This window comes from Symphodus melops, assembly GCF_947650265.1.
Source record: "Symphodus melops genome assembly, chromosome: 10".
NCBI lineage: Eukaryota > Metazoa > Chordata > Actinopteri > Labriformes > Labridae > Symphodus > Symphodus melops.
Window position 1 is genome coordinate 6523219 of NC_136700.1, and position 144179 is coordinate 6667397.

The following is a 144179-nucleotide window of genomic DNA, read 5'->3' on the forward strand; positions in this document are numbered from 1 at the left end:
CCTGCTGCTTTCCAAAGGCATCACCTGTGTGGTCAATGCTACCATCGAGCTTCCCAACTTCAACTGGCCCCACATGGAGTACGTGAAGGTCCCACTGGCGGACATGCCCCACTCCCCTATTTCCTTGTATTTCGACAGCGTGGCGGATAAGATTCACAGTGTGGGGCGAAAGCGAGGAGCAGTGTTAGTGCACTGCGCGGCGGGCGTGAGTCGCTCTGCTTCTCTGTGTCTGGCATACCTCATGAAGTATCACCGCGTGTCTCTGGCGGAAGCCCATGCCTGGGTGAAAGCTCGCCGCCCTGTCATTAGGCCCAATGGGGGCTTCTGGCGCCAGCTCATCGAGTATGAGAGGAAGCTGTTCGGAAGGAACTCTGTAAAGATGGTGCAGACGCCGTATGGGGTCATACCTGACGTTTACGACAGGGATCGCAGGTGTCTGGCTCCGTACTGGGGCCTGTGAGAGGCAAAACGTCTTCAGCCAGGGACTGTAACTTTAGGAGGAGCCTTTCTTGCCCTTCTGGACTGCAGGTTTATGTATGTTCAGAACAGGCCAAGTGTGATTGTACATGTTTGTGAAGCTTATTTATGGTGCATTTGGACAGAAGGAGTCACTAGGTAACACTGGTTGTTGATGCTGTCTGTCCAACCAGTTGCCTCTTTTAAGTGTTTAAGTGGGAGCAAGGTGACTTCAAGTCCAGAATCCTTAGGAACAAAGGATCTAACGATACCACAATGATGTCAAACACCAAAAAGTAGTACGGAGATTGGCGCAATCTATTTCCTGGTCTGTCTTTCCAGTTCCAGTGGACCGGCACTTTGTGAAGGTGTAAGCTGAGAGACTCTGCAACTTTGCCAGAGATGTGACTGAAGTCCTTTTCCTGATGTGGTTTTGTGCAAGTTTTGCGGTAGTCTTAAGTGTGAAGGGCAGCAGCATGCTCTCAGTTTATGGTAGCATTTAAGTTAATGTACAGGAAAAAATATTAAAGATAAAGTATTTAATTTGGATGTATTGATAGTAAGGAAAAAAATGTTTATGGGACAGTTCAAGATGTTAGGTATAAACCTTTTTTAAAGGTGAAAATCTATACAATGTAAACAAAAGTCAAGGTTTAGGGAAAGTTCCTGCGTAGCACAGAGTTCACTGTTTCATCCTGTGGCCACACTATGTTGTTGTAGTCATATTTGATGCTGTATTAAAAGAAAATATCTGCTACCTCGTGGGAACTGCTAACTCTATTATGTAAGCTTTGAACAGTATTCTCTTTCTGACTGTTTTTCCCTTGAGTCAACATTTGGGATAGCTCTTAAAATCCACTTTACAGTTAGGGTATGGCTCCATGAACGAGCGGCTCAGCCTAACTTGTGCAAAGTCAGGCTCTGAATAGTCATAAGGATTGTTGATACAGAAGGCTGGCATGGAAATAGGACATCTATACCTAACGCAACATTTTTCACAAGGTTCAGTCATGAAGAATAACAACCAAAGCATGTCAGTGGCAAATACAAGAACTTCTACGACATGCATTTCCATCAGGATCATTTTACAGCCCGTTGCCTCTTTCTCGTCAGATTGTTGTAAATGCAAAAGTTTGAGCAGTGATATTTCTATTGGGTTTTACTTCCACCCTTTAATATAGTGCAGCAAACTATCAGTGTGTCAGACGTCTACTGGTTGGTCAATAAGGTGACGAGAAGAGCAGAGTTGAGATTCTTTAATCGAGAAACAACAGTGCAATTGTGCTTTTTCAACAAACTATAAAGCGATATTATTTAGCTAGTCGTTTTGGTGCTGTCACGGCTCCTCATCAGGCAACATGCATTTGTTGAAAAGCAGAGGGGTGGAGTTTAAAAAAAGAAGAAGACCTTACTTTTAATGTCAGATAAGGGTCAGATTACTATCTGCACCAAGAAAAGCTTTAAAACAAGAAACGACACCAATAACGACACAGATTATAGTATACTTAGCCTCTCGTTGTCTATCTTCATCCATCACCAGCCTCTTTTGTCTCTTTGCCTTTGTTTTCACAGAATCCATACATGCTAACTAGCTAGTGGTCCACCACTGCTGCAGCCCTCTGCCAAACCTACATAGTGCCATCCTGTATGTTGGCAATCTGCAGATATGGGATTGACACAATTCCAATTGTTGAAAGTTGTACTCCTAGATCGATTTTGAAATTACTTTTTGTATGTGGAAAGGTTTACCATTTGAAATTTTAATGTAACAATAATAATAATAATAATAATTCTAATTGAATAAAAGTTCAAGTATTGAATAGCTGTTGGCAGGAAAAAACATTTGTCTTAATGGTCTTAATAGTTAAATATGCTCAATGGGTTTAGCTCAATAGTTAAGAGTTTTACTGAAATAGATGATAACCTACATTATTTCAAAAGACGATACACTTTTAACCATTTTTTTTATTCTTCCTACAATAATGCGAAGAGGTTTTCATTTGAACAGGCTGGAGCGTTTCGTCCAAAATGTTTATTGTGCGTGGACAATTTCCCCCAAGAGATGTCTTTGAGACATCAGAGAAGCGCTCTGTCGTTCATTTTCAATTGCTGTCACTATACAGAGCTGCGGGCCGATTCTGTATTGATGAGCGCTTCTCACACCTCTGGGGACCTCCGAGTGGACTTAAAATGAATTCTGTTACAGAAAGACACAAGGCCTGTCTGATGACAGAGATGCAAACTGAGGGGCATAAATTACATCAGGCAAACACAATTTTCTTTAAGCAAACATCGGGAAATTAACATTTTTGACTCTCCTGCCACCTCCTGTGTCTTTGCTTTGTTAATGCACAGCCTTTCATGGGGATAGTCACTAAAAGTAAACACATCCCTCACCAGAAGCAGAATATTATCATCCATCATTACAGCAGTTAGCGGAAACATTTGCATCACCCTGAGCATCAGAGACAGTCCAGACTACAGCTCGGCAGGCCAAGCAGAACGAACAACGCTAATGAAGTATGAGAAGATGAAAATCAGACAGGAGCAACTCAACAGGAAGTGTCGGACACAGGTGAGCTGCGATAAACTGCTGCGTTATGTAATGTTTATTACACAGTTCACTTAATTTTATTGTACAATATATTAGTAAAGATTGAGAAAACATGAGGAACTGTGCTTGGCTTAATACCACTCATTTCAAAAGCTTCACCCTACTCGTATTTAGAGCATGTTAGCATTTCAGCAAAACTGCTCGAAGGATGGCCATTTCAGTTTGTTGTTCCAGTAGTTCTATAACATTTAAATTACTCAAAATGTTTATTAAACTTTACCTGAGACCAGAATGCTACGAGACCAAGACAAGACCAAGACCACAAATATTCTAATTGTGTGCATGGGGAGTAACTCATTAAACCTGAACACCTGGAAGGTTACGGCCGTAACCTGGGGGGGAAATAAAACTTTTATTGATTTGACACATATTCAGAGCTTTGCTTTGACTTTTGTAAAAAGGTGAAATTCCGGATGAGTCAAATTAATTAAGATGAGATATCTTAATTTACCTTTTTTTTTTCTTTTTTACCCTTAACTCTTTTTCTTTTAATGCTTGCGTGAGGAGGCATATATACATTTTTCTTACAAATCAAACAATTACAACAATAAACTGTAGAATTACAGTTTCAAGCTGGCAACTGTCAGTTACCAGAAATTTACTGTAATTTAATAGGAAAAATGTTTACAGTGCACTGTCTACAACCAGTTTTGTTACCACCACACAGCAAATATGAACATCTGCTATAGCTGCGATGATTTTCTGAATCATGGCCACTCTGCGTTTTGTATTATGCAGCTTTTAATAATTCACTATAATCAGCATGAGCTATGCTCCGTATCAATAGATGTAAGTCTTGAATTTCCATTTTAACAAAGCCATACGCACACAACACTGTCATTAATAAAAACATGCTGCTTTCAGTGCTGCTTCGATTTCTCCACCTCACCACCCTTGTTATAGTTCTAATAAGACAGCGTGATTTAGCAGCACAGCAACACATGCGTTAACTTCTGGATGTGAATCAGAGTATGCATCCATCACGAGGTTGAATGCTTTTGGTGTTTTTTGTTAAGCTGATCAAACTGAGATTTAAGTATTAAAAAGTGAACCTTTACTCAAAATAAACATGTGAGTTGGCTCATCTTAAGCTTAACAGGAGACCTTGGCTGTAGTAAAACAAGTCTTTCTTCCTCAGTGAGCAGCTGTGTGAGTGTGACGTCTCTGGGGTGTAACAGTAACTCATCCGTACGTCGCTTTTAAAGCCTATCTGAACTGACTGATGGAGTGGACTATGAAGCAAAGACTGTAAGCCACAGAGCTGCATTAATTTTCACATTGTGCAAAATGTCTGAACAGTAGGAATGACTCACGTTTATGTCCAGGTTATTGATGATGAAACTCTGGCATCATAAATCTACACAAGTGTTTAATGTCTTTGGTTACTTTGAACAAAGGTGAAAGGTGACATCTTATCAAGACAAAATTAAAAGTGGAAGCAACTCCATTCACATGAGTAAAGGCAATCTGTTGAATTTAACAGCAGCTTTTTCAATCAATAATAAGGTTTATATGGACCTGAAATACTAAAGGGCAGCAGTCAATACAAAATCACTTCAATCTCGCTCCCCTCCCAGAGTGATCATTTCAGCACAGCACCGCAGACAATCGGCGTGGAGACGACAGGCACAGGAAAGAGGGAGACGCTCTGCATTTCAAATTACACAGCCTTAGTCAGTAATTGATTTCCATGCTTGTAATTTTCTGTAATCCCGGTGTTCACTGTGAGAGGAGAGGAATTCATTTTCTGGAGGAAATAAATTAGAGAACAGTGGGAGATAAAATGGATGTTTGAGAACACACCTGAACAAAAGTGGGACAGATAATGAGACTCGTTTCACAGAGCCCCCGGACATCGCATATGATTGGCTGAAGCTAGATCACCAGCAATGGCCCGCAGGCTTGTCAAAAGAGAATTTATTCCATTTTGTCACAAAGTGATGGAGATGAGGCCTCTGGCCGCAGAGAAAGTAGCCTACAATATTGAGTGAAATGATAGAGGGAAAATGTCCTGCAACATTAATGCATTCAGGAGAGAAAGCTTCACGGAGAGGCAGGACAAATAACATCACAGTCCACATGAATTACATGATTATATCATTTCAAAGCTGTAATACCCTCAGACTTTGAAACCAGACACCAACACTTCTCTCAACACAAAAAAGGAACGCTGCTGATTTAAAAAAAAAAAAAAAAGTGTGATAAAGAAAGATTTAAATATTTTTTTGGAGGAAATACAATTTTGCTCTTCCATATGCAGCCAAAAGGCAGCATAGCTTTGCATTAAGACTACAAATAAGAAAACATCAAACCTGACTTTTGTCTAAGCAAGGAAAATCAGACTGCTCTTGTTAATTTGAATAACTACACATTGTGGTTTAGCTTTAATCTATTAAAATTGGTTAAAAATGACATCATATTTGTGGTTTAACAAAGTGTAAACTGCACATTTTTATTTTTTTACAAAGCAATTGTGGATTGTGTGTTAAATTTAGCAGATTGTATCAGCAAAGTTTAGCCCAGACTAATGTAAGCTCTGTTTATATATTATACAGTATAGGACTATGAGATACAGAAAAACATCTCCAGCTGACTTTATCCAGGTTTCAGTTGAACAGTTTTCAAAGTACGTATCTGAAAGGATCACGCATGACAGCAACATAGTAGGCTAGGCCAGAATTGATTAGTAGTCCAGTCCAGGGCTTGGAGTCTTGGAGACTTGGAGCATGTAGGACCCTACAGCTTAGTTGTTGATAGTTTGGAGTAAAAGGACAACGGGAGGCGAAATATTTAGACAGTTGACCTACAGGGCGACTGTAGTTTCTCTGTTTTACACAATATTCCTTTTGAATACAAAGTTCCCCACAAAGGTTTGTTTTGTCTCTGCAACGTCACAAGGAAAGTCTTCAAAACTTTGGATGTTTAAAAAAAAAAAAATCTGTTTTCAACCACTAAAAAGTTTGAAGACAGAACTGAATTTTGGTTTTGTGAACAACCAGAAATAACTTGTCCAGTCTTTTTTTTTAAATATTTGAGGATGAGTAATTATTAGATTCCCACTATTTCCTTTTTCGCAGTTTTAGTTGGCAGCAGTTCTCTAAACCACAGGAAGAGGACAGAGCCATCTTTGTTACTCTACATTCTGAGATAATGGCACATCCCAAAGAGTTCATTCTCTTAACATTGATTCCTATAATTAGAGGCAACATCATGTTGTCTATGGTAACTCCAAGTCCCTTTCCTTTTCGAAGGAACGACAGAAACCATGTTGTGACTGAAGGTAACTACTGACACTGACACTTCTGTTCTTTTTGCAGAGAGATGTTTTAAATAAAAAAAGAATCAGCGTTGTTATATTACCATGCAAACTAATCAATTGCATAGATACACATGAGATTGATCTTTACTAATTATTTCAATATTACTGCATGCAAGTTTTTTTTTTTAAATAAGTGACTTTAAATTGAGACTGATACAACAACCTATGACACTTTAAATAAGATGTATGTATATTTATTTACACCACATTCACATTACAGTAAGTCTTTATGACACTTCTACAGCAGGACACTGACACATAGAAAAAGTGCTGCTGCAGTCATAGTTCAGAATCAGTCATCTTCTTCTGGACTTTAAGCTCAAGTTGCACAAAACACCAAGAAAGACAGAACTAAACCGTTTACATGGTTCCCTTCAAATCCCCCAAAAATCTCAACTTTTTGTTCCCAGTTAAACACAATTTTTAAAACCCCAAGAGGCAAGGGAACCTCTTCCACAGTGCAAAAAAACCATTCACAGCAGAGTGTGAACACAGTTCATTAAAAAGTCGACACCTGCCTCAGTGAGAATGATTGGAGAAGTTCAAGATTTTTAAAAGAATAGACCCGACCCACAAATATAAATCGAATACAGAAAGAGGCTTCTGATCAACAGACCTGGTTTACTAGAAACAAAAAGAATGAAGAATCAAAGTCCTCTTAAACACATGCTCTACTTAGAGGATGATAGACTTCAGCCAGTATAGTCTCAGATATTGCACACCTAATGTAATAAATATGAGCCACTTACAGATATTTAGATATATTAACATTTTTCTTGTGAAATGCATGTTAAAAGCATAACTATTGATCGATTTGAATGTAAGCTATATACAGATGATGTAAATGTCATGTATGTGATAATCTTTAACAAACATCCAAATGTGAACTTAAACTCAGTGTGAGTCGCTGTTGAGTTCATTAAAACTGTGACAAAGAGAGGGGAATGCAGATAAAAAGCGAATGAATACAAAGGGGATCCAGTGTCTTTAACAGCCTTCTCTCGCTCACAGTCCAAGGTGAGAGCTCGTGCAGTGCGAGGGAGTCGTCAGTCCACCTGTCTGACCATTTTCTGTCACCTGTTGCCACGGCAGTGTGGCCAAAGCTCATAGCAGGTCAGGTAGTATGAGGCCCGGGGGTTTGGGCTCCACGCAGTTTATCCAGAAATTGGCACAGCTGGCGTGGTACTGGTGGCCTCCATACAGCAGCTTGAAGTTGTCCGTCTCAGAGTTGAACGCCTGAATGAGTGAAAGGTTGAAACATTACAAACCCGCAACACACAGGAGGAAGAGCGACAGATATGCAGGAACAAAAGGACAACACACGACAGTGATTGATCATTGGAAGAATTAAAGCATGTTGGAAGTGCACCCCGTCCCAAGATTTCATAATCTGATACTAAAAATATCCTAAGTCATCATTCAGAATACGATCGACATCGGCTCTGTGCTAAACAGCTCAGCTGTTGTGTACATGACCCTGTTGTATGCTGCAGCCAAGTTGTGGGAGAGTAAATCCGCCTCTGGCAAGAAAAACAGATTCTGTAATGCATGCATAAAATACCTGCATGGGAAGATTTGAACTGTCACATTTGTTTTAAATCGCCTGCATAAAAGATAGTTTGAATTCTTATGCAGACGGTCGGAAAAAAACTTCAACAGCACATAAATAATGTACAACCTCGAATAGGTACAACTGGAAAGTGCAAATCAGTATTTACATAGTGATGCATGAGCCCACAAACACACCACGTGAACGGCTCGCGGATCACTTCTTCTGAAAATACATGAAATAAACATGAACGCGGTTTTGTGAAGAATGTTGCTGTGATTGATTTCAGAGCATACGGCGGCACGTTTAAACTCTCACTTAGACTTGTGAGGAACGAACAGGCTCGTCGGTTTTTCTGAGACTGTGCTCTAAGAAATAAACATTCACGACATCGAGGGAGACGAAAAAGAGACACATGAAACGGTCTGGCATCTCTTTAAACATTCTACATGCAATCCAGATCCAGTTATAGTGTGTGTGTGTGTGTGTGTGTGTGTGTGTGTGTGTGTGTGTGTGTGTGTGTGTGTGTGTTAAACGCCCCATTGAGGAACTTTGTGTGGATGTTGGCGCAGCTTATAGCATCAGTATTGACACCAGTCTGCTTCATGACAAGCAACAAACTCCTCACAGGAGCTTTAAGACATGTTCATCTCTCATGTCTTCCTCTTACAAAGCAAGCACAAGGACTCTCTTGTAGGCACCGTCTAAAGCCTCTGACCAGGCACTGCTACATCTGCAGCTTTATTGTAAATGAGGGAGAGAATGGGCGAATATCATACAAAAAATTCATTGAATGATATCTCACAAAAAGTGTCCAAACCATCCAGAGAGAGATACGACAAGCTGTAAGACTATTTTGTTTCACATCAGTCAAATATGTAACTTACCATCGCTGTCTTTACATATAAATGTAGTCTGATTTATGTGAAGAATGTGCGAGGGATCTGCTCAGAGTTAAGAGACTCAAATATTTAATATTTGGTCAGCTTTCATCCTCACTGTCTTGCTGCCAGATTTAAAGACCCTCGTGCTCTGAAGCAGAAAACGAGACCTGTTGCTTCAAACCTCAAATGTTAAACTTTAGGGACTGTTTAGGGATCTGACCCTCGCTGGACTGCTGCTGATGCGAATTTTCAGTAGTTCCGACTGTAGCACTGTGTGTGCAACAGGGAGCTGCTAATGTGTGCGGTGTGCCGTTGAAGAGTTTGCATCTCTGGTGAGATACTGGGAGCTGAAGCCGTAGAGAGGAATGAGTCATGTGCAGTGAATCACAGCCTCCCACGCAGACGAGAGACGCATGCGGAAAGCAACGACTGCATACAAATAAATAAAACACACACGTAGCAACTTTGCACACAAAACACTGAAGTCAGATACATGTCCACCTGCTCGGATGCAGTCTGCAGCACAGACGCTTCACAGGACGACGGGCTTTCTTACACAAACTGAATGACACGTTTTGCACTCACTGCTTTTACGAACGCGCTCGCGTTTCACAGGCAGATCGATTTCCTCTCCGGGGACTCTTTTTGTGCCCTGGCCTACTTGTCTCCACAAACCTGCACTTACAGCTGCCAAAGCTGGGAAAACGTTGGGAGGGAGAGGATGCTATACGAAAAGGGCGATCGCACAAAGAAGCACTGTAATAGCGGCTGCTTTCACTGCAGTGCCTTTCCCTCTCAAAGCTGAACCTTTTCCCTTCGACCTCACCTGTAAGGACGTGAACAGATGACCATTTAGTTGGTTCTGACAGGACAGAAACTGTGTGTCTTCAAGACAGGTTGAAACAAGAAGAAGAGAAGTCATGCTTTCAAGCTGTGGCTGTTCAGATAAAACATCGACTCTAATCATTCACCTGACCTTTGAATGTAAAGGTTAGAGATTCAGAAGTGGGCTCCATGTGGTTGAATAACATTTAAACCCACCGTGAGTATCTAGAATCCTATTTTGCACTATTCCTTAGATCTTGGAAATAAAGGATGCGTAATTACCCTTACCATTCTGTCATTGTCTTGAGTCAGAGCCTGTAAGCACAAGAGGAGTCAGCAAGTTCATGCAATGCCCAGCAGCGAGAAAAAACAAAGGAAGAGCAGCAAGAAAACATTCAGATCAGCTGTGTGTCACCACGACAGAGCGCCCCCTTTCCCCTCCAGTTTGTGGGTTAAAACAGGAACGAAGTCGAGTTATTACTCTCGGGGCTCCTACACACTTCCATTCACAGTGTTCATGAGCTTCTGCTTCAAAATCTTCCAAAGGTATGATTGAAGATTTCAGTCACTTGAGTTCCCTGTCCAGTCATCAAATCGGAAATGGATTTCAAAAGTTTGATTTCACTTTGAACAGCTGTCTTTTTTTCTGGGCATAGCTGCCTTCATCAGCAGCTCCAACAGCAGAAACTTTGGTTGGAAAACAAACTTAGCTTTGCTCATTTGCAAAAACTCAATCATCATAAACTTTGGTTCTTTGGCAGGTTTTCTCAGACGTAATGTCAGTAAAAAGCATGTGAACTGATTCTTAGAAGAACTGCGGGGATCAGCCCTGAGCTCACTTTGAAGGACTCGTCCGCTTTCATTTATTTCCATTTGATTCTGAAGTTTCAAACAAGCAAACTGTGAATAACTCGCCAGTACAAGGAACAAGGCAGTTTCACAGTAAATGGTGTAACCACTTCTCTTCAAACGGTGCTTTTCCACTGATTGTAATGGTGTTCAAAGCGGATTGAAATTATAAGGGAGAGAGGATCCCTGATAGGTTTAGTAAAGTGATCTCATCACACAAAGCACTGTCCCATTCAGACTGTGTCACAACCAGTCTGAGATTCTGACGCCGACTAACTCACATTCACACAGAATAACTTCATCTGTGATCAACCAAAACATCTGTGCTCTCACTGCCGGTGCACTTTGTTCTGATCCACTGCAGTAATGGAGAGAGCAGAGTTTGAGAACATCATGTCATCTGAAGCTAAAAATATTCTTTACAACATTTCTGTTCTTGGTTCTTTGGTTTGAACCGTTTCAGACAGGAAGGTTGGCAGTTCTCAAACTACTTCCCAGTTTATCGGTGTAATGTGAGGAGTGTCTGACTTTATCAACCTGTATGATGAGATACCCTGCTAACCCGGGACTAAATGAAGTGAGACAGATATGGCCAACCACAGCGCATCTTTTCGAGCAAAGATGTCGAGGCGATGGAACGTTTGAGAGAACAAACTGGATATAAAGATCTCAAAGCCCTGATGCAGTGCTTTCTTTTAGTAAACGCTGCACACTTCCATCAATCTAAATCCTCCTGCACTCCAGAAAGCAGCATTTATAAAAAAAAAAAAGCCATAAATGCTAAATTACTTTAAAATCATTTTTGGTGCTTTCCTCTGAGGTTGCTCAAACAGTTATTCGGGTTGAGAAGTGCTCGGGAATCATTCGATGAAAAGTGTCCGTTTTGATCAAACTGCTTCGGCTTTTGACTGAAGAAGTTGCTGCTGGTCACCCGCCACCTCCTGAAGCGGGGTAAAAAGAGATGACAGGATTGTGGCATCCCACAATGTTTCATCCAAAAAGCAGCAAGATGAGAGAGAACTTCTGTGGACTTATTTTTTTTCTCCCCCATTTTGTGTTGACTAATTTGAAAGATTTTTTTTTTTTTTACAAACATTAAAATTCAGAGCATGGAGCGATTGAGTTCATCTGCTGTCAAGCATGACTCTCATTTATTCGATGCCACATTAACACCGACACCCTTCTGTACCTTAGCTTGAAAACAAATCATTAGCCCTTCACTAAAGGACAATGAAACAATCAGCGCCGTCTGTGGTGGCCAAAGTCGTGCTTTCACTTCATTATGCTCTGAACGGATGGCTTTTGTGCATTCTTACCAGTGTGCCTCTGCCAAAAATGTAATTAAAAGATGGGTTACTAATCTCATGCTAGTGGCACAGAGACAAAATAAAGCTGCATTCATTTTCAGCCTGCTTCTGCAAACACACGAGTGTGAGGTGAGGGAGAGATGTGCAGGTCTATTATCAGCTGTACTGCCTGCTTATGACAAATGTGGAAGCTGCATCTGCTGGCGTCCTGGATGTCTCTCAGTCAGCTATATCTCGCTCAGTCCATCCATCTGGCTCTGGCTGAGCAGCAGAGGGCTTAGGAGGAACAATCAAGGCCACCGTCCTGACCTCCAAACAGCGGGCCTCAAGAACACCATTAATGGGCCTGCGTTGATGAAAATCACGGCCCTTGTAGGCGAGGAGCTGGACAAAGAGCAATTGTACTCATAGGGCCCCAGTCAGAGTTAATAACTGAACGGTTATCAGAAGAAGAAAAACTAAGTGCTGTTAGTTGAAAGTGGTGAGCTGAGAGAGGCGACAGGACTGAAAATGAAACCCTTCCAAGACCAAGTGGCGACGTTTGTGACCTCAAAGAACCAATCCCAGAGTGCAAAAGAAACCAAAAAAAAAAAAAAACACCCGAGGGGCCACAGTGACAGCTCTCCTCTCTCACTTATTATTTATATTCCTATACTTATGATTAAGTGGAAAAAGGGACGGATAGTGACAAACTAAAAGGGGGAATATAAGCGCCTACCTTAGCTGAGTTAGACATACTGCTATCGTTAAATCACTCACCCACCATGATTATATACTGGGACAAGAACAAGCAGTCCAGTTCTGTGCATGTAAACGTCCTGACTTTATTAAAAATTCAAGGGATGTCTGAGAGAATAAAAAAAAAGCTCAACAGATAGGAGCTAAGATCGTCAAGTCTAACAGCAAACAGGAAATTGATCCACCCGCGTTGGAAGGGTGGTTCTGTTCAGATTCTTTTTGTGAGTTTGTCTTTTCGGACATGATGAGAGACACGCAGTGGAACCTGTCACTTTGGCCCCCCCCCGCCAGGCGCGGCTGAGAAAGAAGAATAGGCCCCCTCAAGGCCCCCAGTGGGAAGAGTGGAGTGAGATTTGGATGACAGTTTACTGTCTCATACTCGTTTAAACAGACGTCCGATAGTGCTCCCTTGTTTGTTCTGCAAAACGTTTCAAAGTCAAAGAAATGTCAAATTGTTATCCACTGTGGATGAGCACAACAACATTTATGTAAAAAATGCTTTCACAAACAGGATGCATGTACATGTACGTGTACGTGTGTGTGTGTGTGTGTGTGTGTGTGTGTGTGTGTGTGAACACAAACCTTGCTGCGAGCGCCAACATTAAGCAGACACACCCCGCAAGCCAACTCCTTGGCGTTCTTGATGCCGTGTCTCAGAATACAGGAGGAGAAATCCAGGGAGCTTTCATCAGGCTGCACACACAAACACACACACCGAAAATAATTGTATTTCTTGCTGCAGGGAAAACGTAGCATTTCTATTCTTTTAATAACAACTAGTCTGCTTATAGTAAACATCATCAACTTTTTATAAATGCTCGACTTGACTTTTACTACGTGGAATAAGAACAGACAATATGAGCATGTTCTTCTTTCTTTAAAAACAGAAGCGTACTCTCTCACATTAAAAAAAAAAAAAAACTCTCTTAGGAGACAGTGTAACTTCTTCCACAGTGTAGAAAGCAGTTTTGCTGTCGACGACGTCCTCACTCCTCTGTCTCGACTTCACAGGCTCCAGAAACCAGCTGGATGAAGAAATCTATAGAGTCCTTTTCATCCCTGTTGACATGAACACACGGCCTACCAAAGAGGCTCCAGATACCAAATCGATAGATCATTGATTTTAAGCTAATGGACCAACAATACTGGATTCACTAACATTTCATGATGCTATTGCAGCTTGTATTATTGCAAATAAACCCTATGCTCTATTCTGGTGCATATTTAAGTTCCTTAAACGTGTCTGGATGAAATGAAAACGTAGCCCAAGCAGCTGCATACATGTATTTGTGAGACAGTGTATCAGGAGTAGACGTTGTCAGATGTGGAGACGCTTTGAGTTTGGCATTCAGACCAAGGCCATCTTAATTTACTTTTCGTCAGCCTGGCCCTTTTAGTAATTACTTGTCAAAGACCATATGTCCTTGCCCTAACGAGTTTCCTGCTTCATCATCTACGTCTCTCTAAATGAGAGCATAATAAGCAAAGTCAACATCATGACGGCTTCATAAAAGACTTGAAGCACCAGAAAGGTGAGTAAGAAGAAGTCCCCTCATTGACTTGAAAGCCAGAAAGTGTGTGTCAGGACAAGATTTCATAGCAGAAGGAAAACAAAGAAGCTTGTCAAAAAAAACAAGAAAACAATTAGATTAAAACCAGAAAGCGTCGATGACAGTCCCTGCAAAGGTACTAAAACTAGAAAATGTGTGTTAGGAAAAGTCAACACCTAAACATTAAAACCAGAGGAAGTGTGATAGTAAAGTCCCCACAGTGATAGAAAAAAAACAGAAAGTGTGTCAGATGACGACGTAAAGAATGCAGGTTTGAGGATCTCTCACAGTGGCTTAACTTTTTCCTACCTGGGCACTACTTCATTTGATACTCTCCATTACTTTTACTGTAATTCCATCATGTGCTCTGTGACTTACAGCGAGCTTGGCGAGCGACATGAAGCCCATGAGGTTGTTCCACACGCGGCTGATGTCCTTCAGCAGCTGTTGGAGCTTCTCAGAGCACACGGCCGTCGCCTTGATGCCCAGTTCCACGCGCCTCGTGACGCGATACACTTCTACCACACCTGGAGGAGAAATAAAGACCAGCGATTACAAAAACACGTTTGATTGCTTCTCTTAAGACGTGTCACAGCTCATTCAAAGCAGAGGAACACAATAAGTCAGACCAGGTGGAGATAAGCCATCAAACCACCAAAGCTCGTTCTGATCCTATCCTGCCTGTCCTTCAGTGGGGTGCAAACGCCACACGCAGGGTTCTTCAACAATCCATGTTTGTGTACAGTGTTGTGTGTTAGCGTGCTTGAGTGTGTTTGTGATCTCTCACCCAGCAGGTACTCCATGCCCTGAGCAGACTGGATGACCTCGGTGCAGACAGAGGAGCTGCTGATGCCGTTCAGGATGTTGTTTGCTTTGGTGATAACCTGAAAGTGGGATTACGTACACACACACACACATTATGCCGTGCAAGTACATTCATCACAATTACAACTCCTGCTTTTTTTTTTTGGTCCAAAATATTTGTTGTGTTTTCTCACTTTTCGGTGTGTTAGCCTGTTGTAACCCCTGAAGGTCCAAAATAAGGAAAATGTCCTTGAAGTGCTACAACTGGACTAAAGAACTCCCACCTATTCTGTTGATCCAAATTAATGTACATTTGTATTGTCACACTCATAAGTCACCCTCACCTAGGGTTGAAGCCAGAACAAAAACAATTACAAACCTCCAGAGCGCTTTCCAGACACCTCTGCCACTCGTATGCGTAGCGCTCACTCTCCTTCAAAAACAAGCACAACGTTATTTACAACAGGCGCAAAAGCAGCAAACATTGGATCATTTCTCTGCTCTGTAGCCTCCGATCAGATCATGTGGAGATTAACGGAGCGGAGATGTGTTGCAGTTCAAGTCAGCATCCTCCCTCACCTCCACTTCCCCAGTCAAGTCCTTGTACTTGTCCCTGATGACGGGCAGGACAGGCTTCTCACTTAAAGTGTTGGACCGGTCTCTAAAGGGCTGCTCGGGGGCAGGGGAGGGGGGCGAGCGCCCAATCTCTTTGTCGCCCAAACTGTGACTGCGCTTGTGGGAGCCTGAGGATGAGAGAGCAGAGGAAGGGCGATGAATGATGTCAGCAAGAAGCAAAGAGACAAACTTATTCTTCTAACAATGAGGATGTCAATCGATGCATCCGTTTGTCTAAGATCATTACAAGTCTGTTCTGTTGCAGATTACTCCTCCTGGACATGGACTGCATGAGTAATTACTTCATTTGTGACAAACACTAATAACGTATAAAACAGATGCACAAATATGCAGGTATGAATAATTCAGAGGGACTCGCAGACGGACAGATCCTGGCAGGGTATCACAACAAACACATGCTAAGCCTCAGACTATTCCAATGGGGCTTCTAGTCAGTGCGTGTGTGTGTGTGTGTGTGTGTGTGTGCGTGCGTGTGCGTGTGCGTGTGTGTGTGTGCGTTTGTGTGTGTGTGTGAGAGGATTGTTCTGACGCAGGTAGTCACACCCCCCCTCCCCCCCATATATACTCCACCCCCCACAGAGACATGCGTCATCCTCCCAACAACACCAGAATCCCCACCATGATCGGATTACTGTTCCACTGGGGGACGATGAGCCAAGTTAGCCCTCTTCTTCTCTACACAAATTAAATCCAGCGTAAGAAGATGAATCTGGGAGTCAAATGGGCTTTTATCGCGGCGCACTGAAACGATCACTGATGATATGCAGAGCACGACGGCAGGCAAAAAGCAATTTGAGAAGCAGCTACTTTTCGGTGGATACGGTTCATTTCTGCTCATGGATTTGTTGGTCTCCTCTAATCCGTCTCTCAGGAGTCACTGCCAATAGAGCGTGGCTGTCATCTCAACACTGCCATCTAATGTCTGACAGCTTTATTACAGATCTGATGGGCCTCACGTGAGGGCAGGATCAGGGAAGATGATTGAGGACACTGTTGAGGGGCCATTTTAGTGCCAAGGGCTCCGAGAGCAAGTAACGAAGTGGCAGACTTGAAATTGAAATCTTCATTTCAGGTTCTAAAAATCAAAAGCTGTCTTCTAAATGTATATTCAGTCAAACAGATTGGAGTAATGATTATTGTGATCACCTGAAGGTCTGTCAGTCCAATTCTTGGGTGAATGATTTGACATTGATTAATAAAAATATGTTGGATTTAACAGGTGAATGGTATAGGAACTCACCTTGGACAGACAAGTCAAATGTTGCCAGTTCGTTCTTGATCATCTCCTCACTGGACTTGACTTTGGGCTGAGCGCTTGCTTTCAGGAAGTCAGACTTGCCAAACTTGGGCTTGTCCCCTTGGAAGGCTCCGAACTCGTCAGAGGCCTCAGCTTGATTTCCCTCAGAGCCCGCCTCTGTGCTGGCAGGGGGCGAGTCGGACTTTTCCGAGATTGTGCTGGCAAAGTCCCCAAAGTCGTCTCCATCATCGGCACCTCCGTGGTCACTGGGGGCAAAGTCAGCAAAGGCTTCGAACTTGTCGTCTGTCGAGGAGCCGTCGTCTGCGGGGAAGGCGGTGGAGATCTTTGCTGCAGAGCTGCCTGTGATGTTTTCAGAGCTGCCAAAGGTCAACTCCGTTCTCTGTGCTGGAGCTAAAGATGGAAGAGAAGCTCCTTCCATGTCCTGCGACTTTCTGACCTCCCCGGGCAGACATTCCTCACGGTCTGACCAGTCATAGCTGGACAAGGTGCTGAGGGCCGACGTCCCAAAGGGGTCAAATTTCATGTCGTCTCCCTCTGTAATGACAACACAGACATACCAGTGGTTCCTAGAAACAGTACAAAAGGAGCCTGGATGATGAACTGATGGATTAACACTGCCACTTATCTACAGATCACATGCTTCGGACAGAATAAGGGCTGTTATGAATATTGAAGGATCACTTCAGATAAATTACTGGAACTGTTGTCTAATTTATCTCTTGTGGTGTCTGGCCAGGCAGCTGGGTTTGATGGACTCTAAAGTTCTGCCTCCACACTGACACAAGGGAGAAGTATTACACGGTGTTTACCAACAGGATTATTAATTAGATAGAAATACAGTACAGCCACCGGTTTGACTATTTCTCCTCACATTGTCCGTCCCTCTTCACTCTGCTGCACCTCTCTCACTCTCTGAACAATGTGTGTGTTTTCTTATATAGAAAAGGAAATACCTTTTTTTTCCCATTTAAGGATATTTTTTTGTAATTTCACAGACAGGTAGTTTATTTCTGGGTTTTTTTCCATGTTGAAAAGATGAAACAACAGGTATGTTAAAAAGCAGGATGTTTTGGTATTTTGGGTAAGTGACCTGACTTTACTGACATTACCCGTGCTTTGTGGCCAATAGTGTTTAGATGTGATTCATACATACTGATTATTGATCCCCACCAACAGAGTTTCTACACACCGTAAACCTTAGGGGCAGGAAAAACTAATGTTTTAAGATTTAAAAAAATATTTATGACTTTCAAAGTAGATTTTTTTGAGCTAATTAATGAATCCCCGCATGAAGTCCAGAGGCTAGCTCCTTAGCAAGACATTCAGCCAGTCTCACAGAAACTACCTGTATATTTTTCTTGTTTTTTAATGTGGGAGCTGAATCATGTAGAAGAGAAAATAAATATTCATTGCTACAATCGAACTGAAACTCGGTGAATTGAAGAGGAAAACAGTTTTCTAGTGGATGGTAATTCTTCTTCTCTGTCCCTTTAATAAAACTCTGTTTTCATTCACGACAGCTTCTCTGACAGTAATTGGATTTGATCTCTGTATACTAAAAGCAACCTGAAAGGCTTTGCTTAGACAATATAAATGAAGATGTTTCCTCTCACTACAGTCTGTGCCTGTTTTGTTGACAGAACAACGCTTTTATCAGTTTCTTTTGGACTAATAGGACAGGAGCTGACAGCGCTGCGCAGCTCACACAAACTCCCCAGCATTCATAAAATTGCCGTCCCCCTCACTCACACACCCCAAAAACACACAACGCCACCTTATTGAACCCTTTCTATTTTACCAGACAAAACCCTCACATACAAAAAGCAATTTGTGAAATTGACAAGGACCCAGTTCTATGTGCTTCGTGTCATTAGATCTATTTACAGCTTCTCAGGAGAAAGGAAGGAGAAAATAAGACGGTACGCATTTCAGCAATACCAACAGTAATATTTATTACGACAACATGAGTAGAGAGAAAGAGAGAGGTCACAAAGTACTGTGAAAGAGGTCTATCATTACAAGAGATTTGTCAAACTAACACTTGTAAAATTGGATTCAGTCATTTGGAGTACAAGGGCATGCAGAGTCAGGAGAAAAGAAGAAAAACAGCGAGAAGGTAAAACAAAGATTATCCTACGAAATAGAAGCAGAAACCAGAATGAGAAGGCACATTCACAGACTAGAATCAGTAACTCTGGGGAGATGACAAACTTTGTTTTACTATCAGGTTGGAAAGCAACAGGTATATTGGAAAAGAATACAGAACACTTTGAAAAGCCAGGTTGAAAAAGAAAGAATTCAAAGAAAAAAAAGCCCAAGGCAGGAAGCATTAACCCTTTGAGGACCTGAACGAGGGAGGGGATGGGTACAGCATCCCCACGCTTTGCGCTCGTTTGGGAAGGGCTGCGTACAAACTGCACTTCAGCGAGTGTGACGAGCCACAAGTGAAGAGGCTGCCACGTTTACCCATGAGCAATCACTCCCACAAATAATCGAGCGTGTCAACGATTCAAGCACTCAAAGGGTTTCAGAAAAACAAAGAGGGCCAGCCCTAACACCTGACATCCCAGACGGGGCCTTCAGTTACATCCAATCACAGATGCAGAAACAGATTTAAAGAGACAGTATCCTTTTTTGTTTGTTTGTTGCTACAGTGATTGTTTGTCAAAGCAGGCTAATGTGCACACACCTGAATGATCCCCTTAGAAATCAGAGATACATCCATACTACTCAAGGAAACAACGTGTAGTCTGGAATGGGAACCTAAAAGAACTGAATTAACATCGTAATCTTACTTCATACTGCAGGCTACACTTAAAGTACATCGGAGGAGAATCACATCAAGATCAAGTAGTCTTTAAGTAGCTAATATTCCTGTAATAAAAATACACTATTAAATCTGCATGTATACATTTGTTCCTTCAATAAAAACAACTTGCAACACTGGTCTGCATAAAACTGTGTTTTGTATAACGTTCTTGTCAATTTCACAAATTGAAAAGGCAGGCACACTGCAGCGAAAAGCAAGGCAGGAAGGGTAATACTAACGTCGTTATGTTCTCAGAGAGCCAGTCTGTCGAGCCACACATGATAGTTCATGCTGCGATATCACAGATAACGGTTGAATAAATACAAAGAATACATCAAATCAGATTCCTTTTTGTGCTCAAACACTCAAAAGGAACTTTAGGAAAGAAATACTGTCTCTTTAAGTTTACAGAAACACAGTGCAAAGCCTGATGGGATTGCTCGGCCTGCTACACGTTACCGACAGGTGAGTCCCAGAGCTCTCCAAGAACATGAGAAAGATACAATTTGAGGAGAAATGTGAAGCGGCTGTTTTAGCAGCAGAAGGAACCTTTGGAGGAATGTATTCTATGTGAATGTGGGCGCTGTTACGCTGCAGCTCCACGGACTGAGGGTTTGAACACATCACTCAGTCAGTCCAGAGGAGCCACACGTCTGTCCCCACTGTACACAAACTGAAATAAGGCAATGGATGTTTACGTTGATGCTTTTGGAATCAACTATTCCTTGGATGAAATGATGTTGCGTTCATGTTGTCGGGTGATTAATTAACGGATTCGTTGAAATGTTTCTCTCCATGCCGAGTTTGATGCATGAGTGACAGCATGTCAGTGTTGTCAGGTGAAGACTTTGAATGTTTCTCTGCTTTCCACAGGTACCTACACTACTTTGTTTTCTGGTGCACAGAGCACTAGGCTGCTACTCAAACACAGGCAGGTACTTAAAGTTGTCTCTTTCACCTGTGACATAAAGCATGTCTGATGATTTTCAGAAATGTGTGCGCTCCTTTACATTTTTAAGGAGCTGCTTAAGTCTCAAAAAGGAAAAAGAAAAATCTTGTATGCACAAGTTATTATCATGTGTGCAATAAAAAAAAAAAAAGCTTTATTGATATTAAGATAATAACTTGTGCGCACAAGACATTTCTTTTGATTGAATCACTGAGTAACCATCCATGAACGGATGGAAGAAGGACGAAGAATCATATCGTGATAGTCATTGTTTTCTGATTCTAAAAGAGAAACTCACTTTTAAAAATGTGCATGCTATCAGATTACCCTCTGACCAACCTGGGCTCTGCAGTGTTTCACTCCGCCGTAAAGCTTACTTGCTAGTTCAATTGGAAACTGGACTGATCAGAACAAAAACAGTCCAAAGTGAGCGGAGCAGGAAAACCATCAAACAGCTTCAACCAGCTGGAAAATCATCAGACGTGAAAAGATCAGATATTTCAGGTGCAAAGCTTTCACCTGGCAACATGTAGATGTCTGTCTCAGGTTATACTCAGAATCAGTCTTGAATGTTTCATGTGTAACATGAGCCATGACATGAGGGTGAGACGCTCGATGAATAAAGGATGAGCACACGAGAGGGGAGGAGAGGGAGCGCTGACGGGGGGGGGGCGTTCCTGTATTAATACAGAGGGGCCATTTACTTTCAATAAATAAATCAATGACGAGCGCAACAATCATTAGTTTGTATCTGTCAAATATAGTCTTTAAAAAGTCTTTGTTCAAAATCTGATTCATAACAGTTACAACAATTTTCCCAGTTTGGAATCAATAAAGTACATCTGTGTAACTGTCTATCTAAAAATATCTCCCAGGGCTAAAGCTGACATCTCTATATGTGTTTCAGTGTTTGAGACATATTCTAACTTCATACTGGAGAGTAGAACAAGTCTGCCCTTTGTCCTTTGATTATGGTGTAAACAGTTCATTGTTCATCAACACAGTTGTTAATGATGTAATTACAAATTAACGCATCAGTTACACAACTTCACTGTTTTATCATCTGACAAAAAGGTAAAATCCAGATTCCGTCAGCAGTACGGGAGCGAGGTAGGGGAGGCAAAGCGAGATGCTTTGAGAGAAAAATCTCATAATCTGATGGACGTTCTTGAAAATAATACTGCATGGCGAGACTTGAGTTAGTGCAGGTTAACACAACACATTCACACACCTGACGATACATCCATCTCTGACGTGTTCAAACACCTCAACTGCTTTGTGATTTCATATTCAAACAGCTGTCCTACATGTGGATTCCTTTTCAGCTGAACAAAAAGATAGAATTACATACTGACAAACCAAAAGGCCGGACTTTAAAAGCTTAAAACACCGCTAAGAGATTGTGCCTTTGTTTAACGTGCTATTGTGCAATAACCTGTGATAAACAAGACGACCAAACTGGAACACTCCTCCGGAGGCACCAAGCAGGATTTTTCCTGAGCGAGGAAACTTCGGCGTTAACTCTGGATTTGGAGTTCGACAAAGTCGTTCGGCTCATGCAGGGGCAGATTGCCATGCTGAACCCCTAACATGCTCCAGAGCAGATAAGAGCTCAATGTGTTTGAAACTCCGCCTATAGACCAATCAGATCTCTTTGTCTTTGCCGTATGATTTCTCACATAGCAAATATGATTGTAAGAGATACGATTAATACTCTACATCTGTGCTGCAGACAGTAACCCTTAGTTTACCCACCAGGTTGATTATAAGCACAGAGTGATCTCCTCTGTTTGTGAAGCCAGAGAACAGAAAGATATGCTTAAGCTCGTGCGCTGAACTCACTTTGCACTGCAGGCCTCTGTACTCGTCTTTCAATTCAGTCCGTTTGGTTTTGTGTTCAACGACGCGCCATGTCAACAACAAAAACACAAACACATTCATGCCCGTGGAGACAAAAGCTACACTGACGGAAGTCAACCTCACAAAGCTGATTCGAGTCCCTCTAAGCACGACATCATTTGTAGGTGAACAGAGATAAGGGATAGACCTCTCTGTCTTTAGAATCATTTTGTATGACGGTGGGGAGTTGGAGAAATATGGCCATGAAAAAGGAAGGGAAGGAATAAATGATATGAATAAATACATAAATAAATAAGATGATATGAATAATGAAATGTAGAATGGAAGTTGAGATGGGTCTAATCTGATATGTTATTCATACAGTGTCTGTCTGCAGTGTTTGAGATTATTCAATTCAATAAGGACCTTGACCTTTGAACCCTCGTTTGGTGGTCAGCTTGGACACTGAGGATGTGAGGCCCCTTCTGGCCCTGAAATCAATACTGTGTTGGAATGGACAGGGTGGGGGGGTTGGGGGCCCCCTCACCAGAGCAATCGCACTAGTTCCTCACCTGTAGCGGGGGGCTGGTGGGCTGAGAGACCCGGCAAATCCAGAGAGCTGTCTGACATCACGTGCTTCAGGTCTCCGCCCATGTCCGACAGCTTCATGTCCAGCTGCACCGAGAGAGCGTCCTCGGAGTCGTCCTTTCCTACACTGCTCCCCCCGATAGACGGGAGGTCCAGGGACTTTACGGAGGCAGAGTCCTCTTTGCCCTGTTTGAAAGCAGACACCTTGTCCACGAGAGTCTTTTCTGAAGCCCCGAGCGCCGTGCAGAACTTCGAGGACTGAAAGTCGGCAAAGTCATCAGTATCGCTCCTAAGAGAAGAAAAGGATCCTCCTCCGCTCTCTTTAGTGTCGTCGTAGGCCAGACCCCCCTCCAGAGACAGCTGCTTGAATACATCGTACTTGTCTGAGCTCTGTTGAGGCCGCGGCTGAGTTGAGCTCTCCCCTTGGACCCCTGCACTGCTTTCCCCTTTAGGCTCCCCACCAGAACTGCCAAACGCCATGAAGTCCGCAAAGTCATCCTGAGGGACAGCCACAGCTCCTCCTGCTGCTGCTGGAGCCTGAGCAGCGTCAGAGGAGGAGCCGAAGAGGGTAAAGTCACCGAAATCGTCTGCTCCTCCCCCTTGAGGCTTTGCTCCACCCGGCAGAAGAACCAGGGAGGGGGGCACAGACACCGAGGGGAATGTGGTGGGTTTTGCCTCAGAGGAGGCGGGAACAGACGGAGCTATGGAAGAGAAAAGGTCCAGGTCGGCCATATTTAGAGGATTTTTGGGCTGAGATAGAGAAACTGCTGGCTGCTGCTGTGGAAGCTGTTGTAGAGACTGAGAGGTTGGGAAAGCAGGAGGAAAGGCAGGTTGAAAGATCTTGGACTGTTCTGAGGGGTCTAGTGGAGAGACGCTGTCGGCGGTTTTAAAGTCTGTGAAGCCGTCATCAGCGCTGACAGACTTGAAATCTGCAAAGCCTTCCCCTGCAAACCAAAGAGAGCAATATGAGATCATTAAGAAATATCAAACATGGCAGAGACATGATGAGAAACATGACATGAGACAATAAAGCGTCGGCCTATTTCAGTCCTACAAGGAAAGACACTGATAGATTAGGTTCCCAATGAAACAACAAACTTTTGGGTAGTGTCCAAAGAAGAGCACACATCACTGCACAAAAAAAGCTTCATCATCACAAAACACATAAATCTCCACTTCCATGCATGGACTTCTTCAAAGTTAAATAGAACATGATTGAACATGATTGAAAAAAAAAAAAGTCCATCAAGTCATTTTGTGTCTTCATGCCTGAAAGCGCCTCGACTTTCAGAATGAAAGAGTCTCCCAGTGAGGTCGTAGCCAACATGTTTCTCATGCCATATCAGCTAAAAAAAAATTCAGATTTCTGAATTATGTTTAAATTACCGGTAAGCTGTTTTGTAAAAGAATACATGTGCATGTGGCACTAACAGTGGTGTAGTTGAGAATACTCTACAGACTCAAAAATGTTGGACTACTCCACTTGGGGAAAAAAAGAAAAAAGAAACAAGACAGAAAAGTAAAAAGGCCTTCTTTAGTTTCATCTGGTTGTTAATCCACTGATATATGGTATAATATATGCAGGGACTGAAACACAGAATGTGTTCACACTGTCGGTGTACGCGGAGGAAAAGAGATAACTAATGGGCTCATTAAGGAGACGGAGCCTGACAATGCCAAGGAAAGGTCACCGCAAAAGCACGACTTACTGGAGTTGTGAGAGCGGTCCCCGTCGGAAACTGTTCTAATGAAACAGGGACGGCAAACACACGGATATACACAATGTGAGGGCTTACCAAACAAGATACAGCGCAAAGACGGAAATATTGTATTGCAATGACCTGAGAGTTTCAAATACAAGACAATGTTTAATAAGAGGGAATCTCGTCCTGACAAGAGATGTGCTCTCTAAGGAGGACGTGAGGTTGTTCTATAAGGTCCTTTAGCAACCTGCCTGCAGGGACCAACTTAGAGCATAAGCTGTTGTGTTTTTTGCTTAACAAAGAAATCTAAGGTTTGAACAGAAACAATAGATCTGCTGCTTCACATGTGCAATGTGTGTGCATGACTTATATGTGTAAAAAAAAAAAAAAAAAAAGGGCTTGCAGAGTTTCTTACCGACTGGTTTCTTGTCAGCAGGTTGCTCAAGTTGTCTGAACACACTGTATTTGTCTCCGGCCTCTGGATTAAAGAAAGAAAAAAGAAAAAAGAATGACTTTAGTATGAGCAGAAAATACAGAAAAAACATGTGTTCTCTCTGCAGCTTTGTTCAGACTGCAGGCAAATCAGATTTTAAAAGACAGACACTCAGCATTCATTCTGATTTGCAGGTGATTTTTTTAGATTTGTGTATCCAGACATCACCGTCATATCTACATGAGTTGCAGCAGTAAAACAAAGGCACCAGCGACTATGAAAGAAGTTTTTAATAACTTTGAAACATTCTCGGAAACCTGGAAGTGCCCTCGTTGAAGCTGCATGAAAACCTGACTTGAGAATGACTCCAGGGTTTAAAATAAGGTTAGAAACTAAGTTAAATTACATCGATCAAAAGAAGGATAAAACTTTGTTGCACAGTTCCTCTGCTGTGTCATGGCTGAAATGTGTGAAAGCCAAAGGAGCTGGAGTGGTGAAGATTACATTTTTTCCCCTCCATAACCTACTTTTGCTATCGTTTCTTCAGAGGATTTTACTTGCTTGGAGCAATTCATGGAGAGCAGAACATGCTCCTAACAAATTGTGCACGTGGTGTGAGGTGGAGAGGGTACCTGACGCAGGAGGAGCGGGCTCTGCAGGCTGATCCACAGACAGCTGCTTAAACACAGCGTACTTATCAGAGGACGTGACAGAGGCGGATGAAGAACCAGAGACGGGAGTCAGCATGGCAGGAGCGCTACAGGGACACAAAGACGCATGTTGAAATGTTTTTCTGTTACGAATTGACTTGAAGGAACAAACAGGGTGACACTGGACAGCAATCCAACGTCTGCTTATAAAATACAACATAAACATAAAGATCCAACTTTATTTGTGAGGGACAATGTGCAACAATAAACATAAATGTGACCATTTGATGCATTGCACCAGAGTTAGGCTTACATCCAGATCCAGATCCAGATTAATGACTTAGCTTAGCGTAGCAAAAGAATGTAAAGAGAGTAAACAACAATATGAAACAAGCTTTACAAAAGGCCCACATTACGGGATATGTTGCCAGGTAATCACCATCAACACTTTTAGAAGTAACCGGTCCAAGCCAATAAAAAAGTGAGCACATTAATCAAATTAATCCACCACGACGCATCAATACATTAGAATAAGTAAAAATGTAGCTTTTTGTTAGCTTTAGCTGGTGGCAGTAGGTATGTCAACCCTATAACAACCCTAAGTATGTAATGCATCATGAGAAATCAAATGATGTGCTCAAATTGCTCCACTTAGGCTGAACATGATTGAAAGTCTTTATAAGGCAGAAGTAGCTGATCTGATGACTTACTAGAGTCAAGCACTGCCGGAAATCATCAAGCTGACTTTGGAGTGAGCTTTCCTCAAAGCTCTTTTCTTTCTCTGTCATCTGACTTCGTTTTTCCTGCCAATTCAAGCTGGCAGCCCAACATGAGCTTCACAGCCTCTTATTTAATTAGACAAAGATCTCTGACTGTGTTTGTGTGACACGCTGAAACAGTCAGGAGTGGATGTTCTCATGGGAGGAATTGATGGAAGTAATTATTTAAAGTTGCCTCTGAGATGTGAGATATGTCGGTTCGTCTTTCTCTTTGTCTTTCACCGGGATAATTGCCTTTCAGCTTCCTCTCGCTGAAAAGATGTTCTCTCCATACGGGAATTAAAAGTAATATAAAGAAATACGCTTATCAACTGACCATTGAACAGAATTCATTAAGAGGTGCCCCCCGCTCATTATTATTCAGGGGAGGTTATTCTGAGATATTAAGACAAAGAGTCTGACTCTTTGGTGTCCAAGACAGAAAATGACAGACACCAGTACGATGCAGACTAACTCGGCTATAAATAACCAACACAGGCTGAATGTAAGACGTCACTGCCAACATTTCCTTAGAAAGGGGGAACTAGTGAGAGGGCAAAAGCAGACAAAATAATGAGGCATAAAGACGGTTGAAAGCCAGAGAGAAAATCAAGTACAACTTCCTGCATTCTAAGACCACACTAATTATCCAAGCTAGGATTTCAAATTTTGCTCTGTTCAAGTTAAAAGAAAAGAACATGTTTCTGCCTGTTCAGCATTTCTGCTGCTCTGTACCTGTTTTGGTGCTGAGGCGCGATGCTTGTGGGGAAGTTTCCACCTGAATCCCCTTTGAATTCAGTGAAGACCGGCTCTCCTGCTCCTGCCTTCGGGGCCTCCTGAAAGTCCTGGAAGTCGTCCTCCTCTGTTTTGTTGACCTAAGCCAATGACATGTTAGTGAGTGAGATCTGAATCCCCGACAGGAAGACAAAGAACTCAAGGTGTGGGCTTGTTACCTGTGCTGGGGGGAAACTGGCAATGAAGTTGGTGTTTGTTGGGGCTTGAACCGGGGCTGCGGGTGTCATGGCCATGACTGGTGGTGGTGGTGCTTGTGTGGGAATTGCCATGGAGACCGGAGGCTGGGTCATCATGGGCTGCTGGTGCTGAGGGGGCATGTGAGAGGCCATGGCCATAGCCAGGGCCGGCAGGTTGGGCACGGGGGCAGAAGGGAACTGACTGAGGATTTCAACATTCATTGCAGGGAGGCCACTCTGAAACAATGGGAAACAGATTGATTTTATTCACCGTTCGTCACTCAAAGCGACGAACGGATCTCAACGACAACAACAGTATAACAACTGCATCCAACGTCTCACTGTTTTCTCTGGACTACATCTCTGTGTCACTTATTCTCTTATATCCTGCTGCTGGAATAATCACCAGCAAACACTTTTGATCTGCCGCTTAAAAAGTGCGACACAACAATGACCTTCTACTGTTAAATGATGTAGATGTTTTAAGGAATGCATGTGTGGGAAAAATAACAGCTGGAGCTTCTAAAAATGCAGTCAATGGTGACTCAGCGGAGCTGGAAGCTACAGACAAGGGGATGTAAAAGAGACAAAAACACATAGTTGGTTCTTGTATAAAAGGTTATAGCTATACTCTATACTTTTTCATTTGATGCCATCATGTATTCAGTGTACTAAGAAAAGAAAGACTGATGTTTACTTATAAATTATTCAACAGACAAGTTCCCTTTGAACGGACGTCACAGGCAGACTGAGACCTTTTTCCCTCTCACTTGAGAATGTAACTCGTTGTTTTTGCATTTTAAGGCTCCTGCAGATTTACATCACCGGAGTTATCTTCTTATTCTTTGTGGGGAGGCAGAGGCATGCTGTACTTCGTGAGCTGCCTGCAGATTTGCATCCTCCCAGACATGGGGGAGGTGGTGACAGGCTTGGGCTAAGGATGATAAGCAGCCTCCTGCCTAACTCGGTTGATGGGGACTCAGACATATATGCGACTTACAATGCTTCACGAGCCTCGGGCTGATTCACAGCACGGCCTCTTTCTCTCTATTTCTAGCTCAGGCTGTCTGATTTCAGCGAAGGGTTTGTAGCCAGGAGGGATGATTAGTGAAGTCGCTCTAAGTGGATAATTTATCTTGACTCTGGTGTTTACCTGGGCCACACCAATTAGCGCCAGAACAGTGTACAGCTCCTCCTTGGTCAGCATGCCAGGTGTTGTGCGGTTGGCGGTTGCCCAGATTTGCCCCAGAGCTTCCCTGGGTAGACCTGATGACATCAGGATGGGGTAGAGCTTGGCTGTGTCTATTCCTGCCGGGGTCATGGTGAATTCAAGAACCTTCTTGAACATTTCTAAAGACAGGGAAACAGCAAGACACACAATTATGTTTGCTACAAAATGAGATGTAAACAACTAACATCCTAATTAAACAGGGGACTGTTCGTGTAGTTTGTAAGAGTTTAACAGAGTTTAATGGTCATTAGGAATATCTGAAACACGGCGCTGGATGTGTCGGTGTCTAAATGTTTACCTGGGACGAGGCTGTCGTTGTAAAGCCAGGCAGGCAGCAATGGCTGGATGTGCTCTTGTTGTGGATACACGCCAACACCTGCTGCCAGAGGCAGACAAACACACACAGTTAGTGCTTCTAGCGAAAAGCCTGGTTCAGGCTTATGATTTGCCAAGCCTCTTGGCAGCTGAGCCCTGCTGGTATCCAACTCCACAAAAAACATACACCTGATGTCCAAGAGGCTTGCTGCAGATACAACCTCACTCCTGCAGAGAATCACAAGCGTGTTGCCACGTCAGACACCCATAAATTAGTCTGTGAGACATTTTCAAGCTTTTATAGACGAGACAGTCGAGACTGCCTTTATATATATATATATATATATATATATATATATATATATATATATATATACAAATAAAAGTCATAAAGGCTTCCACTTGTTTCAGGAAGAAGAAGCTATAGATTATTCTACCTTATTAACACTCTGTCTGCAAGGCGTCTGTTTGTACAAGCAGCCACTTTGCAGATAATATTCCCTCCCATCTGTCTAGGGCAACTTCATTAATTATATTAAAAATCCTCCCTCTGACTCCATGATGAGTTTTATATTCCCCTTGATGACACGCATGACATGGACAAAGACAAACACATGACAGCACATGGGAGAAGCCCGGTGGCATGCACAATGAGCCTCGGATTATTTGGGCCCAGGTGGCCACTGTCCATCCATGCACATCCCTGTTAAACCAGAGCAGTCAGCATGCGCCAGAGCTTGTTATGAGAGGGTGTTACATAGCGAGGGAACAGATGGAAGCTTATTGAGTCAGCAGGTATAACAGTCCATTTCTACCATGTGTGCACAGAGCGCCAACACGAGAGGGCTCCTCTCGTGAGATTTAGCCTGAAGTGACAAAGAGACGAAGCAGGCAGAAAGAAGAGCAGAGACTAGTCTGAGGAGACGATGTAAAGACACCAGGGAGGGAAACCTTGGAGACAGCACGCTCTGTAATAATGTCAAAGGCGGAGAAAATGTCAGCAGGATTTGATCAACAACAACAAGAGCTTCAAAAAGTTTAAAGCCTGGTCTGGAATCAGGTACAAACCAGCTGAGACCCAAAAGTAGAGACGAAATGAAGCCACAGGAAAAAGTAACTGATTCATTTGATAGAGTAAGAAAGAGAGAGTTCAAAAATGTAGACAGAAAGAGGAGACTGCCTTGATTGCGTGGTAATCCTTCAGCAAAGCCAGGGAGAGAAGAAAAGCTATGAAGTCGAGTAAACATTCACTTCTCTCACCACTGTCACTATTGCTGTGAGGCGATGAGTCAGCAGCCGGTGGGGGGACGCTGGGTGCTGACACCGGAGCCTCAGGTACTTTTTCTGAGACGAAGACAGAACTCAAGTCCTTGGGGGCTTCAGCCCAGTTCCTGGATTTAGTGCTGGACTGAAACTGGGTCGAGACTTTGGCTCTCGGACCCATGTCAGCCAAACTCTGCTTGGACTTAAAGCTAACGTGGGCCGTCTTACCAGCAGTGAGATCGCATGAGGAGAAAAGCTTCTCTTCCAGAGACGGGCCTAGAGGAAATGAATGAGGGATCATTTCTGGGTGACAAACTCGACACAGCAGTTTCAGCAGCAATGTTTCTGCTGTTGTCATATTTAAGGGGATATCAACTCGAAGTCATTCACAGTCAAATTCTCTTTCAAGTTTTCTTTCTTTAACTGCAGAAAACACCACGCTAAACTGCCGTTTAATTCAAGTGTTACTGATGCTTTGGTGCTCATGAGACGCTCAAACCTCAAAGGGAGTCACCACCCAGGGCTTCCAGTGCTCCGTGAACACATTGAATGACGCATGCTCCAGAGTCAGCAGGGTCAGGTGTTCTGTGGTCAGACAGAGCCAGCTGTCCGCACAGACTCAGGTCACATGTGATATTTAAGTTTTAACTTCTGGACTCAATCTATTCTTATTGTAAACATTTATTGATGAGATTTTTTAAGTTTTATTTCAAGCTGTATCTTCTTACTGAGTCAACAAAAGTCAAATCAAACGATGTTTCCTGCCACGTATGAATGAAGTAGAAATACTAGGACGGCCCGATGACTCGCAACACCATTGTTATCTTGACCAGAGTATTCTAAGAACCGAACATATTGCAAAAGTCTGAATTTGATTCCAATACATGAGAACTCAGCCTGTGTTCATTTCTACTGTCGGATCGACGACTTGATTTAACAGCCGTGCTTTCAGATGCAGTCAGAGGAAACTCACGTGAGCTCTCAGCTCTAAATGGTGCACATTCAGTGATGGAGGCTTTTTGGACTGACAGCAGCTCGAGATAAACGCTGTGACGCAATGTGCAATGTGCACTCTTTCATTTTTGCCGATTCTCATGTTGTCGTGATAGTAAACGCTGTTATCTATCGTCCCATATTTCTTTCAAATCTTGCAGGTCTAGTAAATACCAAACTTAATGGATACAATTACTGTGGCAAAAAGTTGTGCAATGGTCTCGACAAATATTTTGCTTTTCTTTTTGGTTGCCTGTCACACAGACTGTGTTTCCTGAGCTATAATTGAGATCCTATTATACTTCTGCCTGCACACAGTGTGTATTAAGGTGTACCACCTTTATAGTACTCTAAATCATACTGAGTTCTTTGGCAATTATTATCTGCACAAAAAACCCTGTAAATCCCCCGACAGGCTGGAGATATACTCCTGAGGTCTTCTCTTGTATCAGAGGCAGTGATCGAAAGGCCTTCTAATCTGCTTATTCCAGATGCTTAACAACTAGGTCAGAAATGTCTCCGAGGATTGGGGAGATGACACCCGATGGAGGGCCGGCTGTTGCGTTTCACTGGACATAAGTTGATCTCTGTCCTGTCACTCATAGACCAGAAAACTGTCACAGAGCGGCAGCTCATCGCAGAGATTAGACACCGGATGATACATGAAAGTGACAGTCTTCACTCAGTGTGCGAACCATTCAACATGGATTCAGCAGTTATGGTGCAAACACCTGCTGTAAGGTAGTAACTACTGGGACACAGTTTTTGATTCATTCTTCGTCCTTGTTAGTTTGTAACGTGTGACCGCTTTAAAGGTTTTCGGTAATGAGGACGGGCCATCTGCTGTGCTGGCTGCATGCTCTCACTTTGCATTACAGTCCAAAGCCAACACACAAAAACATGTTTAGCATCAGCAACCAAGGCAGCATCACACAAAAAAAAAATCCTCCATTTAGAGTGTGAATGGTTGAGTAAAAATTATGAGGATGGGAGGGGAGGTGTCAACAAAGCAAAAGAAGAGTTACCTTGAAATGTAGATTGGGAGCTGGTGTTGACAGCAGAGTGTTGAGTGACAGTGGGAATGGACACAGAGGCAGGGAGGGACTGAGGAAGGGGGGAAGAGGAGGAGGACAGACCTGCCCTCAGTGAAGGGGACGAAGGTAAGACTTGGGCCTGCGAGGAAGGGAGGGCGTTTACGGGACCCTGAACAAAGTCACTGAATTCATCATCGTCCTGAGAGAAAGCTGTCTTAGGGGCAGAGGACGAAGGCTGGACGTAGGCCTGAGAGGAGAGGCCAAAGGCAGAGGAAGTGGAGGAGGGCGGAGGGAAGGAGGCGGGGCTCTCTACAGGCCCCTGAAAGTCACTAAACTCGTTATTGTCCTCGGACACAGCGGGAGGGAGGGAGTGAGTGGTGACAGACGGGTGTGATGGCGATGAGTCTGAAAAGATGAAGAAATAATGATGATGGCACAAAACGTGACAGAAACACACCAATGAAGAATGATAGCTGCACATTGGAAGAATGAGACTATTTCGTGTAAAACCCAAAAAGTATAGACCTGCAGACCTGCAAACAGTGTCACGATTAATGACATTGAAGCAGACACAGCCTGGAGGGTGGGACCCATCAATGACACTTGAGATAAACATGATTATTGTGAGGGCAAAAAAAAGAAAAAAGCCTCTCTATTAAAACACTTTCTCTAGGCTTTCTCTAACACACGTCTAGTTGCTATTTATTATCCAGATTAAAGGGCCAGTGCATAGGAACTCTAGGGTTACATATTCAAGTTTGGAGAAGAACCTGGGTTGGCTTTATCACATTAAATAAAAAATAAAAAAATAAAATGAAAATGAGATGGGATGAAAATATCCCAACATGTTTCAGACTGAGCTGCATGTGTGAACACAAGAGGCTGCCCCCCCCCCCCCAACCCTTCAAAGAAAAAAAACAAAAAACAAACCTGCTCCTACTTCTGCTTCTCTAAAAGGCTTGACTACAGTTTTTTTAAATGAACTGGTTCAGTGAGGAACATAATAAATGGATCCAAACATGAACAATGAGGTTTGTACATGGATGCTGTATTGTATGCAAATATATATAAAAAAAAAAAACCCACTACACTAGTGAGAATGATGAAGAACACCAGCAGGTTTAGAGAAGTGTGAGAGGGGATATCATAAATTAAATGCACAAAAAAAATAAAATCAATGTTACATATGATTTGCTCAGACAGAAAATCTGTATTTGGCCGGTTTGGCTGCCAGCTGGGCCTTCATCATGCCGACCTGCATCGTATCCAGCTACTATTGTCAGAGCTGCAGAAATAACAACAGCTGACCGAGTGACACAACAGGGATTACACGTTGAAGCTCCGAGGTGCATGTACCTGGCTTTTTGGTCTGAGATGATTGAGTCGGGTGCATCTTAGCGTCTCTGCTGAAGCCGTCCAGGTTGCCTTTGATTGCCTCCAAAGCGTCATCACGGCTCTTTTCCCCCGTCTGTGTCGAGAACAATAGAGGATCAGGAGTTCAGAGGGGGTCACAAAGATGAGCTCTGGACAGGCGAGAATAAGAGTAGGAGAATAATGTGGATGTGGAGAGAGACTCACCTTGGGTTTGACACTGCTGAGAAGCCTCAACTTCTGTTTCTGCTCCTCAAATTGTCTCCTTTTCCTGTCCTCCTCCAGCATCTTCTGCTGCTGCTCCAGACGCTTTCTGCAGGGCAAGAAGAGAGCGGACACCTTCATTTTCTTGATTAGGTTTCAGATTCTCAGAAAACAAGAGAAAGTATAAATAAAAATGAGCATTTTGTCATGTGAGAACAAAGTGAGTCAGAGTTTTGACTAATTATTTTGCTGGTTTATTATTTTTTTTTTTTTTACATATTCATTTTGCTCAGTATGAAAGAACTTAGTCTAACAAAAAAACACACTAGATAAGATGATTTAAAAAATGTTCACTGTCCTACAAAAAAAGTGGAATAAAAAAAAAAAGATTAGAGAATCAAATCAAGCTCTGATATATCAATCTTTAATCTATATTTGTATATATATATAAAGAAGTTAGAAATGTGAATAAGTCTTACTGGTGCTCCTCAGCCATTTGTTTCTGCATGTCAGCTGTGTACTGGGGTCCAGCTGGTCTCATTCCCATAAACTGTGGCTGACCCAAAAACTGCATCCCAGGGGACTGCATACCCATCGCCATCCCACCCTGACAGACACACACAAACAAACAGCAGCTCAGACGAGGGCAAAAAGGACAAAAGATCGTATCTAAATAACACTCTTCGTCAAATCTGTATGGGGCAAATCCCTGACGCCACACAGGCACTTTTATCAACATCATGAACTGGAAATCAGAAACAATAATAAATAAACAAATGCACCTTGAATAAAAAAAAAAAAAGGTTCCATTCCTAAATAACAGAACAGACACGGCTGTGTAGTGGAGTTTTATACAGGTGGTTTTTGAGTTTAAAGGGAGAACGAGGAAGAGAGACAGTGAGAGGAAGAACGGGCAAACCGGCAACTCTAAAAAAATATCGCTGTATCTTAAAAAGCCATTTTATTTCCCAGCCTTAGTTCAGACATCTCATCAGCAGTTCTACTTAAACTTGATATGAAACGCTCCAACCAAAGGAACGCTGTCTTTCAGCATGACGTTAATGGACTGAAGTCTACTTAAAAATCCGCAGGCTGCATTAATATCCTGTTAACGTTTAAAACATTAAAACAGTTTGTAATTAAATATCACATTCGTAAAAGTGATTCATGTTTGCAAAGAAATAATGCACACAGGGAAAACAAATGGACAAACACAAATCTAAACACGAATCTAACACGAAGCAGAACACAAGCTCACCTGCATGGGCATGGCCCCGGGGGGCATCTGTCCCCCGAAGTTCATTCCCATCATGCCTTGCATGTTGGCCTGCATGACAGGAACCATGGGGTAACCCTGCTGCTGCTGTTGCTGCTGTTGCTGCTGCTGCATGGGAACCATGCCTGAGGAAAAAAACAAACATCAAACACTGTTAGGATGAAATATAGACACAAAGAAGAATAGAGTATTCTATCACTATTTGAAGCATGAAAGTCAGCACAATTTCAAATACACGGAAGAGAACTTAATAGAATTGTGCAGTTTGAGAAGAGGCCTTTAGAGTCTGGACATGATTCAGAATTGAAAATCCATTTCCTGGACAGCTGGGGGAGGCGTGGGCTCAGCAACAACCAAATCTGTTTTTCTTTGTGACGACTGCGACAGCTCGGAACAAAACAAGAGGAGTGAGGAAAAGCAGTGAAAGTGTCGGTTTGTTTTCACGGATGCTATGTGAGCTGAGCAGCCAGCTCCTCCTGGAGCCGCCAGATGATTCACGGTGTTAGCAATCAGCTGCTCTGAATGAGTGGCTTGTTTAGGAAGCTGTACACTATCTACATTGTCTGAAATAATGCAGCCAATGGGAGACAACAGCCTCAATACGGCATGCAATCACAAGTGAGTGATACATCAAGAGGCCAGTGATGCATTACTCTGTGTGACTTTGAACAAAGGTTGGAGTTCCATGACACTTCTCAGGATGTACACCCTCACCCGTGTCACTATTCCCGTGAAAGAAATGATTGCACCTGCCACGAGCTGAGGCTGTGGTACTGGACAGACAGTAGCTCTGGGTAATGGGCCCGTTCTCCCAGCTCTACTACTCCAACGTAAACAAGCACAGAGTACGATAGCGTCTGGTAAAAGCTGCGCGTTACGGCAGTGTGTTGATCTGGGAAAGTGGTAAATGCATTTTTAGGCTGTTTCAGCGAACCTTGCATAAATGCAAGTTCACCTGCAGCAAGGACCGAAAGCTAGTGAACGCAATCTTGTAAATTCAAGTCAACACGTGATGTCACAGGTGTGGGCTGAATACTAAGGATTTATCCGTATTTGAATGGATAGCTTAGGTTGCTTGTTTTATAGCAAAAGATATCAGTATCATCCAGAAATGTAAGTGAAATTATCTACAAGATTCAGAGAGAGAGAGAGAGAGAGAGAGAGAGAGAGAGAGAGAGAGAGAGAGAGAGAGAGAGAGAGAGAGAGAGAGAGAGAGAGAGAGAAAGAGAGAGAGAGAGAGAGAGAGAGAGAGAGAGAGACGAGAGAGAGAGAGAGAGAGAGCTTTGTTTACAAGATATTAAAAATACTGAAACAGAATGACTCACCTTGTGGCGGTCCCAGACCTCCGCCAACAGGATACATAAAACTGAAAGAAGAAAACAACATGCATGTCATGAGACTGAGTGAACGTACACGTGATGGACACCTGTGAGATTTTTAAATGAGATATCTACTGCAGCCCTGAACACCTTGATAAACCATTCCTACTGAAACCTTCTGCATCATTGATAAACGACGACTTTTAAGAAGCCACAGGGAAACACTTCTTGTTCAATCACTGAGGCTTTACAAACACCAAGCAGCACTACATATTTACAAAGAACAGATCCTTTATGGGGTCATTCCATGCCAAGTGGTCCAATGCTGCCCACCCTGGCCATTTCATTCCTGAAATCCTTGCAGAACTGTAGATAGGTATTGTCTTTTTTAGCGCTATAAAGCACAGAGCCTCCTAAAAACACCAGTCTACTGTTTGGGAGTACTCGGGAACTATACCACCTACAGAGCAAACATGTTGCACATGTTCACTTCTGCCAAGTACTAACTTGTATACCCAATATCATCAAAATCTGAGATGGTGAGGTGGGGCAGATTTCATTGGACCACGTTGCATGGAATGACCCAATGAAGAACAAGAAGCCGCAGTGACAGATGAGTCACTTTTCAATAAGACAAAACGTCCGCACATTCAGTCAACAACAAACAAGTTCAGTGTCTTTTCTCATTTGAGCATCGATGCCAAAGCAAAGCTTAAATGATGCAGTTGAGTTTCCGCGGGCATATTGGCGTCGAGCTGAGAAACAAGCCTTTAAGAAATAATCCGACGGAGCCTCTACAAGCCGCCAAGTCTCTCGCCAGCCGAGCCAACACACACAGAGGCCTTCAGCTATTTGTCTAGAACTCATTACAGCATGTTTCTTCAGGCTGCCGCCGATGACGCAGAGACGGAGAGAAGAGCCAGCCGAATCTCTGACTCTGAGCATCAAACTAAACCAACGGGTGAGCGACATTATCATACTGATAACTTTAGTTCAAACAAGAGGAGCCAGTGAGCTCATCGTCACACAGTTCAGCCATCTGCAAACGCAATTACCAACTGCCCATGGCAAAGAAGGAATTGTTTTGACTTGGGTTCGATTTCTGCATGCTAAATTCACCTCCGGAAGCTTTTTAAAAGCATCATTACAAAGAATATGTTTATTTGTGTTCTAATCATGGGTTAAAAACGGTACACTCGGGCTGCAAATAATCGTTCTTTGAATCCACTAACTAATCCCTTCACACTGATTTTCACAAATAAACGTTTTCCGTTCATTTTCTGTGACCTTTATTTGGCTGCAACCTTTTTCTATCACATGTTCCAAGATAGTTCTTCTGATTCATCATTGAAAAGAAACAACAGATGGAAAGACATTTAGCAGCGTGAAATGTGCCTCTCATCGTTACAACAACTCAAAGAGTTAACAAAAACCCGGCACTTCCTCTCGAGTTGTATTGTTTGTATTGTGTTTTTAACCTGTGACGTGATGCTGTGGATCAACTCGACAGACACTTTAACATTTAGCAGCTAAAGCGTATTCCCAGAAGGTGGAGACCAAAAACAGAGCTAAAAGAGGAGTGAATGTCGCACTTACAATCTTCAGGTGAACACGAATGTTGAACGAAAGACTGCTGGATGGGTAAACAGGTAACTGTTAGCTGTATTAAGTCAACTTTATTAAGTCATAATGTGGCCATGTTGTGTTTAAAGTGTGTTTTTTTGCTGCCCCAAATTGGCCAAAATAAACTTTAAATGGAGATTTGTACAGATGTTGTTCACGCCCTGGGTCGACTTTTGATGACAATTTGTATTCCCCGTTTGTGGACAATGACAGCTAATGAGATGTGAGGTCAATATCACAGTCAGGTAGTGTAATGATCCTTTTTGTGATATAGAAAACAATCGTTTTACAGAGGATATATGAATTGTTTGTTTATCGATCATTTCGAATTGTTTAACCTTTCAGCAGAGAGAAGACGAGGCTGCTGATAAAACACGACTCAGCTGTATCTTCAGCGATAGTTCTGCCCGACTTCACGATGCTTCAGACTGTCACATCTGCTCCCTGGAAGATTTGCAGCTTAAAAGGCTTGGATAGGAGCGCTGCAGACAGCCCTGCTGCCCACCATCCTGCAGTGAATAACAGGTCATGGCTGGGCAGATTAACACAGGAGGAGATAAGCAGTGAGAGCAGCTGTGGCCCAGCAGGCTGCTGCCTTGTAAAAGGACTGTAATCATCCGACAGCTATCATCAAACTGTTGTTCAAGCTGGGAGAGTGACAGCAGGGTCAAAGTCATCATCAATGAGGAGGCACAATGTGAAATGATTTGATCATATTCTCAAGCTTCTATTAAAATGCAATATGTATTACACACAAATCTCTCATTTAAATGATGAATTACAGTCTTGGACGATACAGTTGCATAATATTATTGAATCCATTATGTCGCTCCACAAAAATACAGACAGATTTGAATCACTGACTTTCAGCTTGTTAACTAGGGGTCATTTTTGAAAAAAAAAAAAAAAAAAAAAAAAAAAAAAAAGTTACAGAGGAATCATGACCAGGTCTTTCATTAGCAAATAGTTTGAAAATTGATAAATGTTTTTTTTATTACTATTATTTATATTTATTTTATTATTTTTTTTTGGGGGGGGGGACTTTTTTTTTTTTATAATTGAGCAAGCAACACTAACCCATTGCATTATTGTAGATGTCTCCATGCAGGAATTACAGAAAACGTTCACATAATCATTATACAGTTTTTATACATTTAACTCAGACACCTGCAAAGGTTGCTTCACCTGTCAAATACGTTTTGTAAGTTGCACTCCTGCTCCACCTCCTGGTACACTCACTACTGTTGTGAAAATCAAGTGAACAGCTTCTTACATAACCATAATATTTAACATCATGCTACTAATGACAGGTGCAACCGGTTAAAGATGGCTCAAGTAAACAAATCAATCCATTATAACACTCATCAATAACTCTCAGATAGTGATGGCTATGATCACCTGCAGCTCCTGACATTAGATCTACTTTCCACCAACCTCCTGTCATTCACGCAGACTAAAGGGGTTTGGTTTCACATGTCTGATCAGTATCACCTGGTAAACTGAGATTCTTGCTCCCAGAGGATATTCATTATTCAAACAGCTCGAGCTCGCTGTATGAATTTTTTTTTTCTATCTCAGCTGCAGAGAATCATCGAAACTGTCATGATACAACATACCTGTACGTCTACTTAACATGTGTTTCTATCCACTGTCTTTCAAAGCGCTTAAATGGACGTGAGACTGGATTTACTGGATTTCAGAGGAACGCATGAAGCAGGACTGTCACAATCTCCATGAAAAGATAAATATAAAGTATATTTAACTGGTGTTTGAAGATAAAACAATACTAATCTAACAGCACCTTAAAAGATAATCCCTTCCCATCGACTTCCATTTCTTACTCTTACCAACATTGTTTTATTATTACGTGCAAACATTATATTTAAAAATAACTCATTGCAGTTGATAAAATACATAACAGAATCTGAATATATAACAATAAACAACCAGATTGTGCTTTTATAACAGGCCTGTCAGCACAGGTACAAGCTAGGAACTGTAGGTTCTTTAAAATATACAGTATGTTTCAGTAACATGAGCTGGAGGCATAGATCACATGCCCGAAGACATTGCAAAGACATAGTTTATTATAAAAAACATTTTGGTGTCAGTTTAGGTAAACTGTGAGCATTGACAGACAGCACACATCTAGCTAGCTAACGTTAGCTGAGACACCTGACAGCCAGCCATCTCATCAGCCAGCATCGACATCTAAACCAGCTCTTACTGCTGTCTTTAAGGCCCTACGCTGGAACAAATGTGTTTCAAAGCGGAACTAAACGGCGGATATTTTACAATATGTTATCGTCTTTCCCGACACAGTAGATTTAAAAGGCTAAAATACCTGCTGCCTCCCCCAGATCCTGGCCGCAGCGCCATCTTGATAACAGCAGTCACTGGTACGATGATGACGTCATTGCTGACGGAAGTGACACGGAATCTGTTGGCCCTCTGCTCTGTCTCTCAGGCACATAATAATAATATTGATGATAATAATAACAATAATAATAATGTAAACCTTCTTTTAATGTACCTATCTGTTTCTTACTCGTCTCATATATATCAACCCTGTTTTTTTTATTTTTATCGATATCATTAAAAAGAAACATCATTTCAATATCATATCATTCATCGAGTCATTTTCTCTCAGGAAAGTAGGTGTACTGAAAAAGTGCTACATCCATGGCTAGGCTTGACTTGTCTTTACTTAGTAGTACTTCTATTGTTGGCTGATTCATACTTCGACATTAAGATGTCAATACTTAGTACTTTTCACAAAAAAGTGCCATACATTTTAGTATTGTTTTATTGCGCTTGTCAATTATTTTATTCTGCTGTACTGTTCACCTTTCTAAAAAAAAAAAAAAAAAAATACCCGTGAGTGAATAATTTAGAGAGACGGATCCTGGAAAGCACAACACAGGGCTTTACTTTCTTATTTTAAGCCCACCCAAGAGCTGCGATTAATGTTGCATTCCAGCAGATGTCAGTGTTGAGCTATGGTACAAAACAGATGAGTGTGGCTCCACTGTATGTCATGCAGTCCTATTAATTACAGTTTTTGATCACACTATGCAATAATTCTGATTTACAGCCCACAACACTGTAAAGTTATTACAATATTTATTCTGTAAAATTACAGTAAAGAGCTGGCAGCTGTTATTTTACAGGAAAGTTATTTACAGTGTACATGCTGACATGACACATTTCATGTAATTTGGATGATGATTGTCATGCATTACTTACTGCATCTTACCAATAGGTGGTGCTATGGTTTTGTTTAAACATGCATGTAGCTCTGACTGGAGATCATCTTTGATGAAAACCCCCAATTTGTCCAGTAAAACATCATTAAGGTCTTTAATCGTTTCAACATTTGATGTGGATATTTAACGCTGGCCTGCAGGAGTAGTTTAAGTGTAAAATGTGACATTATCTGTTACCACTGGCTCTAGAGCGTCTGTAACTGAATATTATCACATATAATCTGTCTTTGTAGACATACAGTGTGCTGAGTCATTTTCATGTGTGTATTTGTGTATAATATTTCATGGTATCGGTTTATATTTTAGACACTAGCAGGTGATAATTGATAATGTAGGTCACAGGTGAACAGGCTGGTGTGGGAATATACAGATCTGTATGTAACGTAAACATAAACAAACATTTATAATCTCAGCAACAATCATTCATTATGTCATCATCACAGTTGGTCTGATTCATATTTAACAATACATCAGAGTAACATTGTTACCATGGTACACCCTGGGCACACACTTCAACAATGACCCGCAGCATTAACCTGAAGACTTGATCAAGGTCTTACCTTTTTTTCTGAACTAATTTGGGGTGGATTTGTTTAAAATCCCTGCAGTGGTAGCATGAAATTTCCTGTCCAAACAAGGCAGAACTCTACAATAATTAAAGATGATAGATTTCTTCCAACTGGAAATCTCATTATCCATGCAACGTTTTGAGCAAGAGGAGTATTTACGTTTGCAATTTCCATGTGTGAACCAAGTCAAATGGAAATGTTCACCACTTTTGACGTACGTGTTAAGCTCTAATGCTTTTAAGGACAGAATCCCTATCACCGCTCAGGTTTAAATTTAAAACACAAACACTGTGTTTGGAATTTGAATAGAGCTGTATTTTTTTTTTTAAGAAGAATGTGCAAGAAAAAAAAGCATACAAAGGTTAACAAATGCTGTAAAGACAAAATGTGAGCAGTAAAAGTGATATTGTTAAGAAAAAATAAAAATTCACTTGGGTTTGAGAATTGGGAAGTGTGTCTGTGAATTTGGGTGGGATATATAAACATTATACTAATGGCTTTGAGTCTGTCTATTTGTGTTTTTAGAAATATTTCATAGGTGGCCTCATATCATCATTAAGCAGTCTAAAGTTATTATTACAGATTTTCCATTTTAGCCCAAGCATTGCCAGTATGTGAGCCAAGGCTTGTTATCCTCCAACTGGACAAAATCAAGGCCATCATTTTTCTAAAATACTCAGCAATTTGCCTGTAAAATAACCGGCTTCCCTCGGCTTTCCAAATAAATCACGTTAAGCTCCTTTGACACCACACCGGCTAGACAGTTGCTAATAAATGATTGAAGTTAACACACACTCAGGGAGGGATCATACGCTGCCACACACATCAGACACATTTATACGCAGAGACAAGTACACACACAATCATTTTGTATGGCGTCTAGCTTGATCCCCTCAGCCTCAGCCAGTCTGCTCTGCCTCCCTCGCGACCCAAACAAACTCACGTTTGAGGAAGAAATTGGTCCAATAAATCAAAACTGTAACGAACACCAGCAACACCTAACTATGTTTTTACTGTCCTGCTGACCTTAAGAGCCCTATTAACCAGCCACAGGGAGAAAATATGGCTGCCACAACTCCTTCCTCTCCTCCCAGCACAGCACACGGCACAGCACGTTTCCCACACACTGTCAGGGATCACCTCTGACTCCTGACCCTACAGAGGGGGGGTTGGGTTGGTTTTAGAAGGGGGAGGGGACCACCCAGTGAGGCTTTTAGGAGGCCCCCTGGGGATGGGACTGCTGAGGGGTGTGGGACTAAGACTTCAGGGGACACAAGAGGAGAGGACGAAGATCAGAGAAGTGTGTTTGTGAGGATGGGGGAAAACAGTGAAGGAGGGGTGAAAGGGGCTTTAACTTTGTGAATGAATGTCGGGGGCCACTAAGTGCTTCAGTCAATGAGCAGACAGAGAAACACTAAACAATCACATCTGGGAAAGAACTTGTCCTGAAGCATGTATCTCTCTTACCTGAGGCCACTTAAGATTTGTGTGATTTTTGTGGCTGGTATCTGACAGAAGAAGATCTGCATTGATTGAAGTCATTATGTTGGTGCGAAAGGGGTAAGTGATATTTACTTCAGGCCTGATGGACTGAAGATAGACTTCTGTCCCTGGGTTGTAAATCTCTCTTTATCACCAACCAAATAATATTCCCAGTGCGTTCACTCAGGCAGGAAGGCGCCCCCAATAAAGCTGCTACGTTGTCCTGACACATCATCAGGTTGTAGAGCGTCTCTGGTGTTACTGGATGAATACTGCTCTAACAGGCAGTTCAATCTCATCCCTGTTTTCTCTTGACATCATTGTTTCTGGTAGAAATGTATGGCATGGGTGTTAAAAGTACACTTTTGTTAAATAGAATAAATCCATAAAAATCCCCACCAATGACTGAACGCAAAAGTTCAGACGCCATTATCATTTCACATTCTCCTTGTTTTCAGCAAATCACACTATAAGAGATGTGTGGGATACATGTGTTAGTCCGTCTCTCAACATGGGGAGCTGCTCTCAGGACATCAGTTGTTGTTTCAGACTAAAGATACCAGACTTCCAATGAGTCACAAAAGAATGAAGTTTAACGTAAAGGAAGTTAAACACCTAAAGCTGCAGAGTTATTAGAGCAGCAGCTTCCATAAGCTGTCATGTAGTACCCTGTGTAACAGGACACTGCTGAACCTATTTTGAATGTGTCAGCAACATATGACATAGCTGGTAGAGATGGAGCAAACCCCCTTGATTTATAGCAATGAAAGATTTTTACAAGATGATGACAAGGTGGGTTTAGCTCCTCATAAAAAATGTGGAAATTTGCGGCAGAATTGAAGTTTAAATTAACATTAAATAGATATGCTTAGAAGTTCCTCAGAACTTTCCTTTAGTGTGATCTTTGGGACTTTCCCTCCGTTGTGTCTTTTTTGAGTCGGAGAGACAAATAACTTTTGTTCTGGGGGATTTCTACTCAGATAGTTCGGCCTACATCACTACTGGTGGAAAGTCTAAAAGTCTAAAGTTGACTTTCCCTTACATTTGAAAAACAAAAAAACTCAGTAACTTTCTGCTGTCAGATAGTTCACCAAACCCCCTTCATATATACATCTATCATGTCAGTTATTCATCCATGCACACGATTCTTTAAAGCTGTTTTTCCAAATGTTTGTGTTAAAAAAAAAACTAAAAAAAAACTTCACAAAACATTCTTAAACGAACCTCGCTCTCTCCCAGTGCCAGAAAAAGTTTAAATCTTCCCTGTGATTTGTTGCAAGCAGCTCATTTGGGGATATTGCACAGCGGAAATCACAGTTTTTGAAACCTTCACACAGAAACCACACAGGCAATTCAAACGTTGGTGTTTATTTAAGACTGACAAAAGTCTGAAACATTTCCTCCCCGCCTTATCTCACCATTAATTAATCAACAGCTCAGGCATGCACACACATGTACACACACACCACACACACGTATAGCAGCTATTGATGTGTCTCCCTTTGAGGCCCGCTCACATCATGAGTGCTGCTGAGCAGGTAAGTGGTGCTGGGTAAACTGATCTACCCCAAGGCTGCTGCACCCCAACCACAAACACACGCACACACGCACATACACACACACCTATTATTGTCCCTTCCATGTTTTCCCATGTGTCCCTGCTTCCTGGGCCCCTTCTACCTGCCGGCACATTCCTGCTGCGGCCTGTCAAATCTCTTTGTGTTCACACTCTTTGTTGCTCTGTTTCCGCTGTCACTCTGCCTTTATCACCTTTTTTCACTGTGTGTCTGTGCATGTGTGTGTGTGTGTGTGTGTGTGTGTGTGTGTGTGTGTGTGTCTGTGTATGTATGTGTGTGTGTGTGTGTGTGTGTGTGTGTGTGTGTGTGTGTGTGTATGTTATCTGTTATGCTCTCTCCAGCAGTCATGCACCAAAAAGAAAACACAACAGCTGCTTTAATGTATGACACACACGTTTATTATTAAATCATTTGAAGAATGCAGACAAGGATGGAGATTTAAGTATTGACCATAACCTGCTGGAGTCATCTCTGTTAGCTTTATAGTTCAGTAGGTTCATATTTTTTTCTAGACATGAGAGCAGCTCCGGACAATAAAGCAAAAAAAGGTTTCCCTGTACTGATACCATAAAATGTTTGGCCGATGCATTTTGAGCACTCACTTCCACCTGTAATTATTCTCTCAGAATAATGTGTGTTCACAATTTTGTGGCAAACCTTCGATGAAGTCCTTTTCCTGTTCAGCAAGACAAAGCTTCCGTCCACAAAGCCCAGTCCATAATTAAAGTTTGTTTAATCCCACTTTTGTGAGGAGGAAGTTCACTGATCTACACACAAACCTGACCTTAAACTCAGCCAACACCTTTGGCACTAAACTGTGGGCCGGGTCTTCAAGTCAAACAGACCACATGTGTGCTTTTGTTACTGTGAAGGAGCAAAACCCTTTAACCGAGCAAAACAGTCCAGTAGAGAGTCTTTTTTAATAATATTTTTTTAAAAAGTACCAGTATATCAGTAAGCATATCAAATAGCTAAGGAGTAGATTTTCAACAATCATAGGTACAAAGTCATGATTTTTATAAACCTTCCGCTAATTATTATTATGATTGACGGTGATATTGACATTACATAACTGTATTCCGACCTTAAAGAAAAATGTGCTGCATCTCTAATCAAGCCCTCTCTCAAACCTACCTGGGGCTGTTTAGAAAAAAGCCTGGTATAATAGTTGTACGTATTGATTTGGCCAAAATTTCATATGAAATATGGATGCAAACAAATGCAAGTGTTTGCATACAAATGCTTGTTTGTGAGAGAGGTGATGAGAAACAACATGCCAGATGTTGTAGAGCAACCTGAGACCAGCTCTGGTTTCTCCCTAGCGACCGAAGACGTTGGTCACAGTGACAAAAACAAAGTGACCCACAGCAGCTGGGGGGCAGGGAATGTGTGTGTTGCTTCATATATGTGCATATGTTAAGTATGTTGCATACATGCGTGACATCTGATAGTAGCACAGGGCAAATGCCTGGAGCAGAAATAACCCGTAGTCAGTTGATTCCCACGCTTAATATGTGAGCGCTGGACTTCAGTTTAAAACCACTTGAATCAGATGCAGTGGGCAAAATCCATGCGTGGGTCTCGTTACCGGCAATCAAAAGTCAGAGATTTCTAACCAATGAGGAATGACATGACAATGTATCTGAAAGAGCGTCAAAGAAGATGATGAAGTGAGGATAGAGAGTGAATAATTTATGCTTCATATAACACGCCGAAGGGCTATAAGTGGTTTTCTTGCACAACAACAACACTGCTGATTCATGCAGTGTGGAGTAGACCGCTTGACAACAAACATTCAATTAGACTCCTTCATCTGTCTCTCCCTGTTTGTCATCACATGCCTGTGTTTGTGTCTCCACAAACGGTGTGTGTGTGTGTGTGTGTGTGTGTGTGTGTGTGTGTGTGTGTGTGTGTGTGTGTGTCCTGAGGGAGGAAGTCGTGTTGCAAACAGGAAGGTGCCGACTCAATCTTTATTTTCCAAACAGTGCTCCTCCGACACAGCGAATTATTCGCCTGATGATATCATTTGTTTGGAAAGGATTCTGACATGCGGGGCAGAGAATCAGAGCATTAAAAAAAAAAACAGGAAAAGACCCCAAATGTTTTCAAAACTTATATCCCGAATCCTCCATATGTCTGTTGAGGGATTCAGAGCATGTTTGATGTGTCTTCTGTTGATATTCAGCGAACTGAAGTAATATTTGGACAGAGACACTGTTTTGACTCATATCAGGCACGTGTTTGTGCTTATGCCAAACATCAGACCGAAAGCTGTGTGTGGCACGGATGGGTATTATAATGATATTATTTAGTAAAAATAACAGCAACATGATAGCACTTAAAGCTCTTATCACTCTGGATAGAAGTGGAACATGTGTTGACTTCACTTAATTTCCATTTTGGCATGAAGACTACAGTACAAAGTGAACTGATTTTTTTTTAGCTCAGTAATATGTTCGCTCTATCACCTTAATACTGATATTTGGCATTAGGGCAGATGTGTGGTTTAAAGGCCTGAGCTGGGGGATAAACCTTGAGATTGGGCTTACAGGGGCTCTGCTCTCAGCACTGTGGCATGCCCCTTATTTGCCCTCACTGGCCGGGCAGGGGTGTGTAATCTCTCTCTTATCTGCAGCCCTCTTTACTCCGAGAAGGGGGATCTGGGAGTAGGGGGACAAAATATTGAAGTGTTGTCTTTAAATGTTAGTGTGTAAATCCATCCTCAGCTAAGTTTCCTGTTCGGTGATACAGTAGTTTCATTTATTAATGACAAAAAAGGAAACATGCTTTAATAGTTCAAACAATGCAAAATTGGGAAAACAAAAACGCAAATAATGAAATACAGAGATAAAAGCAAATAATCAAAACCCAACAATCTAAAAGACTTACATCAAAAAATGTGTTTTTAAAAAGTAAAGAAAAGTCAACAGTTATGAAAACACGAGTTATCAGCTACAATTGGTTATCATTGAATGTACAGTGACAGGAACAGAAAGGAAGTTTAGTTATTGCTGATTATAGGTAATAATGGGAGAAAGTAGGATTTGGCTTATACTTCCTGTTTTGGAGTGTCAGTGGAAACTTAATGAAAACACCTGCTGTTCATCACTATTAGACTTCACTTTGAGACTTAGGGGGCTCAAGGGCTCAACAAACTTCAAAAGAGCCAGGTCACCTTCCCTTAATCTACATCTTCTTCAAGCAGTCATTTTCTGCTTCTAAATGAAAACAGGAACTTTTTCGTTTTCAATCTTCTTCATCAGAATTTCAGCGTGCACTTTTTTTTCCTTTTTTTTTTTTTTACTAACACTCAGCTTTGTTATGAAACAGACTGAAATGAACACTGATGTCTCTTAATGACCTTTTTAGAAGTAAACAAGACCACCAGGGAAGAAACTGATAACTTCATTCAATCTAATTCTCGTAACCAGTGCCAAGGTGTCAGAAGGAGTGACCCTGCAGAAACCGCCTCTTACTGCATCGATTCACATTGCTGTTGAAAGATCTCATGTCACTATCATAGCATGTGCATCTTAAATGACAGTGGCTAACATGATTGAATTACGGAGCAGTTTGTCACAGTCAAAGATTAAATGAGTAAAACAGAATCACTGTTACTTCTTTCCAAGTCCATCGACCACCATGTTCTCTCCAGTTCTTTTTCCTGTCCGTTATCGATCAACGACGAAAGTAAATTATGAAAACTACATTTAATGACGAGTTGTTCAAAAAATAATCAGTGTAAGCTGGCTGTAAAATGGTTCAACAACCTTTCAACCATTTTTTCAACCAAATATAAACAATGAAATCCCCGCAGGTGCTCACTGGGATTATGATCATTATTTCTACGCTCGAGGTTAACTGAGTGCACTGGTCAGGTTGGATTGCATCACCCCCTCTGAACATCCTCTGTGGCAGCTCAGGTGTGTTGTGATAAGTGTGTCACTGCACTAAACACATGGACATCTGACAGCATAACAAAGCAGGGGTTTTTTTATGACACACTCCCATGATCACACTGACAAACAGGCCTCTCTGCTCTTATCTATACTGCTGCAAAGGGCTCCCTCTGTTCTACAGAAGAACAAAGTCCACCAGTTTCTCTACATTAACCCAACAAAGAGAGAGAGAGAGCCTGAGTGTGTGTGTGTGTGTGTGTGTGTGTGTGTGTGTGCTTCACTTCCAGCAAATGCCCTTACAGCGTTTCGGGCAAGCAGGTGTCCTTTGTTAGGTCTAATCCCTGCAAACCTCTTTCAAAAGCAGGCTGATATTTACTTTTCTCCACCTCCCTAAGACACTCTGACGTCAGTGCTGCTGAGTTACTGACAAGGCTGAAATGTGTCTTTCACAGCAGTGCATGCTGAGGACAGTTTTTATGCCCTATATCTGTTCCACACGCACATGATTTAAAGCAAACTCCCGTCCTCCTTCTTTTTTCTTCTTTGTTACATTCTGCAACAAAGTTTCCAAGAGAGAAAAAAAACAAAAAAAACCTCTCACCCTCCCACTTTGTTATCTGTTCACTCTGCCGCCTCATGTCTCCTTCTCCTCCCCTGTCTTCTTCCTGTAAACCCCCTCTTTCCTTCCCCCACAAAATCTGGGTTGTCTTGCACAATTGTGCCAATAACTCACTATTTCTACATCCCCCTTGTTATGTCATATACCCTCTGTCTACAGCTCAGGGCCGTTTGTCAATCAGCAGCCATAAAGTAGCACCCATTTGGACCCGCCCATTTTCCATAAGGCTGTAGATACATAAAGTGTGGCTCGCTTGTTTTTCTCACCTCATTTCTATTTTCTCCCCTAGTTGTAAGTGTCTGCAGTTGCACGTCTATTTTGAAATGTAGAATTGGGGCAGCGTTTGCATTAGCCCGAAAGTCATAAATAGGCAGTCAGCTTTATATAACGCAGCAACTTCATGCAGCAGCCTGCCCACTCTGTTTATATTGCTATACTTATGTTGCTGGCTCTTTCTGGTCTCTCACCTGCTACCCTATCCGAGCGGTCAGAAGCGGCTGCAAGTACTGTTGGATGAATGTCTGAACAGCATGTGTACAATAAATTTACACAGTAAAACAGGGAGTACACATTGAGTCATTTGAATGCACAAATAAGGCATGCCTGCTTTGTCTGCAAAATGTGTGGTTGTGTGTGTGTGTGTGTGTGTGTGTGTGTGTGTGTGTGTGTGTGTGTGTGTGTGTGTGTCTGTCTGTCTGTAGGGCTATTGTTCATGCAGTGTGAGTGTTCATGAACAGTACATTACAGTGAGGTTTGGGTGGGTTATGTAAGAGGAGGGTGGGTTGATGGAAGAACAGAGTAACTCATAAGGGCGGACATACAGTATGATCTCTATCCATGCTGCGACATGTCAGGATGAGAGAATGGCACCTCTTGTGTATCTGCGTCTGCACTCATCAATAAGCCCCTTTGACAGAGACACAGATGCAATGTATGTCTGTCGTCGACCTGCTGCTCACTCTCACCATCAGACACCTACACCCCTCCCACCTACATCCCACCTCCACTGGAAAAAAACAAAACATCCATTGAGAAAACTACAATTCTTTGTATAATAAGCCTCCCTCCCATGTTTCATTAAAAAAACACGCTTTGTTTTTCTCTGGTTTCTTTTCCACTAACTTATAGCTTGTTTTTGCGAGCAGCTGCTTGCTCTGGGCTTGCAGGTTTTGAGACAGGAGATAGTGAATCACAGTAGTACAATAAAGACACACTGTTAATCACACAGATCCTGGTGGAACAGCAGACTGACATCCTGATGATAACACTGTTTCAACAGATGTCAGGGGTCACATGAGCTCAGGTTTTTCCATGGCTAACAGAGCTCCAGCTCAGCCTGATGTCACTCCAGGGGCAATGTGATACTACCAACAAGTAAACTACAAAGTTAACACTGGAGTGATGCATTGTTTTTTTGAGAAGAGAAAGAACATTTCAAATGTAAGTGTGCGTGTGTGTCTGCGTATTTAGATATTTAGCCGGATTAAGAAGGGAGACTGATCTGACCCAGTCTGAAAGGATTCTATCTTTAGGCAAGCTAAGACATCTGCAGCAGCTGGCAGGCACAGTCATCAGGCTAATTTTAGGCAGCAGACGGCTGCATGTGATGGCATCAGGTCTGAATAAGAGAGAGAAGGAATTTATTTATTTATTGTTTTATTTTGAACGTGTGAAGACAACAAAATATAATAAACAGAATAATAAAGTCATTCTCAGTGAATGAAAGGGAGAATTTGGGGGAGCTAACCCGCTGTTATACTAAACAGAGACAAGGAAGAGAACAATCTGAAAACTATATAATTCATATTTTAACAAACAGAAAGGCTGCTTACAGTTACAGGTCTGTTAACATGTTTGCTAAAGTTCTGATTTACTTCAGTCAAAAAGAGTTGATGCAGGGCACTGATCAGACACACCGATGATAAATGTAAGCATTTTAAGAGAAGGAGAATGCTGACATAATTTTTTTTTTAACAACATTATGCGTAAAACATTTCAGGTTATCATGGCTGGGATTTCTATCTTGGCTCATTTTGTTGGTTTGTTGTAACAGCTGAAAAAAAGAACATGTGGATTACAGAAAAAAATGTGTAGATGATGTATTTATTTTTACTATTTTTACTAATATGACTTGTTTTACTGCGCTCAGCACCAGTTTTTGTCATCAGTTTTCCAGGTACAGAACACAATACAACAGAGGAAAGAGGTTTTAGAAACAGCTTGTGGTTGTTGTTGGAGCAGATCCAAGTCCAGTATTAGTGGACCCTGTCATTGGAAATTAGCACTACATTATAGAGATCTAAGTTTAATGTATGTATACTAACATTAAATCACTGTTGCTAATCAATCTGTCGTCATGAAACCAGCTCGTTGAAAAAGGATGAATTAGAAGATGAGTTGAGCCACTGATGAACTTTCAGTTTGGACTTAGCCTTGTGTACAACGTGGTACTCTTCCCTTTATCTCTTTACTTTTTTTTAAGGCAATGTATTTTATTAAAGAATAGTCTCATCCTGCTGTCCTGTCATACAGTCAAATTTTTCAGTCATTGTGTGAACATTTGCTGTGAAAAATGTCAAAAAGGCAGCATGCTGTTTATCCCTTCATCTGACCCCTACCCAGCAGCGTTGGCAAAAACCATAAAATATTGTTATATAAATATAATCGCTCTTGTAACTGATGCATCTCGTTTGCTTTTTTTAATGGGCTTGAGCTTGTATAGTGATTTTCTAGTCCTCTGACTACTCAAAGCGCTTTTCCACCTCAGGTCACACCTCCACATTCACACACTGATGGCTGAGGCGGTTATGTAAAGTGTCCATTGAGAAGTAACTAATCCCATTCATACACCCAAGCACCCTAAGTAAATTGGGGTTAAATGTCTTGCACAGGGAGACATAGACCATGTGGCTGCAGGAGCTGGGGATCAAACCCCCAATCTTCGAGTTGAGAGACAACCGTCTCCACCAACTCTCGCGCCCCTCATACTGTAGGTCGCATGGAATCTGTATTAATTTCACTTGGTTACATAACCAGCCTATAACTCCTCACAGGAGCTGTGTGTACTTTAATTTCTATGCCATGAGTTTGTACTTTAATGTTGTTTTAAAAAAAAAGAAAAAAAATCAATGCATGCTAAAGAACCAAAGCACTGTGTCAAGGCAAGGTCAAGATCGTGGTCACAACAAAGACTTGAAGCATGTGACGCGACTTGTTTACTTATCACCAAATGCAACACATACATAGTGTTGCCTCTACCAGCTCCGTATGATTTGTGTTGCAGCTCTTGAAATAGACAAAAGGACCAAACAACATCACGAATTATTAAATTGGAGAACCCAGCTTTGTCCTTTGTCCAGGAAATGAGCCGAATGTTTATGAAAAGATTATAAACCAAACAAATACAAAAAGTCAGAACAATGAGAAGGAAAGCCAGAGATAAAGAAAGATACAATGAGAAATATACAAGGATTCTTTTAATTTGGGAAAATGTAGTGAATGGTGGATTATTGTAGAGCAGGGCTCGTTAGGTTCAGTATGAGCCGGGACATTCAGTGGCCTGAGGGACTTTCTCTGCTATTCAGTCAAGCATGCAACAAGCTGTTCACTGTGTGTGACAGCAGAGAAAAACACTGTGAATCTGTACCACGCACACAGTGATCCAGCTTGAATCCCTACACTTAAAATACAAGGAAGTATGTGTAATATGTTTGTTATTTTGTTTACAGGAAAACGTGCACATGACAGGTTGAAGCATCAGTCATCAAGGTAAGTCAATCGGGGAAATTAAGTTACGATTGCATTATGTTTGCTGCTGGCTCTCCAATCCAGCAAAACAGGAAACAACATTTGTTTTCATAGTCGCAGATTTGGGTTGCACAGATTCCCAAAAGCTCCAGTCCATGAGCACACACATTATGTTCATTCACACACACATATATAAACACACACACACACATAGAGGCATGCATGTGTGACAGAGAGACTGGTTGTTCCTCCCTCGGCTGGCAGCTCTGAGACGCCACGGGTCTATTTTTCAAAGGCCAAGGTCAGAACGGCCCGCATTCACCGGGAAGTTACCAAGTAATGAGACCAATTATGAGGCTGCCGCAAGGAGGTATTCAATCTCTCTCTTTCTGTCTGTATCCATCCTTCTCTCTCAAATCCCACCAGGAATAAGGCCTTACTTTGTCCTTGGAAATGATCCTCATTTTTACGAAAAGATTAAAAAACAATAAATACCGCTTCTACTTGACTTTGGCTGTCGGCTGAAGATATCACGTGACTTTGTTCCCACAGCCGGGCAAAATGGCACCGCTCTCGATCAGCCCTTTCATTTTGGCTCACATCGCACTCCCTGTCTGTCTGCTCTGCTCCCTCTGTCTCTCCCTGAACCTCCTCTATCTCATTCGGTCCCTTGCTCCCTCCCTTCTTGTCTCTTTGTGGTTAACTCCCATCAGTCAAGTGTCCCATTATGAGAAATCCCTCACAAACACACCATTGCAGCGTGGTATGTGTCCATAAAAGACGATGTGTTGTTCAACCTTGACTGAGGTAATAAACCTCTGCAAAATGCCTCAATCACCCAGCTGGGAGAGAAATGTAAAGTAGATTTATTAGGACTGTATTTAACTTGACTTTTGAAAGAGAACTGTTGCATAAAATCAAAAATCCAACAAGTAATTTGTCATTTACCAGAACAACACGTTATGTTATCAAACTCTTGGTACTTAGACTTAGTGAAATCCTGCAGCAAGTCTTTGTTCTCATTCTTCTGGTGGTGAAAGCTGCTTTGCTGCTGACACACACCAGACGTCATGACCTCGTTTCCCAACACGTCCAAACCCTCAAATGGTTCTTAACAACTCAGCTCCTCCTGATGTTTTGTTGGCTGACGCTCTGCAGACTAACAAAGAAAACAATCAACTGTCCAAACCGAAAAGGGAATCGGACAAAAACACCCCAACCAAAAGCATCAAAGACATTTTCTGAATTGAATAGAGAGGCTTAAAAGTGCTTTGACTACCTTCCAGTGGTGCACTCTGAGAGAAGCCTTAGCTAAATACAGAAACAAAAGCAAATGGATGATGTGGATTCACAATAGCCAGCAGCATCACAAAAAGCGTTTGCTCTTGTAAACTTTACCGGCAGTGACTGGATAGATTTATAAAGTTGGGGAGGGGGCTGTGACAACAAACAGAACAAAACTGTGAGGATGTGAGATATGTTCGAATACAAAAAGTGGATAAAAGTCTTTCAGAATGAGAATGAAGAACATGGAGAAATGCTATATCCCTACATTTCTACAAACATTTTGTTAAGCTAAATACAGTAGACTCTTGTGTTCAATGAAATATTCTGAAATCTCCGTTACTCTTTTTATAACAACTTCCTACATCCCAAATCTTTGACAAGTCTGAATACACATTTCTTGAATGCCATGCAGTCATGACCTTCCCTTCATTTTATTATGATAAAAAAAAAAAACTTGCCGTCACTTGAAAAAGGATTGAGATCAGTAATCCATCACAGTTAAAAACATGAGTTTCTGTTTGTATTTAGTAATTAATGCCTATATGTCAAAGCTTTGAACTCAGAAAGAGTTACTCTCTACTTGAAAGCCATTTCTGTTTGTATCACGCTTTGTCACTGTTTTATGTTTTGTATGTGTTTTGAAAAAGAACAGAAAAAGCTTGTAAAAGGATAAGTGATTTCCAAGGACATGCAAAAGAAAGTAATTGAACTACAACCGCTGAATAACCTTTATAAACCCTCACAAACACAGATAGTTCTTTTAACACTTATCTTAACCTCTGTCATCTCGTTGCCTGCACCCTGCCAGTCTCTGATCAGACTGGTCCAGACACGCAGTCTGGACAATGTCTGGGGTCAAGGCCCTCCTACAGAGCTCCTCTCATGGGTCATATCCTGTCCAAAGGGGGAGAAAAAGGAGGCTCCTTTTACTGTGGGAGGTGATAGCCTGGAGGTCAGAGGTCAGGGCTGCTTTCTCAGGTTTCAAAGCTTGCTCAGGGCCGCGGTCGCAGGGTCACTGCGGCTAGTTTGACTCTATTTAGGACTGCTATGTCTTTGTGGATGATGCTAATAGTTTCCGCAATTAAACACTAAAAATGGAAGCATTCATATCCTGTGGTGAAAGAGGGGAAGCAGTGATGATCGTCAGGGTAACTGCTTTGTTGTCTAAACACGTGATTCGTTACTGAGTCCTCGTTACCTGTGCAGTCAGGTTGGGAAGAAGTACAAGAGTATTGAAAGCACAAGGCGGTGTTGCAAACAGGCTGCAACAGTGGTTTCAGTGTGTTGTTTCTGTGGAATTTACACTCATTCATTGTTGCCAGCTTTGCTTCGACTCCAGTGGACACGGCCTGGACTGTTGGGACTAAAATACTACATTTATCAGCGTGTGCACAAGTGTGACGATGGAAGCGTCAAATAATTGAAGAAAATGAATAAGTGTAAGAGCTTGAGAAATTTCAAGGTAGCGTGACGTCATCACCCAATGGTTTCTAAAGAAATTTTTTGAAGCTGATCAGTGGTAGTCGCCATATTGGAAATGCTGCCTCAAACTAACTTTATTGTAACCTACACGGTAACAAATGGATCAACTCAGCTGGCCTGGATCTAAAGAATGGGTTATTGTGGTTATGGAAGACAAAATAGAAGACAAGAGCAAGACAGATGACGATAAGAAGGGTGATAGAGAGTGTGCAGAAGACCACAATCCAAAACACACACAAAAAAGAAAAAGTAGTGGAGGACCTAAAAGCACATCAGAAGCACAAGTTGATCCCTGTTGTTTTCCGTCCAGCTGTAAAGACATGGGAGAAGTGGAGCGCTTCTGCAGGTGTTATCTTAGTGACTGATAAAGAGCTTTAAACCCAGCGTGGCGTGCTGCGAGGAGGCGGGCTTCATAGTGAGAGAGGGACATGCTTACATAACTGGCCCTGTAACTGCCAACAGCCGACCTGGTTAGAACGTCAAGGCTAAAGCCTTGGTGGGTCCAAATCCAGATTTCATGTGTCTCTCAATAAGTACCTTAGGACAGTCCTTGACCGTCACAGGTTCTGTGTCCTGTCAGGATGAGACTCCTCAGTCGAAGCATGAGAACAGACGTGCTGATTAGACAAATTCCAGTGTCACTATGATACACTAATCACTCATTCATTTTAACTGCAGTAAACAGATGATGAAGCAGAGACACTCTTCGAACACACAGCTGTTAAAACATATCAACATGAGGTAAACTGTTGACTAAAAAGATAAACGTACAGTTAACCATTTGAAGTACTCTGAGAAATGAAGAGTAACCACTAAAGTTATTATCAATCACCATATGTGGGACATGAATTTCCATATATGCCATATACCATATGTAGATAGATACTTTATTGATCCCGAGGGAAATTCAAGCCAAACAACGTTGCCTGACATCGCAGCCGTTGCGTTGCCACCAGCAGGCTTAAAATACCTCCTCGCTTAAGGTAGGGGAACAATAGCGGTCACTGTTAAAATACAGACAAACAATGTTCATTGTCCTCTCATGTCAAATAAAGACATTAGGTCGACACATCCATCACCCTGACCGCCTCCCTCTGCGGATTTTGTGGCTTTGTAATAATATCACACTATTTCCTCCTCAGTCTGATTGCAACAGCCACTGTATGTCTTTGTCACCTAAACCCTTGTGATTAAATGACTGGTGGTATCTTTAAGTTGAGGAAGGACAGTCTCAGCATTTATCTTTGGAATTGATGACCACATGTGCACTCAATCTTGCATGTGTGCAGCAAAATTATCTGTTTACTTTCGCAACCAGGAACACTTTGTTCCCTCTGTGCTGTAGAGCTGGTCAGACCTCTAATGAGTCACAGAGGGGAGTCACTAATCAGCTTCCACCTCTAACATTATCAATGACCACTAAACATGTGTGTGTTTATTTCATTGGCTTTTGTTTACTCCAGGAACTAAATCCCACTTTAGTTGATAACGTCAAATGTGCACTGATGTTTGTGAGCACTCAGTCAGGGTGAACAATCAATATTTAAACCAGTGAGTCACCCATGGGGTAACTGTTTCTTTGTTCTTTAGTCAAACTGAAGGTTATTGGATTTTCAGTCCAAACAGAGCTAAATATTAGATGACATCAAGGCCAGTGAAAAAAAGGGTGAATGTATATGGATACACAAAAACACCCACACCCTGTACTCGTATATGTCCCATATGGGAGATCAAAGCACAACAGGCTGTCAGCAGTCAAACAGAGAATGAGGGAACACCAACAAAATAAACTGAGAAAGAGTGAGAGAGGGAAGAAAAAAGTGGAGAGGCAGAACGAGGAAGAAAATGTGCACATATGTCCCAGAGAAAATGAGGTCACAACATCCATAAGCCATTTCTACTCAGAAAACAATGTAAGTCTCAGGAGGCCAATCAGATAACATGAGCCAAGTAGGCCGAAGTGTCAGCCAATCACCATCTCTGTTGGTGACATCAGACGAACAGTTGGATTCAAACCAGGTAATATGATCTCCCAGAGAAAGGGGGAAAAAATGAAAAAGGTGGTTCCCCTTTGAAATCTAAACCTCATAGAATCAGACCCCAACGTCTTCACTTGTGTGCTCCATTTCCATCGGCTATTTCACTTTTAAGAGTGATTTTCATGACCCAGATACAATTTGACTCTTAACGCTGAAACTTCAGCGGAGGCAACTTGAGATGTTCTGCAAACAGCAGATGTTCTCCTTGTCAAGAAAGTCACAACATCTGCTTTGTGTCAGCACAGCAGAGATTATAAATCCAAAATGTTCGCAGCTGAACCTCGGAGATAAACGTGAAATTGTGACATAACTCTAGTCAGTTATAAACTACAATCCTGAATGGTGAGGAGTTTCTATTGTGTGGCAGAGCTGCAGATAAGAAGCTGACTGTTGTCTATCATTGTCTAGCTGTGTGCTCAGCTATAAACTAAGAATAAGATTTACAATAAATCATTTAAGTATACAGACAAGCATGTCTCCAGGAAACTCAGCACTCAGACTCTGGAGTGAATCAATGACAAACAACTGTTACAGTACAGGTTGACAGATGGTGAAATGACTTCGCAAAGAATCTACTTGAGCGGTAAGGTCGTTTATAGGTACTTTCATGTGAATAAACCTGGAGGGTACAGCTGAAGCACCTGCACATCAATACAGTGGACATGTGCCAATGCAAATATAAACAATCATGTGCACATCTGAACCGTCTGCCTGAAGAAAAGACACGTGTTTCACAAACCACAGGACAGATGTGGAGGCAGGGATAGGCCTCTTTATAGTAAACGACAGAGCTGTTCAAAGAGGCCCCTCTGACCCCGGGACAGACCGACTCAATTACCTCCCCATAATGAGACCACACTGTGGGGAGGGGGGGGTTTATATAAGCTTATTAAAACATAATCCTGCTAGCAACGCTGAACTGTAGCATGTCAGAGAGGCTATAGACCTGCTAAATATTACTACCTATAAATAAATAGACTTTATTCCATCAGATTCTGCCCTTTTAGTACAAAATCAGATGTAATCTCTCAGTAATCTCTGTTGATGTTACAAATTATTTTTAGGTACTCTATTCACATTATGCTTGTGATCTTTTTCTGTGCCACTGACTGCACATAGTTATGTTTCTCCAAAGCAGGTTCAGTAAAATGCAAATGTTTGAGGCGAAGAAGAAAATTGGACAAAATTTGTCCTCTGACTTGGAGCCTTAGTTATGCACCGCTCTCGCACTGCAAGGGGAAATGAATCATACCCGAGAAATCGTCCCTGTGGTCAGGCCCTCACTTCACCCCTCTTACCATGCGCAGACAGAGAAAATGACAGAGTTGAAGAGTGAGTTATGGAATAATGATTGACTACTGACACTAGCTATGATAATTCTACTCCAGAACAGAGAATGCCAAAAGTAACAGGAGTGCACGAGAAAGGAGATGGGTGTGAACATGTGACTACTGACCCTTTAAAGTGTGTCAAACATTTAAAACATCAACTTGGATATAGTCTCAGTGATGTCACCCATTACTTACTGGAGGGAAGTTTTGCAGCTCAATGATTGCAGAGGCCATATTAAAAATGCAGTCTCAACCTTTCTAAAACCGTTTCTGTTTATTTTTTGATATAAAACATTTGGTGACTTATAGGCAACATTTTAAGAACACTAAACAATGTACACTGTCCTCTGAGTAAACCTGATGTCAATTTCAGACCCAGCACTAAATGCTAATAACCCTTTGAACATACAGTATGAGAACATGAGAAAAAAAGACACTTGAATAAACAGTTACAGAGGAGTTAAGTGAGGGAGATTGAAGTCTTAAATGTACTATTAAACCGATTTATGTCAAGAATAATGAACTGTACTCAATGGCTGGTAGACAACGTGTGGCTGTCTTTTAATCAGGGCCCCAGACATATCGCATTACACTACAAGAGCTTGAGCAATGGTTAATCCTTAAGACAATGTACAAAGTGGACCACATACTACTGGTTTGATCCCTTCCCACCCTGCAGACCTGATAGACATGTTGCTCACTAATCCCAGCCAATAGGCTGAGCTCCAGTTATTATGCAGGCAATTATCTGAGAGGTGCCAGAGAAATCTTTCACCAACTTTAAGAAATCAAAACTGATTACAGAGCTGCTCTTTCATGTAGAGTCAGAGTTCAGTTGTTACCTAAATGTTTCTCTGAAGTTATGTAAGAAAGTGGGATTACAGGTCTCAAGAGTTCAGTGACCATCAAAGTTTTTACAGCTGGACCAAGCTACAGCTGACTGGGCTTCTCCATTATCTCACCACCATTAATTTAAAAGGGATATCTGAAGCAGTTTCCATTACACCCATAACTTCCACTAACACTTCAGGAATAGCACTTGTATCTCAAAAGAACAGACTGTAAAAGCAGATGTCATGCATGGTCTCATTTAATAAAGCCTTGTTTAAAAATGTTTAGACTTAGCTAAAATACTGCTAAAGGTAGATGGCAAGATGGATACAACTGTCATTACATATAAAGCTGAGCCAGCAGTTACAAACAACGAGCTACTGTCTGTAACAGTTACATGTTCCCCCTCTTCAGATAAGAAAATTCCCCATCAATGGTCCTCAAGCTAACAGAGAGTATCTTGTTCTTTAGACCAACAATTTGCTGATAAAAATAAGTAGGCTACAAATTAAAATTGAAAAGATATTATGCACTTCTAATTCATCCGGTGTCACTGTAGATATTAATGCTAAACTAAATGATACTAGGCTACTAAACTAAAAGGCAAAACCCCCTTTTCAGCTTTATTTAAATGGAGCTTTATAAACTGTATCAATTTACTTTTTTGTGTTTGTTTAGGTTTGGCTTTTTAATTCATTTTTTAGGGGAAAAAATACATTTAATGTAATTCCAAACACTTACAGGCACAATAGGTAATGTATTTACTTTTTTAAGACAATAATCTGATACAATTTACAGAAAATATTTTTTAATAGTTCAATGAATAATAAATGATTTTTCTATTTTGATTGGTAGACAGCTAAAAAAACATCTCCTTGGAAGATAGGAGCTGTCCCTCAGGAGTCATGACCTTGGTATTTCTTCAAACCTGACATTGGACCCCTTCAACAGGTGTTGACCAAATCAAGGACAGACACTGAAACTCACGTTCTCTGAGTGGCTCCGTTGGAATGAACTCTATATCTGGAATAGTGGAGACCATCATGTTGAGCAACAAAGGTCATTTAAATGTTGGTTTTTCCTTCAAGACCTAATGCATGGATAACTAGGCTTTAGAATAATGTAAGAATAATGTAAAGGGATATAGAATATCCCTAATGAGAATAATGTAAATGTTACGACTGATGTGTTTCCTGTCTTTTAGCTTTGTGATTTACAGCTAAAAAAATCAAAACAAAAACCTAGACTTCTAATGGACAGGCACAGGCAAACCACAATGCTAAATGTTTCACAAGATGGCTGCCTACCAAGAAAAAAAACCAATGTCTGCTATAATGTGTCTGGAAATTGCAGCCATCCTGACAATCATAATTAAAGCATAACTGCACTACCTTAATTTCACCCAGTCTGAGGCTGGACAAAATACTCACCCGCAGCCTGCCAGACGACACAAACTCTCTTTTAGCAGCCTAGCCTGTCATTAGCGCCTCCAAACAAGTACACGATACCTAGCTAGCTGTTGTTGTCTGCCCATTGTTGCTTACTGTGGTGCAGACACTAGACTATGAATAGGAGAAAAAGCCAATTTCAGGCAATTATAACTATCTGATTCTGCATAGTTAGAAGAAGACTTGCTAACTTAACCTTTGAGGCAAAATCTTGGATGTTGTATTTTAATCTCCACAGACTTTGTAAATATGTAGCTCTTACTTGATTTTATAGACAGGCTGTCTAAAAACATCAAAACAACCTGCTACTCAGTTGTCGAGTGTATGTATTGAGTTTGTTTTCGCTCTGTGTTACTGGCAAGACTGATTTTTTCACTGTATTATTTGAACATTTGGGAGTCAACTTATCAAGTTTAATCATTCTTGATGGACATTCAATCAACAAAACTCACAAGAGTGCTGGAAATTAGATTGAGCTTTTCTTTACTATTTTCTAGAAATGTCTGACGAACAAAATACAATATTACTTGTTTTACTTTCAACAAGCTTTTTATTCAGTAAGTTAGGTGTACTTTTCCCCCTCTAAGGTTGAAAGTGTTTTTTCTATTTAAGGTATCCTCTTACTTTGTCAAGGTTTGGGTAAACTTTAGCTTTTAACCCACATTTTTTATGTAATTTGTATTTAATGTACTGGAGACAAAGTCCAGTTTTCTGTGTGACACATTTCTTATTCAAGCACATGCCAACCTTTAGAATATCTACTGAGACTCTGGTGACCTTTGACTTTGCACTCTATCATCTAATACATGTCTGTACAGTGTGACACTCAAGATGTCCATGAAAGAGTAGGCAGGAGAGAGACCAGGTTAAATATTTCACATTTTATTTGGTTCCGCTTGTACAGCTCAACAACCTGCTCTCAGACACCAACAAAGACACTCGTACTGTTTAGTACCATTTAGACAATGACTGAGTCACTTTTACACTTACACACAGATTTATCCTGATGACATTACAAACATCAAAATTGATTATTATGTAACATACATAATGACATACATATTTCATATATCTGCTCTGTATTGCTGTTGATCAGTTATTGGCCCAGACAGACAGAGCTGACTGACAGGCTTCTGAAAAATAAGAAGCAAACATAAAATAAGTCTCTTTGGTGATTTCACCTCATTTGCCAGATCATTCAAAAGAGGAGAGCGTGCCAACTGACCGAAAAAGACGTAACATTATCTGTTTAGGCCCGGACTGTGATGACAAAGAAAGACCCTGTGATCATCCCAAACAGTGGGCAGTGCGTTGAACTGCTTTGGTTTCAATGCCTCTTATTCATCCTCCATTTCAAGCACTACGGTTGCATTTTCCTGTGCTATAACTTAATCACGTCACTTGTCCAAAGGCCATTGTATGGCAGGATTGAGTGATTTATTTAGACTGTGTTTGATAAGTGCAGTGTACAGTGGCACAACCCAGGTTATTGCTGTAATCTTGTAACAGTTCGATCATAAAATGGCTGTCTTTCAGGCGAAGCTTTCCTAAAAAAATAATTGCCTGAATTTCCCAAACTTCCCTGTTTTGTTGCATTAATCTCTTGCAGGACGCGTGTATTGGCAGAAAGCTTACAGAACTCCAATTGTGTGGTAGGCTCACAATGTGACGGCTGTGTCAACTAGTCAAAATGTAGCACAAACAACAAACACAGGCGTGTGAGTTGAGAAATTCTTAAAGGAGCGTAAAGAAAATACAAACCTGAATGGATGTCCTAGTAACGTGTTCAAACCACATCTCCAAACAACAAACTGTAAAGAATGTGTATTTTTTTTACATTTAATTGTAATCCAAAAGAGAATGAGTTCAAAGACGTGATCACCAACACATCAACCTGAAGTTGTAGATGATTCTGATTTAAAAACAAAAAACAAGGTGCACAACTGATTACAACTTTTGACTAGAAGATTATGATTAATTATCTTATTTGGGATTACAGCTTACAAGTTTATATAAACATCATGTTCTGAATTCACCGATTGAAGACGATCGATCAAAAATGTTGGGGCGGATTTACAGTGTAGAACACATCCAATAATATCCTTTGTTAATGAATTATATAGATTCAGACACACAGAAGGAATTCACTTTTTCTTCAATGACATGCCCTCCCCTTCATGTCAGCTAATATTTCCTTTGGACAAGTCCAGTTTCATCTGCAGCCCATGCATCTTCAAACTTCACTTGCTCAATCCCTTGAACTTGGTTGAACGCTGGTCACAGTCATTTAAGAGTTCTGTATCTCTTTGAGGATTAGACAAAGGTTACAGCCATAAAATCTCCATCTTTTACGCATCAACAAAGGAATCAAACTGAAAAAGATCCAAACTTAGCTCAGGCAGGTACACACCAGTTTGCTTCCCTGAATTAAAGTCATTCTGACCACCACATCTTGGGTAATCCTAGAGAAAGTAAAGATAGTTCTTACATCCAACTTAGTCCCTGAAATAAATCAGCAGTTTCACTGTTATTATTAGGCACAGGATATTTCTTTCTCCCTACTGGACGCACACGTATTTCTTCCACCAGGACTTGGAGAGCATCTTCATCTTATCGGCCGTGCTGCGTACCTTCCTCTCCCTCCTAGCTCTCCTGTCAGAGTGCCTCAGCCCCACAGCAATGGCGGCATCAAACACCTCCTTCAGGTTTTTCTGCGTCAGCGCCGAGCACTCGATGTACGTCACCGCTCCGATTTTTTCCGACAGCGCTCGCGCGTCCTCCTCCAGCACGGGCGTCTCCCTCCGCCTGGCCAGCTCAATCAGCACCTTCACGTCCTGCCGCAGGTCGCACTGCGTTCCCACAAGGAGGATGGGCGTGAGAGGGCAGCGGCGGTGGATCTCGGGGACCCACTTCTCCCAGACGTTCTGAAAGGAGGCGGGGCTGACCACACTGAAGCAAAGGAGCAGGGCGTCGGTCCGACTGTAGCAGAAATGGCGGAGTTTGTCAAATTCATCCTGATGGAGATGGAAACAGATTGTTAGCACTGTGCTAATGTGTACGTTTCAGAAATATCCAGCAACATTTTTTAAGTTCTTCCACTTCTTTACATTACGATGAGAAACTTTCCCTCACTCGCTCTAGTGTGCGCTCAGTGATTTGTTAAACCACCACAGAAAAGGGAATAATGCGTATAGCCATTCATTACAAAAACTGACTTAAGGCATTTGATATTGCGCTAAACAGCATAGACAAACCCTACTTAGCAATTTATGTAATCTACAGTCATTTCTTAAATTAACACTTTGGAGCCAGAGAGCTCTGACTAACAAGTGGCCTCCTACACTTCTGAGCACACAGATTAAGGTTTGTAGATACTTTTCACAAAGCTTTCCTTCCTTTCCTTAACCCCTGGAAAGAGCTGGAAAAAGCCGGTTTTTCCAGCTCTTTCTGGTTTTCGAATATAAAAAAAAGCACACAAAAAATCTAAAACTTGGATTTAAGGCTAAGCAAACACAGTGGGCACTTATGAACTTGTATCGCAGACAAGCTTTGGCTGTACTTTGCAATCTGATGACGTGAGTCCATCTGCAGATTACACACATTACACATCAACATCTCAGGAGAAGGAGCCGGTTCGTTTATCAGCTCCGACGGCAGCTGTTATCTCTTTTCTCTGGACTGTTTCTTTCTCTCATTCACTCACTTTCTACCTCTCTCTATACTGTATCTCTATTTTTTTGGCACACCCCAACCTGTTTTCTGGCCCCAGCTCTGCTCTTATGAAATTGCTCAACGAAAGAAGGTGATTGCCAACTTTTATCTGCCTGTGTCTGCCCAGGCTTGTCTGCGTGTGTGTGTGTGTGTGTGTGTGTGTGTGTGTGTGTGCAGTTTTGATTCTGTGTGCAGCTTGCAACATGCTGTGGGTTTTATATGTATTTGGGCTTGTTTGTATGCTTCATTCCACTTTACAGCCGAGTTGTCTTTGATTTTGCGTAGAACCGGCAGTGCCCTCGCAGCATTTGTGAATGTCAAATATTCTGCTCCCTCCCAGGCGGGGCTCCGGGGAATTGGATTATATAAAAAAACCACACATGCTCCAGAGAAAATCAAAACACTTTCACAACAGAACTGACCAACATTGCCCCATAGTAGAAACATAATAGTGAGTCAATCACTATTACACTCCCTGAACCACAGAGTTGTTCACAGCAGAGAGGAATTATCTTCATGTGTCTGTGCTGTGTTAACCCCAGTCCAACCTTTTCCCTCTACCCTGTTGATGCAACACCTCAGACTAGCCTTTACCTGTATCTGAGACTGACGGCAGAGCCAAATAATTTTCTATATGGATGAGTCTACTGAAATAGCAAGCAAAGACTCATATGAAGAATGAAGGGACCATATTGTTTTTCGTGTAATAAATCATTTGTTCAATCTGTTCATATGTGCAAGTTGCTTCCTACACATTCTCAACGCATAACAGCGCTTTGACCTAAATGCTAACCTCAGCAGGCTAACATGCTCAGAAAGTTAATGCTAACTTGCAGATGTAACAGCATTTGCCCTGTTGACATTCATAATGTCATTTGGTAGTACTTAGCAGGGTTGCTCGTTTGCATTGAAGACAAAGTGCTGAGGCCAACAGAAAAGTAAGTGCTTTGTCCTAAATGCAACATTTAGCATATAAAATAATAATAAAAAAAACTAAAATGCAGATGTTAAGATCGTTTCATCTTTCCTATATTAAAATCCTATTTGAATGTGTAATTAAACTTGATAAACTTGATAACAAGCTCTTATAGCTGAGTGCTGAGGCTGTTATTGTAGGTATTTTGTCTTTAAAGCTCCTGTGATGGACTTTTGGTTGTTGATTTCTGATTGATCCCCCCCCCCCCATAGACACAATCATACCTCTTCTCTCTTTGCTGATGTGTCAGTAGGAATTTCTGACAAAATAATCCCATCTAGCTGTCTTTTAACAAAAAATGTACATAGCAGATAAAGCGTAATTCAGATGTGGTCATCCTGCCTTAAACTGAATGTATGAGGGACTAATGTGACGTTGATAGCAGGCCACATCACAATACAGTAAAGCAGCGATGTGCTTGTGTGTGTGTGTGTGTGTAAACAGAACTCACCTGTCCTGCTGTGTCACAAAGCTGGAGTCTCACTGGGTTTCCATCCACCTGAACCACAGCTGTAGAGACAGAAAAGGACAGACAGAGAAAATAAGACACAGCTGTTGAAACCACTATAAAGCCGTCTATGCAATGAAGTTCCCACCTGACACTTGCAGAGTTAACACACACACACACACACACACACACACACACACACACACTTAACCACCCAGCAGAATACTTTCTGGAATAAACAAAAGTCTGCCAGTTGAAAACACAAAGACGCGTTGCTCCGCTCTTCCAGCTCACAGACCGCCTTCTCTGTCCCGCCTGCCCACCCAGCCTGCATGTCACTGCGGAGACCATAACACTTTACAGTCTGTGGGACCTCTCTGTGAGCTTTGTACTCTCCTGTGTTTTGACAGAGGCCATTCAAAGGTTGTCTTATAGGGGGGGTAAACCCGAGTAGATTGTCGTTCGTGCAGTGACTCTCCTCCAATAGGCCCCATTTCAGGATTGGAAAAGTGGATGAGTCATTTTACAGAGAGTTTCATTATGGGGCCATTTATTCTTTTCAGAAGAGCGAGCACAATGCCGCGCAGCAGGCACATGGAAACATTTACAATACGCCTGGAGTGTGTGGTAGGTTGTGCCACCTGATCAAAGAGTTAGCTGGAACTACTCAAGTAGTCGGACAGGCATCATAGAACCCTGTTTCAACTAAAGCAAGGAGAAAGCCGGATGAAAGGAGGAGAGAAAGAGAGTGAGCTGCCCTTGTGTAATCATTTCTTAATCCCTGACATATGATACTTCTTTGATTTTCCGGACCAAAACTCGGCCTTATCGTCCCCTCTCCTCTGCCTTTCTGCCACCACCTGTGGCGTTGCGTAACAGCCCCGACGTCAGCTTTCAAGAGGACGCTCTGATTCCAGGCACCGAAAAAATGACATCACCACCCAAGTGCCCCCGAACTGCACAATCAGTCTCTGTCAGGTCCCGGCTGAAAGACAATCTCTGCCTCTGAGTCGACGCAACAGATGTGCCCATTCCAGTATAGAGGAGAGGGCTCCATGGGTCAAGGCTGACAACAATAGGCAGAGTTGTGCAATCCAAAACCCCTGAACCAGAGCCGCTCTCTGCTGTGTACAAGGAGGGTTGAGTCAGTGCTTGTCTGAGGGCGGTGTGTGTTCTCAGAGAGTGTTTTATTGGATTTTCTTTGGGCCAAGTTGTTAGTTTTACAGCTCATCAGCGTAATGATAGAAAATTGCAGAGGTTAATGACGAAAATGTATAATCTGACACGTCAGATTACAGGAAACAACGCCAAGGGTTCAATCTTCTTCTTAAAAACATTTGATTTCATGATCTTCCTTTAAAATGTTTACACAAACGTGAATCAGACTGGATGTCCTCTTGCATTGTCAGTGTTATGCTGTAATCAGGAAGCAATGAAGGTGATCGGAGGGTCACAGGTTGTATTTGCATGTCAACACTGATCAGTTCAAAACAAGTTTTCCCTCTGAAGTGTTATGTTCTCTGCTTTCCCCCCCAGTAAACACAACTTGAAGGGACAAGAGAGACAGCTTGGACCATGCAAATGAGCCAAATGAAAACCTGTCTGCTCCATTGGGGGGGGGGGGGGGGGGGGGGGGGGGGGGGGGGATAACTCACAGGCCTATAAAGGTTAACACAGACACAGAGAACAAATAATAGGAAAGACAAACACATCTATCACACCAGTAGAATAACAAGCAGGCTGACAAATTACTTAAAATTGTAAATTGATGAAGATTTTAGAGTACATAGGCTACAAAGCAGATGGTACAGGCAGTTAAAAAGAAACAGACTAACTTCTAAAGTGGAACATATTTCAATAGAATTTCATTCACAAAGCGGTCGTGAGAACCTCTGACGCTGAAAAATCATGGCCAAATAAGCCTTGAATAGACCCATGCTATTAAAGAATAAGGACACATGCCACAAATGTAGAGCTCGTTTATTTTGTATTGTGTTTACCTGAGAAGTCATCAAATGCAGTCGGGACGTATCTTGTCGGGTATCCATTAGTTGTGTAGCTGACCACCAGGCTGGTTTTGCCCACTGCTCCGTCACCGAGCAGGATGCACTTTAATAGCCGCTCCTGCGCCTGCCCCGGTCGGGCTGTTTTGGGGTTGTGGGGGGGCACCGGAGGGGCCGTGGTCCGGCTGTAATCCATGGTGTCAAGAGGTAACATTCAATCAGTCAGCTTTTCGCCGCGCTCTCCTTGGTGGGGAAGATAAAGGACCCACCATGAGAAGACGATTTCTTCTTGAAAAAAAATGTTCTTAATCCTGAGCTATATGATAGCGAGTAGGCTCGTGCGTAAAAGCGCTCCTCTCGTTCTGCGCGCGGTCCTGCCAAATCCACTGTGGTGGTTCACCGTGAGAGATGCACACTGAAACTGAGTTACAATGTGAGGGCGGGTCTTACGTGTCCTCAGATTAATTTCACTAACCCCGCCCACCTCACCTCCCTGCACAGTGTAGAGGAGGGCTGAGCAGACTGGTGAAAGTTAAGCCTAAACCTAAACATGTAGCCCTTTTTTCATGAAAAATATAATTCTACAAGTCCTACATCAATGTTTGTGATTCACTTTTCAATGCGATGAGTTGTTTTTTTTCTTATTCCAATCCAAACCTGTGTCATTTCCCAGTCCTCCTTGACTTTGACTTTGCAGGCTTTCTCACCGGTGAAGGGGGGGGGGGGGGGGGGTCTCAGCTCAGACCCCCTGACCCACTTTAATTTGTAGCCAGCTGACAGCAGGCCGGCAAAGTACTGAAGTTACAACAAAACTGCACATGATGACTTTATGTTGACTCATTCGTGAGACGTGAAGTAAGAAAGTGTTTCAGTCTTACAACCGAGGTCATCGCTTTCTCCCTAATAAAGTCAGAAACCCTTTAAAAAAAAAGTTTCTGAGCATGCTTTGCATTCTGGCGCCTCCTTGTGCTTGGATGCTGGAAAAACGGACCAGCAAGATGCAGGTGTTCCAGTGTCAAATGAACTGAAATCTGTATTCTACTCTTGACCAAAAAAAAAACCCCAAAAAAACCCAGAAACAAAAAAGTTCAAAACAACAAACCTGCAACAGCCCATGCCTACATATAATCTGAATGTTGGAATCATACCACATCCTTACAATGGATGTGGGCCGACAGTTTATGATGATGACTAAAACCTGAAACTTAACCGACATTTCTGAAATCCATAGAAGTAGTTTGAAGTTGGTGGGCCAGATATACCTTCTACCTTGTGCCTTGGCTGGTATTATTTCTTTTTGATCTTTTGAAACTTATAATACTTTAGGTCTATTTTGTATACTGAATCTATTGGTCTAAAAAAAGGTCAAACAGTACATATTGTGTTCTCTTTTGAGTGTGTTAAACTACTTTAACCTGATTAAAACTTGCGTGGTTTCTAAGAAGGCTATACTAAATAATCAGTGTACTATATTTTGAATAAAACTAAGAGTTACTTTACTCTTTGGATTTGATTTCTCCTTCTTCTGCCATCCAGAGAAAAAGATAAAAATCTACTTACTGAGAAAAAAAAAGTGACTATGACTAGACCAACAGCAGTTTGGTTTTAATAAATATGTAACAAAGCCTGAAATTCATTGTGTAGCTACAGTAGTTTTTGCTGAAATTCCTCTAGGTGAAAATCAGAGACACAGTTTGCAGGTGTAGGTCCATAGCAAAGAAGTTAATGAAGACTATCAAAGCCAACATATTTTGGCTTTTTAATGTGTCAGCAAACGAAACTGTGTTAACCAGACCAAAATAAGGCTTTCATATGAATAAACAATTTGTTTTTAGCGGGGGCTACAAAAGCAAGCATGATAAATGTGGACTTGAACGGCAGAATGTCCTGAATTATTTTTATTATTCCTAAAACTGAACTACTTACAACTTTGTATAAGATACCTTGTCATGACACACATGTTCTATCACACAATTATCATACACATACATAACAACCTTTTCAGGAAGGTGATGGGAAGAGAAGTAAGCTGTTGCCAGCAGCCGTGAGCACTGTGAATCTGATCATGCACTTTAACCTGCAGTTAGAAAGGCACCTGCTGCATTTCACCCCCACGTTCCTTCACAAGACTGGAAATATTCACAAAGAGCTCGGAGAGGATCAGAGGAGAACCTACTGAAAAGTGATTTCACTCAATTATGATACATCTAGATTATTGAGGCTATAGCAAGGGAATACATCTCATTTTCTCTCTTCATAAATGCTAGGTTTACACTTCCCATTTATTCAAACAGGTGTAGGAAAGCTGCCCCTTGTGGTGAAAGTGATGAAGTGACAAAATACAACATGACGAGGAAAAATGTAAATAATGAACCATCGAGTGGCCTCAGGTGAATGACTGTGAGGATGAGAAGAATCAGAAAGGGTTGGATAATAAAAGAGAAATGTGGCTTTAATTTCTTGATGTTTTTCATAATGCAAGCAGTATGTGAGGCATAACACAGACACACTCACATACACATAAAATGTCATGAGATTGAATATGCATTCAAGTGTAACACATGCATCCTTAGTCGACATGAATAATGATTACCCCTGTTTTTGTCACCTTAGCAACTCACTTCTTTTTTTCCTCAGGTGAGTAGCTGTCAGTGTGGAAACTTTCCACTCTTGGTCTTAGTACCTCATTTGGACTACAGCTTTCCTCTGTCTAAGACACTTCTTGAGTCATATTAACATATTAAAAACAACAATTATTTCAAAGAATACGACGAGCTGCGTCTTCGCATCTCTGATGTCAGCAGCAGGAGTCTCATCCAGCATTCATACGCCTTCATCATTGTTTTAACTGACACTCCAACCTTCAATCCATTAACTAAGATACAGTTAGAGTATAAAGTACCATGCGTCATCTTCATCCTTGTTCATTTAAGTAAGCTCCCGTCCCTTCCTCGGTCTCTGGAGCTCCATTCTGTGGAGCTCTGAGCGCACACTGCTGGGTAAGACATGTGAGTGACAGCCTGTAACTCTGGGAGATTGTTCTGCAAGTCCTTGTCCATCAGTGTTTACTGGGCTTTGGGTTTAGCGCCACCAGGAGTCGGGTCATGAGGAGGGCCACCACCTTGGACAAGTCTTTGCAAGCTGATGGAAGACAAATAGAAGAACAGTCAACGCTGACACAGGTCAAGAAATGTCATCACTGAAGCGACACGGTGGTTTTCAGCATTTCTGTACACGTTGAGATAATGGGTCAAAAAGACTGGCAGTAACAACTCTATGACAAACAATGAACAGCAAAAAACAAGAACAAATCTGGGAGAACTAAAATACAGAAAAATAACCTTTAACTGAGAATAATGGTATCATAAACAATAGACTTACAGACAAGAATATTTTGAAGGTTTGTTTAGCTTTTTTATGCTTTTATGTAGAGAAAGGACAGTGAGTCAGAAAATGACAAACCAAGTGTTGTCATTTAAGTAGTACCTCAACTCACAATTCATCTATCCCTTTTTATTTCACTTATCTCGTTCAGCGTTTACATGGAGCTCGATGAACCAACTGGAAAAGTCAGCATATTTGCGTTGATGGCAACATTGTGCCAGAAGATGGCGACATACTCACGTGTCCTTAAAGTTGTCAATGTGGGCTTGGATTTTTGCAACGTAGCTGTCCACCTGCTCCTGCAAGAGAAGTACAATAAATGTTGATTTTATTCTGAAATAAAGGAGGATGAATAAGAATGATGAAGAGAGTTATTACCTGGCGCTGTCTGTAGAAAAGTGGCAGAGAAAAGACGGCAATCAAACCTGAAGGAGAAAAGAAGAATAGGTAATGTGGCTGCCATTCAGTGTGTTAGCAGACCCTGTATTTACGCAGCTTCTTACTGATGATGAGCAGAGTAAGGCCATTGCACAGCTCTCCCAGGTACGTCACAAGGTACATCAGAACCAGGAGCTAAGACCAAGAGATACAGAAGCAGGTTAACAACAGATGTGACATGACTCATGACGATTTGATTTCTTTGGAGCAAACTCGAACAGTCTGAGACTCCAAATGTGGTTTTCAGTGTTCCCCCTTATACCCCACAGTGTCACAACTCCTGCTCTGGGATCCAGTGCTGCTCTGATATGGGACACCCCTGTCTCAGATGAAAAGAGACTCCAGCTGATCCCGGGCGTCTCCGTGTACCTCCCTCTGTGTACCATGTCACATACCGGCCAGGTCAGGGCTGAGAGGGGGGGGCTGGGGTTTAGGGGGCACAGTCAGTTCACACTTACCCACCGTTTACTGTAAATGTGTGTGTGTGTGGGGGGAGATATAATGAATATAATGGTAGGGGAAACACTGCCCTTTAACATAACATCACTTTGCAACAATGAAATACAGTGTAAGAAATTCATTTCTATAAACTGTATGGTTTTGAGTAAGTCAATTCTCTAAGATAGATGACATGAAAAAGTATCAGGCTCTGAAAATATTACAGGTTTAACTTGAGATTTAACAAGTCACTCAACATATATATATATATATGTAAATAATGGCATATGATTATGATACGATTCGTTCACGATTTATTTCACAAAGTGAGACTGTAGACAAATTATGACGGACAAAGATCCCTTTAATTTTTTCATGAAAACATCAATGCGCCTCTTAATCTCTTAGGCTCTTACACGAGCGGGGCTACAAACCTGCTTATCGGGATGGTTTGGCTTCACAGTGGCCAGGATGACGCCTGCTTGTTACAACCAACCGCCTCTGCTCTACAGCTGCTGCCACTCACCATGTTACTGCGATTCATTTTTCAGCGTACCGATGTGAATCTTGACACCTTTGAATTGATTTTTAACTGCCCCACCATCAATGTTTACATGCATAGTTTAACCCAAAGCAACGGTGGTACATTTATATCACAGGTTGGGAATTAATGACGTTTCCCAAGTCCTTGGCAAACCTGGCCTATTTTTAACAACAGTATCCTTTGAATTAGCATCCAGACAAATAAAAGCATATATTATATACATATGCTATATATGGAAACCTTGGTGTTTATGTTTGTGAGATGATAAACTGATACAGACTGATAGATTTTGCTGTGTTAGGATGCATACAAAGAGGTCTGATAAAAAAAACCAAATGGCTACAACTCAAAGAATATATAGTATGTGTTTATGTTGTGTTCTTATTTGTGAAACATTACATATATTTTTTTGGGGAAAAGGAAAACCATATAAAAGGGGTGGACAGTGTTCTATCTCACTGCAGAGTATTTGTCATTGCTTTCCACATTGTCACAAAAAGACACGTCGTTGAGGCTGACAGTTGCCTTCAGTCATTTTGCCACAATTTAGGAACAGTCTTGAGGCTTAAGCATAATTCGACGGATGGTTGGCATGGCGATGTCATCTTCAGTGATCACGGGAGGAAGATGGTGGGTATAAGAGCAACATGAAAGAAAGTGCAGACGGCCTGATGCCTGGGTTAATTAGGAGGAGAGCTTCTGGACAGGGTGAGGCAAATCTTTGAGAGCTGGTTGTTAAAACTGTGAACCCGGTCAGCGCACGCACACACACACGGTCAAATTTAATTATAGCTCACCTTGAGGGACTCAAAGAGGTTTCCAACGAAAAAAAGTCCCTTAAGCGTATTCACTGCAGACAGAGCCATGACGATGGCTTTCCGCATGTAGCCGTCAGCTTCCTCTCCGCTGAAACTGATGTCCAGTTCCAAGTATGAACTGAGCAGAGATTAGGCAAAAGAGAAAAGAGGACATGATGTTCATCTGTCCTTAAGTTTCCATCAAATAGGTATTTTAAAGACACAGTAATTCATGTTGCTGAAAACTTTCATGCCTATATATAACCCCCTCTGAGAACTGTTGATCAAAGATTCTGACAGAACTTTCTAATTATCAACATTAGAAATTCCCCTCAACTCAATAACTAAGAAGAAAAATCCTCACTACAAGCCTTGTGTTTACAAGGCTTTAACCCCTTGAATCTAAACTTAACCCCAGCTTTGCTTATAGAAACATCTCACCAGCACACAGCCATGAATAGATTCTACTACTGATAATATTACTAAACATTGTTACTGCAATTATTTACGCTTTGGCTGTGCTGACATCTGTATTTAGTAAACTCAACTATGAATGTAAAAGCATCTTACTTGAAAGGGTGTTTTCCGTCCCCACAGTTGAGGATGTACAGGATCTGGTAGTAGATTCTCACTGAGATGGTGAAGCACATGACAGCCAGGGAAACTGTGGAGACCACAGTGATGATGCTGAGCTGGAACAGGGACAGCAGGCCCACCACCAACCCTGTGAGCACCATGCCTGTTCGCTCAGTGTCCTTCCAGTAGATCAGGTCCATCACTGGGGGACAAGGAAAGACAAGGGTGAGACAGGAAGGTGAAAGAGGACGAGAGAGGAAGAGGGTGATATTATGAAGGACAAGCAGTGTACAGTATTGAGAAAAAAATAAAGAGGAGAAAAATGTGGATGTTGGGGGGTATATACAGCAAATCTGTTCTTGCTTCAAACAGCATTACTGCATCCTTCTTAGTTTTCACAGAGCAGCTGCTGACACATCACTCAGAGTTCAGAGATCTTTGGCAACTAGAGATTCTTTCATATTTGGGCGACAGATTCCAGCTATGAAAAGAGACAGGGAACTACAGCCGTTCAGACTTAGGGATAGGGGCATGACACATGAGGCAGATGAGGGATATCCAGCCTCCAGCATGAGAGGACACACAGCAGCAGCTAAGAGGACACGTCAGGCTCCAGCTTGGGCTAAATTTAGCTCAGATGAGGGAGGAGAGTTCACAGCACCTGCTGGTACACGTCAGGCCGTCAGCAGGCCCCTTTCCACACCCTGTTGGTGTCCTTTACGGTGTCCCAGCAACAACTACCATGGTGACTGAGGCGTCACATGATTAAAGGGATTATTTGAGTAATGTAAAACATTTATGAATGAAAACTTGAGGCACTCTTAAACGTCCAAAATACTCAACAGAACTGCACACAGCCCAGAGTCAAAGCAGGGGTTCTGTGTCATTAGAGGACAACGTCTTCAGTGCGGAAGTGTCAGACAGTGTATACTGAATGACAATTCGTGTTTGTCATTCAGTATAATGCTAAGCCCGAGCAATAAAGGGAAGCCTCTTTGAAAATCTTGCACTGACAGCAGATGGATTATTTATAAGCATCACAGCACACAATTAATACCCATGATGCCTCTGGCCTGCAACACACCTGTCCGATCTATTTGTATGTGCAGCTCTTATTTTGAGACAGAATGAATCGAAATGGAAATATAGATCAGCTACTTTATTCCATAACAGTCTATACAAGTTCAAGTCCATTTACTATTACAAAGACACTGTACTTCAATGTAAAATTTCCACATGATGCGTTCATCTGGAACTCATATTCAGCCATGTAGTCGCCGTGCTGCAGGAGGCATTTAAAGTAAGTAGTGAGACATCTGCAGTTTGTACGATTAAAACCTTGGTAGAAGTGTATAATCAATGTTCTAAGTCTATTTACTGTCCATCCCAGAGTTAAACAGAACGTTGGACATCATCCTTTAATGTACTGCATGCATGTATGTTTAAATATAAATCTACAGAGAGCAGCTATTAGCTTAGCATTAACTCATGAAACATCAAGAAAAAAGCTAGCTTGGTTTTGTCCGAAGGGAACAAACTCCTGCGACGAGCACACCAAACTTTGGGCAGCTCAGCGATGCTTTCTGCTGTCGCCTCACAGCATGAAGGTTCCTGATTTGAAGCTCTGTCAGAAAGGCCTTTCTGTCTGGAGTTATGTATGCATGAGTTCACTTCAGACACTCTGGCTCCCTCCCACAGTCTAAGGACATGCTTGTCATCATGCGGTTTGGTTGGTTATTTGGGGACACCAAGTTGTCTTTAGTTGTGGATGTGTGTGTGACCGGTTGTTAGTCTCTGTATGTCAGCCCTCTAATTGACTGGTGACCAGTCCAGTCCAGTGTGTACCCCACGTCTCACCCATTGACAGCTGGGATTGTCTAAAGACTCCCCAAGACCCTGAACAGGGTAAGCAGAATACACAATGAATGGATGGATCGATTCTGTTCTAAACGTTTATTAGTGTGCTCTCTCAATTCTTGGGTTGAATTTGTTTTTCTTTCTCAGAGCCAGGTTAGATTTCTAATCTTTATGCTAAGCTAGGCTAACTACCAGGTTCAGCTCTTACGTAAGAGTGGTATCAATCTTCTCATTGAACTTCATGAGCCTGACAAAAAGTAGAGTCTTAAAGCCCAATTTCAAATGTGTCATAAACTGGAATTATCTGTCAAACTTAAGGGAGAAAAATAAACTGAACTTCTTATGTCTTTTTTACAAACATTGGAGACATTAATTTTTTTTTTTCTATAACCATCTATAATCAGTTTTCACTCATTAATATAAATATTTATGAGCATAAAGTCCACATGGTAACTGAAAGAAGCTATCAATTAACCAAGAAGTACATTAACCACATGCCTCATTTACACTCTTCATTTCAACCCAGCCTGATATCCTCTTAATTTAATATCAACATCACGTTCGTCAGTCTTTTCTTAGTCCAGTGTGAAATGTGTCTGCTCGTGCCAGCTCTTCAGCCTGAAGAGGAAGCACTAAAACGTAAGAGAGGCCAGCCGCCAAAGTTATTACACACTACAACAGCTATCTGCAATGGGCACTTCACAACAGGACAGTTCAGACACTCATTTGAATGGACGATGGAAATGTACACGAAAGCCTCTGATACAATACAGTGCTACATTTGAACAGATCTTAAGTTAAGAGCCAGGCTCTCCTTACGCTGCTGTATCCAGAGGCTAAACACAAAGAGCAGAGACAAGAGAAATCCGGTCAATTACCACCTGAAGTCTCCTGAAAGTCCTGCTTACTCAAGAAAACAGAGAAGTTAAGAGGCTAAACAGTCAACTCCTAAAGACTACACGTGTCTTCCTCCCCTTCACACTTGAATAAGAAGCCCTCCTTCTTCTCTTTGAACTCAAAACACGCTCTTTAAAGTAGCTGGCAGCCAGCTGAAGACTGTAAGGCAACAACAAGATATAGTCTGTGTAGGTACTTCAAACTGTCTTCTTTTCGCTTTAAGTCCAAAGTCTCACCTTTACTGGCCATTTTGGTATCAGCTCCCAGTGTTTCCCCTCACAGCCTCTGTCCCTCTACCTCTTTCTGTCCCACTGAGTTCCCCCTCGCCCCTCTAAGCTGTTTTTGGCCCTGCTCGCTCAGCAGTCCAAAGGCCCAAAATAATCTCGCTCGCAGCACCGCCCACCACTCTCTGCAAGACTCCAAGAGCTTCACACATAGTGAGATGATGACAGAAAAGAAGAGTCATAACATTTACTAGATGACTTCATCTTTATACAAGCAAAAGTTCACGTTGTAGCTGTAGACTAAATATTTGGTATTAACTTTGAACTCTGATAGAGTTATTTCAGGCGGTGTTCCTCATCGTGTTCTGTCCAACACTTGAAACAGGAGAACCAGGGGTCTATTTTCTGTTATGTCACCACAAGTGACAGTGCAACCAGAACTTACAATTCAATACAGAGATGAGCTTGACTCAGGGGGTAACACACCTTTTCCTCGTTAAGTTGCTAAAATGAAGATTATTTTATCATACAAACCTGGAGGAGAAAACCTGAATGTTAAGAGGTAATACACAGAATGACTGTTTTTCTGATTTCCTTATACATTATATTACACTGTATACTTTACAGGTAGTATTTAGTTTGATGTTGTGGATTTTCCTGAACTCTGCCAGAATCCCACATCAGCCACCAATAAAGAATTGAGGTTTAGCCTGCAGCCCCGAATGGTTTGTTATAAAACCAGATGAAACATGATGCTCCAATGGATGCATGTGTGCCATTTATTCAGGACACCCTAAACTCTGTCATCAACCTGACCACACATTCATCAGTGTGAAGGTTTACTGCCCCCCACATCCACTAAAATAAGACAGGGCTCTCTAAAGACTGAATGTCCACTTAAAATACCACAAAGCCTGAGGCCAGGATGTAATCTCTGTCACTCCATTTCTAAAATCACTTTGAAGTCACATACACAATCACAGAAGCCTGCACACACACAGGAGATAAACCAAACACACATGTGCCTGTCTTTCTGCTTGCAGTCACTAACAGGGATTTATTCCCACATCAGAAGTGATGTCATACAAATCCAAAAAAGTCAGACAGTGCCAGAAATGCTTTCGCCACAATTAGCCCAACTATCTCTGACATTTTGAGACAGTGCACAGCAAGGAAGAATGCGAGGGTCCATCTTTGTCCGCCTGCCTTTGAAGGCCCTGAAAGGGAAATCTGATATTTTCTTTATTTAAAGCATCGATTAACCAGCAGAGTAGAAGCTTCTCACTCAGCAACAAAGACACAGAGGGGAGGAGGGGGAGGTGAGAGGACAGAAGAGTGACAACACTGAAAGATGCTGATGTGACTGTTGTACCTGCTATCTGCATGCATCCTGTCGGTCCCTCTGATAGGTCAAGTGCTGAAAACCAGTGATCGCTGAGCAGCTGTTCCTGAGAGTTTCGACCGATGGCAGCTTGCGATGAAGACACCGGGCCTCTTGGTTGCACAGATGTGAGCAGCTTGACTGAAATGGTTTCCCTGGAGACAGGAGACTCTGGCTCGGAGGATGCCGCTGCTGGGAAACAAAACATGATGTCATGTTCATGATGACATCATCATAATGTGCCAGAGTATTTAGACTGGAACATGTCGGATATGACTGAGAGATGGAGGTCCAGAAATAACTTTGAAGTTTCAATACTTCAAATTTTCTTACACAAAATCCTCAGGACTATGCAGTCTTGAATGGGCTTATGAATAATATTCATATATAAATATGAATGCACTGATGAAGATAATGGGTTTTTTTCATGAATCTGATAAGATCAACATATTTAATTACATTAATTTAAAATGTTTTTCAATTAAAGTTTTCCTCAACACATTTTGGAGCTCTAAAATTTACTTTATATATATATATATATATGTATATATGTATAAAAATGTAAAAACAAGTAGGAAAGGACTGTGGTGAAAGCTGGTGAATTGCCTAAAAGCTCATCTAACATGTTTGATTTGTCACAGCTAGACTAAGTTATTAAATAAGTTATGAACACATATTAAAACATATACATATATTAAAAATATGATCGACGTCTGCCACCCACCCTGTTAAAAAACAAACCAAAAACACAACACACACATTTTGGCACCTTTTACATTTCGCTTCTATGACAAATCTCATCAGGTCAGCGCTTAAGTAAGACGTTTAAGGTCATGAATCATGGTTTTAAATCAAACCATCAGACAGGGTGGTAGAAAAAGTAGAAGATATCTGGGCAGGGTGAAGCAAAAGCTGTTAAATGTGCCATAACTCATATTATCAGGCAAATACTCTAAGATATTTGATACTAATATTTGACTATGTGGGCAGACAGAGCTAATGAAAGCCTGGTATGATATGCAGCTAATGAAAGGAAGACTTTATGTTGAAGTCTACTCGATTTACACTTCAGTCTTTAGCTTTCTGTGCTTTACAACCTGCTTGAACTGAAGTGTTACTTGAGTAAATAGCCTCCTCTATGTTTGTTTCTCACCATGTAGTGTCTGTGAGGGACTCTGATCCTGGGAAGACAGAGACTGAGAGGGAGTCTGGACAGTCAGGGTCTGACAGCGCAGTGGCGCCTCTCTTTGGGTTTCTGTGTTTCTCTCCTGATTTTCCTGGTCTAGATTTTGGGGCGAGGGCTGAATTGTTATTGTCTCAATTTGTCTCTGTTGCTCCCTCCGCAATGCTGCCCTCTCCTGTTCCCTCCTTAGGGACGCTTCCTCTTCTTCCTCTCGACTGAGGAAGGCTTGAGGGTCCCATTCCACGTCAGGGGAGTCCAGCAATGTTTCCAGTGTGTCTGTGCGGATCAGAGGAGTGCGACTTCCCCGAGAGTAGGTCCTGCGACGGTCCCGGAGGTGTCGCGAGGACCCCGCCGCTTCTGCCTCGGCGATGGCAATGTAAGAGAAAGTCAGCTCGAAGGAGTGCTGGCGTGGCGTGCCCCAGATGGAGGGAGATGAGGCCAATCCATCGTCATCGTCTTGATCTCCGCTTACTCCGTCGTCATCGTCGGACCATTCCCTCGCTGTCTGCAGCTCGAACAGCTCCGACTCTTCATTTCCACCTGAATGGAGACAAAAGACAAAGAAGCGTTGTCATCCTTAAACTCCCAACTATAGAGACACACTCTAACCTCTAACTGTGTGTGTACTAGAAAAACGTCAAACAGAGAGTTTTTTAGCTTGTCATAAATAGGTTTGTCAGATGAAAGCAGCCAGGTGTGTCTCTTGATGTCTGCTTAAAAGAAGCGTGACATCTAAAGTGAATGAAACCTTCTTTGATAATTGGAAATACACCAACTTCCAAAAATACACCCTTGAGTTTAAACGTTGATCACTGTTTGTGTTAGTGTTTGAAAGGTTAAAGAAGCTCCCAAATGTATTCTTCTGTTGTTCAGAAGATAGCTTTCAGGGAGCAGGAATCTCTCGTTTTCATGAGTATTTCCCAACAGAATTTCTCAGTAGATGAACATGCTTCTTTACCGTCTGTGCATGGCGGAGTGGAGTCAGGAGTGGATGCCACTGAGCCATATTCCTCTGAAAGAAAACAACATACAACATCGATCTCTGAGTAAACGTTTGATGGCAGATTCCTTCAATCAATCTAACAATGATTCAAAAAATACTCCGCCTAGGACAACGAACGTGACATGATTCATTACATTAAACATTTTTAAAAGTAATTACACTGAACTATGCCATATCTGTATTCTACATCTGTTTGATTCCACTTTGAAACTGTGATAGTAGCTGCCAGTTTCACTTCTTATCATGCTCCATATCTTCCTACTCTTCTTCTTTTGTTTTCATACCGTTGACTTTTTCTTCAGGCAAACGTTCATGTTACTCTCCTTCACGCTGTAAGAGTCACCGTGTGGAGTCATGAGGTGGTGACTTGGTGAGTCAAAGTGTCAGGAAGAGCTGTTCAGCACACTGTATATTTTGTTCTCAGGCAGGCTGTCCATATGTTTCTGAACTGATACATCATATTTTTTTGTATATCAGTAAAAAGACACTTTAGTTGCATGCCGTCGCTCACTGACTACAGACATATTTCCTTTCAGAGCTGAACTGGCAGCAGTAAAGGCCTTCACTATGTTAGATAGCATGCATGGCATTAGCTAGTATATCAGCCAAGGAGCAAATAGTTCAGATTATTCTCTATTCTGCATATGAGTTAATACATAACAAATAGACTGCAAACTGGTTTACAGTTATTGAACACGAGGATGAATACTGAAAAATGAATAAGTAGGGCTGCTATGAAAGCCTACAAAAGCTTTAAGGGAGAAATGACTTCAATTCCTTACAATGCAGAGAGTCTATGCATACAACGACACAAACATCTGCAAATCAATAAGAGCAAAACCAACAGAATGGGTCTCCTTCCTGCACTGCATTCATGCACTCAGCCATGTGTTTATCAAAGGTCGGAGCAGGAGAGAGGAATGGAGAGTAGGCAGGAAGGGGAGGAGAGGCTGAGCTAACACATACGATGCTCACAGCAGTTATGTAGCAAAGATGCTGAGCTTGAATATCTTATGAACATAAACTAATATGAGAGGAAACTGCAAAAGAACACAGACTCACGGCAGTGGGAGAATCCTAAAACCTGGCCCATGCTCCATTAAGGCATCGCTGGGCCCATCCACTCTGGAAGCCCCCCCCCTCCCAGCTTCCTCCTCTGCTGCCGGCTCTTACGTCCAGTCGATACGCTCTCTCCTCCTCCTCCTTCTGTTTCTTGGTCTTCTGTTGAGCAGCTTCCTCTCTCTCCCGGCTCCGTCACTCAGCAACCCCGCCCTGCCTGCCTGCCTCACTCCACCATCCTCCCTCCTCCCTTCATCTCCTCTGGCACAGTCATAGCTGCAGGGGTTGTAATACAGCCAAGCGACAGAAGCATGAGAGTGTGTCCCTGCGCCTGTCTGAGCCTGTTGTCGTTTCCCATTCACAGCGTCGGTGTCGCTCTTCCTTCCTCGTCATGTGATTTTCTCTCAGCATCCTATAGGGGCAGGCAGGAGGAGAGGGAGTAACAAACCATTAATAATGAATAACTTGGATGTATATGAACATAAAGCGGGCAGTGGATGCTAAAGCTTGGCTAAAGTCTAAAACATAGCAGCATGCATGTTCTGCAGACTGTACAATGTTTAAATATACAATTTATTTATCACTTACAATTGTAATCACTTACAATGAATTTGCTTTTTTTTTTTAGAAACTTCAAATGCATGACAAAAAGACATGAGATGCACATGTTAGACTTACAGCTGTTTCTAAAATGGGAATAACAGCACAGTGGTACAGCATAAGAGCAGGCAGCAGCAGTAGGTGATAAAGCACCGTGTGTGTTGCAGAAAATGGTTGGAAAAAGAAAAGAAAAGGCAAGAAAATGTGTCAGGCCTTTTGTTTAGATTCATTCTTTACATTTCATTGTAAATAAAACATCAATTTAGTTGAACATGCAGCAAAGCAGAAGTTAAGCAAGACAGTAAACCTGTTCTATGAAAAACATAAGAGTCAAAGGTGAATTTGTAGATTACAATGTGTAGCCAGTATTAAGGTATTCTTGCAGGGACCTCATAAGTTTATTAGATTCGCTGGCAAATTGTTCAAGATGGAAGGAGATTTAAATTTAAATGTCTGCCAATTTCATTTATGGTATCTGCTATATGATATAAAACTTATAAATCAATTTTGTTCATTATCCAAAAAAAAGTATAAAACTACATATTTAAAGTTGTTGCTGAAATAAAAAATTATTACGAATTACATTTGATGCCATAAAAAATACATTTTTAATTCCATTGAGATAGGAGCTAATGACTCTGAACTCAGTTTGGCCTTTAAATGTTTGTTTCTGAAATAGCTGACACCCGATGACCTCAGCTGAGAGTTTAGAAATTTATTATTGTCACAAACAGCATGTTGACATATTTTTGTCCCGAGAATGACTATCTGTATTTAAATATATCTGACAAAAAAAAAAACACTTTGATACTTATGTTGAGCTGTAAGTTATATAACAAATGAAAAAGGTAACAAAGAATCTGTCTTTCAGTCTTATCCTGTCAACTTTGTATGTGCTCCTTCTTGTGAGGATAAAGAAAGGTAAACAAACACACACACACAAACACTGTCAACACAGAACAAAATGAGCTGCTAAAGGGTTTAGCTCTGCTTATAACCAGATAATTATCACAACCTCAAGAGTTCCTACATCTTAACCAGGCCAAGAGCCCCAAAATACCCAGAAGTTAATGAGATTAAGACAGCAGCTCTTATGGGTAGACAACAAGGAATCAGCAAGCTGGTCAGGTGGTGAACATCAAACTTTAGAAAGTTTGGTGTTAAACTTACATTTGTATTTAAAGGTAGGGAAGGTAATTTTCTTCAGATACACTTTTCAAGATTTTTGTTGAAATTGTCTTTAGGTCCTGACAGCAATTAATAATTCATGTGCTCTGAAAAAGTACTGAAAAAAATCTGTCATCTGTAGCAGTTGTATGCATGTTAAAATTGACCACATTTTAAAAATCAATCAAGCCTCTCTACCCCACGCATGTATGAGCCCACACTCAAAGCATGAACTGAAATCCGCATCTGGACCAATGGCGCGAGCGCATGTGCGTGAGGGGCGTGGCTTCTGAGGGAGCACAGAGGGGAGGGGAGTATGTGAATACGGAGAACGGAAAGGACGCTCCTTTCAAAATCACCCTACCTTACCCTGCCTTTAAATGTTAAATGTCTCTCAAATACTAAGAAACAAGGTTTTGTCATTTTGTCATGGTAAATGTGATTTATTTTATAAGAAAAACTCATACAGCTGGAAGGATGACACAGGTGAAAAGTGCTGGATAAAAAGACAAAAACTGATGATCATGAAATATGAGCAAATATGTTTGCTCGAGCAGCTATTAATTACCGACCTTGTTCCTGTACAATTTATAGTTGTGTTTTACTCAGCCAAACAAGCCCTTGCCAATCCAGTAGCAGTGACCAGCACTGTTTTCTTAATTATTGTGGATGCCCAAATTTTCAAAATTCTGAATGACAATCACACAAGAAGTTGTTTTTAAGTTTCTCCTTGTAGATACAATCCATAGATTGACATGCAGGACTATTTACAGCATCCCTCTTATTTGAGTAACACAGGTGCTCATAATCCATGCATGCGTACAGACCCAGGTCATGTGACTGCCTTGTAGGCCAGGTGATTATCAAGCAGGGTTACACAGTCAGAGGGAGGGAGGGAGGGAGGGATAAATCAACAAAAATAGACAAGCCAATAGCAGGGCTAATACTGGATGGGTAAAGAAGAGAAGGAGGGAGAAACAGACACAGAAACAGACAGACGCAAAGAGGAAGACACTCTATGGTCCTATGGTAAAATAAAAAAGGACAGAAGAAGGATTCTGGGACTCTACCTGTTGTATAAGGGACATAACGATGGCCCTGATTAGTTTAAACAAAAAAACTACTCAGTTTTTCATTTAAGAGGATAATCCTTATTTTCAGTTACCTTTTTGATTACCTGTTTGGGGGAGTTACAGCCTAACTGTTGCCCTGGACCTGCTGCGGAAAACACAAGGCCGGAGGAGGGGCACCAGGAGGAGACGTGCTGCTGCCAGGCCAAAGAGGAAGCTCGAGAACAGGCTCCGTGGTGTGATGAGGACAGCCAGGCGTGCCAGCAATGTGGAGGTGCCTTCCTTCCTCCGTCAGCTGGTCAAAGAGACAGAGAAGGTGGTCACCTTCTTTTTCAAAGGGGGACCTAGGGAAAGGGACAATGAAGAGGAGGACAATTTTGATGAGGACAACTCCATGCCGAGCCCGTACCTGGACCGCCCCATCCTGGAGAAACATGTGTCTGAGGGGGGGTCTCAGTCAGGCTTAAACTACGCCGTGGCAAGCATGCAGGGCTGGAGGGCTCAGATGGAGGATGCCCATTCATGCATGCCCCAGCTAAGAGGAGAGCTGAAAGAGTGGGCATATTTTGCTGTTTTTGATGGACATGCAGGCACCACAGTGGCACAGTACTGCTCCAGAAACCTGCTGGATCACATCCTGGCAACTGGTATGGCAACAATTAATGAACTAATAAGATTCATTTCATTAAATAAGGATCATTTAATTTCTTCTGATAATTCAATTAAATTGAAAATTTCAATTGTTTGTTTTGAGCGTCCTGTTGCTTAAGGACGTTAAGCTCTTGTTCAGCTTAACTGCACTTATAGTAAGTAGTTTTAGACTGGGGGAAGTTAATTACCAACAAAAAACATGAACATGAAAAAAAAATGTTGTGCATTAAAGATAGTTTCATTGTATTTTACTCAAAGTGAAGCGCAAAGTGAAGCTGACAATAAGACATGTTAATAGGTAAACATAAAGGCTAAAAGTGCTAACATTCATTCAGATGTCAAATTTTCTACCTGGTATGAAGAGCTTTGAACAGATTTGTTTACATTAAGGAACATTTTTAATCAAAATTTTTGTAGGCTTTATTTCTTCCAATATAAAAGTTTACAAACAACCAGCTCTTGAATTGTTCTCTAATCTTAAAATCAGTGCCGTTGTTTGAGCCAAATTTATATATTATTACAAAAATGCAGGTGATGTTTTGGAGCCAGGTTTGTCACAAGTAAAACATGGATACTAATTTATATGGATTCCCCCTCATTTCCAACAGGCGGGATCAAAGCCAGTGAGGAACCCGAGCAGGTGAAGGAGGGGATCCGTGAAGCCTTCCTGGACATTGACTGCCACATGCACAAATTGGCTCGCCAGGACAACTGGGACCGCAGTGGCACCACCGCAGCATCTGTCATGATCTCACCACGTCACATTTACTTTATCAACTGTGGGGACTCTCGCACCCTGCTCTGCCGTAACGGCCAGGTCGTCTTCTACACCGAGGACCACAAACCGTTCAACCCCAGAGAAAAGGAGCGCATCCAGAATGCTGGAGGCTCCGTGACCCTGCAGAGAGTCAACGGCTCACTGGCTGTTTCCAGGGCGCTGGGGGACTTTGACTTCAAGGAGGTGGACTGGAGGCCTCCAACAGAGCAGCTGGTGTCGCCAGAGCCAGAGGTGTACGAGCTGGAGAGGACGCCTGAAGACGAGTTCCTCATTCTAGCGTGTGATGGCGTGTGGGACGCCATTGGTAACGAGGAACTGTGTGCCTTTGTGCACAGTCGTTTGCAGGTGTGCGATGACCTGAGAGAGATCTGCACTCAGGTCATTGACCTTTGTCTCTATAAGGTGAGCTGTTCACAACAGAACACAAACAAGGCACATGTCTCCAGAAGCACTTTTTATATAAGTTATCAGCTGGTCCAAATACTTAGTCAGTTTTAATTTACTGACAGCTCCAACAGAAGAAAGTAACTCAAGAATATCATGGAAAAATTAAGATTGATTTTCCCAAGAACTCAAAACCTGTGTTTGTGCACCCGTAGTGCACAGGGTTATTCCAGGGAACACAGTGTTTGAGCAAGTGGATTTATGAATGGGAAGCTTTAGACTAAGTCGAGTGTTGTGGGCAGGTGTAAACTGTGGGCAGGGTCTTTGATTGGAGGAATTACGCTGCTGTTGTTATGTAAATAGATTTGTCCTGCGAGTTGTCTTAATGCTCGTTAGTAACAGCGTGTTAGAACAGTGACGAGCACGCCCTATAAATAGCTGTATTAAGGCATGCAGGGAGATGGGATGGCAGGGGAGAAATGCTACACATGGCTCGGATTAACTCTGAGTGTGAGTCCAGTCCATACATACCAGCTCAGAGGCTTTATCCTGGCCAAGGTGTTTGGCTATTTACAGTATTTCACCTAAAAAAGGCTCGCAGCTGAAAGACTGTATGTACCAGTACACACTGAGCCTTACTGCTGCGTCTCTGATGTCAGGCTGATGGTAGACAGCGGCTGAGAATTCCCACTTTATTTATGTGGACAATACTGATATCCAACTACAGATTAAACATTCACAGACAAAATATAATATAAGAATAATATAATACAAGAATGGTAGTTGTTTCAAGAAGTAAAGATTATAAGAAATTCTTAAACATTATAAGAAATGTGTTTCCATAAGGAGGGGAGAGAAGTATTAAGAGCCTTTGCTGAAGAAAAACTACAATTTCTAGGGTTAAATAACTTTGTCCAGGGAAAGAGTTAGAAAAGTAGAAAAAGTAATTATCATACACAGAAGTGTCCATGACAAGTTTCCTGAAAATGACTGATTGAACTCAGACATAGCAGTGTTATATAATAACTGCTTAAGGGGGATTGTATTTTTGTTTCATATAATGTGACGTAAAGAGCCACATAATGTGTTATTTCATGTAACATTTGTGTATCCTGCAGGATAACTAGCAATGAACTTCAAGAATTACCATCAAACAAATTGAGAAAAATAAATATGCCTTCTTGAAGAGTACTTGAGTAAAAGTGTAAAACATAAGAAGTTCCCTCAAAATGTTAAAGCACCTAGTTACCTCCAAATACTGCCTTTTTTTATTGCCACTATGATTTAAAGCTGCAGTCTTATTGCCAATCATATCATTGTGCACTCTGTCTCCCCTTGCAGGGCAGCTTGGATAACATCAGCATCATCATAATCTGCTTCCCTGGCTCCCCCCAGGTGTCACAAGAGGCACTGCAGCAGGAGGCTAAAATGGAGCAAATGATCGATCTCAAAGTGGAAGGTCTGCTGTTCCCTGGAAACCGAACAACAACAACACCACTCGCTACATTTTGAACTACGCCTACTCTTAACCTTCTTAATTTCATCTCAAGGTTTTGATTATTTTCCCCGGTCCTCCACAGAAATAATCCACACGATGAGGTCTAGAGAAGAGGACCCTGACCTTTTGTATGTGATTAAATCCTTGGCTGCAGAAGAGATGCCTGGGCTGCCACCAGGAGGCGGCATCACTAGCAAGTGAGTCTAAGCAAGTGAAACTCCAGTCTCATGAGGAAGTTTAAAATCAATCCTTTTGACATAAAACCACCTTTTCTCTTCCCAGGCGAGACTGCATTATCGCTGCGTATCAGAAACACGTCATGGCTCTCAGATCTCAGGAGCCCATGGTAAGACACAAAACACAATAAACGATCTGTTTCAATACCCCAGTTATCCTTTTTTCACTTAAACTGTTTTTCATCAGGGAATTAAACATTGGAAAACGGAAAAAAAGCCTCCAATAAAATGTGAGCATCTAGCTTTATCCAAAACAAGGCAAACCTATATAACAGAAATGACTTTAAACAGCCAAGCCATAAGTTCTCTGATGAAAATATCTATACAAGAGTCCTGACAAAGAAGATATTAGAAACAAAACTTCACTCGTGTATGTTGCTGCTTTTTAATTATCCAAAATTGTGAATGTAATGTAGTTGTTAGCGTCGTTGTGTTATATGGCATTTCAGGACACTGAAGGATCGTCGGAGGAGTCAAACTAAACCTATTACCATGAGAACCGAATCCTCACCTGCACCATCATCATCATGGTCTCCATGGGAACCACCTCCAACAAGAAGCTTGACTTTTTACATGAGCTGTGAAATGAGAATGACTCTGCGTGTAACATGCTCTCTTGAAGATTTGCTTTGTGGTCAAATAAAGTGATGTTTAATTCAACATCTCGAATGTATTTCTGTAATAATGCCACTTTGTTAGGAATCATGATGTACACATTGCCTTGGGACACTTTTTTTCTGCATATACCGGCCTTATATGAAGCAGCTCAGTTTGCATGAGTGTTTATATGGAGTGCAAGCTGTACATGCAGCTAACTAATGACTCCGCAGCTTGTTTTTGAGAAGCTGGTCACACATTCAAAATCTAATTCCACACTTTCAAACAACACATTTTTCATGCACGTTAGAGCCTCTCGTGAGCGACCGCAGTATGCAGTGCCCCTCAGTAAGTGATTAGTTTACACAATGCTGTCAGGTACTAAAGACACATATGCCATAGGAGAGGGAAGCTAGCGGGAGGGAGATGACAGGACAAAGAAAAGCGGCGCGGGGGGGGGGGTCTGTACTTGGAATGAGAATGAGATGTTCCCAGGAATTAGCACATACCACATTAAACTTGAACCTTTGTGGCACTTTAGAGTGGATGTGCCACGTGTGATGTCACCAGGTTATTTAAACGCCATCTTTTTTTAGGAAGCAGGTCAGTGTGGATGGATTTAGATCAATGATCGTAAAGACAGTTCAATAATACATTTAAATGGAGGAATAGTTGATTTGTAAACATTTTCCATTTCACTTCGTACCAATACTTATACTTAAGGCCCCCACTTCATGGAAGTCTTATATATCTATATATATATATATCCTTATTTATATATATCCTTATTTATATATATTTCATTTATATATATAACATTTTACACAAGAGGACAACATTTTGTAACTTTTTTTTTTATAAAATAAATGTGCTTTTAGAGATATTGATGCATTTCCCAAAATAGATTGTTGGTTTTCTCAAAACTTTGACATGTTTTGATCTACAGGACTACTTTAATTTATTTTACAACATTTCAGACTAAAAAGAAAAAAAGAAAATCCCAATGTGACATCCCCTTTTTGAAGACATAACCAAAAGTACTTTGCATTTTTGCTCAAAATAATATTGTGGACAGATCAATTAAATAGGTCATTTTCGATCACGGATTTCACCTATCTCTAATTGAAACATTTTGTTCTTGACCTTTTAATGTCAGATTTTGAATTTACAATCCTGGATTGATTTTATATTCAGGTCACAGACTAAAGACTAAACATTAGTTAAAGACAAATTCTGTTCTCAGCCTGAGTAGCCTATTCCAGGTATTTCAATTCAGAGTCAAAGTGACTCCATCATGAGGGTCTTTAGATGGCTCTCCTCAGCGGTCATGGGTTCTTCAGAATGTGCTACGAGGGTGTGGCGAAGCTCAGCACCTCAGTATTAATTGACTGTGTACAGCTTCTTCTTTCTGGCAGAGCGCCTTTCTCAGCTCACTCCTGACAAGTCAGACTCAGAAATCCAAGCCAGCTTAGGACAACACGGTCAGCTTGGATCACTTTCGGGCAAAGAAAAAGAGGAACGACAAGTTGGAAAAAGAAGAAAAGGATCTGAGAGAAAGCCCAGAAAAATCAGACACAGCCTGTGAGTAATGATTTGTTGAATCCTAACGGTGGCATTTTGAGTTTCTGTAAGGTGCTCTCATTCCTCACACTGACCCACGACATACTAGTGAACTTTGCTGCCGTTCACAGTGTGTGTTTACCTTTAAAGTGTGTACAGTATACAAAATGCAAACTTTAAAAAGGAGATTATAAGAAATCCAGATCATTCCAGCAGTCACTATTCAGATAGTTAAAGTATTCAATGCTCTAAATATTTTGTAAGAAAGGAAATGTTGATGTTTTAAGTTTTTACCATTACATTTATCTAAAACGTAAAAAAATTAAAAAAGCCTTTTTTTGTCTAAAGTCACAAGAAGTTATCGTATGGAGTCTTGCAGTCTTTAAACATGATCTTTTAGCCTATGATTCAGTGGCTGCTCAGGCTGAACAGGCAACTTGTCCAAGAGTCGAATTGTCTTCCATTTGATGGGCAAATTGACAAGTGACATGATAATAAAAAACGCAATAAAAAAATCCCCTAAAAAAAAAAGAAAAAAGAAAGAAAAAAGTAAGGTCAAGTCAATTCCTTTAGAAATAAGTTAAATATGTGAATATGTTTTGTTGTAACAAAACCGATGGGAGAGCTGTCAATCACATACCAGTGATGACTTCTGTGCAACGTGATCTGCAGGAGGCCTATGTAAACACTGATTGGTTAATTGAAGCACCTGAGTGAAACAGATGAGCCAGGCGCGAGGGGAAGTCGCGTGCACGTCATGGTGGTGCTGAGCGCTGAATGTCTTTGCATTTTTGTGTAGAAACGTGAAGTCCTTATTATTTTAAGTTCTTTTTGTTTGACATGGAACAAACACACACGGCAGAGCAGACAGTAAGCAACGTATAGACTACTAACAGACCAAACAAACATGTCCAGATAAAACTTTAACCCGATGGTGGTCATCTAACTTTTTGAAAGTTACAGCTTGAGTGTTTACTTTTCTATCCCACTTTAAACTAAGCCTCATAACTAATATCACCCAGCTGCAGCCGGGCAGGATGCCGCTGAACGCAGGGGTCACCGGGTACGGCAGCGTGGCAGGCCCCGGGCTGCTAGGCGGTGTGGGGAACTCGGAGTCAGCCGCGCTGCTCATCCCTGAACAAGAACCGGAGCCGGTCCACAAATGGCAGCCCATGTCCAAGGAGGAGCTGGAGGTGGCCGCGGGGGGCCCCGGGTGGAGGAAAGTGCGCTGTTACCTGGTGGTGTTGTTCTGGCTGGCCTGGTTGGCCATGCTCGCCACCTCCATCGCCATCATAGTAATGAGCCCCCGGCCGGTCCCCACCGAGCTACGCTGGTGGCAGAAGTCGCTGTTTTATCAGCTGCAGCCTGACCTGTTGACGAACAAGCAGGCCGAGGGCTCAGAGGGCGTTCATGGTGAGGAGAACATATCCATATTAAAAAAAAAAAATACACATTTTTAATGGATGTTTGTCTTTAGCGCAAAAACTGAAACGTACTTATAATATGCAAATATCAAAATATGCAACATTTCTGTAATAATAATTTTTAAAAAGTATTATCTGCCCCCTGGTGGTCAGATTGACCGACATTATCTTTGATAAAAATGTCAAGGCCACGTTTTTTTTTTTCCAGACTTAGAAAAACATGCTAACAAAAGCCTACTATTAACATGTAAAAATATAATGCTGACATTGAGCCTTGATGCGTAGATGGTAACCTTAAAAGACATTCTTCACTGGTCACTTTAACATGCTATTCACTGCACAGTATTATCCACCATACATATATGGTCATATATAGTCCTCTGTATATTCACTTACTACCTGGAATTGTATTTATGTTTACGTTATTATTTTTATTTTTAACTCTGTTTTTTGACTTCTTTTTGACTTTTGACTTCTTGTTTTGATTCTGGACTACTGCTGCTATAATGCCTGAATTTCCCCATTGGGGATCAATAAAGTAATATCCTATCCTATCATATCCCATAAAAGGGCATTTCAACATAATGGCATGGCTGAGAAATGATATATACTCTGTTTCTCTCCAGCACTTTGTGAGCAGATTCCCTACCTCAAGTCTCTGGGTATAGGGGGTCTTATTCTGGAAGGACTGTTTGAGAAGAGGGCAGCATCTCTAAATGTCACAGTGACTGGTGTAAGACTGGGGACTTTGCCTCAAATCGAGCATTTGATTACAGAGAGCAACAAAGCAGGTGACAAAAGGAATTATTTGAGTCAAACAGCCTGCATTGGCAGACTTGTTTTTGACAAGGTTATCTTGTTCTGCAGGTCTCAAAGTGTTGTTAGACTTTTGTGAAGTGGATCTTGTGGGTCCTGAGGATGTAGCAGGAAATGCAGACAAGCCTTCAAATATGTCAGCTCCAGTACATGTAAGAACGTAGATTCTTTTCAAGAGGTTTAACTTTTTCTCAACATTGTTGGATTTCCTAATAACTTAACTTTTTCTACAGCAGGGACTCCGGTTCTGGTTGCAGCAGGGTGTAGCAGGCTTCGCTGTCTGTGACACAGATGCAGCATATTCAGAGAAGGTAAATGGATACTGAAGAATCAAGCAAGAAGAGAGTTTTCACAACCTCATGAAATATTTCTTTTTTAGACCCTGATGGAGTGGAAGGCTGTCTTCACAGAATTCAACAAACAGGAGGAGGAGAGGTATCTTTATACATGAGGATGTTTTTTCTTGAATATATAAAACAAGTTTCAAAGCATGTTAAACTTTGCCTGTTCTTGCTCTTGTGTCTCCTCAGGATTGTTGTGGTAAAACAGACCAGAGACGTTCTTCCTCCTCTAAACAACGCTACACTTGTGGATGTGGTCATGAGGTCAATTCTGCCTCGATCAAATCTCCTCATGTCTACTGATGACGTTGCTAATGCTATAGAGAAAGACCTGCAAACAAAAGAAGACGACACATGGCCCAGCTGGACAGTAAGATGCATGCATATAGGGAATACAGCAAACAAAATTACATTTAAAATGAGGTTCTGTTCATGTGGTTTTTGTTTAGTGTGGTAAATCAATCTTTTTTCTTTTTCTTTTTTTAAGACACATTTTCAATTAAAACAGCTCGTACTATTCTTATTTATATCGTATTCATTAGCATACACTCAGTGTTCAAATGTTAGTTTTATTAGGCTGTGTAAAGGTGTTAAAATAAAACATGTCATTCTCCAGGTTGGCGGTAAAGCATCATCTAACGTAAAGAAATTACTCTTGGTGCTGATGATGACACTGCCTGGATCACCTGCGGTCCAGTATGATGAAGACCTTGACCAAAGACAAGTGAGTTTCCGCTTTAGACTTTGAATCCAATCATTATTCATTTTAAAATCGGACTTTGCCAAATAACAGTTTGTTGTCAACAGAATGTGTCTGTGAGAGTCGTCTCTCCACCTGGAATAAACCTGCCATCAGACAGTCATACAGTGAGTTACAGTGAATCTCTTTCTCCATTAAATCAATTCGCATGTCAAATTGAAATATCTTTCTTTCTTTCTTTCAATCTGCCCTCAGGATAACGAGAAGAAGAAGCGTTTAACTGTAGCTCTCTTCAGCTCCCTCAGTCACTCCAGAGCCAGAGAAGAAGCCCTCCTGTACGGCAGCTTCACTTTCCTCCCCTTCAATTCCACCAGTGTTGCCTCCTCCAACTCCTCTTCTCCTTCTCCTTCATCTCCTCCTCTCCTGGCCTTCCTGCGCTCATGGGGTTGTGTCCACTTCCTTGTCCTGCTTAACGTCGGGTCTGAGCCTCATGCCCTGGATCCAGCCTGGGCGCAGACGCTGCCCAAAGCCGGAGTGTTCATTAGCAGCACAGGGATGGACCGTTTGGGGACGACCACTCTGGATTCGCTACAACTGCAACCCCATGAAGCCATCGTCATCAAACTGTTTGAGTCGGGAAGTTACTCGTAAAACCTCTCTGAGCTGTGTGGAGGCTTCATACGTCAGTAAAAGAAGTGAACTCTGAAACTGTAATGAGTCGATTTTGGAGAAGAAAGAAAACACTTTGCACTTGTGTTTATTTTTCTTGTCACACTAAATAGTTTAGATATATCAGAGTTAAGTATTTTGTTGCAACATGTGGTTGTGTTTTATGGACAAAGAGAAACAGCTGCAGTGGCTTAGTCATGTGATCTGCTGATGAAACAATTCCTGTCTGGTTCTTAGTCATCAACACCTGTGGGCAATCTTTAGTTGAGCAACACTCATGTGAATAGTAAACAAAAATGTTCAGCTGTATTGATTTGCAGCATATTAATTAAATCTGTTGCGCTGTCACTGAAGAGATGTTACTATTTGGGAACTTGTGACTTTGAGATTCACTTTCAGGTGTTGAAGTGCACACTTTTGACCACATAGTGGCGCTACAGTACCATCACTACTTTTCTGAGCGTTCAAAATAAAATTGTGCCTTTTGGGTGAATATTAAAATCAATTGTTTCTAATGACAAACTGATCAGACATAAAAGACAGTTTCCTCAAGCTGATTCTAGAGCTGCTGCGACATTAACTGCCAAAAATTTGAAACACAAAGGGTTAATTTGCATCCACCCAAAATAACAAATTGGAGCCCTTATGCTGTTATTATGAGATAAGGACATCGTAACAAGATATCTTTTTTTTTTCCATTTCCTGATATTGTAATTAGATGAAAGAATTGCATCAACTCATAATTACATGATAAGAGATAACATTTTGTATTTTTCTGTAGTGGATGCACTGTGCCTTTGCTGTACTTGAATTTTTTTAGAATAAAAATTATTTCCCTAAAAGAAAACACAAGCTCTGCGTGCAACAAATGTCCACATTTCTTTCTGAATTTCATCTATGTTGCTGAATGTAAAAGGCAGAAAACAATCTAGCAAAGTATGAATGAATGTAACGGTTTAAACTACCTGGTAAATACATTTGTGTATGATGTTCATATAAAATTTCCCCTGTATTCAAAGCATATGTCGGAGTTGTAACAAGTCCAAATGACAACCTAAACACAATTCTCTTCAGTTTATCTTATTGCTCCTTTTTCATGGACTATAAACATTGAGCAGTCAGAAACAACACAGTGGACAGTGTTTTGATAGGTCAGACTTTTAAACATCACAAAGTCACTGTGAACATTTTTTAAATCTCAGTTTCTCTTTGGGGACATATACAGCCACAAGATGAAAGACAGTTATTCTTCGCATATCAGTATTTTATTCTACATGCACAAACACTGTGTACACTGTACACTGTGACTGTACAGTGTACACAGTGTACACTGTGACTGTACAGTGAATACATGTTTTCCCTTGAATTATTTCAATTCAAATATTTATACCCTCAAAGACCATATGTGCGATTCGTAAGATATCCGACTTACCTCAAGTCATGCATGAGTAAGACTTCAAAGACTTCAAAGCAAAAAGTGAATGTGCAACACAGAAAAAAATAAAACACTTGAAACACCACATCTGTTATCCATATACATCTCTGCACTCCACTGCTTGAACCAAACCAATAGAATATTAGGATAAACTGTACAACATCATAGCACAGTGTGAAGGGCATAAGTACATTACATTTCAATGCAGCTACAACATTAACCTCATGACAAAAGACAATTTCTCACAGTGCATTTAGCAGCATTAAAAATAAACTGATTCTTAAAAAGATTCACAGGTTTTCATCTGGTAGCTTAAAGTCAAGAGAGGGAGTCTCCATGCTCCTTATGTAAACCGCACAAAACAACTGAATATGTAGGATTTTTATCTATTAGATGAACATTCTCAAGATTCTTAATACTTGCAGTCTGAGCTTTAGGGGGGGTTTCTGTCAGACCTCAGATCCAGTCACACCAAAAGCTCATCCAAAGTCAAGGTGAATTTTCAGATTTTTTACAAGCCATTCTTGAGCGTCTCCACAGCTTTCTGTTTTTTCTTTCGTCTCTAGAGAGGTCATGATGCAGAATGATATAACTCAACAGCTATGGATGACCATAAAATCTGGTACAGGGATTCATTTTTCATGGAGCTTACTAGCTTACGGTGAACCGCTACCTTTCTCTTCAAATGAGGTGAAAATATCATTGTTGTTAGCTCTGCTTGTCTGCATAAAGGCCGGACAACATGGACGGTATGTAAGATGTGGACATAGCCACCATGACATCACATATTACTTAATTGACCACACCTTTGAGGCCTTGAGATCTTGCTGTGCTTGGTCGAGCTGGAGGATAAGCAGCGCTACATCTGTATCAAGGTTGAGAGGTTGCCATGGCAGCAACTTGTCGATCGCAAAGTTTTATCTTGTGTCTTACATTATACAGATGTTTTTAATAGTGCCTTATTGTATTGAATCATTGAAATTAATGATCAATACAAAAACAACAAATCTGATAAAATAGAAACAGGTAAGTAAATGGGTAAATATTTCATAGACTTGTACATAATTGACTTGGAGCTACTTTCTGCTGGCCATTGCAGCATCAAGGCATTCTGTATGATGTCACATTTCAGACTTGGCTGCTACGGCTGCTACTTCCATTCAACCATGTCAACTAATGGATATATTTTTATTTTAGATTCTATTATATATGGCACCAAGAGGATGAATAAAAATTAATTTCATGAGCGCTCAGCTTTCCATTTAGAGGTATCATATTAATTCTGTTCAATGTAATGGTGTACGACCAAAAGTAAGAGACATTTCCAAAAACCTAATCTACATGGAACTGTCACTGTGAGTATGTTTGTATTCTGACATTAGCATTGCTGAGCCATCTATTGTGCATAAAAATATGGGGCATCTTGGAAAGGAAAGTCGCTTCTTTTTAGTTTTAATTTTGTTAATTTGCTTGTCTTAACTTGGATTAACTACGTCCCTCTTAAAGACCACACTCACCTGCCATAACTACACTGATAATTCTTCAGTACTACTGATCATCTACATGTTTTACTGTTATTCAGAATTGGACCATCTAATTACCAAAACCTACCCTTTCTGTGAGAAGTTTAAGCTGGTTATGAAACAGTCTGAAAAATGAATGGATAGATCGCCATGACCTGCAAGAGCAATTGAGACCATCTGCAACATATTTATGATCTCTATATTGTCATTTTTAATGCCTGAATTCCCTGTAGGTGTCAAACAAGTGAAATAGCAGGATGCTGCAGAAATTGCCTTTTTTCTCCCCAGACAATAAGTGATACATTTGACAGGTGAAAAAAAGCAGGATAATATTTTCAGTAGAAAACAGGACTTACACATTCAGTACAGAGAAAAGACGTACAGTACCACTTTGAGAGGCACCAAAATCAACACAAATCAAAAGTTATTCGCAGGTGCTCTAAAGACAGGGCAGAAAGAAAAGAAGTCAGCATACATTCATGCATATTGTTAAACAATATAACTATATTCAAGTGCATATATTCTGAGTTTATAGTATATTATTCAAAGCAATAATACAGTGTGATTCTCCCACAGTGCAGAGCTACAGAGCTGTTTGTTTGACAGCAAAAGTATATAACAGCGCCCATCAGTCATTGGAAGTTTAAGACAGAGAGAGATCACTTTTTTTTTTTAAAAAGTTCAAGTGAACTCTAACTGTCCCAAATAAATGATTTCCATATTTTCTTTGTCTTTTGTCTAGGAGAGTCGAGTGGAGGAGTCAAATGTTTCATTTCACATCTTTGTTCCTTTGTTTTATCAGACATGAAAGACCTCCAGGCCTCCACTTAACCTGCAGAGCAGAGCCTGCTGGGTCACAAGGCTATACTGGGATATATGTTGGCCTGTGGAAGTTTAATATCAGGGGGATTATGCTGTATGTGATGGTCCAGGGGTAAAGACAGAGCGCAGTGTGCTGTCCTCTTCACAGCTCGTCCGCTGAAGCGCCAGCTGAGCAGAGAACAAAGGTGGCGAAACACTGACTTGCGGCAGATGATGAAGACCCAGGGATCCACGATGGGGTTGAGGGCGTAAAAACGGAAGGCAGTCAGGTTCTGTGTGTCATCACAAAATGGTTGAATGGCGTTGATGAAGCCTGCAATCTAAAAAAAAGAAATCAGAGATCAGACAGAGTGAATTATTAAAACTGTAGAGCAAGAAAATGGTGCTTTCTACACACACGTCAGTCAGGTATGTTACATTTGGGTGCTGTAGGGTTTTCACCAATCCAGAGCAGGTTTGGTGAATGGCCTAGTATAGACACACACCCTGAAATATAACTGTAATTTTGTTTTGTTTGTAACCACTCTTACCCCCTCTTTATCATCCGTCTTTATCATTTTCAAGTCATTTACATGTCTCTCTTACTTCGTTAAATCAGATCTTTTACAACATTACTAAATTCTCTTCGTTCTTGTTTTTATGTCGTTGCTAATATTTTGTTCGAGTATTTCTTTAGTACATTACTATGTGTTAAAAAAAAAGTTTGGGCAGTTTTGCAATCTCACACTGGTCAGGTGAATGATTTCTGTCTCTGATCAGGACTTCGTTGAACTGTATTTGGTTATAAAATACACAATAGCTTTAGGAGGGTAACATTAAATGTAGGAGTTGTCCCTTTAAGGGCAGGATATTTTTGTCTTTTGGGTGTGTTCGTACAAACTAATTATAAGCAAATCAGGACTGTAGTTGACTAAAGTTATGTGGATTTACAAGTTCAGCTCAACTACAAACTCGACTGAAATATAATTAATCCGTGATTATGTCATTATGAGTTACTGTTTTAAAAATGCTTACCGTACTCTTTGAACTGTTGTTTGTGAGAAAACTGAAGACTCTGCATTGAGCTATTGTAAATAGGGAATATGATTTTTCATTTGAAAGAACTCACTATTTAAACAAAAAGGAAACGTGTGTGCTAGACTGTTTTTACTCAAGATTGAACATTTTGTCTCCTGGTTGGAGCCAAATTAAAGCTGACCTGACTCATGCTTCAAAGATGAGAAGACAATGAACTTGTCGGCCCTTTGGTGTTTTAACAAGCAGAGAACATGTGACAGTGTGTTTAGCTTCAGAGTCAGTTGAGACTGTGGTCTGTCTTGTTATGTTATTCTTTACAAAATGTCATCATCAGGCTTCGTAAACAAACAGGCTCTGTGAGCATGACATTTATTTTTCAGAAGAATCAAGTGTCTTGTAAACAGATGTAGGAATACTTCATGATGAAACCACAGCTTTTTTGTGCATAAAGGTATGACTGGCTGCAGACATCATCACTCAGCTGGAGCGGAGGAGCTTTTTTGTCACCTTGCTCTACCTCCCTGTCAACAGTTCTCCATTTCCTCCATGAAATATCCAACAAACTGTGGCCGCATTAACGGCTTGTGCTAATTGAGTACCACAGTATGTGAACTGCTATAAATGTTTTCCTGTTGCTAGGGCCTGGACTGAAAACTAATAAGCTGGAGACGAAGTGACTGCTGATAGACAGAACAGGTCCATAGCCAGGCAAAACCAGACTACGGAGGAACCGGAGACAGAGCTGACTAAGTCTACTCTGTGCTCATTTACTGGCTAAGCTAAAAAGGATGTGTTCCCTCTGACAGGCTAATGATGCACAGATACACCCAACAGAAAGACAGAGAAAGGGAAAGTAGGTGGAGTATATGCAAACACAAAACCACAGCAATGATCATGTTCTCGAAAGACGTAGAGCTCTGTGAAATGAAATCTTCAGAACCCTGGAACAGCATTGTCATCTTGGATGTGTTACAGTCCAGAGTGCAACAAAACACAACCAGATGTTCAGAAGTAGTCACTTTACTCGAGGTTCTATGAAAATTCTTGAGTTGCACAACAACGATTTTGTCAAACCTTGATGGCTTCTCACTGATTTCACAGGCTTTAATACATTTAGTGTTAATGGATTATAATCTCGCACACACACCTACACACACACTCCTGCTGATCCCGACACAATCACAAAACACCAAGGAAATGTTTTATCAATTGATCTGAAGCCACTTCTTTTTTTAGACAGTCAGTCTGTTTTCACTGTTAGTCACTCCACCTATATGTATAATGATAGAAATGTAACCAAAAGGTCAAAAGGTAATTGACTTGTGTTTTTACTTTGAGGATGAGTTTTCACCATTATTATTATTATTATTATTATTATTATTATTTTTATTATTATTTATTTATTTATTTGTAGATGTATTTTTGGGCCTTTATTGGAGAACAGTCAGAAATCAGGAAGGGTGAGTACACTGAATGGCGTGCAAGAAAGGAGCCAATGGTCATATATTGGAGCTGGGGAACACAGGCTTCTTATTGTACAAGCCAGTTAAAGACTCTTGAAACAATACAAAAGAGGACTTTTTATCTGGACCATTCCTGATACTTTGAACTTTCTTGGCTTAGGCCTAGGACTCAGAAATGCTTGTGCTGGAAATACAACTTTAAGTGAGACTAATGCTTCGGTTGCTGGCCTAAAACAACAAACACAATGATACATTTCTCGTGTGCTGCACATACACTTTATCCATCATGCAGTGTTGCCAGAAACATTTCAAACAAACGTGAATCACATTGTACCACCGTCCTCGCCAACGCACTACCACCCTTAGCGTAGCCTCTGTTTCTGCATGCCACCCTGCCTCTTATGGTCCTCTCAGTGGACCCGAAGCTCTACACAGATGACACTTAAGACAAACTGTCTTCTCCAAGGACTCCAGGCTGCCTGGCCAATCAAAAACTGATGAGGTGTCTGGGTCTCCTTAAACGGAGCAAGTAGAAGTCTAGTGTTCAAAGAGACAGTGCACAGCAGCGAATGATAATGGTGATAATTTAGAAGAACAAAGAATCATGTCAGTGCAGACAGATAAAAAGAAGATGCTGTCAGTCTGCTTATAAAGACATAAATCCAGTAAAGGTGAGTTGGCTCATGTTCTCTTCAAACAGCTGTAAACCGTTCGCACATGCTGTACAGGAGGCTGTACGTCTGTAAACAGCAGCATGTTCATCGCCAGTTACTGCTCGGCAAGCTTCATTTTGTTTAAGCTGTGTTTTTTTTTTAAATTTAAGACTCATTGCTTATTATGCTAAATGTCATACAAATACAATCACAAATATAATTTCATGAAATAGCACTTGTTGAAAACACTATTCTATGTTTGTTTTTTTAACTAGAAAACATTTGTTCAGACTCACAGGAAAATAACGCTGTCAAAATACACAGATTTGTTTTCAGTCTGTAAAATAGTGGCTTTATAAATTATAATCTTATAACAGTAGGTCTTTATCTCTTTATGTAAGCCTTCGAGATATTTTGATGACTCTTCATGTACGTGGATGCAGCCCTTGTAAATGGGTACATCCTGGCAGAGACACATCAGATCCTATTTAGGGCCGATGACTGCTGTGTCTTTCAGAAAGCAACCCACGTAATGGATGTCTACGCTCTCCGGCTCATTATTTTCCATCATGTTGGTCCTGGAGGACTCTTTCCAAACCTTTTTTTTCCTGCTCCTGTTTCACTGCAGGATCATTACACAAGGTTAAGAGCAAGCAGGGAGGGGATTACAGCACGCCTTTCAGAAACGACTGTTTATGTGCAGCAGTGTGCACACAGGGAGAGGTACACTTGCTGTAGCGCTACAGAAATAATCATAGTAGAAAGTTTAAAGTAGTACTAGAGAGTAAAATAAGAATACATGTCAGTCTTTGGTTTGTTAAATCGGTAATAAGAGATTTTACTTAAGTTACAAAACTTGACACTGAAATATTATCTGTTGATAACATTTTTTTTTTCTTGGTGAGTATATAACTTCTCACTATTCATGAAGCTAATGGGGATCCAAAATAAACATACATTTCAGCTGTTTCTTATTTAAACACACACTAGAAGCATCTATTTAGAGTTGTGGTTGTATAGACCCGAGAAACGTGCACTCATACTGACTGATGATCTTTAGTCTGAACCAGCTTCTGAGGGAAACGTCTGATTATTGCCTCGCTAAATGTTCAGCTGTTTAAAACGAGTGGCTAACTTTGTAAAACTCTGCCTTCTTGTGATGGAAAAGTGGTGCTTAAAAGCATTTTTAGGGTGTTTTTAGGGAGAGAGGAAATTCACAGTCAGGGTTTTATAAGTAAAATAAAACAATCAGCATCTATTACACTTATAAAATGTGTGACCATAGCCAACTGACATTGAGTCCCACCCATGAAATGTCAACAGTTAGTTTGTGAATCCCCAATTTGAAGCCTCCATGTCAAAATATCTGTCGTGTTGTTTGAGTTTTTGGACTGACAGTGATCATGTTTGAATAAAAGGGTGGATATCTGTTATTACACCTCTATCCTGTTTGAAGCTATATCAACACAATGTTCTATTGTTTCTGATTTTATTTGCTCTGTGTTTCACCTCACAGCACTGCAATTCTACTACTAATTCTTGCCGGCAGGTGTAAGATCTGAGTTTCTGAGAAACACCTGCAGACATTGACACCGATGAAAACGGTCAAGTCCATTTGGATTGTCCAATAGCACAACTGATTCAATTTGGCGATAGCTTGTGTAATATATTTAGCTACACAGTATGTTTTTTCGCTCTCAGGAAAAAAAATAATGACAATATTTTAAATAACTTTGAAATGTTAGTTTCAAATGATCAGCAGTTTAACGTTGAAGGCTAGACAACCATTTGTCACATTAAGGGAAAAAAACTGCTGTTTCACATAAAACTGCTGTTGCAATGTTTCCTTTCCTTCCCCTGAGTTCAGGCCTAAGTTATCTTCACACCTAACAATGTTTTGCCTACTCAGTGTTTCCAGTGTACTGCTGCAAATCTTCTAAATCTAAGACACCTAACTGCCTCTTATTTCTTACAAAAGTACAAGAGATGTTCATGACAAATTCAGAGGTATTTTCAAGTAGCATTTCTGCTCTAGAATTTACATTCCGTATACAAAAAGATCCAGCATCCTCACAAACAAGTCAAATGTTTCCATTGTCTTTGCTTCTAAGCAACGACTTTCCAATAAGAAGTGAATTCTTGACAAAGCCTTTGCGCCCTGGTGTCCATTCAGAGCCAGAGAATCAAATATACATTAGAACCCCAAGGCTGTCTGTCCATGCTGATCTTTGAACCACATTTAGTTCCTACAGGACCTGAGAATGCCTCATCTTTGACTCATACAACGCAGACTTTCAACGAAAGGTCAGGGTGGGAGGGTTTCTACATTGAAGGGAAATTTATTTGCTCCACAGGCAGCAGGAAGTGAGTGAAAAAGTTTACTTGTGCAATCTGAGGAACAGAAAAACATGCAGAGACTAAGAATGAGTGGGTAGGTGCTTGCATGCATCTGGTGCATTAAATCAATGTGTCCATTAGTAAAGTTTCTCCTTAGGCCATGTGCAGTCAGAACATCCATGTCTGGCTTCCAAGCTAGTGATATTAAACTGTTGATAAAGATAGAATAAAGTAAATGTGTTGTGTGTCAGGAGAAAGAAAACATTAAATATTCATAAGAGGCAACAGAGCGAGGCAATGAAGACAAGACAGTGTGTTCCATCAGGGGAATACTTCTGTCTGTCCATTAGTGAGTTTCCTCTTAAAGAAGTGCCAGAGGCTGCAGGGAGTTACCTATAGCCATTAGACCTTCAACCAGCACTGTGCAGAAAAGGACTGCTGTGAGGACTGTGAGAAACAAACGTCAGTCTGAGCTTGAATCCAGTCAATTATCTGGGAAGACGAATGACCAAAGAGCAAGATGACAGATTTCTTAATATGCAATCGACTCCACCGCTACAAATCATGCTTGTCTTTAATTTTTGCAAAAATAGATTTATTTATTTTTTTAAATATCCTTCATGTGCACAGAATCAGTATCATATTTTTTTGCCATTAGTACTGTAAAATGAAGAATTCAGGTCTATCTGATTGTTACCATATAAAAAATCTCACACATCACAATTACACAAGAGTTTCTGTTTTCTTGACAACTGAAAACAGAAAAAACACTTTAAGAGGAAGTGGAAACAGCTGTGTAAGGTTAAAAACCCCACTGATAAATATGTTGACAATACTCATTTCTTAAGAACTTGTTTATTTTGCAACTGAGACACTAAACAGGCGTTGACCACATCTGCCCTTCAAAAGAGATAAAACGACAGGAACCCAATGGCAACACTAGCTGTGTGATGTTGTGACTGGTGTTTGACACTACAGTATAATGGCGCTTTGAGAAATATGAAAAACAAGGAGACTTTGATGTTATCGGTTATCTTTAAAAAAGGAAGAAATTCATCATTTGAACTGGGGCAACTACTGTTCAGCTTATCTTATGTTTACTTCCACTATTGATGCCAGCTCAGATTGGTTTCTGTCGTTAGTTACACATCCTGTCGCAGTCACATCCTATATTCTGATTCCAGTGGTACAGTCTGTACACCTTCATTATTCATCTTATTTGTATAGCCCAACTGATTAATCGGCCAGCAGAATAAATTGGCTGATATTAGCATATCCAGTAACTATCAGCATTGCCTAATCTTATCTCTGATATGGGACACTATTCTATCTATATCTTCAGAGCAAAGATTGATCTGACAAAGATATTGGCCAATTGTACCTGATTTTTCCTTCCCAGATATTGTTGTCAGAATCGGCCCCCCAAAAATGTTATATTGGCCGACTAGTTTGCCAATATTTCAGCTCAACTGACCAACATGAACTGTATCTCTTTTTTGATCAGCCCGGGTCCTGTCATTGTAGTTGAATCCAACGTCCCTATTGGTCATGCAAACATCTTCATTATTGTGTTTCATGGACAATAAAAGCGCAAAGACTACCAGACAGGCACTTATGGAATTCCTTTTTTAAAGTTTCAAACCACATGATTTTAAGTGGCAAATTTTGCACTGCATAAAAAAAAGATCTCTTGGTAGAGTACTGTATATATAAAAGCAGCTTTTTAAAATGAAATTCACAATCACCAGAGTAACTCAAAAAAAGAAATGGTGCACGAAGCTGAACAGTGATTCTCTTTTTATGTTCGACTGGTTTTACCCCTCACCCCATCTGAATGATATCCTGGATATGTAAAAGCTACAAAACAAATACATCTTTCTGAGTAAAAACATATATATATCATCCCATGATGTATTATTGTTACATGTTAAAACTGGCACGTGTTCTGTTACTTTAGTTGCTCTGTCTAGTTTGTGGATGGCTGTGTTCACAACAATGCAAATACAGTCAGTTTGAATAATATGTGTCACTTTAAAATTTGAATGGCTAATAAAAAAAGAAGGCGTGTATGTCTAAATGCACACTGTAAAAGCACATACAACAAGTCTGTACATGTGTTGCGAGTCTGTGTTTTTTTCCTTACTGAAACAAGATAGAAACAAATGCCATTTCAGAGTTTCGGTTGTCTGTGACCTACAAAAAAAAGACATGATACTGATATATTCGCTTCAGTTTCGCAACCTGCTTCACAATGCACTATACACGAAGTATGCAAAACTCAGACTGTATTCAACAAATCCATATTCTCTTTATGCTGCCACTGTAAAACAAGACACACAACAAAGGACTTAATGAGAATCATAAAGTGTGTAAATCCATCCCACATTCAGATAGAATTGCATGTTTTTTTATCATCTTTTTATTGTCCTGGGAAAGTTTTTTTAATTCCTTTTTTCCCCAAATAATCTCTCTGTCAGGAGATTTGTTGTCCAGTCTACCAAACTATCAACATCCAACTGTGAGAGTTTGTTTTTGTGCTGCTGGGACCATAAATGTTTGTGCCCGGCTGTGTGCTGGGTGGGCGTCAGCTGGAGATCAGTCAGGGGCATCAGAAGTAAACTCCTGAATATTAAGACGGATGGCCATGTGAGTCGCTGACATTTGCTCTCTTGAATATTGATCTCACAGCAGTCCTTTTCTGCACAATGTTGGTTAAAGGTCAAATGGTTACAGGTAATTCACTGCAGCCAAGAGGAAACTCACTAATGGTCATTCAGACAGAAGTATTCCCCTGATGGAACACACTCTGTCTTCATTGCCTCGCTCTGTTGATAATTATCGCGAGGGGACTTTTCTCAGCATTTTCCAGGACAGTGTATGGTGCGTATGATTGTGAAATGTTTCTCTGTTCAAGTACAATGTGTCATGTTCAAACAATAAAGAATGATTAAAGCCCGATTAACCATCTGGTTTATTCAACTTTGACTCTGGAGCTAAAATCAGCCAGTAAATCTGAAAGAATTAACGCTTTGACATTTATCGTGATAATCATTGATATCGACTGGTATGAACATTTTCTTTTGTGATTCGTTTGTTCATATCGCCCAGCCTTACTTATCATCAAACTGTTGAGGGACCCCAAATGTATTTTTAGGAGTCCTGAAAGTATTGGAGCATGCATTCTTGGGGGAGAGGGAGGCTTATTCCCATCACATATTTTCAGGTTCTGTACACTTGTAAACATCAGCTTGTGTTCAATGAGCCTTTAAAATCCCAAAACCACACAATCCGCTCTGACTGTCTGGTAGCAATTATCTCTTTGTTTGTTTTTTCCCTATAGAGACCGAATTCTTCTAGTTGAAAGCCAATTTCCATTATTTTGCGTCATAAGGTATTTCGGACAAATTACAGAGAAAATATCATAACGCCTGTTCCCAGAATATAAAAGAAAAAAAAAACGTGAAGCATATCAAATGATTAATCAAAAATGGTTCGTCTGCATCAAACCACAAAAAACTGAGTGTGTCCTGTTGTTTGAACCTGCAGGAATGCTTAAGTGTGAAAAAAAAAAAATTTGAGTGATTCATTGTGCGCTGTCTCACTCAGGGGATTTGTTTGTGATTATTTATGAGCTGTGAAAAACTTGAATACTCATCAAGGCCCTCAAACCACACAACAGATCAGCTCATGTGTGTTTCATTGTAAATTTCATGAATCATAATGAACTTTGTGGAACAAAGAGGAATATTCAGGGCTGGACCCAATAGCACCAAACAATTCCTACAGAAGATAAGATTTCATAAAAACTTCTCAGATCTGATTTCTCGACGTATTTTATGTTATCAAACTTTTATTGAACTATATATGACAGCAGTTTCCTTTTTTCACACGTTGGGCTGCTGCTCCACTGACAGTTTGTTTGCTGTGAGGGTGTCGTTTTTCACTGCCATGTCCCAGCCTAGTTTTATTAGGTCATGTATCTCCAGAGATAGCATGCAAGGTTGGGTATGAAACAATGGTCCTATTGTTTTCTCCATCAGTTAAATCCCAGAAGATTTAACTCTTAAATTATCACAGAAGGGCTTCGGTGGCCATCACAGCTCTGATCCTGTTTATGGTTCACACAACACCTGTATTTGTCAAGCTTTAGTTTAAGTTTTTTGTTTTACCAATCAATTTTTGACCACTATTTCTAAAATTGTTGTTAAAACTGGTATACTTTATCACGTGCTCACCCTAAGGTGCACCCCAAGCCAAAATCAGTTTTTGATCTTTCGAACAAAAAAAAAAAAGAATATCAAAATATGAGCCTCTGCATTATCGGAGTGACCCTATTGAAACTGAGAAACTCTATGCTTGGGTGTGGAGCATGTTTCCCACAATGCAGCCTGAACATAAGACGGTGTTGATGGATGGAAAAGTCTGACTGTGGACATGCATCGCAAGAAAACCAAAAGGACAAACAGAGAGAACTCTAGATAATGCATTATGTTGCAATGATTCAAAGACACAAACAAACATGTTTCTTTGCTCATGCACACCACTTTTTGAAGTCAAATGTTGTACCAGCTGCCACCCCTTCAAAGGCTGACAGCATGAACTAAAAACCACGCCAAGGAAAGCCTTGCATGCAAAGACGAAGACCAACTTCATTTGCAAAACATTGCAAGTTTGTCATCAGCATCATCATCAGCACGAAAGCCAATTTACAGCTCAGTGGTGGTCTACATGTGAGGAGGGTGAATGTAACATGTAAGAAAAACACAGAGGCAAAACAAGGAGGCATGTGTTCTTTCAAATCCTAAAAAATCAAAAAGTCGATGGTTTGACATGCAAGATATCAAACATGATCAATTGTGATAATTACATAGAAAAATGTTTTTTTATGGCCCAGAATAATTGATCATAATGTACGTTTGTAATGCCAGAGAAAGAAGCAGTGCAGTTACAGTAATACATAGCCTACTATCTCCATCACATCAGAGAGCCTGACCTATAGGCTGTACATTCATCATTTAAAGGAAAACCACCAATTGTCTCTCATGTGATCAAACGTTTAGTTACGGCGAGGAAGCAGTCGAGTCTGAGGCAGCTATCGATTAGAGAAGACAGATTTATACTGACATCGTTATTTCTCACAAGCTTAGCCCAAAAGTAATAACATTTACCAAGATCAATACGTTTTATCATTTGGTCAATTCAATACCCTGTTTGATGAGGGGCCTGGACGAGTAGATTGCACCAGCATCTTCTCATTTGTCTCATCAAATACTAACACTTTGTCATCACACACTGACGCAAGACGGGCACTCATGTCATTTTGTCAACTGTCTTCAACTTGGATCAAAATACCCAACAAATAAATCCCAAGAGGGGGAAGTTAATAACATGTCACTTGGAAATGCACAGATGCACACAAGCCCAACAGCCTACAATGTTTATGGGCCAATTTCCACAAAAATTTTACATTTTTCATTTGTCAATCCAAGAGTTAGCAACAACCACTTTTCATTTGAAAACCTCAGAAATCAAATAAATAGTTTTTTTCACCTTCTGCTGCAAAATGCTCACTTGCTGCTAACACTGTATCTAGTGTCAATGCTGTACATGTAGAAGAGAAATATTGCGATGAAATGTTTAGGAGGAGTATGAATACGTTTTTTTCAATTCTTCGAAATGTACTTATTGAGGAAAAACTTCCAATTCAATGATTTATGAAAGCAAAACATCTCTCTTATAGATCCTGGTGAGGTAAACTATAGAGACTAAATACAGGGGGCAATCAAAAACAGATGAGACTAACAGGACACAGGTGAAAAAAATCTGGGTAATCAAAAATGGAAGGAAACCAGACAAAGGATGAAATTAAGACAGGACAAGAAACACAGAGGACAAAAGTAAAACAGGAAACCCTGAAGACACACAGAGAACTCAAGAATATAACCGTAACAATACACAGCAAGAGGAACAGAAACAGAAAACAATACAGACCAAACAAAGGAACATTAAAAAATAAAGAAAAACATAAAGGAAACAAGCCACAGCAGAGACAAACTAAAAGAAGAAAGGAAATCTAAACTCTGAAATTAATAAAATACAAAACTGAACCAGAAACACCAAGAATGAGAATTAATTAACGCCATGTGTTGAGCTTTAATAGCATTCAGCATTTAAGGATGTGTAGTTTAAAGGGTTATTGATTGGTCAGTACAGTAGAATTGAGACCCCCCTTCCATTTTAAAGTCCCAGTAATGGTTTTAATCAGAGGAAAAATGTGGGAAGCCGCAATACTGTATGTAAACAGAAATCATTTCAGAGACTGAAAATAAGAGCAGCGTAATGAAAACCAAAACAGGATGTTGCTTACTGTTGCAACAGGAGTGCTCAATTTAAAATTGTTTTGGTTTATGAACAATAAGGTTTGCCACAAGCTCCAAGAAAGAATTTCACTATCCAAACAGGTAGGAAAAAAAAGCGACTGAACTTATAAAACCTGTGTTTTGACGAAGAATAATAAAAAACAAAATTGACTGAAACAACAGTGAGTGTACCTGCTTGTCCTCTGTTGTTCTTTCAGTAAGTTGCCTCTACTACAGCTATGAATGCTCCAAACATTCCCTTTCTGTGCCACTACAAAACAGTTAAAGTCAAAGATGGACTGGCTAGTGTAAGGTGGGGTTTGTTTCTGTATCATTGTGAAATGATGAAATCGCGAAACAGACAGATTATTCAGCTGAGTTCAGACAACATTAACATAACACAAATCACAGATAACTGTTGACACTTCTGAGAAAGTTTCTATGTTAACAAACATGCTTATATTCTGCTAGAAGATACAGCCTAAACATTCTTGTGGACTTTCGTACATTTCTAAAAGGCTGCAAAGAACATGTAGTGGCTATGAAGCAAAGGTATTTCAGCTGGTGGTGACCAAACAAGGAGCTAAAAGATGGTGAATATTGCCACAGCATTAATCAAGCCACCATAAATAAGACACCAATTTTGCTGCATCTCCTTGGAGAGTAAATAAGGATCATTCTGCAAAGTTAGCATTATAAATGTATAAATTGATGTTTAGTATTTACAGCTTGAGTTTGCAGGCCTCGTGTTGCTAACAATTTCAACAAACACAGATTTAGATTAAAATCTACAGTGAAGGCAGTAAAGTTAACTTGCCCTGAGACAAGAGAGCATGCAGCCTGATCTGAGCAACAAAATACTGGCAAACTATTCTGCTTTGTTCAGGTCAGCACATACCCATTGACTCATGTTTAGCCATTCATTAGGATAACCAAAAACACACCCGGTAACAATAACCTCTGCTGATCTGCCTTCTGTCTGCTCTGCACATCTGTCGTCATGATATTTTTCATCATCCTCAGAGCCATTTCAATCTGCAGCACCTGCTGCCCTCTGATTGAAGCCTGCAGCCATTTTTTTTTCAGGTCACTTAGATGACACATTAAAGGGGTTCAATATCTGCTCCTTCTTTACTTGGTGTTTATTCATATCATGTGTTGTCCACTTTTGAAACTACATAAAATCCCACATAGAAAATAAAAACGGTGGAAATATAGGTGCGTACAAGAAAAGCTTGTTTGCTGTAAGAGGAGTACATATGTGCATGTACTATCCTCCTAGTTTGCGTGCATGGTGTATATGTTAAACGAAGGATTAAGCATTCAAAGGGAGACTTTATTGTTCGGTACACAAAGCAAGCTGCTGATTGCAGGGCATCGTCTTACCTTATGGAAACCTGGAAAGCTTGCAGTGACATTTATCTTCCATTAGCACCTGCAGCACCTCAGGCACGACAACAGTTAAAAAAAGATTTTTGGGCCTCTGTCTTTACATGTCAATATGAAACACTCCCATGCTATGTGGACTCATCTGTCACCTAAAACATGTGCAAAGGTCATCGTTCACTACACAAAGAACAACTTTAGAACTTATTTCAACATTTCCAGTTGTTGCAGTATCAGACTCAGATGATCCCACTTTTCGGAGATATTACAGGGATTTCAGCTTTGAGTCATCTTGGATACGTCTGGACTTTGGGACTTTCCCCATTTTCCACACTTACATGTACTTCACTAGATCTTGGATGTGGACACTGGGGAGCGTCTATGAATCGCTGTCATCTTGTCATTCTGCATATTTTTCATAGCATTCAAGTCAGGGCAAGTCGATGGACTTAAAGGCTCAAGACTGTTGTGTAACTATTGTAATTTGGATTTATTTATGCGCTTAGGGTTAAAGTCCTTTGAGGATATAAGACAGCTGTCTTGTGTCTCAATGTGTAAGTTGTTAATGTTAAAACAGCTACACATAAGGATAAGGATAAGGATACACTTTATTGATCCCCCAATGAGGGAAATGTGGGTGTTACAATAGCTCCAAAAAACAGTAAAGCAAGGAATATAAACAGCATCAAATAGCAGAAAGAAAAAAAGAACAGCTGTGAGCCAGTTTACATTAATTAAATAAAGGGGTTAAAGACAAATACAATAGACTTAAATAATACAAGGCATAAACACTATAAACACCATAAACACTATAATACAAGGCATAAACACTATGTACACTTTCGCTCGTGGAAAGACAGATCAGGAATTAAAACACACACAGTGTGTAACATTAAGCATTTCCTTCTTCTTTCCAGAGTCCATAAAAGATAAACAATGGAGTTTTTGTCATTCCGATTTAAAAAAAAGTGTTGTGTTGCTTACTGTTCAACATTGTTTTTTAATGTGCGATTATGTCAGAATAGTTTCCTTCTGCATAGTCTGACACATACGTAACACTGGATTTATGAAGTGCTTCATCGTCTCCTGAAGGCATGATTTCCTGTGACTGTGTTGTTCATATTCTTGCTGACAATCATCCCCCTTTCCAAGTTTGTTCTGGTATGTTGGCATTTGGAAATGATTTGTTGCTTCCGTTTCATCTTTTCCCAAAAGTGTGTCATGCTCTTGTGAAACCCTGGGATTTGTATTTCAGTTTTTATTAGGACGCCATCAATGAACATACAGATGAAGCCACAACAAGTATCACATGCAGCTGTTTTCACTTGCAGTAAATCACTTTAGTCACCGCTCCTCCTGATGAATAGATGAACAATGGCATCTAGTTTCCCTCAGTGGCACTTATGGGCGTTACAAGTCTGTAGAAATAAGGGAAGTTTTCGATGGCTTCATCTGTAGGCTACATGGCGTAACTTAAGAGCTCGTTAGTATTGTCTTAACTCGATGCTCCATGAACTGTCTTCTATAGCGAAACAAGTTTTTAGGGCTTCGACCCAACTGTGAAGATTTAGAAGACGACACACAAGTGTATTAGTGAAAAACACTGAATGTAAACACAACTTTGTTTATAATACCAACTTCACAGGGTTTCTTTAATTCTACATTTCCTTTCCAGCCTCCAGAGCTCTAGTCCACTATTTTTAACTTCACTTTGTTGATCAAAGGATTGAGTTTTTATGAACACTGAAATCAGCTGCTGCTCATAATATTTTAAATAATCCAGTGGTGTAAAATTAAATGCATAGCTCCTTGTTACACTCTCAGTCATCTGGCCTTACACACACAAACACACACACACACACACACACACACACACACACACACACAAACACACACACACACACACGCACACACACACACACACACACATATTCAAATCTGTCCCACAGAGCTGCTCCTAATTAAAGTTGGGAAAGATGCCAAATAACAAAACGTGCTCAGGGGAGGTTTTAAAGACTTCCCAAAACAGACTCTTACTTATCTAACTCATGATCAATACGTCAACAGGAGAAAATCAGCGATAAAATCACTTCCAATTTAACAAGTGCTACAAGTGACATGGGTGCAGCGCTTCATTGATCCAGGTATTGACCTGCAACATATCCTGCTACCCCATGGGAACATCTGGGAGGCCTGGGGGGATTAGTCATTGCCAAAATACACTATCAGCACATTCCTGCCCTCCACAAAGGGAAAATAGTTTTGAACATTTATAAAGTGAAGAGGACAGGACAAAGAGAAGGAAATAAAACACCTAACGGACTGATGTTGAGTTTCCTTTCAAAGAATAAAACGTCCATCAAGGCACATAAAATACAGTCCAGAAATACTTAGAAATAGAAAGAACACATCAACAGATCGCACTAAGGAGGATGTTCTTAAACCTTAAATCATTCGTCAATGTTTTATTTCATTTATTTGTTCAATTTTACGATTGAAAAGCTTAAACAAGCAACAGATTAGTAACAAGCAGTTAGCAAAACTTATCTCAACTGTCATTGAATCAAGTCGCTGTTTCTGCACTTATTTCAAGCGAGCCAAACTGTTTTCCTTCTTAATTCGTGAATGTTGTTTTTGTTAACTCCCAAAATGGAGCGCTTACAGTGGCGTGGCTTTTATTCCTATCCCACGGCTCCAGATGGATTTTTGTGGCTGTATATTCAAGTGTTTAACAAGCCAAACCAAATATTCCATATGGCATCAACTTCCCAACAATGTCAACAGTCCTTGCCAGAACAAACCAAAAGGACTCGCATGTTTCACATCAAACAAATCAAGCGTTCTTCCACAGGACAGCAGCAGGGATATAACTAATCACACCAAGTTTAACTGGTTAATGATAACATATTGTTTTACAGATTTCTACCATACCCACAATATGCAGGTTTACAATTAATGAGTGGGAGGTGATACATATAACACCCAAGGCCTTGCGCTGTTGCGTGACATTGAAGGCTGGTGTGAATCGGACCAATGAAACATTTACACACAAAGAATCTGAATCTTTAAACCAGGTCAACATGTCAAACACAACCTTTCTGAGAAACTCCCACACATCTGGTGATTCTCTTTCAACACTTTCCTGATAGCACCACCACAAAATACAAACTGGTGAAAATTATAACATCCACATGTTTTCCTCTGACAAAAAACAACACTTAGCAAAGACTACATTTGGCTGCCTGATCTAGGAGTACAGATGTTATTCTTTCCTATGAGATGTGAGAGATTTGTGGGTCCACAATTTTTACCTAGTACATTTAAAGAGGAATCATTTATTTTCTTGTACCTGTTTTACATCTCTGCTGACGAAGACAACCTTTAACAATGCCAACTTTGCAGAGTTTAAAGCATTATTTTCCAAGGTGTATTCAGATACAAAATGAGCTTTGGGGGATAAGCAGGACCCATGTGTGTTTGTGTTGGCACATTCTTGTGTACACAATGACTCAATGTAATTTGTATCCGTTTATCTAAAAGGTGTCCGAATTCAAGTCTTTAAATATGCCAAATAAAAAAAATGTCAATCCCCTACAAAAGAATCCATTTTTTTGTCTTTAACATCTGTTGTGCTTAAGGCAAACTAACCAGTGTTAATCATAAGACCCAATGTGTCTGGAAACATGGGAGGTCGTCTGACATACACTCACTCACTCACTTCATCATCGTCTCACTTCTTTTGGTTCTAGCCACAAACCTTAACTTGTACTTGGACAAGGCAAACATATGTTACATGAACAGACACACACACGCACACACACACACACAGGCCTGCTGACATGAGGAATGAATCACTAATTACTTAATCATAGGGTATTAAATTACTCACAATGATATACTGCTGATCAGGTTGGTAGAGATGATTAACTGATGGAAAATTAAGAACAATGTTAACATTGAGGTTGTGAACATAAAAAAATTTTTTAGTAACTGAGTCTAAAAGGAGCAAATTTGAAGTTGCACAGTCACAAAAAAGGACCCTTTACTGTGTGTTCACCACTTACTTTGCCTATTAAATACCTCGCTTGTTATTAAACTGCACATTTGCTTGTTCCATTTTTAAACTGGCACACATGTGACACATATCTGTACAGCTAGAGTGCAATACTATTTGCAAAGAGGAAGTTGGGGTTTCAGTTTCCTTAAATCTTACTCACACAGTGCTGACGAGTGATATCCTCATCACTCGTCACAGGCCCCCTCAGCCACAACCCCTGCATGTGCTGCAGCTCAGTCCAACCTTGAGGCAGAGTTTTACCACAAAGTATGCAGATGCAGACAATGAGTAGTTGGTAAACAGAGAGAATGTGAACAAACACTTCTTATTGCTTCCTGTTATCATTAGAGGAATGTTATAAAAAAAAGGCTTGCACGAAAAACCGAAAGCAGGGATGCCTTCATAAAAAAACATAGATTTAATCACATCCTCCAGCTGGTGTTTAAGAGGGGACAAAGAAAGGAGAAGGGTTTCCCTAACCTTACTGCAAGAGGATCTTTGTCCTCTGGGATAGGCAAGGTCGGACCAGTTTGTCCAGGTTTGGCACACTCTTCTCAAATAGGCACACTGATGGCGTTAAGAAGATAAATGCACTACACAGACACACTCATGCACAGTGACAGCATGCCATGTGTGGTAAAGGCTGCACTCACCTTTTACTGCAAGAGCTAAACACAAACATTAAGAAGACACTAACAAGGCATAGAGACAAAAACATCAACCGTCACCATGCCCGCTGAGCTTTCTGTTTACATAATTACTGGAAGAAGGAAGGAATTATTTTTATGAGCCTAAGAGGTTGTGAATCTCTTTGAGGCTAATACAAACCCATTATTTTCTAGAGTGATCAGGATATTAAAAGTAGTTTCGCAAACACTTCCTTCTAAAATGCGAGATCTGCATCTGCTAGTCTGTGCACTGATCCCATCTACTTTAATTTGAAGGTCCCATAGATGATCAAATGATTTAATTTTAATGTTGCTGCTCCTAAACAGTATCCCACACAGACAGCTATAATGTATAGTCATTATGGAGGTTTATCTACAAGTAGAGTAAATACTGTTTCAAAGCCAGGTGAGAAAAAAAAAATTGTCATGGAGTTACTCTGAATAAAGCAGTGCATGTGTTTAATCTGGCTTGTTATCGCTTTTAAGCTACAGCTAATGTTATCTTTGCTTATTTGCTGTTTCAACTTGTCTTAAGATAGGCATTCCAGTGTGATAGTGCCGAGTATTGGTAGGGGATTGGTGCTAGCGTTGGCCTATCCCCAAATTCAAGTATCAGTGTCCATATCAGATGGAAGCGTACACCCAGTCTGAGACTTATGTTAATTAGAACAAAAGAAAAAACATGGTTAAAAAATTCTACCTTCTGTTCCCCTTTAAATGCAAATCGCCTTTTTTTTTGATTCATGAGGAGGTTTGCTTCATATTTCAACAACTGACTACATGACTACATGACACATCAGGGTGTCAGCTATTCCCTCCTTTTCCAGTGAATTCAGTTCACAAGATGCTTACAGATTGTGCTTTAGAGTTCAAATCTGAAGAGCGCCACTAACAGTTAAAAAACGGGAAATTATCACACACTATGTGAATGTCAAAAGTGAACTCACTGTGAGCGGCAGAGAGCAGACCACAAAGATGAGTGTGATGAGTGCCAGCAGCACTAGGTGGTCCATCTCCTCTTCCCCCTGTCCGAACCAGGCCAGGCTCAGCCTCCGCTTTCTCACATTTGGACCCACCGAGCCACGCCGCATCATCTGGTTCCGGTGCATCTGGCATAGGCTGACTATGACCGAGCCGTTGCACACAAACACAGCCAGGATCAGCAGAGCCATGAGGGAGGAATAGGACACAGAGAAGGCCCTCACCAAGTTGGCCCATTCATCTCCTGTTGCATCCATGTCGATAAAGCACCACGTCCCGGGGCAGTACTGTCTATATTTGCCATAGCCTGCGTACGGCAGGAGGCAGAAGACCAAAGAAAAGAGGTAAATAAAGAAAAGAGTAAATTTTGCAAAACTGCGGCGGATGTGCACAGAGTAAAAGTAAGGGTGGCTAATGGCCAAACAGCGTTCCACAGCCATGGCGCACAGGATGAGCGTGGGCGCCAGGCCAAAGAAACTCATCGCAAAGCCAAAGAGTTTGCACAGGATTTCATCCCCCATGCCAATCAGCGATCTGTTGCGGGCGTAGCACATGAACACAGGTGGGCTGAGGAGGCAGGTGCCCAGCAGGTCAGTGAGGGCCAGGCCGGTCACAAGTATGCAGAAGACTGAGGACCTGGAGCGGAGTTCTTTCTGGTGCACGCCGAGGATGAAGAGAGCCAGGAGGTTTCCAACCACGCCAGCCAAGAACATGATGATGCTCGTAGCCGGCTTGCCATCCCCGTAAACAGTCGTGCCATTGCAGGTGATGTTATGGCATGATTCCTCTGGAAGCATGCTTATGTTCATGTTTAACTCACTGAGATGAAGTATGGCCGCTCAGTGTGGAATAAAGAAGGAATCCCCAGACAACGAAGTGAAAGTCTGACATCTTGATACCATTATGTGACCACAGAGAAGGCAGGGTTCGGTGAGACCCATCATGCTGCATTGACTTCAAACATGATTGTCAGAATCTCTGTCTGGGTCTCTTTCACAATACAAAGTATTGATTTTCTTTCTGTGGAACAAAGAAAAACAAAATATAATATATACAACTTTTTTTTTTAAATGTTTGCTTGGTTCAACCTTGTAAAAACTAAGAATCATAAAACTATAATTTAACAAAGAGTTGAAATATTTGATGAGGCTATTCTGCTAAAAGTTAATAACTTAAGTCCGTTGTCATGATGACCAATAAACACTCACCTGTAACGGGCTGTAGAGAGACTGTACACTTTTTCTTCTGCAGCTGCTCCTTCTCTTCGTTTGTAAAATATCAAGCTTTGTCTGAGGCGAAACACGGATATGAAGTTTAAAAGTGCCGGTGGTAAGCTGTTGGACGCACGCACATCAACAGACAGAGAAAGACTACACGAGCTCCGGCTCTCCTCCGCAGACTTTCTCCTCCTGTCACCTCCCAGTCTCTGTTTGAAGCCCCGCCCACTTTACTCAAAGACGCTGAATTTAAAAAAAATGTGAACGTCAGGAAAATGGGGAGAAAATGAAAACGAAATTCATACATAGAGATGCTTTAATTAAAATGTAGACAGTATAGCCAACGTCGAGTTGTTTTCTCTCTTCTTTCTTATTTTAAAATCTTTTTTGCATACAAGAGGAATAAGGGTAAGAACACGCTGGATACACGATCCACTTGCTTTCTCTTAAAAATCCAAATTAAATATATTCATCGGAAATAGCCCAAACGTTTCTCTATTTAGGTCACTGGTTTATTGTGAGGTGAAAAACAGTGTTTTAGTCTATTGTAATCCATAAATGTTTATTTGCGTTTCGGGGTGAACAGACTTTTGTCTGAATATTATTTCACTTTAAATAAAGTTGTCTTTTCATTTTTCTCAAATCTTAACTTGCTATGCAGCCCAGAGTGAAACCCTGACTGCCAAAAGAGGTAAAAACCTTCCACAATGTGGAGCAACGACTCTGGAGGAGACTGCCTGCTTGATTTGTCACTTTTGGTTCAAGAGTATTGTGTGACCCTCTTGAGAAGCGTCCAACGAAAGTGCACCAGAGAAAGAGCTGCTCAGAAAACACAATTAGTGCTCATGTTACAGCACTTAGACACACTTGGGGAAAACATAAATGCTGGAGATGGAAAGTAATAATTCACAAGTAAATCTTTTGTAGTCAAATAGTGACCAAAGTAGAAGTACAGCATGACCATTATCATAGACTGAGTATACAAATAACAATACTCATAGCATAAATTGGTTAATTTTGGAGGATTATATAAATAGCAATTGAATTAATATGTAGAACATAAACTTGTATTTATTGTTGCATCTGGAGGTGTAGCAGTTATTGACGAAATCTTACCTGTTCATCACATTCATCATTATTGATTATCAGATGATTAAAAAAATAATAATAATAATTAAGATATAAATTGTGTTTATAAATTGTGTTTGCCTCTAAAACGTTTGTTGTTCAGGCAACAATTTCCATAGAAAAGAAATAGAATAATTCCACCGCGAGGGCAGGTGTTCCGCTGTTTTGCAATTCCCTAATTGAATTTTTAGTCCCATGGGAGAATGACCTCACTCATGTGTTCAACCACGTGTGACCTGTGATGACTAAGACACCGTCAACTGATTTCTTTAAAGCTTGTTTTAGTTGATTTGAGGATGAAAGCAACAGTAACAAACAAGGTTTGTTTCAAGTTCAACATATTACTTACATCTCAGATGAAACCTTTCTGTAGTGTGGCACAGATTACAACATAGCGTTTATCCTTATTTTAAAGATATAATTTTTATCTGTACTTATTGTTATTGGTTGAATAAGTGAACCATCTGTATGCAAAATTGTTTACAAAAAAGGCACCTTTAAAACCTTTTTTGTATGGTGAGAAGACACACTGCAGCAAACACACTATATGAAAACATCACCTTTTTCAAAGTCACCGGATGTAATAATGAAGTTCCTGAGTCCTTAATGGTTTCATTTCATGATAGTTCAAAGAAGACTTAGCACCAATAAAATTCGAAACACATTGCGTAGTAATTACATTTGTAATTACATTCAGTACCCACTCTCAGTTATTCCACATGCTTGCTTCCTGTTTCTGTAATTGGCAGAATATAATTATGTCCAATGGAGTAATGCAGATAAGGTTTCTCCTTGTTTTACAGTAAATAAAAGTGTTGATTCACAGTTGCATTGACACTGACACTATAGCTGCCCCCCCAGGAAAACAAAGATCAATTCTGCTTTGAACACTAACAAGGCTGAGACAAAAAAGACTTGGGGTGTTTACAGTGGCCCTGCTAACAAAACAAAGCAGGCTGGCAACTTTAAATAAACAGCACACACAGACTTCACTACACAACACATGGTTTCAAATCCCTTTTATGAAACCTAAGCAGCTAATGTATGGATTGAAGGATGAGTGAATGGAGGGACAGATGAAAAAGCTGATGGCAGGCAGAACAGAATAATGGAGGGATAGGCAGACGGTTGGCACTAGTTTGTGTATGTGAGACAAAACACATACACCGTGTGTCTATTTGGTCAGAACTTGTTAAACTTGTTTTACCATATGAATATGTTTGGTCTTGTACTAATTTGTCCTTCAGATTATTTCCAGCTGCAGGCTTTTATTGTCATATTGTAAACATAAGAAAATGTCACATCTCAATTTGATTTGATGGTTTATTTGTTTATTTTCAGGAAATCATCAGTGTTTGCATTTTTATCTGATGAAAGCCACTTGACATAGCAGAATAAAAGTAATTAATGTAAATAGATGACTCTGATGAATACCTTTTTTATTTATCAGAACTCATAATTCAAGACACTGGGCTTATAAATCATTGCATTGTCTCGACCACAATTTCGAAACATGGCGCCCAGGGATTTTTGGTTTTGGCTGCTTTTAATATTCATTTCGTTTTGAAAGCAGAGTGAAACTGGCTGTGATGTGAGAATAAATGAAAACATTTTTGGAGATCTGAAAATCTTTCACAGCATTAGACACACCTTGATTATAAAAATGGTCATCTTAAAGTATTATGAACAGATTACGTGTGAGAATGATGTTGCAAATATTCAGCTAATGGTTTTTTTCCTTTGGTAACCGACCACATTACATGAGAAAAGTCAACCTGAGTAGAGGATACCAGCAAAGAGGTAGTCAGAGATGGAATAAGAAGAAGAAAAAAATAAAGAAGTATCCTATTGTGTCTCTTTTAAATGTCAGTTGGCTGTATTTTTTAAGCCTCTGTAATTCTTACAGGGTGTAATCAGGCCTGTAAGTCCTGGAAAAGCCAGCATGTTTTTTCAGATGTGCATATAGAGATGTCTGAGAGGTTTTTACCTTCAGGGACTTTGAAGTTCTTTACGTTCTTCTTAGCAAAAACGAAAACAGGTTTTGACGCTGATGTAAAAAATGTAGATGGACAGGGACAAACCCACACACACTGTTTAAATCATTTAGGGTGGATTTGACCTTAAAATACATAATGGTTGCTTACAATTCTAATTGTTACAACATGCTTTATATTTACCTGGAGATTAGTGATAAAAAGAGTCATCGTCTGTATTGAAGTCTGGGAGTTATTTTCAATGGTATTTAGTTTTTCCATCAACACTTTGTGTTTACTTGCATAGTCTTGCAGTTTGATCTTTAAGATAAGGCTCAACCGCTTGACGTCTTCAGAACAAAACTGGTGGTGTTAATAACAACAGATTAAGAGCTCCAACAGAGCTGGATAGCTTTAATTTAAGATTTTAAAAAGTTCTTGTGCAAAAGAAACAGTTGTAAAAAAAAAAACACTTTGTTGCCCTTTTAAATGAGCATTTATTGAATACTAACAACTTAGAAAGACAGATGAGGCCAAAACAAATCAATAAAAGAGCAGGTTGTAAAAGTACAAGTTATTGTGTTGCAATTCTGTCTGTCTCAGGTCTGCAAAAGAGAAATGAGATTGTGCAGTAAATCTGTTCTAACATTGGTTGTGCTAATTATAAAGTGGGATGAGGTATTGGGTGATGAGCTAAAACCCTGCATAAGGCTTTCCCCCCCACCTTATCTATTCCCATAGATACCTCCTCAAATGCTATTGAGCAACATCAGTGAGGCTGTAAATTCTGTGAACTGAATTGTCCAGAAAAATAATCCAAGACTTTAGTACTTTTTACTTTAGTGTTTAATTCAATACTTTATAAAGGAGTAGTGTGCCAAAGTGTGACCCAATAACCTCAAGATAATAGAGTTCTTTCAAGATTTCACTGTGTCTTTGTGCTGTGGAAACTGACACAGATCAGGTTTTCCTAACCAGCTGGACGATACACAGACACCTATAATGCTAAAACAGTGGGCCTGCTCTGCTTTCGCTTACCTTGTTTGATGAAGTTCAACCATAATGGAATTTGTAGATGTTTCTCTGATGACAGAAGTTCTTCTTGCTGCGGTCTCTGTCTAAACAGGCCTCAGCTGGCATGGCGTCATCTCAGACTCTGCTTTCTGCCTACAGACTCCCATTTATGAGGGTGAATTGCATCACCATCAGACTCATTTTCTCGTTAGCACAAGAATGAAATGAAACATTTAAGAGTAAATACAAAACATTAGACCTAGCGGATTCTTGGTTCTTCGAGCTTAACTTTTCAACATGTAATTTTTGCAAGTGCAGGACATCTTTAAAGCTCTTACGAGGAACTTTCAATTGTGACGGTTCTGGTGCCACTTGAGGAAACAACTGTATCTCCAATTTATTTGTAGATCTTAAAATATCAGCTAACAGATGTGTCTCTTATTGAAATTCTTTGCTGTTAATATCTTTTTCAAATCTATCTTTCATTCTGACGATGAATAAAACATATTGTGGTGGTCCTGTTTGCTTTAACTTGTATCAACATTCATATGTTTCATAGCCAGCTAAAAACTCACAGGAGCTTTAAAGGTTTTATCAAATCAACATAAGGACGTAAAATCCCCTTAGAATGAAACAGGGCTATCTGATGAATTGATTATGAAATATCAAGTAGCCACTTAATGAAGTGAGAAGCTAGGTGTGTTGAAGTGTGCAAACAGACAGGGGTTGACCTTTTTTTTCCATTCCACATCTTGTTTTGCTCGGTATGAAACAGATGCTCATTATGAATGCTTTAATGAAATGATTCTATGAAAAGTTGTACTGTTTCACCACACTCTTATGATACTTTCTAACTGGAAGACCACAAAGGAAAACAAATCCTGGGGAATTCTGATGTGGTTATAAATCACTAAGTAGGAAATTAAAAAAAAATCAACACCCTTAGGATTTATGCTGAACTCTTTGGTAGATGTTTGTCATATTCCACAAAGCAGCCAAAACGACCAAAGTGAAATACCATTTTGACTGTTTCTTTCTCTTTAAGACAATGAGGAAAAAATTAATTTTGTGTAGTTTCCCTTGGTGTGTTGAAAGATACGTTTTCACTTCCCTTTTGATTTATCTTACCAGTAATTGGTGACAGTTAGAGAGGATCAGGAACTGAGCGAATGGATCAGTCCTGGTCTGATCTTGCCTGATGGTGTTCATCAGCAGGAGAGGTATAGAGTTTTTAAATTATGTTTCAATATGCCAAGCTTTTAAGAGTTTGTGTCCTTCTTCTAGCTACGTCTTTTTAAAATATCCAGACCACTGAAGTAAGTGGACCTTGAGTTAGGGTTATTTTGTCAGCTGGAAGTTCACTTCTGCATGCATTCAGAGATGGTTTTTAAGGATTTCTGCACCAAACAAAACAAAAGAAAACACAGAACAAACCTAACAAACAGTGAAAACGGTAGTTTTAGTATCTGTTTTTCAGATAATTTAACGGTATTGAAAGTTGTTTTCATGAAGTGTCACATGAAATCTTTGTTTTTACAATTTTCGAGGAGCGACTTGTCCATCATTCTATTTGAAACATGGTCATCATTTTGTAGACAGTGGCTAAATAGTTTTTATAGCAGACCAATTAACGATTTTGAATCTAAGAAATTATTTTAGGATGTCCAATAAACATTTCATGAGGTATAATATATGTAGTCATAAGAAAGTACTGCAGCACATGACAGAATAACCAAAATGTTGAGTAAGACAAAGTCGTTATAGAAGCACGTTCAAATGGCCATCGTGACATCATGGCATATGATACCATATTACCTATAGGCTGAATGTCTCAGTCTAGTTGTTACTAGTTTTTTTCTCCTCAAAAACACGATTCAATCACATAAAGAACTATCTAAACTGTTGAATTCTTAAATGCAACATCCTAAAAATCTATCTGTACTTCAAAGGGTGAACTGCTTTCCAAATTTGTAGTTGAACCTTTTAATAATTTGTAAAGGTAGACATAGTAACAAACTTGAAAATGAAAATGACTAAATATGCATATAAAAAAAGGCTCTGAGAAATTTATTATTTTGAACATCTGTTTTCAATCCAGTGGTGAATACTGTATATGACAGCAACGCTGTGTGTCATTCAGGAGAATAATGCCAGTGGTAGGATACCACATAACCACGGAATCCCCGGTTTGATTCAGCCAGGGACCTGTGTTACATGTGAAAACCCTGCCTCTTTTAAAATTCTCAACCTCCAGATAGAAATCCCCCAAAATGAAAATAAAAAAACAGACTAAAGGAAATCTCCATTTTTAGGCCACTAAGCAGGAAGATATCCTTATAGGAAACAAGACAGTTTTATACAATGTGGTCATGTGTCATGGTGGGCAGAGATGCATGACCTGGCACACTGTGAGTGGACATGAAACCAGCATGTAATCAAAGCACTCCCACACCTTCAAACTAATTTGTGCCATGTTGTTTTCTGTAAAAGCTAGAAAACTGATTCATCATGACTAACATGACGAGCAGAAGCAATGCTGTGGATCCTTGTACTTCAGTCTGTTCACTGTAACTCACTTAACACACAGGTACTTAATCTTAATCTATAAGTCTTTGTCTTTTCTGTTTTTGCATACTGCTCACTAACAGAGAGACCATGGACACCAGTGATTGTGAAAAAGAAGAAGAAAAAGTGAAGATCTAAGTGAACGTGTTAACAATGTTGGTGTGGTCATGTTCAACGTATAAGGGTCAAAAAAGCAAAAACCTCCAAACAACAATCTTATTAGAGAAGAAATTGTGCAAAGATCTATAAATACATTTAATGCACTGCACATATCTGTGACTCCTGTAAAATTGACATACTGTAACACGACACAACCTCCTCATTAAAGCACGAGACCTAAAGGGAATACTCAGTGTTTATAAAAGGGTTATTAGGTTACATTGCAACCTGGAGACAACTATGGGCATGGGGTGTGGTGCTCACCAAGCAAGCATATTAATAACTCAACACACACACCCACATTTGAACAAACAAAATCACACCTCACTCTGCATTCTATGTGGCTGAAAATAAACTGCAAATAATCACCTATTATTAAAATGTCCATACATGCAAATGAGTTGTTCTTCCAGCTGCTTTCAGTTATTTGCCTGATCTCCTCCTGTCCACAGTGTGTGCTGCACCTGTCCTTCTTTACAGGGCGTTAGTCTGGTTTTGTGGATGATGAAACAGCACCACCTAGCGTTGGATTAAATCATTTTACAATATTGTGTTGTGGAACTAGTGCATTGACGTAAATTAAATTAATAAACCAAAGATAAACTATTTGAGATAACAGCGTAGAAAAACATATCCTGTGACCGGAAGTTTTGTGAAGTAACTTGGTATGCTACATTTCATTCACTTATTGTTGTAGAAGGTTCAGCCAAAGTGTTGGAAATGTGTTTAAATTTGGTTTGATCATTGTGGCACAGGAGACAATGTATTGCTGTAGGCCTAAGGACATTTCCCGCCCTCATAATTTTAAACATCAGAGTAAAAGTTTGTGTGAAGATGTGGACCCATTATTGTTAGGATTCCTCATCATTAACATTTTATGTTGTTAGTGTTAGTGCTTTATTATTTAAAGCACATTTGACAGTCCGGGTATCATCAGATAATCTGCAATTTATCTGTAAAAGTTCAAAGTTCACGCTCAAAACTTAAACTTTTAGTTTTAAGGTTTTTTTCTTTTCTTTCAATTGACCAAAACTTTTGACCCTGATTTATCTCCATGTTGTTCTGGCCTAAACTTCTACCTACAGAAGAAAAAAATTGGTTTAAAGCACTGTTCTTGCCTTGCAGTTAGCTCATTATATGCTTAGCCTGCCAGGCCTTTTCCTGACACATGTGGGCCTGCAGAATGGACATCACCCTCAGTGCTTCCTACAGTCCCAGAAGCTCCATTGTCTTCCTCTTCTGGCCTTTCCTGGGTATTCACCTCCACACTTGAACCTTGATGGTAGCCTATACTGTAGTCTTAAATAAAACTCACATGAGCTCTAAACAATATACTTAATCATTTGAAAAGCTTTATTCATTATTGGGTAAGTTATTCTGTATTATGCAACATGCTGTCATAACATTCAGATCTATAGTTACCAGATAAATTTAGTAGATATAAAACACTAAAATAGGAGTTAAAAAAAAAAAAACAAAGTTCTGTAATCCCTGTGAGAATTATTTAACAACACAGTGGGAGATAAAACCAGTGAACTTCTGCAGTTACACAACCACACAGACAAATAATCACAGCTCCTCATGCATGTGATCCTGCAGTTATCGTTCCGCTGAGAATGCTGCTTCCATTTCCGTATTTATTTACTTTATCTACTTAACCGCACGACTACCATGTGGCCAATCACATCGACCTGCCCCAGATAAAGCCTCATCCCATTAGCTCCGAGACCTGCCTGTCTGTAAAAAGGCAAGTGCTCCTCGTTTGCATTTAGAGTATGAGGGTTAGGGGTCTTGACCCTGGTTGACCTGGATTACCTCAGGCTCCTGGAGCAGTGTAATGAGCCACTAAATATAGCCTGTGCCTGGGTTAGTTTCTCCAGTGAAGGGCCAGGGTGACCTGCCCCAACCCAGTCTCAGACTGTGTGGGATTAGAGCTCCTCTCCCCAGCACTGGGACACAGGCAGGGAGAGGAGTCAGTGCCACAAATGTTAAAATGGAGAGTAGTTTTAAGAGTCCATAAACATGACAGTAAAACACAGATCAACTAAAGCTCAGTCAGTTTATTGGTTTATGGAAAATATATCACATCTTTATATTTTTGAGACACCTTCAGTCCAGTTACCGTTTACTTCCATTCATTTGAAAGATGACCAATTAAAGCGCCTCCAATAAAGTGAGATCTAATTCTGTTTTAGAGGGAATTGTGAAACCTTAGATAACCCACTTCTTACAATTTGACCCAACCTCTTCATAACACTGAAACCATTCTCTCCCCTTAAAGCTAAATTCTTTGCGACACCCGTATCTGAAAGTCCCGGTCTAATAGCCCAAATGAAACACAATCACCTCCACTACAAGTTTGTGTTTGTTAATATACAGTATTTTAATCTGTTCAAGAAAACAGCAAGCAGGTTGAAGTTTGAATCACCGGACTACAAATTGAAGATCAGACACCAACGAGGATGACAAATGAGTAGAACACGTGGTTGTCATAGCAGCAGCAGTGACATTTGGTTTCTTTTATTCTTCTAGAACAAACCTTTTTTTTTTTATGTATCCACATGGTTTATACCAAAGTGCAAATATGTTGAACTGCATGTTTTTATGTTATCATATTACGTAATGTTTTATATTCTAATGAACTACAAGTCTTGCAAGAAGGTTGAGGCGTTCAAGAGTATTATGGCACATTTCAAAACCAAGAGAAAACATGTCACAGGTCATTTACTACAACAATAGGCAATGCAAACTTTACGACACTAATATAGATAGATATTTTGTGACCAAAGTTTGTCATCAATACATTAATATTTGAGAACACAGATATAAAGCATTACATCAATATAGTATCAGGATATCGGTTTAAAGAACAAAAGGTTTCAACTGCAGTCCTCAAGTGTGTTTTTTACAACCAATCCCCCTGAAGCATGATAACATCCTGTTGTCTCCAATCAGTGCCGTGGACAACATACAGCCCACCCCCCCCTCTAAAACAAGACAGTATCACATCCCGGGGGGCAAAAAAAACCCATCAGCAATTTCCAGTCTTACTTTCTTGTCCAAACTCTTTGGTGCTCGTCTCCAACCGAGCACCAATGAACGCCCTATGTTGCAGCTATTTGCTCTTGCAATAATCATAGTGACACAAATGTTACAGATATATAGCTATATAGTAATGTATATACCTCCAGTGTGTACACGATCTGACCACTACCTCTGACCGGATCAGAGCCTCCTTGTTGTGACAAGAGACCGCCACAAGAAAGGGTGCATGCAAGAAGAGTACTCAATTCAGAATTTAAAGAGTCACCACTGGTGCAAGAGAGTCCGTTTGTTATGTCGAATATGGGAAAGGTTGAAGCAGCCAACTGCCTTTGTACTAACCGTGGCTTGGGGTTTCTATCCCGCTGCCTTTTCAGTGTTGCTCTTTCCTCTAAATTAATCAGGAACTGGGTGACTCAGCAGAATCTTAGTCTGAAGTACGGGGGCTTCAGCCCTCTAAAAGCTTGGTCCATTAGCTTCGCTAGGGGTTATTCTGTTGTTTGCTAAACCTTAGACGTAGTTGGCTGTACTGAAGCACGAATTGGAAAATCTGACAGAGAAGTGTTTTTTTTTGTGGTTGTTTTTTTTTCATGGACGATTTGGTTTTTCTAATTTCATAATTGTTCCTTTTTTGGTTCTTAAAGACATGTATCTTAGGAGGACAAGCATCGCTGAGAGAAATATCACTGTTCTCTTCACTTGGCAGTCATCATCTGGACGAACTCTGTGAAAAGAACAGAAGACAAAGATGAGCCCACTCACCTCCACCAGTGCACACACCAGTATTTTTTTCATAACATTTCGCAAGGTTAACATCTCAACAGTTCTCGAGATAAAAACAATGTTTGCTTGGATTCCTTAGGTGACTTAAATACAAATATACACCAACATGGTTTACCCCCCGTAGAGGAAAAGGATGCCAGCAGGACCTATAAAGCGGACCTTGCTTGTTATCGTAGCACGTTTATAACGTGCAAGTATTTTCTGAAAGTAATCAGCTGAATTAAGATTTTTAATGTCACATTTTAAGTGTGAATGGTAATAGATAAATAAGAGTCATTGAATTATTGCGAAAAATTATCCATTAATCATTTCAATAAATCGATGGCAAGGCTCGGATCAGCTCTATTTGAGGGGGGGGCAGCAAGTCATCATTTTTCATTTGTTCAAATTCAAACATGTCTAGAAACACGTTTTTCTATGGAAAAACAAAAAGCCGTAACCTCACCCTCATAGTTGACCTGGCCGTCACCATCTATGTCGGCCTCACGGATCATCTCGTCCACCTCCTCGTCAGTGAGCTTCTCCCCTAAGTTGGTCATGACGTGTCGTAGCTCTGCTGCACTGATGTAGCCGTTACCATCCTGCAGATGAACACAGAGGAGCTGTCGTTACCGTTTGTTTATTTCCTGTTCACACTGTAGTTGCATCTGAGCGCCACTTGTCATTCCTTTCAGATTCCCTTTTATGTCCGAGGACAGTTTGTCATCTCGAGGTTTATGCCGTGACAAAAATAAGAGTTGACTGGTTTTCTGTAAATTTGATAGCATTCATCAGGCATGTTACTGGCGAGGGAAGAAAAAGCAAAGACGCAGTAATCCAGAAGAATCCCATCCGTGATATTTTTAAACTGTACTTCTTCAGATTCACCTGGATTAACAGCTTAATGGCGCTATGAGCTTGTGAGCATGCACGGGATTATAATCCTGTAAACAGTGACAGCAACACAAATCCATAAATGTACCTTAAAGTGGAGCAAAGCAAAACAAAACGGGCTCGCAGAGTGTTATGTACAAATCTCCCTCTACATATAGAAGCCTTTGTTACATGAAAGAGTCTGAACATGTTTTATAGTAAAAAAGAAAGGGTGGCAAACCATGGCACAGATCCAAATAACTGCGACACAGAGAAAAAAAAAAAAAAAAAAAAAAGTTCAAAAGACACTTTGTTGTCACTTCCTACATTGTCAAACCGCTGAGCCCCGGCGTACCTTGTCAAAGACTCTGAAAGCTTCTCGGATCTCCTCCTCGCTGTCTGTGTCTTTCATCTTCCTGGCCATCATGGTCAGAAACTCAGGAAAGTCAATCGTCCCATTACCTACACAGCCAACCGATATAAAAGAGCTTACGTTACTCGAGTCCCTGCGTCGTTAGACTGACAAGAAAAGGAGTCATTCCCCCACAATGTACGGCAACATACTGGTTGCCGAGTGTTTTTTGACTGACAGGATACATTTTTCACCAGGTACGCATTCAGCTGTTGTTAAAAGTAAACAATATTTTCAAACTACAGTACAAACTGTGTGTCATAAATGCCTCCAGAGCTTGTGAGGATTCACCGTAGTGACCTGAGACGACAACGGGTGAGGTCAAAGTTCATTAGAAAGGATGGTACATGAAGAGTTGCTGTTTGGAGAATGGATCACGTCTGTTTGACGACAGGAAATACACGACCAAGGGGAGGATGTCTGTTAATAAAGAAAAGCCCTTTTTCTCTTTGAGAAGGAAGATAAACAGGCTGCAGTGAGACGCTCCAGATCTGACTCCCTTTAGAAACGCTTTCTGCGGGAGGAATATTAAACGTACAGATGAACCAGAAATAAGATGTTTCACGTCATCCTCACCGTCAGCATCCACCTCATTGATCATATCCTGCAGCTCCGCCTCGGTGGGGTTCTGACCCAGAGAACGCATCACAGTGCCGAGCTCCTTGGTGGTGATCGTACCGTCACCGTCCTTATCGAACAGCGAGAACGCCTCCTTGAACTCTGTATACCACAAATAACACCATAATGTACCCATGCAGATTGTTTTGGATACAGACACCCTACTTTAATCTACTTAAAGAATAAAATCCACATTTCATTATTATCTGTTTCTGTGAATAACTACTACAACTCTGGGTTTATTTCAGCATGGGAATATAATAGCAGGAACAGACCTGAACCAACACCAAGACGTGAATAAAACAGCTGCTGATTTTTTCACAAACAAACAAAGTGCACTCACCAGCAATTTGCTCCTCTGTCAGCTGATCAGCCTGTTGAACAGAGTAAGATGTTACTGGACAATACTAGATACATGTACATAGAGGGAGAAATGTGCAGCCAGAGACTCGACAGGTCAGAAATGGTGTCGTGGAGGTGGTGGGGGGCTTCGGTGCAAACTGAAACACAGGAGTTGTCCCAAGTTACCTGGGGGTTCAGGTGTGTACACTGTGAGCCTATGCCGACCAAACCCAGAGAGCTACTTGGAAAAAAACCCCATAAAACTGCAACACCTTTAGGATCAGGAGGTAGCGGCGACTCAAACATGGCCTCAGTCTGTACATGAAGGGGCACAGAGCAGCTGGAGGTTCAGTACCTTGTTCTGCAGTGCTCAAACAGTGAAATGGGCTCTGGAAGGAGTGGGATGGGACTTGAACCACTGACCCTCCAGTTCTCAACAGGCGTCCCTACCGAGCTACTGCCCTTATGGTGGTTGATGTAAAAATAGAGTAAGGGTGGACGTACACACGGATAGGTCAGGTCATATGAAAACATGCTCAGCAGTCACATTTCAGTGTAACCGAGTTTCAATATTGATTTTGGCTTCTCATGATGACAAACAGCTGGACACAGACATTCGTTCCTTTTCTATTAGGGCAATCACTGGACTACAATTTCAATTCAAGCCAATTTTGCTTTCTTTGATACCAATGGAACAAAAAAAGAAGCCCTAGGCACACAGTATTACTCAAATATAAGACTTGTTGCAGTACAGGAGGAAACCGCTTTATTTACTATTCTTTGATTCTCACACACTCCATTCATTTCAAAACGTCAGTCGAGATGTAACGCTGCCGTCCACATGAGGTCTCACATGAGGTCTAAGTCAGTGAACATGCCCACTTCAGACTGAGCAAGCGCGATGAGGGACAAGTAAAAATACTCTACGGCCTAAAATACGCACGTCTGCTATAATTAGTGGGACACGAACAGGGTCGCCAATGTAGCACACCGAGTAGCACCACAAGCAAGCACCTCGCTGGGCCTTTTTTTTTTCACGAGCAGATGTGAGACTCAGTTTTACCATCTTAGACAAACCTCTGTGGAAACTGTTGATGGCTGCTTTATGCCAGCGTGCTCACTCATTACGTCTGCGAGTGATTATAAGATGTGTCAGCTGAAACATGAGCTGGCACAAAACGAAAACCTAGAAAAGACCGGTTCTGATGTTATAGAACTGATCACACTACTGCTGCGAGAAGGAACCTTCCTATTAGAGAAGAAAAGCTGTAAATAAAGCAGCTGAGGCCATTCATCTCATGCAGCTGCAGATGTCAATTAAATATATATATATATATATATATATATATATATATATATATATATATATATATATTTGTCCCTGGAGTGCAAGATGTATTACTTCAAGCTCTTGCACCACAAATTAACATTACATGTTTAAACACATCTTTTGCGTTTCAGCCAGAGGCACAAACGCTAACATCAGTAGCTCGAGATGGTAGCAATGCCATGTGTTCTTGGAGTCAATTTCAATGAGTCACCATGCTGGTTGCTGCTGCTGGTGGTGCTGGTTGGGTGGGGGTGGGAGGGGGACTGGGACGGGGGGGCAGGACAGACTGCGGAGTATCCATTCTCTGTACTGACAACCAATTCAGTGGTGCTGAAGCAAGCAGTGTGCGGATCAGAGCACAGATGAGTGTTAGAGGATTTGTAAGCCACACAGTCTCCCTGTCCTTCAGATTCAGATTATACCAAATATTCGCATGTTGAGCACAGAAAAATCCCACGTGCTTGATACTAAAGTGAAAATGCAGAATTTCATTCAGCCAGCTCTTCATTGAAAATGACATTGTACCACACAAGGACTCAACTTTTCCTATTTAAGAGGATTTTTTTGTTCTTTGCCTCTGTGTGTGTCATCTCTCATCATCTCAGTAGTGTCAGTGTAACCCCCCCCCCCTCTGAAAATACTTAAGTTACCATTTCGGAGGGTGCACACTGCAGGTCTTGACAGCCTATTGCACCAAGCACGGTTTGGTTTAATGCAGGGGGGGAAGGGAGGGGTTTCAAAGAGGAGCAGAATGCAGTGCAGCGTTATGGCGCAATAACGTGGCAGAAGATGATGCTGTCATTGTTGCTGTTGCAGGAACAAACAAGTCCTACAACGATGCAACAAATCTCCACAGAGAACAATTGTTGCTAACGCTGAGCATTGCTCTTATGTAATCGCAATTGATGGCGAGGGGAAACCATTACTCGCTTGTTGCGCATGTCAAATCCTCCTCCTGCTGCTGGGAGGCCTCTGGAGAGGTGCTGCTCGTGTTGCAGCAACTAGTTGGATATCAAAAAACGTTGGTTTCTTGTGAGTTAGGACGAGTTTTGATCAATGTGTTAACGACAGCGATACAAAATCTTTGGGGGGGTTAGGTGGGTGGTGAGGGGGGACTATTTTTAACACAGCACCCCCCTTCACCACCACGCCCACTGTTGGTGTCAAAGAAGCGATAAAAGGCTGCAGTTAAGTGAACCTCGATCCGAGCATGGAGCTATCAAAACGTGTTTACAAACACTGTCATGTCACATTAAAGACAGAAACAGGCGGCCTGCCTCCGCCTGCATCACCCCCGTGTGTGGTACGCAGTTTAACATATTAAACACATTATACTCATGTGTCGTCGTCAAAGCAAAAACCACCTGCACAAATGTTAAATAAAGTGCGAGAATTACCACATTTTATTTCAAATCAATGTACGCATGTGTTACTTAATCAGCTAATAAATCCTTAAGAAAGCTGTCCTCGCTCGTCTGGAGGAAGAACATGAATAAATTAGGTTTCGGATTATGAACTTTAACGCAACAACGATCACCCGTTTGGTTTTTTTTTATTGAAGGGTTTTTAAACTGAGCTCGAAGAAGCAGCTAACACGAGCTAGTCACGTTCACGACGTTAGCATGCTGTACTCACCATCCTGTCGACTCTTCAAGCTCCCTAAAGATGACAAAACACCCACAGTATGGTTCTATTTCTTCTTTCAAGGGAGGGCTCTATCTACAAAGTGGACTAAAATGTATATCCAAATCTGTTACAAATGTTTAATTCGGTAGAAAATAGTGGACACCGTATTCCGGTTTTGGAGGATCGCCCGGCTTCGACGTGCTGTGTGCATCGGTATATCCCTCCGCCAGTGGCGCGTCGCCTTCTTCTTCGTTTAGATAGTCCGACAGTTTAGACGCGTACACGCGCATGACTGCCCTCCACAGGTAGACACTGAACTGGGAGCCGGTGCAAGGATGCCAAAAGAGGTGTTAAGTGATGATATTTTTTTTGCATCTTCAAAGGAGTCTGGCTGCAGCATTTTGAACAAAATGTAGGTGTGTAAAAGTCTGGCTACTGTCAGAATAGTGAATTTCAGTGGTTGAGTCTGGAGGTCATCAGGGCATGGATGTGTTTTGCCTAAGGAGACTTTGACATGTGGCTGCAGGAGCTGGGGATAAACCTACCACTGGTCCACAGCTGCGCCTGGCTGCATGTACAGCCAAGGGTTGTATCAGATCTCCATTTTTTTTTTTTCAAATCCTGTACTGCAAAGGGAACACATGTAAGGACTATCTTCTGTGTGTATCAGTAGTGTATCTCTGCTCTTGTTAGAAATATTTTTATTTACATACAGAGCAGCTGAAATGTTTTATAAAGCACTCAGTAAAAGCAGGTCAGTAAATATCGAGACCAATTTACAAAACACAATAAAATAAATACTGCAAACAAGACCTTTTATTTAAAGCAACACAATTGATCTTAACATTCATTTCACGTCTTGGTTCAGCATGCAGAAACGTGTTAAATAAAAAACTGAACCCCAGAAAAGTCTGAAAAGTCTGCAAAACAACTATTACTGACTAAATAAAGCAAAATTACTTTAATCATGTGGCTTTGTCTGCTGAAAAGATCAAACTGAAAGAAGACTCATTTTGGAGTCTGATTTGTGATTTTTTTTTCAGAACAAATCGTTAAAATATACATCTGACCATTTTTTCTCAATTCCTACAGGAATAAATTAATTGGCATTACAGATATTTTGGAATTTTCCTTCTTTCACAAACAAGCCTGTGACGTTTGATCGAGACGAGATAATGTTTCAGAACAATATGAACAACTAAATGGTTACTTTCCTGTGTGAACTGCCAAGTGGGACTTCAGATTAGTAATTTGTGCAAATATTTTACCACAAACTGAACAGCTAAATGGTTTCTCCCCTGAGTGAACTGCCAAGTGGGACTTCAGATCTCCATTTCTTGCAAACCTTTTACCACAAATTGAACAGCTAAATGGTTTCTCTCCTGAGTGAACTGCCAAGTGGCGTTTTAGATCTCAATTTTTTGCAAATCTTTTACCACAAACTGAACACTTGAAGGGTTTCTCTCCTGTGTGGGTCCTCATGTGTTTAACAACAGCTGCCCTAGAAGAACAACTTTTTTTACAAAGTAAACAGCTGAAACTTTTGGAAGTCAAAAGTTTCACTCCTGTTAGGATTCCATTTTGTTTTTGTAATTTCTTTTGTCTGAAGCTTGTAGCACATTCAGAGGAGCTAACTGGTATTTTACCTGTATTAAATACCACATTACTCTCAGGTACGTCTTTGTTTTGCAGGGTTTAAAACTTCCTGACGATTTCTGGCCCCCTCAAAAACCCAACTTGTGTCATCTGTCTTCGATTCAGAGTCTGAAGTGTTGTCAGGAGTAACTGCTGTGTCTTTGTTTGGCAGAAGTTTTAAACCTTCCTGAGGTTCATCTCTCTCCTTCCAATCACTTCTGTCATCAACATCAGATCCAAAAAAGTGTGACGTCTTGTCAGGAGTATCTGGCTGTGACTGTCTGGATTAAAGTCTCTGCCTGGTTCTGGTCCTCCACAGTCCGCTGTTTTCATATGCAGTGTGTCTCTGCTCTCTTCAGTTTGGTTGTCATGAAGCTGTGAGGACTGAGGTTTCTCTTCATCTTCTTTTTCCATCTTCACGGGGATAAGCTTGAATGTTAACATGCTGATATCAAATTCCTCTGGCCCTTGAAGCTGCTCTCCTAGGAGCGCTTAGCGAACATCATGACGCTAACCGCCGTTAAAAATCCACCAAAGAAGAAGCAGAAGAAGATAACTTCATGTCTTAGTTGAAGAATAAAAGGCAACGAAAAACCCCAAAAAGCTCTGTTCAAGTTCAGCAGTATAACCAAGAGGTCTCCTCTGTGAGGAATACAGTCTATAGTAGACACAAACTGAATCATGCTACTTAACGTCACTGTGGCATGTTGGAAATTATCAACTGAACATGAGACGACCTCCTCCCCATGTAACTGTTTTTTATAACTTTAATGGCTTTTAATTGCTGTCTCTCTGTTGTAAGTGTAATTTCTGCAGGACTCCCTTGAACATAGGTTTTTAACCTCAATGGGACTTTTCCTTGATAAATAAAGGTTAAATAAATAAAAAAATCAGACATTATCTACGCTGATTCTCTGCGCTCTTTATATTTATTATTCCGTCATTTTTTAAAGCTCATAACTCAAAAACTAAATGTGCTAAAGTAGTCAAACTTTGTAATATTGCACCAAATAGTAGCATGTTTAACAAACAAAAAGTGATACCTATAACGGCACCATTTGGTGAGGTTTTAAGCGTTTTGCTTTTAATGAGAATAACTCACGAACATTTAGCTGAAGGAAAATAATATTCGCACAGCATGTGACTTGGATGCTTCTGATAGTTTGTTATGCTGCAACCTAATGGACCTACATTGGTCAGATACTCATATGTCCAGTTAAACGGTGTACGCGTAAAGACAATAAACCTGTTTTGGTTATCACTAGCCTATTGTAGGCAAAACATTTTATATTTCACTAACTGTTTGATCAAACTTCACCAAATTTGTCAACAGCCATCAGGAAAGCATCAGGGTATTGAATTATTTTTGTTTCTTTTGATAATTTGATGCATTTAAAGTTTAAGGATTTTCCCCATGTGATGTCATTACCACATAGTGAAAGTGCTGAATTCTAGTCTTCACTGTGGTGCAGTGTCTTGTGTCGGTTGACCAAGTTAAAGTGCAGCAGGCAGTGGGCTCCTGACAAGTCCACCTAATTCTGAGATACCGGGTTTCAGTTCCTTAACACATGTTACTCACTAATATAGACTCATGTTCATGTGTGTTGTGAGGACCTTTGCTTTTTTCAAAACTTAAACGTTTGATTGATTTTATATGAAACATTAAATATTAACTATATAAATATTGAAAGTTGAACAAAAAGTGTAACAGTAGCACACTTTGGCTATATGGTTTCTTGTCGTATAATGCTCAATTTACTCATAAATTGTCCTATAGCGCCACCACCTGGTCAGTCAACTCCAGAGTTTTGTGTTCAAGGCTCATAACTCAATTTAGCCTACCATTAGCCTTAGGAAAGTACATTTGAACAGTGTGTTCTTTGAATTACACTGATCATTTGCTGTGCTGCAGGCTGAGTTCGATTTGGAAGTTCTATAATTTTTTACATAGATGTTTAATATTTTGAAGATAAAAAATGCTAAAAGTCTAAGCTCTAAAACAAACTATTTTCGAGTGTTTTGTCATTGTGTGATAGTGCAATATTGATTGACAGTGTCTTGTCTCCTCTGTGGCACAGTGGGTTCAATCGCTACGCAGGTAATCTGATGGTTGTAGGGTCAATTCCGAGAAGTTACATACTATTTTGAAATGTGTTCCCAGGGAGTCAACAGTCACCAACAGGTGACATACAATGTGTGCAAAGGCTTCAAAAATGTAAGCTGCTGCTTGGAGGTGGAAAAAGCTGCAAAAGTGACTATGGTAATTGGCTGTGATTGTGCTTCCACTCACAGCTCCGCCATCTCTCACACTGCAGTTTCTTCAGGAATTGTCCATTAAAGTGTTGGTTCTCACATTGGCCAAGCAAAGCTGAATGGAAAATAATGCTGCTTCTTCTTCTTTGGAAATGTTCGGCAGTCGACATCTATGAGTTTTATTAATGCCACTTTAGAGTTTAAATTCTCCATAATTTTCCTGTTATACAAAAGTGTCAAGTTCAGTCAGTTTAAAAAAAAAAAATTACAGCACGTATCTACACAACACTGTTCGCCATTTCTAAAATCCTTGTGTTCTGTCTGTACGTCGCATAAAGGCATACACTTTAAAACAGTCCCCTAAATTACCAGATATTAACTTGTTATAAATGCTAAAGAAATGGTATGAAAACGTTATTTTTTGTAAATATGTGTTGTTTTTTATCTATTTGTTTATATATTTATAATTTACTGACTATCTTATTTCTAAGCATGATCTTTAAGTGATCATAATGCCGAAATGTAATTTGTATAAAGAGGAGATGATCTCTTATTAACAGAAAGAAATTTTTGGCAGCTTTAAGAATACAAGGGCATTTGTTTCTTTTGTAGTTACATTCAAAGTACACTTTAATAGCTTTTTCATCATGTGAGTTCAAAAACACTCAGCAGAGGGAGATATTGCTCAAGCTTAGGCTGTCTGTGTTCTGTGTGTGTGTGTGTGTGTTGTGTGTGTATGTGTCAATGTTTCCTGTGTGTGACTTTGGTCTAACTCTGAACTGGTGAACTGCAGTTGCATGTCACAGTGGCTCGTTTCACTCATGTTGATCTGATAAGAATGCTTGGGGGAAAATAATATCAATGATTGACTGGACATCTGCAGTTTTCACTCACCAGAAAATCCAAATCAGGCTTTAAGACTTTGAGGTCTAAGGCATTTTCTCTTCATTTTTTAACTCCTGGTCTCCTTCTGTAAAAATGCATGTATCATATCCCCAAAGTAATGAACAACCATGTGAAATACACTTTTTTTCAGAACCAGAATATCTATTTCCAAGGGTATATTCACAGGTAGACGTTGAAAAACATGTCAAACAACAAGGACTGTGACATTTTGGTTCCTAAATGGGAACTCATGTCTTGGTGATCAGGGGAAAGTGAAATAATGACAAGTGAAACTGACACCAACTTGCTTTAATCCTGCACTTTACATTTTAAGGGTCATTTAATACTATGCAGTAAATCAGATAACATGGTTAATCTTGAAATTATTGTCTTGATATTCATCAATGATACCCACTCTATACAAGACCTTAGCGGAAAATGGTTGCCATGTGAGTAAGGTAAAAAGTTGACACACACAGCACTTCTAATTTGCTATGCCATTGGCTGAGAATCCCACCTACAATGAGCAGTACTTTCATGCATTGATTTACAAGATGTTGTACATTTCAAAATCCAGTATTTTATGGTCTAATGGAAGGAATGTCAGTTTAGGAAGCGCAGCAGACAAGAACATGAGAGAATGTGTGGGATGATGGTTTTGTGTGGGCAGTTTGAAAGGATGAGGAAGGAACCTTCTCACTAGAGGCTGTCACTTCCCTCCTTCTCATTGTTTTATTTCAGATCAAATTAGTTCTCTTCTCAATTGTCATAGACCCGTCTACCGGACATGTGTTTATGATGCAAGTCATGACATTTGCTCCAGTATCTTTTCAGCAGCTGCTACATCATTCATGTGGTGTTTCTTTGTTATGTCAGAAAACTTTGATTTGAAGTGCCGCTCTGCATTATTCATATCGTATTTAAGGAAGGAAAGGCAACAAACTAATGTGGGAGCAACAAAGAGCTGCCATGAGTCATGTAAATCATTGTTTCCTAGAAAAACAAATTAATTATGAAGTCTTGTAGTTTCACAAAGCCCAGAGGTGTAGTTACATCGGAAGAAAGTTATTTTCAAAAGAAATTGATCCGGGTGCAGTGCCGGCTGTCCTTAAGTTTCCTCAGTGACTGTCACGAACAGAGGAGGAGACCCAAACGCACGACTTCAGGGCAAATGCAATTTCAAAAATCCATTTAATGTAGGCAGGTTCGGTACACGGGAGTCAAACAATCCAGGCAGAAGTACAAAAACCATCAGGCAGAAAATCGAGGTCAAAAACACACAGGGTCAGAACAGGAAGGCTAAATGCTGGTAGCGCTGCTACATAGAGACAAGACAAGCTGGTACAGCGTGAGGGGAAGGCAGACATTAAATACTGAACAGGGGGTGGAGTTAACAAGACACAGGTGAGACACATCAGGTAATCAGACAGGAGGGAAACAAGGAACAAAGAAAAACACAAGACATGAGACAAACTATCCTCTAAACCCGGGGATGTGACAGTGACAGAGAGTGCCTAAAGAGAGTGTGTACAGTTAGAAAGCTGTCAATTGATTTGAAGAGAAAATACTTTTTTGATCTCTGAGACATGGATGTCCTCTTTAGGTTATCCTAGGGTGCTTGTGATAACAGTAATTGTTAAAGCTCGAGGTAAAGTGATTCTCACAATTCCCAATTTGACATGGTCCACAAGCAGACATGCATGGTAGTCCATATGACTTGCAACTGCACCGTTGTGTTCGGCAGGCAGTACAGTGGATCATCTGCAGGAGGCTTTCTGAGGCAGCAGTCTTACTGGTCAGAACTGGCAGGAACCAGTTGTCCACCATCCCCAATCCACTGTGTTAGCATCACCCTCCTTTCCAATCCACACTATGATCTGTAAGTAAACTCTTTGGCAGTGGTTTTTGGTTGAGGACTCTGTTGGAGGCAGACATTTTGGGGTAACAAATGGAAGGAAAGTGAATCGAAAGTGAAACAACTGTGCCATTGCCTTGGTCCCATGGTCAGATATCTGGAACGCTGTCAACACTAAAAATAAATGAAGTTAGATCACATCTTGTGAAGGCACAAACAAACAGCAACTGGGAACACCTGTCACTACCCAGCATGTGTTTCACCTCACTAAATGTTGTACACTTCAGTAGCTTTGGACTTGTCTGAAAGAAAAATAGAGGCCTCTGTTCGCCCCAGCATAGTAGAGGTGAAGAATGAGTAATGAGATAGAAACTAGCAGTTTCCCTGATGGGGATCAGGAACGAACCGTAGCAGGAGAAATCTGTTAAAAGCTGCAAACAGATTTCCCCCAGTGTGTGTATGCTGTAAAACAATCACTGTGCTAAGCAACAGAAAGAATATTCATTATATTTGCTCAGATGTCTGAGTGCCACTAGTAGTCTAGTACTACAATAATTATAATAATTTCATTTATGGGCACCTGTTAAAAAGATAACAATATAACACATAGAATTACAAGCAGCCACAAGCAGAGTTAAAAGCAAACAATATAAAACATATAAATTAGACAATTGGAAGGAGGCAATTAACAGTTTTACATACAGATTTAAAACAGAAGCTTTGCAGTGAAGAGGGCATAAATCAGAGTCAGTAGGCTTGTTTGAACAGGTATGTTTTGAGACGTGATTTGAAGATGGTCAGAGAGTCAATGTTTCAGATGTCAGGTAGGAGGAAGTTCCAGAGGTGGGGGGCAGAGTGGCTGCAGGCTCTGTACCCCATAGTGGTCATGCGGGCAGGACGGATGAGGAGGCTGATAGAGGAAGATGATCTGAGGGTCCGATTGGGTGTGTTTATGTGGAGGAGTTCAGTGAGGTACGAACAGGGCAAGGTTATGGAGGGCCTTGAAGGTTTGGAAGAGAGTTTTGTTGACAATGCAGTGTGTGATTGGGAGCCAGTGGAGTTGTTGGAGAACAGGGGTGATGTGGTGGATAAAAGGTGTTCTGGTGATGATCTGCAGCATTCTAAACCAGTTGGAGTGTTTGTTGGGACTTTTTGGGGGAAGGGTGACAGAGATCAGAAGGGAGTTGCAATAATCCAGACAGGATGTGACCAGAGAGTGAACCAGGATGGCTGTGCTGGGAGGGGTGAGGGAGGGACGGAAACGGTTTATGTTTTGAAGTGTTTTAAAACTCCTGTCTCTCTGTTAGGGATTACAACCCTCAAACCTGATGATAAACGCTGGAGCAGCCTGTTAAACTGTTTCTATTGTTGTCTCAGACCATGTTTTAAACCAGTTGCACATTTGATCATGAATATCACCTTTCATACATATGTTAGGTGTGTCATGGTTTTATTTTGTTTCTGTGTTTCGTCTTGTTTTAGTTCTCCTAAGTGTTCTGTTTCGTTTCCCTTGTGTGTTTTAATGTTCATAGTCTTGCGTTTTCGTTAGTCTTAAATGTGTTTCTATGTTACCTGAAAGTTTATTTCTTGTTTTAAGTCTAGTCTTTAGTGTTTCCTGTTTTATTTTGTATATCTGGTTTTAGGTGGTGTCAGTGTTGGGTTTTACTTTGTACTTGTCCTCAGTTGTTCTGGTCTTGTGTTCTTTGTTCCTTGTGTTTCCTGCCTTTGTGATTACCCTGATTGTCCTCACCTGTCTCGTTAGTCTCACCTGCGTCTGATTACCCCATGTCTATTTAGTCTCTGTGTTTTACTCAGTTTCTTGTCGGTTCATTGTCTTTGGTTGCTGTCTTATGTCTTTGTCTTCTGTCGTTTGTCTCATGTACCTGTGCTGCTTGTTTGGATACTCAATGCTCCTCATTTTTGGATTTTCTTTGTTTTTGCTTAACGTGGGTTTTTTTGGATTTTGTTTCGAGTATGTTTTTGCCTGTTTAGTTTAAAGGGATACTTCACCCATTTGCATGAAGCTGTGTATCATTAGAAACACGGTAGTAGTGTTGAATGGTTGTGAATCCAACCCTCTTTTTGCCCTGAGATGAGAAAAATATGTTTTTCTTTGCCTGGAAGTTTTCTTCATGTGATAATGACGCTTTTTGCATCACATGAAGAAAACTTTCAAGCAAAGAAACGCATTTTTCTCGTCTCAGGGCAAAATGAGGGCTGGATTCACGACCATTCAACACTACTACCATGTTTCTAATGATACACAGCTTCATGTAAATGGGTGAAGTATCCCTTTTTAAATAAATTAATTCCTGCAATTGGGTCCTCCCTTCCTGTTTTCTGCCCGGCAGTCGTGACAAGGTGTTTGTTAGCCAACAACAACCCCATACAGCTAATCAATCAAATTTGTTATGGCTACTTTTCAAGTCCCCTCTTTATCATGTAATGTCTGGTATGTGGTTGAAAAGGTGCCAATATGTTACAAAATATGTCTGGCATTTCTACATTAACAAGCAAAGCTCGTCAAACTGTGCTTTCCATTCAGCTGTACAAAAACGTGTCCCCTTAGGAATTTGTGGTTGACTGGAAACAAAAAGACTGAGAGGCGAGCCAATTTAAAACCTCTCCCGTTTTGTTCCAGTATATTAATGGAATGTTATTTGTTTGGACCAAAGTATTCAAGT

The 144179-nt window shown here is 40.7% G+C and overlaps 8 protein-coding genes across 17 annotated transcripts in view; 3 read left to right on the forward strand and 5 right to left on the reverse strand.

The window, feature by feature from the left end:
• dusp14 (dual specificity phosphatase 14) overlaps positions 1–1213 on the forward strand; it is a 6810-nt gene extending 5597 nt beyond the window's left edge. The window contains exon 2 of the mRNA XM_079353677.1: positions 1–1213. This exon is cut by the window's left edge and continues 274 nt beyond it. Within this exon, the coding sequence (XP_079209803.1) occupies positions 1–460 (460 nt within the window). The 3' untranslated portion in view covers positions 461–1213.
• Positions 1214–6567: 5354 nt separating this feature from the next.
• synrg (synergin, gamma) lies at positions 6568–40555 on the reverse strand. Of its 7 annotated transcripts, XM_079353477.1 has the most exons (23): positions 40463–40555; positions 36502–36542; positions 35159–35301; positions 34380–34507; positions 33904–34009; positions 33682–33793; positions 32317–32730; positions 30296–30574; positions 29019–29099; positions 28643–28839; positions 27472–27726; positions 27254–27393; positions 25743–25867; positions 25093–25155; positions 22959–23918; positions 16772–17323; positions 15475–15638; positions 15275–15328; positions 14879–14975; positions 14470–14618; positions 13124–13234; positions 12921–12959; positions 6568–7625 (listed from the first exon to the last, which is right to left on the reverse strand). In XM_079353477.1, the coding sequence occupies exons 1-23, from the start codon at positions 40495–40497 to the stop codon at positions 7494–7496; spliced, it is 4377 nt and encodes a 1458-aa protein (XP_079209603.1). In that variant the 5' UTR covers positions 40498–40555; the 3' UTR covers positions 6568–7493. The 7 variants fall into 7 exon arrangements, with proteins under 7 accessions (XP_079209603.1, XP_079209606.1, XP_079209605.1 ...); XM_079353480.1 differs by lacking the exon at positions 30296–30574 and having other exon boundaries at positions 29019–29096; XM_079353479.1 differs by lacking the exon at positions 30296–30574.
• Positions 40556–62561: 22006 nt separating this feature from the next.
• Positions 62562–69264, reverse strand: rhoub (ras homolog family member Ub). Its single transcript, XM_079353384.1, has 3 exons — positions 68831–69264; positions 66834–66892; positions 62562–64709 (listed from the first exon to the last, which is right to left on the reverse strand). The coding sequence occupies exons 1-3, from the start codon at positions 69045–69047 to the stop codon at positions 64254–64256; spliced, it is 732 nt and encodes a 243-aa protein (XP_079209510.1). The 5' UTR covers positions 69048–69264; the 3' UTR covers positions 62562–64253.
• A 2000-nt stretch (positions 69265–71264) lies between these two features.
• On the reverse strand, positions 71265–85645 carry rtn2a (reticulon 2a). 3 transcript variants are annotated; one of them, XM_079353680.1, is made up of 11 exons: positions 85559–85645; positions 82618–83026; positions 81511–81564; positions 80523–81092; positions 79361–79558; positions 75005–75212; positions 74435–74573; positions 72721–72790; positions 72596–72642; positions 72458–72516; positions 71265–71974 (listed from the first exon to the last, which is right to left on the reverse strand). In XM_079353680.1, the coding sequence occupies exons 2-11, from the start codon at positions 82646–82648 to the stop codon at positions 71899–71901; spliced, it is 1452 nt and encodes a 483-aa protein (XP_079209806.1). In that variant the 5' UTR covers positions 82649–83026; positions 85559–85645; the 3' UTR covers positions 71265–71898. The 3 variants fall into 3 exon arrangements, with proteins under 3 accessions (XP_079209806.1, XP_079209804.1, XP_079209805.1); XM_079353678.1 differs by having other exon boundaries at positions 79361–79561; XM_079353679.1 differs by having other exon boundaries at positions 79361–79561; positions 85547–85626.
• A 47-nt stretch (positions 85646–85692) lies between these two features.
• ppm1na (protein phosphatase, Mg2+/Mn2+ dependent, 1Na (putative)) lies at positions 85693–90312 on the forward strand (the record flags this gene model as incomplete). Its single annotated transcript, XM_079353682.1, has 6 exons — positions 85693–86098; positions 86711–87282; positions 88606–88723; positions 88845–88959; positions 89045–89108; positions 89448–90312. The coding sequence occupies 6 exons, from the start codon at positions 85693–85695 to the stop codon at positions 89478–89480; spliced, it is 1308 nt and encodes a 435-aa protein (XP_079209808.1). The 3' UTR covers positions 89481–90312.
• A 1518-nt stretch (positions 90313–91830) lies between these two features.
• Positions 91831–95959, forward strand: LOC306830946 (amino acid transporter heavy chain SLC3A2). 2 transcript variants are annotated; one of them, XM_079354736.1, is made up of 10 exons: positions 91831–92034; positions 92184–92568; positions 93206–93370; positions 93447–93547; positions 93629–93706; positions 93775–93830; positions 93926–94106; positions 94353–94460; positions 94544–94603; positions 94692–95959. In XM_079354736.1, exons 1-10 carry the CDS (start codon positions 91996–91998, stop codon positions 95085–95087), a joined length of 1569 nt encoding a protein of 522 aa, XP_079210862.1. In that variant the 5' UTR covers positions 91831–91995; the 3' UTR covers positions 95088–95959. The 2 variants fall into 2 exon arrangements, with proteins under 2 accessions (XP_079210862.1, XP_079210863.1); XM_079354737.1 differs by having other exon boundaries at positions 93775–93825; positions 93924–94106.
• Positions 95960–96308: 349 nt separating this feature from the next.
• ptgir (prostaglandin I2 receptor) lies at positions 96309–119169 on the reverse strand. Its single transcript, XM_079353964.1, has 4 exons — positions 119009–119169; positions 117773–118822; positions 97706–99205; positions 96309–97673 (listed from the first exon to the last, which is right to left on the reverse strand). Exons 2-3 carry the CDS (start codon positions 118613–118615, stop codon positions 98918–98920), a joined length of 1131 nt encoding a protein of 376 aa, XP_079210090.1. The 5' UTR covers positions 118616–118822; positions 119009–119169; the 3' UTR covers positions 96309–97673; positions 97706–98917.
• A 9051-nt stretch (positions 119170–128220) lies between these two features.
• Positions 128221–135102, reverse strand: calm3a (calmodulin 3a (phosphorylase kinase, delta)). Its single transcript, XM_079353485.1, has 6 exons — positions 134877–135102; positions 131913–131943; positions 131528–131671; positions 130895–131001; positions 130133–130268; positions 128221–129628 (listed from the first exon to the last, which is right to left on the reverse strand). Exons 1-6 carry the CDS (start codon positions 134877–134879, stop codon positions 129600–129602), a joined length of 450 nt encoding a protein of 149 aa, XP_079209611.1. The 5' UTR covers positions 134880–135102; the 3' UTR covers positions 128221–129599.
• Positions 135103–144179: the final 9077 nt, after the last annotated feature.

Bases quoted from the DNA above. Each gene is read 5' to 3' on its own strand.
- calm3a (XM_079353485.1), bottom strand. The intron at 131,672-131,912 runs GTGAGTGCACTT...TGTGGTATACAG, and splicing joins GACAGAGGAGCAAATTGCTG to AGTTCAAGGAGGCGTTCTCG. The intron at 130,269-130,894 runs GTACGCCGGGGC...GTTCATCTGCAG, and splicing joins CTTTCAGAGTCTTTGACAAG to GATGGTAACGGCTACATCAG.
- rhoub (XM_079353384.1), bottom strand. From the start codon at position 69,047: ATGTTACCTCTTGACACCATGGATTACAGCCGGACCACGGCCCCTCCG. The intron at 66,893-68,830 runs GTAAACACAATA...CTGTCTCTACAG, and splicing joins TGCATTTGATGACTTCTCAG to CTGTGGTTCAGGTGGATGGA. The intron at 64,710-66,833 runs GTGAGTTCTGTT...CATCTCCATCAG, and splicing joins TTTGTGACACAGCAGGACAG to GATGAATTTGACAAACTCCG.
- ptgir (XM_079353964.1), bottom strand. From the start codon at position 118,615: ATGAACATAAGCATGCTTCCAGAGGAATCATGCCATAACATCACCTGC. The intron at 99,206-117,772 runs GTGAGTTCACTT...TCTTTTTTTTAG, and splicing joins TCTGCTCTCTGCCGCTCACA to ATTGCAGGCTTCATCAACGC.
- rtn2a (XM_079353678.1), bottom strand. From the start codon at position 82,648: ATGGGCCAGGTTTTAGGATTCTCCCACTGCC. The intron at 81,093-81,510 runs GTAAAGAAGCAT...GTCTCCATTCAG, and splicing joins CACTCCGCCATGCACAGACG to GTGGAAATGAAGAGTCGGAG. The intron at 79,562-80,522 runs GTGAGAAACAAA...TTTGTTTCCCAG, and splicing joins TCCCTCACAGACACTACATG to CAGCGGCATCCTCCGAGCCA.
- synrg (XM_079353477.1), bottom strand. From the start codon at position 40,497: ATGGCGCTGCGGCCAGGATCTGGGGGAGGCAGCAG. The intron at 23,919-25,092 runs GTAAGAAACTCT...TTTGGTTTGCAG, and splicing joins TGCTGACAAGAAACCAGTCG to GGGAAGGCTTTGCAGATTTC. The intron at 15,329-15,474 runs GTGAGGGAGGAT...TTGTTTTTGAAG, and splicing joins ACTTGACTGGGGAAGTGGAG to GAGAGTGAGCGCTACGCATA.
- LOC306830946 (XM_079354736.1), top strand. From the start codon at position 91,996: ATGGAACAAACACACACGGCAGAGCAGACAGTAAGCAAC. The intron at 93,371-93,446 runs GTGACAAAAGGA...CTTGTTCTGCAG, and splicing joins TACAGAGAGCAACAAAGCAG to GTCTCAAAGTGTTGTTAGAC. The intron at 94,107-94,352 runs GTAAGATGCATG...GTCATTCTCCAG, and splicing joins ACACATGGCCCAGCTGGACA to GTTGGCGGTAAAGCATCATC.